The following is a 124,256-nucleotide window of genomic DNA, read 5'->3' on the forward strand; positions in this document are numbered from 1 at the left end:
TATATGTTTCAGTTTCCCCATGGTAAAAGACTGATGTATTTACTTCATAATGCTATGGTAATAAGAATCAAGGGTGTGCATTTTATGACAGACTAATTGTTTTTTTAGGTAGTAGCAGTAACTGATACTCTAGAGGATCAGAATTATTTCCCATGGAGCTCTTTCAAAAGCAAGAACTATTCCCACAAAGATCATACATGGCAAATACTGATAGTTCAAAGGGTGTCTTAGTACAGTCATTATTGCTCCTAAGATGAACAAATAGATTTCTTTAATCATATCTGTAGTCAGCAATCCTATTGCCTAATAAAACCTACTACCAGAACCTCAATTAGCAAATTTTTCTGATAAGAGATAATTGGAACAAGGCTGTGAGCTCGGTCGTTGAAAGGTATTTTACCGACTTTTTACTAAGGTCTACGGTGCCAGGTGGAAATGGTGAGCAGAGCCCGACACAATCCTGTTCCTACTGCTGCTGTTGTCCTCCACGAAGGGCAGTCTATGGGGTGCAGGCTTATTACTGATCAACAGTTAATATGTGCCCTACAATGACCTCATGTCCTATTGGTAAGATGCTAACTAAGCAAGGAAAACCCTGGTGTGTGCTATTGTCAAAACACTGAAAGAAAAATTAAAAATTTTAGTCCTATTCTCGGTTTAATTTACAATTACGGGCTCTCAATGATTGTTCCCACGGATGTTAGTAGATCTATAACACAAAGATACAAGAGTAGAGAAATGCATGATTTCATTACTCCCAGAATGAATAATCACAGTTTTAAACCTACCTAGGTCACCTGTTTCTTCTTAGGTTGGAAGGGTGCCTCTACACATTTAGTTCATCACATTAAGAGTTCTATAGAAAAGAAATATGAAATGAACCTCCAAGAAAAATTATAATGAAGAATGAGGAGAGATGTATAATAATTATAGCCAGATCACTACTTTGCCATTTCTGTCCTCTAGAGGAATATAAGTAAATAAGTGGAAAATGAAAATAAGTGGATCAGTCATAGCTCAACATTAGAAAGGAGCAAGAGATTACTACACACAGCACAGGACTTTCAACCAAGTGTCAAAGCTATACATGAAACCGTGACAGAGGTTAAATGTCCTTAAACATTTGTCAAGCCACTCCAATACCAAGAGTGCTGTGGGATTTCATAGAGACCTCCCATTGAAAGATGTGTGTTGGAAGGACTTTCTCTTCAGGTAATGTCTGGCTGTAGGTCTCTGCATCTATTCCCATTTCCTGCAAGAGGAAGCTTCTCTGATGATGACCGATTAAGGCATGATCTATTAGTATAACAGAACATCATTGGGAGTCATTTTATTGATAGTTTTTTTAGACCAGTAGTGTTTGGTTTTTGTAACAGGTCTCTGAGCTCTCTAGTTCTTGGTCACACAAGCAGTGGTGGGTATGAGTGGAGTGGACCTTAAGTCAAATCAGACATTGGTTAGTTAATCCCACAAGCTCTGTGCCACCATTGTTATAGAATATCTTACAACGAGGACAGATTTTAGGTCAAAGATTTTGTAGCTGGGTTGATGTCTGCATTTCTTCTTTGGTAGCGTGCAGAGTATCTTCTCACATCAAAGTCACCAGAACATAGAGGTGAAGGCTCCATGTAGGCACCAGCTCAACTTCTCCAAGTTCAATGAGTTGTGTAGGTATTGTTCTCATCAATGGGACCTCACTGTCAGTTTGTAGAGAGCAACCCTGTAGCAGAATATTTTAAGGTGTGTTACTTTTGTTCATGTTGCAATTTTTTAACTCTGTGAAGCTGTGTTACTGTGCCTGTCTAAAACACCTGATGATCCAATAAAGAACTGGTCAATAGCAAGGCAGGAGAAAGGATAGGTGGGGCTGGCAGGCAGAAAGAATACATAGAGAGATATGGAGGAGTGAAAGATCAGAGATCTAGGAGCCAGAGGAGAAGGACTCTGGGGGCCAGCACTCAGCTACACAGCAAACTGTGGAGTAATAGTAAGACATACAGAAGTTAAAGAATGGAAAAAGCCCAGAGGCAAAAGGTAGATGGGTTAATTTAAGGAAAGCTGGCTAGAAACTAAGCCAAGCTAACACCAGCATTCAAAATCAAAATGTTGTAACGTTGTTTTTGCTCTTTTTTTGCCCCTCCCCACCCACTCACTCCCAAATAAATCACACACGGAAGCTTGTTCTTAATTATGAATGCCCGGCCTTAACTTGGCTTAGTTTCTAGCCAGCTTTCCTTAACTTTAAATTATCCTGTCTACCTTTAGCCTCTGGGCTTTTCCTGTTCTCTTACTTCTGTAAATCTTACTCTTACTCCGTGGCTTGCTGGTTGTGGAGTTGGGTGGCTGGCCCTTGGTGTCCTCCTCCTTCTCTGGCTGCTAGATCTTAGATCCCCCCATCCCAGTTTTCTCCTTCTATATATATTCTCTGCCTGCCAGCCCCACCTATCCTTTCTCCAGCCTTGCTATTGGCCAGTTCTTTATTAAACTATCAGATGTTTTACACAGGCACAGTAACACAGCTTCACAGAGTTAAACATATGCAACATAAACAAAAGTAACACACCTTAAAATATTCTATAACACAACCCATCTTAGCAACAGCTTGGGTTGTTTGGGGATTTCCATAGTACACCTTTATCCAACAACTCAAATTGAATGCATCAACAAGAGATGACCTGTAGGTATTCCATCTCCCTCATTATTGGGAGACCTCATTAGATCACCTTCATATATGTTAGGAAGTTTCCACTGCACTAGATTTCCATATCATCCCTCAAATGCCCCTCAATTCCAGCTGTCTCTCCCCAAATTCCCTCTTTAACAAACTCCCATCTCCCTCCCCATCTAATCCTACAGTTACCATTCCCACCTGCCCCAGTCCACCTGTGAAATCAATTTCCCTCTCCCAAGGATATCCATACGTCCACCCTAGTCCTTACCCCTATATCTGACTTTTCTAGGTATACAGATTATAGGTTGCTTATCATTTATTTCATGGCTAATATCCATATAAAAGTGAATACATACCATATTTAGCTTTCTAGGTCTGGGGTTCCTCACTCAGGATGGTTTTTTTTTTTCTAGGTCCATCTATTTGCCTACAAATTTCATGATGTCATATTGTTGTTGTTGTTGTTGTTGTTGTTGTTGTTGTTATTGTTTGAGACAGTGTTTCTCTGTGTAGCTTTGGAGCCTGTCCTGGAACTTGCTCTGCAGACCAGGCTGGACTCAAACTCACAGAGATTGGCCTGCCTCTGCCTTCTGAGTGCTGGAATTAAAGGCATGTGCCACCACTGCCCGGCTTATGATGTAATTTTTTTAACAGCTGAGTAATACTCTATTGGGTAAATGTACCACATTTTCTTTATCCATTCTTTTGTTGAAGGACATCTAGGTTATTTTCAGTTTCTTACTAATATGGATAGAGCACCAATGAACACGGTTTAGCAAGTGTCCTGGTGGTAGGATAGAGTGTCCTTTGGTATATGCCCAACAGTGGAATAGCTGGATGTTGAGGTAGGTCGATTTCCATCTTTCTAAGAAACATTTATACTGATTTCCATAGTAGCATAAAAGTTTGCACTCTCCCAACAATGGAGGAATATTCCCCTTGCTCCATATCCTCACCAGCATGAGCTGCCACTTGTGTTATTGATCTTAGCCATTCTGACAAGTATAAGATAGAATCTCAAAGTGGTTTTAATTTGTATTTCCCCGATAGCTAAGGATGTTGAACATTTTTAAGTGTTTCTTAGCCATTTGAGTTTCCTCTATTGAGAAGTCTCTGTCTAGATCTATATCCCATTTTTTCCTGGTTTAATTTTTTATATCTAGTTTTTTGAGTTGGTGTATCAGGGTAACTGTGGCCTCAAAAGGTTAATTGAGCAATGTTCCTATGGAACAATTTGAAAAGTATTGGCAGGAACTCCTCTTTTAAATTCTGAACTAAAACCATCTGGCCTTGGGCTTTGGGGGGGAGGTCGTGAGGAGTTGGTAGAATTTTAAGTACTGCTATTGTTTTACTAGAGGTCATATGTCTGTTTAAGTTGCTTATTTGACCTTTATTTATCTTTGGGATGTGGTACCTATCAAGAAAATTGCCCATGTCTTCTTGATTTTCCAATTTGGTGGATTACAGGCTTTTAAAGTATGTCCTAGTGATTCTCTGGACTTCCCCAGTGTCTATTGTTATGTCCCCTTTTTCATTATTTATTTTGTTAATTTGGATATTCTTTCTCTGCCATTTGGTTAGTTTGTAAATATTTGTTAGGCCCGTTTGGTTTATAACATCTGTTAGCCCCAGTAGTTCTCTGTTCAATTTTGTCTGGATGACCTGTCCATTGGTGAGAGTGGGGTGTTGAAGTCTCCCACTATCTGTTTGAGGATCAATGTAATGTAAGCTGTAGTAGTGTTTTGTTCTTGCTGTTAATTTTTTAACAAACATGGGTACCCTTGTGCTTAGGTGATATATGTTAAGAATTGAAATGTCATCACTGGGGATTTTTTCTTTGATGCATATGTCGTGTCCTTTCCTATTTCTTTTTGATTTGTTTTTATCTGAAGTCTAGTTTGTTAGATACTAAAATGGCTACACCAGCTTGTTTCTCACATCCATTTGCTTGGAATATCTTTTTCCAACCCTTTTCCCTAAGGTAATGTCTATTCTTGATAGTGAGGTGTGTTTCTTGAATGCAGCAGCAGAATGGATCCTGTTTTCTCATCCATTCTGTTAGTCTGTGTGTTTTTATTGATGAATTGAAACCATTGATATTGAGAGACAGCAATGTCCAATGATTAGTGATTCATGTTTTGTTTTTTTTTTTTTTTTGGTGGTGGTGATGGTGGTGATGTGGGGTGTGTATGGATTGTGTGAGTGTGTGTGGTGTGTGGTGTGTGTGTGTGTGTGTGTGTGTGTGTGTGTGTGTACACGCGCGTATGCTTCCCTTAAGGAAGGGAATGATTATTCATTCCCTGCGTTTTCATGAGTGTAGTAACCTTCTCAGGTTAGAGTTTTCATTCTTACATCTTCTGTAGAGCTGGATTTGTGGATCGATATTGTTTCAATTTAGCTTTACTGTGGAATATCATATTTTCTCCATCTATGGTGATTGAAAGTTTTGGTATGTTTAATAGTCAGGGCTGGCATCTGTGGTCTCTTGGAGTCTGCAGCACATCTGTCCAGGACCTTCTGGCTTTTATAGTCTTCATTGAGAAGTCAGATGTAATTCTAATAAGTCTGCCTGCCTTTATATGTTACCTGGTCTTTTTCCCTTGCAGCTTTTAATATTCTTTCTTTGTACTGTATGTTTAGTGTTTTCTATTATTATATGCTGGGGGTGCTTTCTTTCTTTCTTTCTTTTTTTTTTTTTTTTTTTTTTTTGGTTTTTTTGAGACAGGGTTTCTCTGTGTAGCTTTGCGACTTTCCTGGAACTCTCTCTGTAGCCTTGGCTGGCCTTGAACTCACAGAGATCCACCTGCCTCTGCCTCTGCCTCTGCCTCTGCCTCTGCTTCCCAAGTGCTGGGATTAAAGGCATGCACCACCACCACACTGGTGGGGGGTACTTTCTTTTCTGGTCCAATCTATTTAGTGTTCTGTAAGCTTCTTGTACCTTTATAGGCATCTCCTTCTTTGGGTTAGAAAATTGTTTCTTCTAGGAACACTACCAAACTCTCTTTATGAGGCTACAATTACCCTGATACCCAAACCACACAAAGATGCAACAAAGAAAGAGAACTACAGACCAATCTCCCTCGTGAACATTGATGCAAAAATACTCAACAAAATATTGGCAAACCAAATCCAAGAATACATCAAAACAATCATCCATCACGACCAAGTAGGATTCATCCCAGGGATGCAAGGATGGTTCAACATACGAAAATCAGTCAATGTAATACACCATATAAACAAACTGAAAGAAAAAAAACCACATGATCATCTCACTAGATGCTGAAAAAGCCTTTGACAAAATCCAACACCCCTTCATGATCAAGGTCTTAGAAAGATCAGGAATACAAGGAACATTTCTAAACATAATAAAAGCAGTTTATAGCAAGCCAACAGCAAACATCAAATTAAATGGAGAGAAACTGAAAGCGATACCACTAAATTCAGGAACAAGACAAGGCTGGCCACTCTCCCCATATTTATTCAATATAGTACTAGAAGTTCTAGCTAGAGCAATAAGACAACAAAAGGAGATCAAAGGGATACAAATTGGCAAGGAAGAAGTCAAACTTTCACTATTTGCAGATTATATGATAGTATACATAAGTGACCCCAAAAACTCTACCAGGGAACTCCTACAACTGATAAACTCCTTCAGTAAAGTGCCAGGATACAAGTTCAACTCAAAAAAAATCAGTAGCCCTCCTATACACAAATGATAAAGGGCTGAGAAAGAAGTCAGAGAAACATCACCCTTTACAATAGCCACAAATAATATAAAATACCTTGGGATAACACTAACTAAACAAGTGAAGGACCTTTTTGATAAGAACTTTAAATCTCTAAAGAAAGAAATTGAAGAAGATCAGAAAATGGAAGGATCTCCCATGCTCATGGATAGGTAGGATTAACATAGTAAAAATGGCAATCTTACCAAAAGCAATCTACAGATTCAATGCAATCCCCATCAAAATCTCAACACAATTCTTCACAGACTTGGAAAGAAAAATACTCAATTTCATATGGAAAAACAAAAGACCCAGGATAGCTAAAAGAATCCTATATGATAAAGCAACCTTTGGAGGCATCACCATCCCTGACCTCAAACTCTACTATAAAGCTATAGTAATAAAAACAGCTTGGTACTGGTATAAAAACCGACATACAGACCAATAAAATCGAATTGAAGACCCTGACATTAATCCATGCACAAATGAACACCTGGTTTTTGACAAAGGAGCCAAAACTATACAATGGAAAAAAAGAAAGTATCTTCAACAAATGGTGCTGGCATAACTGAATCTCAATATGTAAAAGATTACAAATAGATCCATATCTGTCACCATGCACAAAACTCAAGTGGATCAAAGACCTGAACATAAATCCAGCTACACTAAACTTAATAGAAAAGAAAGTAGGAAGCACTCTTGAACGCATTGGCACCGGAGACAATTTCCTAAATAAAACACCAACAGCACAGACCCTGAGCACAATTAATAAATGGGACCTCTCAAAACTGAGAAGCTTTTGCAGGGCAAAAGACACAGTCAATAAGACAAAAAGACAGCCAACAGAATGGGAAAAGATCTTCACCAACCCCACATCTGACAGAGGATTGATCTCCACAGTACATAAAGAACTCAAGAAACTAGACATCAAAATAATGAACAGTCCAATTAAAAAATGGGCTAAAGAGATAAACAGAGAATTCACAAAACAAGAACTACAAGTGGCTGAAAGACATTTAAAGAAATGCTCGACATCCTTAATCATCAGAGAAATGCAAATCAAAACGACTCTGAGATACCACCTTACACCTGTCAGAATGGCTACGATCAAAAACACCAATGACAGCCAATGTTGGAGAGGATGTGGAGCAAAGGGAACACTCCTCCACTGTTGGTGGGAATGTAAACTTGTACAACCACTGTGGAAATCAGTATGGCGGTTTCTCAGAAAATTAGTAATCGAACTACCTCAAGACCCAGCCATCCCACTCTTGGGCATATACCCAAGGAATGCTGATTCATACCATAAAGATACATGCTCAGCTATGTTCATAGCAGCACTATTTGTAATAGCCAGAACCTGGAAACAACCTAGATGCCCATCAACGGAAGAATGGATGGAAAAAATGTGGTACATATACACAATAGAGTACTACTCAGCAGAGAAAAACAATGAAAGCATGAAATTTGCAGGCAAATGGATTGGAACCAGAAAAAATCATCCTGAGTGAGGTAACCCAAACCTAGAAAGACAGTCATGGTATGTACTCACTCATAAGTGGATTCTAGATATAAAATAAAGAACAATCAGACCACAACCCATAGAACCATAGAAGCTATATATATATATATATATATATATATATATATATATATATATATATATATATATATATATATATAGCATGGAGGTCCCTAGGACGACTGTGGCTTATAATAAATTTCGGTTTTACTCAATTATTGAAAAAAATAGCCAAATGAATGGAAACACATGAACTATGAACCAAAGGCTGAGGGGCCCCCAGCTGGATCAGACCCTCTGAATAGGTGAGACAGTTGATTGACTTGATCAGTTTGGGAGGCAACTAGGCAGTGGGACCAAGTCCTGTGCTCATTGCATGAGTTGGCTGTTTGAAACCTGGAGCTTATGCAGGGACACTTGGCTCAGTCTGGGAGGAAGGGACTGGACCTGCCTGGACTGAGTCTACCAGGTTGATCGCAGTCCTCGGGGAGGATTTGCCCTGGAGGAGGTGGGAATGGGGGGTAGGCTGAGGGTAAGGGAGAGGGTGGGAGGGGGAGAATAGGGGAACCCGTGGCTGATATGTAGAACTGAATGGTATTGTAAAATAAAATAAAATAAAATAAAATAAAATAAAATAATTAAAAACAAAACAAAAAAAGAAAATGTTTCTTCTATAATTTTGTTGAAAATCTTTTCTGGACCTCTGAGCTAGGATTCTTCTCCTTCCCCTATTCTTATTATTTTTAGCTTTGGTCTTTTCAAAGTGTCTCAGATTTCCTAGATGTTTTGTGTCAGGAGTTTCTTAGAGTTAACATTTTCTTTCTCTTATGTATCCATTTCTTCTATCTTATGTTCAATGCCTGAGAGTCTCTCTTCCATCTATTGTATTCTGTTGGTGAAGCTTGCCCGTGTAGTTCCTATTTGAGTTCCTAAATTTTTCATTTCTCGAATCCCTCAGTTTATGCTTTCTTTATTGTTTCTCTTTCCATTTTCAGGTCTTGAACAGTTTAATTCATTTTCTTAACTGTTTGTATTTTCCTGGATTTCTTTAAAAGATTTATTAATTTTCTCTTTAAGGGCCTCTATCATCTTCATGTAGTGGTTTTAAGGTCCTTTTTTTTTCCTGCCTCAGCGATGTTGGAATATTCAAGGCTTGCTGGGGAAGGTTGGCTGGGCTCTAGTGGAAACATATTGCCCTGGCTGTTATTGATTGTGTTTTGACACTGACAGCTAGGGATCTGGGTTTGGGGTGGTTATAGGTCCAAGCATTAATTTCTGGATTTATCTTTGCTGAGTGGGTGCTCTTTAGTTTCTGTGTCCTCTCTGAATTTTTGGAGAGTGTGATGGCAGTATAATCACTAGTAGGAAATTTTCTTTGGGCCTGATATTTGTAGCTACTGGAGGTTGCAGGTAAAAAAAAAAAAAATGTTTCTGGGTATCAGAAGCTGACACTTAGGATTGGGGATAGGCTAGAGTCTGAAGGGATTCACAGGAGGGAGAGAGAAGAGTGTCCAACCAGGATTTGTTTATTTCATCTCCTTGGAATGGGAGTAGGGAAAACTGTAGCAGGAATCTTAGAAGGTCTTATTAATAAAATCAAACCTGAGGCCAAGTATTAGGGTGACCACTGGAAGATCAGAGAGACAGAACAGACCACAGCCACCTCACCTCGCCAGTTCCTCAGCTGGTCCTGTTTCCTCAGACTGGAAGCCTCTGAGTCCTCATCCAGAATGAATCTCAGCTGAACTGCTGCTAGAAGCCTGAAAGCTTAACCAGCCAAATGCTTAACCAGTCAAATGCTTCTAGTTCCTGGTCCTCACGCCTTATATATCTTTCTGCCTTCTATCATCACTCCCTGGGATTAAAGGCGTGTGTCACCATGCCTGGCTGTTTCCAATGTGGCCTTGAACTCACAGAGATCCCAGATGGATCTCTGCCTCTGGGATGCTAGGATTAAAGGTGTAAGTGCCACCATTTTCTAGCCTAAGTATCTAGTGGCTTTTCTGTTCTCTGACCCCAGATAAGTTTATTAGGGTACACAATATTTTGGGGAACACAATACCACCACAGAAAACATTGAAGAATGTTTTCTTCATGTCTGCTGTAGTCCTGGGGATGAGACTGGGGGTTTGGATCTGGAGGAACTGAAGGAGAGGGGAAGATCTATACCGTGTACCTGGTTTCCTGGCAGGGATGGCCTGTGGGTTAGCAGGGGGTGCCTACTGGAGTTAGGAGCTGGGAAAGGGCAGAAGTGGGGTTGGGAAGGTTATAGTTCTCCAAGCATGCTCCATTCTCCCACTTGCCCGTGGCTTCCCCCCTGCAGTTTTAATTGCCCAGAACATGTTTCCTTCCTCAGCCGGCCACCTCATTCCTTCTTTGTAAAGATTTACCTTTTGGCCAGTGAGAGAGATGGCCCGGTGGGTAGAGGACTTGTATGCAAGCCTGATGACCTGAATTCCTCCTCAGATTACACAAGCTGGAAGGAAAGAGTGCACTCCCAAGAGCTGTCCTCTGATCTCCACATGCCATGCCTGCCTACACACACACACACACACACACACACACACACACACACACACACACACACACCCGCACGCACGCACGCACGCACGCACACACGCACAATTTATCAGTTAACTGATTAATAATAAATACATATTTTCTGAAATATTGAATTTTATCTCCCCCTAAGAAGCCTTCTTTGTCATCCATGGTTAAAGCAAGTGCCTCCCCTCCCTCTCCCCCATAACCATCTTCTACCTTACCTCCTTCTTAATTCAACTGTCAGCTTCTCAGAAGCAGGAACATCTGTCTCTGTATGCTAAACGTACAGTGTTTAATCTGGGTTAAGTGGGCACTAGTTAAACTAAAAGTAAGTGGGCTTTATTTTTCTTTTTCTCCTTAAGTAAGTTGATGTATCACCATTGCCCACTTGACAGTTCAATAATTGAAGCATTTAGTGTGTTTTTTCCTTTTTTTGTGCCAATTTTTTTATTAAGAAATTTTCTATTCTTTTTACATACCAACTGCAGATCCCTTCCCCTCCCACCACCACGCCCAGCCTTCCCTTGCCCCATCTCACTCCCTATTCCCACCTCCTCCAAGGCAAGGCCTTCCCCTGTACCAAGCCTGTGTAAGGTATCCTACCATAAGCAGTGGGCTCCAAAAAGCCCACTCATGCCCTAAGGATGGATCCTGATGCCACTGCCAGGGGGGCCCTTAAGCAGATCAAGCTGTATAACTGTCTCCCCTATGCATGGGCCTAGTCCAGTCCCATGGAGGCTCCACAGCTATTGGTCCACAGTTCATGAGTTCCCACTAGCTTGGTTCAGTTGTCTCTGTAGGTTTCCCCATCATGATCTTGGTGCCCCTGGCTCATAGAATCCCTCTTCTCTCTCTTCGACTGGACTCCTGGAGCTCGGCCTGGTGCTTGGCTGTGGATCTCTGCATCTGTTTCCATCAGTTACTGGATGAAGGCTCTATGATGACAGTTAAGGTATTCACCAATCTGATTACATGGATAGGCCAACCAGGCACTCTCTCTATTATCGCTAGTGGTCAAGGCTGGTGTCATCCTTGTGGATTCCTAGGAACTTCCCTAGCACCCAATTTCTCCCTCCATCATGGTATCTCTTTCATTGCTCTTCCACTCCATCCCTGTTCCTGCTTGACCATCCCATTCCCTTATGTTCTCATCCCCCATCCCCTAGCCTCCATTGCCCCCCATCACCCCTAGTCTATTCACGGAGATCTCATCCATTTTCCCTTTTCAGGGTGATCCATGCATCCCTCTTGGGGTTCTCCCTATTAGCTAGCCTCTCTGGAGCATCCATTCTTAAAGGTGATAAAGAAGAAAAAAAATCAGTACATTCCTATCATTTGTGTGTGTGTGTGTGTGTGTGTGTGTGTGTCTGTGTGTGTGTGTGTGTGTGTGTGTGTGTGTGTGTGTGTGTGTAAATTATAACAAGAGAATCACGGAATTGCTGTGACTACTTCATTCACAAAGGTAATCATATATAAAGGTTACATCACAGAAATTGATATTTTACAAAAGGATAATTATCAAGAGGAAATATGGAGAAGAGCTGTGTTAGTTTAATAATTAGCCAACACAGTAAAACTTCTAGACTTGGCTATCAAGTCCCATGCTTTACCAACTCTTCTTCAGTGCATCGGAAATCCCACTAGAATGAAAATGAAAACGGCATTTAAAAGAACGTGGAGACACCAAGACTCTCCCCAAAATGTCAATAAAGAAATCTTACAATTATTAATTATCCTCAAAAGTAGAGTCAATGTGATAGACAGTTATAAACGAGAAGGTTCTAGTGTGTGAGTTTTGCTCTGTGTCTGCCCAGTCCCATCTCTTGGGTCTCGGACCTGTTATAGTCTGAGAAGCCTTTTTTCGTAAGCACCAGTCTTATGGAGTACCAGCCACAAGAATCCTGCAAAATACCCCTCAGTCTAAGTTTGTCTTGTTTTTCTCATGATTAAGCTAGAGGAAAATAAGACTTCCCTAAACAGGGAAATAGCATTATGTAAATAAGCCCTATTTTAGATAGCTATTTTCTGTGTAAGAGAAAACAAGCATGAAAAAAATCTTCTTTATTCTTCCCATGTTCAAACCAAGTTTTACTCAAAACATGACGCAGCAGAGTTCAGTTGTACATTGTGATTTTCATGCATATAGGGACTTTACAGAGCCCTTGTGATTTGAGGAAGTATTCTTTCCCAAGTCATACCAGCTTTGTAATTATCAGATGTCCTGGTCGCCAACACAAATGATATTGGAATGGGATCCCACACCCCCAATGACCTTCATGGTAAGCTGAACTGGGGATGCCTTTCACCTACTTGGACTGGCATTTAAAGACATAGCAGTGACCTCTGGGAGGTCAATATGAGTGACCCCTGGAAACATCTTTGGTCAATAATAATCTATTGAATACCCTGACATAACCAGAATACTGAAGCTCATGCTGCCTGTCACCACAAACACAAATGAGTAGGAACAAGAATTGGATCTTTAATTTTGCTTTATTTAGAGAGGTGGCAATGTGGGGAGGGGGGAGCCAATTCAAAGCCTAAGCAGAGACAAAGACATGCCTTAGATCGCACCTCTAGCCAGTACGTTATATAGGAAGGGAAGGCCACTGCAACCCATCATTCTCATGCCTAGTCCTGGACCTCTGGTCAGGCAGTCAGCCACATTTCTGGACTCATGATATCTGTTACATTTTTGTTATCATCTTCTGCACTCTTCCCTTATTCTCAGGATGTGTGAGCTCAGGCATTTCTTGAAAGCCCTAATCCAGTTAGAGGCTGCCAAAAAAATCAAATCTTATACTCCTCCAGGGCCACCTGAGCTGGAGAATTAACTCAGAACCAGCAAGCCATTAACAGTGTGTCCATGCTAAGCTGTTAATAACATGCCCACGCAGACTCCATTGTACAATATGAAACATAAAGTGCTCCCATCACTGATCTATAAAGGTGCCTCTGTCTATCCTCATTTCCTCTATCACTAAAGATGTGAGCAAATGTAACACAAACTCACAGCCTCCAATACACAATCTGTTTTCCTCTTTTGCTATTTAAATCGTTAATAAAATGATCCACGTAAGCTATCAAAATCAAGTGTGGTTTCAAAGGAGATTCAGTCTAAGAAGAGCTGGATTTAAATATTAATAGCATTAAATTAAGAGTTGGTGAAGGGTGAAGATGCTTTATCCACTGCACTTAGCTTCTGCCATTTATAGATACTTCCACTGAGTAGCTTTTGTAATAGTGAATGAGTAGAAACCAACATAAACATTATCTTTAAATGTCACAGGGATGAGTCATCAAAAGATAAAATTGTTTGGTTATTTTGCAGCAATACAATGAGCAAATTTTTCAGGCTCTCCTGAGATAGAATAAGACCAGGATTTATGTGCTCATATCTAATTGTATATTTTGGGTGGAATTCAAGAGAATTTAAATTCAAAAGTTATTTTTATCCTCACAGTCATGAGATACTGGGACATAAAATGCTTTTGTATCAAAGTATAGTCCCATTATTATCGATTTTCCAAAGTCTCTAAATGATTGATATTTCTACCATCAAAATGGCTTAATCCTCACTTATTCTTACTCACTTTCGATTTGGTTTACTATCAAACTCTGTTAAAGTAAGTTTTAAAAGAGCACAAGAGTTAAAGAATAATCAAGACATCAAAGAAAAACACAACTGATTCTGTTACTTTGTTCTGCAGCAAAGTATAAAGTGGCTATAACTACTTCTGAGTCCCTTGACATGGAGATAATGACACCATGGTATATAACAATGAGCACAAATGGTCCCCAAGTTGATCCCTGAACATAGGATTTTTTTTGGTCTTGTGATGATGGTATAGTATTTCTGTAGAGCCATTCTAAGGGGGGGGGGGTTGTTGTTGTTGTGTTTTGTTTTCATTTGCAGTATAAGGAAATTGGCATTTTAAGGAAAATTTTTTCCATCTTGTAACATCTTCAACTCATTCTTCAGTCTTTTCAGATTTTCACTGTGGAGCTCTGTGATCTCCTTGGTTAGATTTTTTTCCCCTATGTTTTTGTTTTGTTTTGCTGTTTGGGGTTGGTTTGTTGGCTAGTTTTAGCATAATGTGAATAGGTTGTTTGAGGAGTTGTTTTTTTTTCCCCCGATTTTCTCAGCAATTTTGATTTTAGTGTATAGAAAACTACTGATTTTTATTGTGTTGATTTTGTATTCTGCCACTTTGATGAAAGTCTATCAAAACTGTGAGTTTGTGATGGAGTCTTATGGTGTTTTAAGTGCAAGAATGTGTCATCTAGAAACAGCATAAACATCAACGTTTCCATGATACAGCAATTCCTGAAACATGTAAGTTTCAATAAGATGGCAAATAAGACAGTTTTCTTCCTAATAAATATAGCACATAAAATACAGTAAAAACTGGCACAATAACTGATTTCCAAGAAACAGTAATGAATGGTTTCAATTATTTTCTTATTAGCAATCCATACAAATCTCTGTCATAGTTTTCTATGGTCACCATTCCAAGTTATCACAAAGCCAGCATCATAAGACACATTTTATTCTACACTTCTGTAGGGGAAGTCAGCAAAGGTCAGGCTGGTGCCAGTGAAGCTGCCTTCCTTCTTGGAATCTCCACAGGAAGCGCTGCTACTTTGCCCTTTCCAGCTTCCATAAGCTCTTAGAGTTTCCTGGCTCAGAGCCCCTCTCTCTGTCTCCAAAGCCTGAAACCAGAGAGCAGGTTCTTACATCATACTGCAAAGCCTCCATCCTCTGTCTCTCTTTTATTTCACTTTTAAGGGCCATTGTGATTAAATCCGTTCTGTCTAGATGATCTAAGACAATCCCCCTGTTTTAAAGTCAGCTGGTCAGCAAATCTCAATTTGGTTTGTAACCTTTGTTCGCCTTCACTATGGAACCTAGTACAATCATCAGTTCTGAGGACTATAGTGTGAACATCTTCAGTGTCATTTATGTGCACACGTTATCCAAGACTCGTTCTGAAGTATTTAATATTAATCTATGAGCGCAAACAATATACAGAAACTCATGCATATTAGTCATCTGCTTCCTAATATTTAAAACCAAGGTTCTTGGGTATTTTGAGACGTTTTACATTATATGCTATAAAACATATGTGTTTTCATGTTATTTAACAGGCACAATAAAGAGTTATGTGGTCTAAATCATTCATGTTTACCTTGGGCAGTAAATATTATCTCTGATGTCAAACTCTTATTTGACTGCAAGGAAAAATACAGTATTAGTGTGCATCTCAGTAAGTCATATAAGAGTATCCTCCCACACCCCTGTGACCTATCCTACCATTTAAACCTCTTGCATCTAGAACTTCTTGTATTTGAAAACTGACAAACATCTGGTCCATGAGCACGCAGCACTTTACAGTGATTGTTTTGAAAGTGGAGCTTTGCTTCATGTGATGGGGATCTGAAGTATAAGGATGAGCTTTCCTCTGATGCCTGTTACATAAAGAAATTGTGGTCTAGCCTTAGGATTTGGAGCAGGCTAGAAAGTCATTATTTTCCATGTTTTCTAAATATATCTATTCTAAAAATTCTTTATTGTTACAGTGACATTTAAAGCAATTTATAAGAAGGCAAAATAAAAATGTAACTTAAATGTAAAAAAAATGATAGAAATGACATAAATCAAGCATTTCTATAGAGTATTTATGTCATAAAGTATTTTTAATATTTTTTCTTATCTACCATAACATCTCTTTGAAGTAGACTGATCGTTCCTACATTTTTAAATGGGCCAACTGAATTATAAAAGTTTTTTTCATTTTTAAAATGAAGCTATGTTATAGAAGTCTGCATAAAATTAGTCATAGAACTGAACTAAGTCTGTGACTCAGCTCATGATGGCTCTCTCCTTGCAGGCAGGCCACTCAGGTAGGCAACAATGCAGAGTTGAATTGGGTGAGTTAGATAAGCACCGTGGCATCTTCATAAGCTGAATGCAAAGGAAATGACTCCAAGCTACCACTCAGAGAAGGAAATAAAGGAGAAATGTAAGTAGAGGGGCACCTACGTCATAATTAACACCACTGTGTGTTGTTGAAGTCATTCAATAGACTGAGAAACAGCAGCTCCAACTGTGTTGTTTTAGTTCACAGTACACTATTCTGATGCCTTTTACATAGATTTGTCTTTGACATGAGTGGAAACTTTATGAGTCAGACACTGAGATAAATTGCAATACAAGGTCTTGAAGCATGCTCTACCCAAAAGGAATTCATTAAATTATTTCATTGGTTAGTGGTGTGTGTGTGTGTGTGTGTGTGTGTGTGTGTGTGTGTGCACATGCATGCACATGCATGTGCATGTGATAGTGATTGTAAGTGCATGAGACTTGGAGTCAGTAGATTACATCTGAAAACATACTCAACAACGTCAGGTAAATAGATTCACCTTGTGAGTCATTATAAAACACAGTGACAGTGGTAAAAAACCTACTCCAGAATTTGCAGCGAGTCAATACTTGTAAACACCCCAGCAGAATACCTGCTCTGTAGTATGCATGCAGTAAATGTTTTCAGAACTGAAATGTCAAATTTGGCAAAACATGGGAGCTATGGGCCAGGAGCTGCCGACTTGGAGAAAGAACATTTGGTTGCTTCTCAAGAATTACATGCAATGATGAAAGGAAATTTTCTTAATGACCAAACATATCTTTAAAACAAACTTTTAATTTATCCCACACACCATCTGTAACTTAGCAAACAACAGAACAGAAAAAGGCAAAAATGTGGTGTGGGTTAGCCTCAGTATAAACAAGCCCACACCGAATCAGCTTTCAAACACAAGGTCACTGACTGAGAAAACTTTTGACTTGTCATGGTTCACAAAAAGAAGAAGAAGAAGAGCAAGAGAAGAAGTTGGCTCATCACACAGGGGACGTTCAAAGGAAGAACAGAGTGGTTTTCTTTGCTCCTAGAATGAATCATAACTGTCAGAAATGCATCACTTTATTGTGTCCAGTCCATTGATTTTCCAGTGTGTCCAAGAATTTGTCTTCCAGTGTACATTCTACAGTTGCTCCAGTACATAGACAAGATGAACACATAACGGAAGTTCATTAAAATGAGAAAGATAAAAATCAGTGATTGCTTTAAAGGAAAACAATGCAAACTAAATGGTCTTTATCATATTCAGGGTGATATTTATGAGAGAAAGGTAGAGCCAAGTGTTCGAAACCTTCTCTATGCAAAAGAAGCAAAATAATAATAACCACAGAGAAATTATTAATTTCGGAAGGAGTAATGCCAACATAAGATAATAAACTACCCAATAAATATCCTTTTATGCATGAATATTTATAGTAGCCAGCTGGTGGAGACTGAAAACGTTTAAGCAACACCTTCTTCCAGAATTCCAGTTTTCCGACTTAGGTTATCTCTACTACCAGATCTGCCAATCCGCTGGAGTCACAAATGGTGACTCAGATACGCTCGATGTGTCCTTTGCATCCTTCTGTATCTAAGGTGAATGCCACTGGCCTGGAAGACTCCCCCACTGGAATATCATCTCCCTGCCTCCCATGACCTTCTCTAGTCTCCTCGGGGGTGGAGTGTGGCTGGCAGTCCTGCTCAGAATTACTCCAGACGTAGCCAGGCAGAGTCACATGGCTGTCGATCTGTCTGCTGGCATTCTTGGTGGGTTTGCCAGAGATGAGCACCAGGCGCGTGCTTGGCCCCATCTGTGACTGGCTGCTGGTGCTGTGAGTGATGGTGGTGATCACCGAGCCGTACCTGTGGCCGCCACAAGGTGGCGTTCTTTTCCAGTCGACGGACAGATTCCACCGAGTCCACATCTTCTTCATCTCAGCCTGGACCTACAGGGCAAGAAACACGTGGTGTGTCAGAAACCATAAAGGAGCCCCATGGCCCCCTCGCCCATGTTATGACCAGCTTTGCTTAGATTTCAGTAATGAGGTTCCTCTGTGTGCCAGGGAGTCTACAGATCTGTGCCTTCTGTACACCTCAAAAAAACCTTCCCCATCAATGTTACTTTTTAGTATTTAAATGAGACTGAAGTGCCGCCGATACAAACAACAGCCTTATCAAAAGGAAGAAAGGGAATTCCAGGTTTGAGGGAAAATAAAAGATGAACAGTAGCAGTGGGAAGCCCAGGACTCTTCATGTGACAAGTCCATCTAAATCCTGCACGGAAGGAGGCACAAAGTCTCACACACCCTAGAGAGAACCTCAGCACTCTTGAAAGTGTTAGTCTGAGAAAACTTAAAGCTGCAGGGAAACTGCTGTTCACTCTAGCCAGGGTACCTGATAAAAGTCCCCCTAGCTCCTTCCTTCAGGCATTTGCCGCAAAGGACCCACAATTATACTGACAGGCAGAACTCTCTAGGGCCCAACAGTCCATTAAGAGGCTGAGGCTTCTGCTGCCCTGTTACTGTGGGAGGATGGAGCCTGAACTTAGCTGGCACAGCCTGCTTGCTAACCGCGACCCCTGCACCCCGCCTAGCTCTGTGCTCTTTCGCTTCTGACTCTAGGCTCCCAAACACCAACCTCCCAAATTCTCCATTTAAAAGGCTCTCTGCCTAAATGAGAACAGAGCTCAGCTCTTCCCTCCCACGTCTCGGGAGCTGCTGAATAAACTCTGTTCTCAGCACTGGAAGGGCTGATGTCTGACACCACCCGAGGCAGAGGAAAGCCAAGGAAGGCACTCGCGCTTGCAACACAACTGCCATATGGTCAACCTGCACGAGCCAACAGGAGGGAGGAAAATAAGGAAGGATAGAGACAGAGAAGCAGGCTCCGCAGTTGCAGTCTGACGAGGTGGAGGTTGGACTCCACACTTGCTACCCAAGTGTCCTTCCTACTGACTCTTTCCCGAAAGCACCGGGGGAAGCAAAGACCCAGGGGAAGCAAAAAGCTTGTAAGTTGGTGTCGCCTGAAGCCACACACTCATCTCTTCATCTGGGGTGAGGGGCGCGGGGGAGGGACCCTGACGTACTTAGCCCTGCTGCAAATTAAGGTAAAAATAACACAGCAGCAAATCGGGATGGTGCATTGGTAAGTTTGCCACTCAAGCTCCTTATGTAGAGACCGACATCCCACAGAACCCAACGTGCTCAGAAGTCTCTGGTGAGCTACTGCAGGAACGAGGGTCCTTGTCCTTCTGCGGCTTGGAGCAAGTTGGAAATTTGAGAGAAAAAGGAAGGCACCAACCCACGCAACAGCAGTGATCACATACCATGTGGTTACTTCTTTCTGGTGACTCCCCAATGGACTGAGACGGTACCGTCCTCAGCTTGTCATGAAAATCTTACCTGTTTTAATTGAATTTAATTTCTTTTCATTTAAATTCATTCTAAGGAAAGTAGTTGATGTGACCAAAAGTTTCAATATTAACCAGAATTGATTTAGAACTAAGTAAAACAAGAATCGCCCTCTTTAGGAAAGAAGTCAGGGTTGTGGGATCGGTCTCTTAGGGGTGAGCTCCCCTTGCTTCTGCCTTCCATCATGGGATGACGTAACAAGAAGGCCCTGGTCAGGTGTGGCCACCTTGACACAGACCACTCCACTTTTAAACCTGTAAGAAGCAGACCTCTACTCTTTATAAATTACTAAGTTTCTTGTGTTCTGTCAGAAAGACATAATGTGGATTGAAACAAAAATGAATTTGGTATTAATCTTCAGAGGTCCCTGGTGTCTTCAGACCTACCTCTCCGTTGCAGTAACAGTAGACAATAGACACGAAGAAACCCTGCAGAGAAAAAGAGGCTGTGAGCCCTCTGGCAAGTCGTGAAGACCACAGCAGGAAAAATATCTTGTATCAAAATTCACCCACTGAAAAGCTGACTTTTGACGATTTCCTCAGAAAATTACACCAATTATTTTCTCCTAATATTTCCAAGTGTTTGTGTTTATGTTGCATTTGTTTGTGACCTTCTTCCCTGGGTTTCAGCCACACCGAACAACTGAGTGAAATACTCGGAGGTCCACAGAGAACCTATTATGTGCTTTCATTTAAGTTACCGCCCAAGGATCACATAAAACTCATCCCCTGCTTGGTAAAAATATGTTTATACTTCTTAAATGCTAGCAGCTACCAACATAGAATATTATATGCTAAGAGCACAAAGGACCTTTTCTTCACTCTGAAATATCCATTGAGCTTGCACACTGCGCTAAGAGTGACTCAGCATGACAGAGTGAGACACAAACAGAACAGTTCTGGAAGAGCGAGACCTGGATAAAATAGAAGCCACCAGCCACAAGAGAAAAACAAGCCAATGAGGGTCTTATGGGTAAAATCAATGTTATAGGCAATAATAGAGCAGGTGTATTGGATGGGAGACTCAGCCACGACCCTCTCTGGGGCGACGTGGAAGCTGGTCAGAGTGAGAAGAGCAAGATGTCAACTGGATGAATGGGGGAGGCGCGCACTCAGGGAAAAGAGCTGAGTGTGACGCTCCCACACCCATTCCCACCTCGACCCCCGCCCCAGGTCCCGTGAGTTCTGTGGGAGATTCAGGGAGGGTCGGAAGGCTTCAGGCCACACAGGACTGTATGTGGCGGAAAACGACACTTGAGCTTGATGCTGAGTACAACAGGAAACCTTTGGATATTCTTGGCAAGGAAGTAAATTTTACCACCAAAGGTAAAATTTTCAGTTGTTCAGGCTGCTGGGAACGGAAGGTCCCTGGCCATGTGACAGAGTCTATAGCCTTATTGTGGCTGTGGGGAGTTGGCATGTTGCTGATGAAGAGCTCAGATCGTCTTGGTCCATCCTCAGTTCCCTTAAGTGCCATTCATTGCCCACCTTGTAGCAGACCTACGTCATTTTAACCATCAGGTGGGGGGAAAAAAGCCACTAGAATGTATTGATTGAGCAAACCACTAACTCCCACAAACCAAGGGCTGAGAACACTTCCAGGTCCCATCTGAAATCCAGAGTGGAGAGTCTTTGTCTTTGTCGTGGCTCACCTACACGATGTCCCCACCAACATCTTGGATAAACACACTCACAATTCCCTTTCATTCTGTGACTAGGAAACTTGTACATAATCACTTCCGTGAGGGCAGCTTCCATCTGTGCTCTCAGGCCATGCTCACTCCTGTCTGCCTCGAGCTCTCTGTTACTCCCTCTGGAATAAATACGTCACTCCAGTCAAGGTGAAGGGAAGGCGCCCGGTGAAGACTGGTCCACTGAGAGGTTACAGTCATCCTCTTTACATTGGGATGAAGCGGATGCTTCCTGTGTTTTCACTCTCCCCTCCCCATCACCCTTTTCCTCCTTCTGTCTTCTTTCAATCACATTTACTTTGCACACACACCAAAAAAGATGGACTCTGCCCTGCAGCAGTGCCGTGTTCTCCAGCAATGTGCCCCGTTATCTTGCTACCCTGGCTTGTCCCTGCGCCAAACAGCTCCAGACCGGTTCTCTCTGTGGTCCGAGCATTAACCTGACCCCTAGAAGGGAACACAACGAGAGCCGGAAAATAGTGTCCTCTTTCTGGCCCTCGGAAGACAGGTGCCTCGAACCAGAGCGAAGGGCAGAGAAAGGGGTCGAGGGAACCAATAAACACTGATGGCGAGCCCCGAGCCACAGCGCTGCCGGTCACCTGGAAAGAGTTGAAGAAGAGCTCACAGTACATGCGGACCTCCCACCAGAGCCCGGAGAAGGAGTGCGGCTGGCAGACGAACACGATGTAGTGCACACCGAACACCAGCACCAGGACCAGCGTGGACTTAGCCAGTTTCCTGGAAGAAAACACAGGGCTTTCTGTTAACCGACCTCAGGTGGCTTCGGGAGAAGCAGTTTGCTGCAAAATGAGTCAGGGACTCCCCGGCTGCCACTGTGCCTTCCTCTCCTTCCTCTACTTGCTTGTGTTATTTGTGGGTGTTGTCTTTGGATCGGTTGGGGTGTGTGTGTGTGTGTGTGTGTGTGTGTGTGTGTGTGTGTGCTCTGTGTGTTTGTGTTCTGTACTTGTGGTATGTGTGTATTTGTAGTATATGTGTTTGTGGTGTGTGTGTGTTTGTGGTATGTGTGTTTGTGGTGTGTGTGTGTGTAGTCTGTGTATGTGGTGTATGTGTATGTGTGTTTGTGGTATATTTGTTTGTGGTGTGTGTGTTTGTGGTGTGTATGTGTTTGTGTGTGTGTGGTCTGTGTTTGTGGTGTGTGTGTGTATTTGTGGTGTATGTGTGATTGTGGGATATTCATGTGTAGTTGTGGTGTGTGAGAGTGTATGTGTGTGTGTGTGTGTGTGAGAGAGAGAGAGAGAGAGAGAGAGAGAGGGAGGGAGGGAGGGAGGGGGGAGAGAGAGAGAGGGAGAGAGAGAGAGGGAGGGAGGGAGGGGGGAGAGAGAGAGAGGGAGAGAGAGAGAGGGAGGGAGGGAGGGGGAGAGAGAGAGAGGGAGAGAGAGAGAGAGAGAGAGAGAGGGAGAGAGAGAGAGAGAGAGAGAGAGAGAGATCTATGAAATGTATGCACGTGAGTACACGCGCTTAGGCCCTGGCACTAGCATGCAGAAACTCGAACAGGATGTTTGGTGTCTTTTTTTTTTTTTTTTTGAGACAGAGTCCCTCACGGAACCTGAAGGTCACCATTAAAGCATGGCCGACTAGCCAGTGAGCTCTCAGGACCTGCCCATGTCTGCCCCTGATGCTGTGGTTACAGGCATGTGCAACCATGCCCAGTTTTTACACGCATGTTGGGGATTCAAACTCGGGTCCTCATGCTTACAGAGCGAGAGTCCTCCCCACTGAGTCCTCTCCCCAGGGCTGCCTCCTGTCACCTGATAGTAAGTCAGGTGGTCGGTTCTCACTTCCTGTAATCAGTATGCCCTCATCTCATGTCTGTTCTTCTTGATGATAGAATGCTGTTTTTACAGAGTCGTTAAATGGTCTTTGCTACCATCCTAAGTCATCTTTAACTTCTGTGTCAGAGGCTTAATGAAGCATTTCCTCCATCGTACACCTGAGGTTCAGGGAACATCAGGGAAGCGAGGGCAGAAAATTGTCAGAACTGGAAGACCAGGAAGTCTGCTGCAAGACTGTGCCTTCCGTGTACGACAGGGAGGCTGCGTGCGTGAAATCTCAACCATATGGCTGCCTAAAGAAGACCAGAACAGTCGCAACACCAGTTGACACCCCAGCATGGATGGGGCAAATCCAATGAGGCCCCACCCCTGGATGAGGCACTATAGGCAATTAATGGCTGCTGAGAAAGAGAAAAATCAATCTTCCCCAGGGATGATCATCTGACTGGTTACCCAATACCAAGTGGTCAGCCCTAAAACCTTATGCACATGAGCAACAGTAAACTGATTCAGCAGGTTATATTTGTATATTTGTTTACTTGCAATAATAATTAAGAAATATTAATAATAATAACAATAATAATTAAGGAAAAGACTATGAATTTGAGATGGAGTGGAAGGCGATTAGAAAGGAGAGGAAGGGGAGAATGACATAAATATAGTACATTTATATAAAATTTTGAATTTTAATTATTTTTTTTAAATCAACTACTCTTGGGACACTTCACAATTCCTTATGAGCTACATGTGGTCAGTCCATCCTCTTATTCTGAATGTTCTGTCAAATACTCGGTTTCTAACTACCCATTGTTCTATTTAATTCTCTCTCTCTCTCTCTCTCTCTCTCTCTCTCTCTCTCTCTCTCCCCCTCCGCCCCCCCCCCCATCTTGTTTTTTGTTTGAGAGATAGGTTGGTTGGTTGATTGATTGGTTGCTTGCTTGCTTGCTTTCTTGGGATTTTTTTTTTTTTTTTTTTTTTTTGAGAAAGGGTCCCACTGAATGACCTTGGCTGGCCTAGAACTCACTAAGTAGAATAGCCTGACCTCAAACTCACAGGGATCTGTTCTCTCCCTCTGGCTCTGGCTCTGGCTCTGGCTCTGGCTCTGGCTCTGGCTCTGGCTCTGGCTCTGGCTCTGGCTCTGCTTCTGCCCTCTGCCTCTAGAATGCTGCAATTAAAGGCATGAGTCATCCCTGCCCTGCCCTGGCCTCATCCTAATGATCTCGTATATTTGAAGCAATCCTGAGTGTTCCAATGGGATGATGTGATATTTAGCTTTTGTGTCAGTTTGCCTAAGGATGGCATAGACAACTGGTAAAGCATTATTTTGATGTGTCTGAGAAGGTATTTCCAAAGGAGATATGTGCACAGTGGCCTACCCTCAGTGTGGGCAGGCACCACCAAGCACCTGGGGCTCACTAGTTAGTATTCAGAAAGAAAACAAGCACAGGCAGGCTCCGAGAGTTCAGAGTACCAGTCAGGTCCAACAGATCCGCTGCTTATCAGCAATGCTACCTTGAATGAAATGGACGAATGTGGAATTCTAAAACTGAAGGAACTGTAGGCCAGGCAAGGGAGGACTCAGACCAAAGGGATGGTTCTGACAGAACCAGAAGGCAAGGGAAAGGTCTACATGCTTCTTCTCTTCCGCAGCTGGAACACAGTTCTCCTGCCTTCAGCCTTCCAGGCCCTGTGGGCTCTGCATCTGGGATTTACGCCTGTAGGCTGCTGTTGGGTGTCCCTCTTGAGCTCAGGGTTACACCATTTGTTCCCTTGGTTGTAAGACTTTGGACTTTGTTCAACAGAGTCCTGCATCTGTGGCTTACTGAAGGCTTGTCACAGGCCTTCTCAGACTCCAGACTCACATGAACCAGTTGACCAAGAACTGTCTCCACATACCCACTTATCTGTAACTGCCTGTCCACCATAAATCTATCTGTATCTGTACACCTGTGAACATTCTGTCAGCCCTATTGATTCTGTCCTGAGAAAACCCTGTCCAGTACAGACAGACTTAGTCTAAAATGGTTCCCACTGATTCCACCTCTTGCTACTTATGTCCTTGTCCATCTTTTCCCTGAGCGTGGTCAAGTTGGAGGATTTCTTCTAGTAGATTAAGGCAATCATAGAATGCCATTTCCGTGACTGTGCTGCCTAGCATTCTAACTGCCACCTTCCTGTAGTGGGACATGCTGCCATGTGGGAGCTATTCTACTGAAAGGCTCGTGTGGCAAGAAACAGTAGTACTTGGACATCAGCTGACAAGCACCCAAATCTCCCAGTAGTCACATGCACTCAGATGAAGTCTCCCCCGTCCAACTTTCCCATGATGTCACCACCCTGACTGGCATTTCAGTTGCAGCCTGGTGACAGCCAAGCAGGGGAGGGGCACACAGATTCTTGACCTACAGAGAAGGAAATAGTCTGTAGCCATTCATCAGTCACCAGGACACCAAGTGCGCCATTGTCCAGTTTGGGGTTACTTTTGTTTGGTTTGCACTCTTGATCCAAGAAATTGCCAAATGTGACCTATTTCTTACTCATTTCTTGAATTTCCCCCTTTGTGAATCATTTACACCCAAGAACCTTGAACGACTTAGTTTTCCATCCTTACCAATCTCTCCTCTGGTTGCATTATTTATTTATTATTTTCCCTTCTTGGAAACAAGCTGTGTGTCGATGAGCCAAGATCTCACTAATCTAAGACTAAAGAGAGCTAGATTCGGAATCAAGGCTTGATGTTTTCTACCTATGGGATGCTGACTCATTTATCTAGTCTCAGAAACAGGGGAGCAGGGTCCACAAGCCTGTCACGGCTCTAATATTTCAAAGCTGTCTTGCAGTCTTCACTCTCGCTAACACACGATCCATCATAGCCCGCTTTCTGGAGGGCCCACAGGTTCGCATGGAGGTGCCTAACTCAGATGTCTGGAGCTGGCTGCCTCCTTCACTGTCCACAGTGTCTCAGCAGTGTCAGAAACATCTGCTCCCTTGGCACTGTTCAGCGGCCTACCCCTCACTCAGTTTCCCCTGTAGACTGCAGGCGTTTCATCCGCTGCTCTGAGTTCTCACTTGCCTTGCCTCCGGGTCCTTCAACCTTAGAAGTCCACATTAGTCCATTCCATTCAGGAGAGCATTGCTGATAAGCAGTGGGTCTCTTGGACCTGACTAACACTCTCAGCTCTCAGAGCCTGCCTGGACTTGTCCTCCTTCTGAATGCTGAGTAGTGAGCCGAGTCCCTGTGGCTTTAAGACTAGAAAGGATGCTGTGAACACCTAGGCATTTAGTACGGTCTAGTTAGACTCAGGAATGGCATTAACTACACTTGCACAGCCTTGAAACTCTTGGCTAACATCTCTCTGAAAAAAAAATTACATCCTGTTTTTAAGATGCAGTGTAAATCCCCCTGGAGAGTGCTCTCAAAATCAAGCTAACTTTGACTGCTCCTACTTTTGTAGCTAGGAACCAAAAACTAGGTTCAAACAAAAAAATTAAATCAGAGCAATGGATTATAAAATAGTCACAAATGCAAAAGTTTTGTCACCATTCAGTTTAATGCAGACTAGGGCGAAATTGCATTAGGTAATGAAATCTATTTGAAAGCCCGCTAGCTCTGTCCTTCGAGTTCCCTCTTCTTGTCTATGACTAAGCTGTTTTACAGTTCTGTAGGGATAAGGGATCCTCTACAGAAACAGTAACTGAGTTCATCTCTACTTTGTTGTATAACAAAGGACCACAAAGTCCCTGCCTTAAATGATATTCATTCCGTTACAATGCAGTGCTGCAAGTACAGATCAGCACAGTTAGGTCTTATACTCGAGTCTCTCAAAACTGAACTCAAGGTTTCAGCTAGGGCTGGGTTCACACCTGGACCGAGGGTTCTCTTGTCAACTCATTCAGATTTCAAAAGACCTCCACTGTATTTGTAGGGTTGCCTTCTGGCTCTCAGCCAAGAGTCCCTTGGATCTTGCAGGCTGCCTCTAGGTCCAAACCACAGGCTTCCAGGATGGAGTCTGTGTAATATATCCTAAGACTGACTAGCCCACTTTCCTTGTCATATAAGGGAACCTGATCAAGGAGAGAGCAACAAAGTCATCACAGATCTTGCCCACATTCAAGGTCCGGGTGACAGAGCAGGTATTACACATGGCACATACAGGATAGCGAAGGCTAGAGATCCTAGGGGGCATCATAGATATCTTTCTACCACAGTAATGCAAGTCATTCCCAGCCACTGAAATACAAATTGCATCTAGAAGATTATAGATGCCTCTGACTGTAGCTCTGTAGGTATTAACGAGTTTTGCAGTTTGCATCCATTTATCAATTCATTCCAGCATGCATTTCCTAACTATATGTTCTCTTTTGAACCAGGTGAAATGTTTCATCACCTCCTTCATTAACTGTGGAATTAAATAAAATGTTTGAACTGTGTTCATGTTTATATATTAGCCATGATTACATCCTCGTTTAGAATTTATCCTGCAGAGCATATGACTAGCAAATGTACACATAGGTCATTATCTGTCTATTCATAGCAGACTGAGCACAAGCAGCTCTGGGCATTTATGTTTATTAGTGTCCATATGGTCAGTCACACACACTCTATGGCTTTATAGCTTAGCCTTCTACAAAGATACAGATGTCTAATGAGATGATCTGGGCAAGCAGATATTGATATGGATCTTCTGGCTTGCTGGGAGTATGGTGATGATTCCAGGTACAAGAAAAATGCACAGGAGTCAAGTGTTTGTGGGACATGGTGTCCCATTTAGAAAACAGATGCCCAGTTCTCACAGTATCTAGCCCACATCATTCTCCAGGTAAATTCACACAGAAAAATCTCTAATATCCTTTGGCAAATCACTTTCTCTCTTTTCCTCACTTCCTCTCTCCCTCCTTCTAAGAGGGAAATGTAGCAAATGAAACTGCTATCTATTTTGCACCATGCCACTATAGCATCCTGCAGTTTCCTCGTTTCCTGTAAGAGAACTATGTTATCCATTCCCAGCTGAGGATAGAAGCCCAAAGAAGGAAAATAGCCATCCAAAATTACACCATAAGTGACTATTCACCTTTAAATCTGTATGTTTTGCTGTTGTACTGTGTTGGTTTTATCCTAAACATGAAAATACGATGTTTGTTAAGCAAAACCTCATATCTAATGATATGATATTTGATATCAGACTGAATGACAAGTTCAGTTAGAGGAAATATTCAAGTGTTCTCTTTCTTGAACTCTTTCACATGCTGTATTTTCCAAGTTCTGACAACTCCTCTTGCTTGTTAACGTAAATTAGAAGAAGGCACAAAAGACCAATTATTGGATATTGATTTGTTTAGTGATTTACTTAAAGCACCTGTGTGTACTGCCTATTTTCCAAGCACGACTTCACTTACTATCTGGAACAGAATGACCTGAAGGAATAGATGAAACAGTGGGTTGTTCTCTTAACAACCTGCTGACTGCCACATATGCTACTAGAAAATCTCACTTGCTTGCCCACCCCACCTTGTGGTTTTTAAGGTAGAAAATGAGGATACCAGTTGGACCTGGGATCAAAGCCTTTCTGGAACTGTCCTGGCTTTGGTCCTCAAATGACATCTCTCTTCCATTCTCATTGGCATCAGAGTGCATAAACCAGAAAGATTCTGGCAACATTTCTGGAGGCCCCAGTGAGATCTCCTTCACCAAGACCCCAGTTAGTCCAGAGAGGCTGCTTCTCCGGGGCCTCTCAGTACACTGAAGGTCTCTGGAACTAGGAAGCATGTGCCCACAATGGAATTCTGGGGTTCTTGAAAGATTTGCCTGACACTGCACAGAAAATTGCTTAAAGTTGAGGGTGTCAAGTTGTGGACAACCCCACACCTTCTCCAAGGCTGTTGTGAACCATGAGAGCTGACCAAGACAAGTCTCTGAAATTGGGTGTTTTGAAACAACCTCAGGATGAATACAACAGCTTGGCTCCTACTCTGCCTCTTGATGTCCTTCCTGGTCCTGTGGATGTGCATCCATGGAGTCCTGACTCAGCCTCTCTGATCGTATCGCATAAATTAGTGTGGAGGGCAGCCTTGTTCCATGGCAAATCCAATCAATATAACTCATCAATGTAACTAATACCATCTACACCCCTCAAAGGGTTCTGCCATTGTTTGAAGCTGTAAATGTGAGGCCTGGATTGCCTCAGACAACTCAAGATGTTAGAGATGCCAGAGTTGTGGGAAAACTGATAACAGGGAATGGAACCAGCCGAAAAGAAAGAAGTATGTTGCACTCAAAAAAGCTAAAGGAAGTTGGAGATCTGAAGGGCATTTTGACATCAAATGTGGAGATGCAGAGTTTGGAGTTTGCCCAGCTGGTTTTTGGTCTTGCTTTGGTCCAGTATTTCCTCACTATGCTCCCTTTCCTCCCTTTTGCAATGGTAATGTACATCCTATGCCATTGTATGTTGTAAGTATGTGCTCTGCTTTTTAACTTTGATTTTACAGGGGCTTACAGTTAAGAGATTGCCATGAATCTCCAAAGAGACTTTGGATTTTTTAAACAGGGTTGAGACTGTTAAAGACTATGGGGACTTTTGAAGTTAGACTAAATGCATTTTGCATTATGATATGGCTACAAGCCTGTGGGGGCCAGGGAGTGGAATGTGGTGATTTAAATAAGAATGGCCCCCATAGACTCTTAGAGAGTGGCATCATTGGAGTAGGTGTGGCCTTGTTGGAGTAGGTGTGGCCTTGTAAGAAGAAGTATTGGGGAGTGGGCTTTGAGGTTTCAGAAGCTCAAGCCAGGCCCAGTGGCTCACTATCTCTTCCTGCTGCCTGTGGATCCAGATGTTGAACTCTCAGCTACCTCTCTACCATATCTGCCTACATGCCACCATGCTTCCTACCATGACAAAAATTGACTAAATCTCTGAAGGGTAAGTCAGCCCCAATTAAATGTTTTCCTTTAGAAGAGTTGCCATGGTCACAGTGCCTCTTCACAGCAATAGAACACTGGCAAAGACATACATTTAAGTAGTATACTCCCAAGTTAGGACTAACACTGACACAAGAATGCAAATCTCATCTTCCCAAGTCTGCTTCAGAAGTAAGGCTTGATAATCTGGGGTTTCTGAAACAGAGTACTGAACCGAAAATACAAATAGGCAACCTGCATTCAGAACTAAAAATCTACACCATTTACAAATAACATCACACCTTTTTCACTTAATGAAGAAGAAAGAAAGGTCATTTAAATCCCACCCCCCACTACGCCACCATTCTGGGCCTGGGTCTTCACTGATGGACAGTTACATGAGACAAGCTATATTAGTACAGCATAGGCCTTTGTCTATAGATTCTTGGCACAATATTACCACCATAAGTCATGGAACATAGTTGGAGTTGGAAGCTGCAGGTTTGTTCACACTGTGCATCCTAAGAGAGTCCCAGCCATCTCTGCAGTCTCTGCTGCTGGACAGAAAAGGCTGACTAGACGTTAAAGGAGAAGGAATCAGCAAAGAACTTGGAGAATGTTTGTGAAATAAAATCAAAATGCTGTGCATGATTCGTTCCTTCCTGTGTCTGAGACAGTACTTCATAGCCAACTGGGGCAGAAGTTGTTACCCCTCTAAGGGATAGAAAACCTAGTCCACATCTACACGATGACTAGATATATTAGTTCAATTGGATAGAGGCCATTATTATTCAGAATTACCAAAATGACCACTGGAAGGAATGGGCACTCCCTTGAAATGAATCAATAGTGATTAGGAACAGTCAGTTTGTCCTTTTCTTCATGAAAGACAAAGAAAAGGAAGTCCTCCAACCAGTGCACTTGAAATATTCTTAAAATTTGTATTTGGTAGGCATCAATTCACCAAAGGATTGGATGTAATGCAACAAATGCACCTGCTTGGTTCTTTTCACAAGGACATATTTTTAAATGCAGACAGTTGTCTGAGATAATCGCCAAGAGATTTTTGTGTGAATTCATATAATTTATAGAAAATTAACAACCTGCTAAGAGGCAGAAATACACAGAGAATCTAGGCACAGTAAGAAAGTTTGGGAAATTCGTATCTTGACTATAGACACTTTCTTCCAACAAATCATATAAGTTGAATGAATCAAAACACACATCCATAGAGTAAAATCCCTTACATTTCAGACTAGCTGGTGTTTGTTCTTTAAACAGCAAACAGAATGTTTCCTCTGATGGGGGCACCTCTGGATTACCTGTACTGCTTCCTCATGTCATGCCCAACTGCATTGGTCTCCCAAATTTTGGTAGCGAGAACTCTAACTGTATTCAGGAACAGAATAAAATTCAGCTGAAAGACAAAAGAAGGTGACATCACAAAAAAAAATTAAGCCACTCTTCAAGACATTTATAGAAATTTAAAAATTTGGACTTCTTTGTATTGAGACTAAGAATTAGCCACTCCATACATTGGAATACAGAATCTGAGATAAGACAGTAAACGCTGCTGATTCTCAATTTTCCCTCATTCAAAAAAGAAAATAAAAATGAAATTTTTAATGGCATGAGATATCAAAGAATAATCTACCAGGATCCAATTTCCAAAGATCGGATGAAGCCCGTGGTAGGACGGAAGGATAAAATTAAGTTATTGTATACGTGGGACTCTAAAAAATGAATTAATAACTGGCTTCTGCCTCTGTATTGAGGAGAAGGAATAATAGAATTGTTCAGAGAATAATACTCTTTCCTATGATGTGCAAAATGTACTGGGAGATGGGCGGTAAGCATATTTTATAGGCAAGATGCTGTATAAGAAAAGACTCCTGGTATAGAAAGTTGTATTGAATTTGAACAGTAATAATTGTGGGGAACCACTGGAGAGGACTGGGTTCTGTCTTTGAACAAGGGATATAGCAGAGAGTTGGTGTGATGAACCCTTTGTGTAAGAGGGAGGTGCTTCTGGACTAATGGTTTGTGGCTGCCATTTCTTGAACACTCTCTAAGCCCTACATGAATTTGATATATTTTTATTGAGTACAATTATTAAGGACTTAAAATTTTCCAACTCAGAGAGATTTGACCTGGAGTACCCAGCTATTATCTGGAATCTGAAGCCATATGCATAGTTCCGTGACAAAATAAAAGATTGAATTGATTAAAAACAGTGGGGTCAGCAAGAACTTTCTAAACAGAACCTTATGAGCACAAGAATCAGCCTGGAGACTCAACTGGTGTGGCTCCAGGAAACTAAAAGGTGTGCATAGCAAAGGAAACATCGGCATAGCACACAGGCCACAGATGGGAGAAAATATTTACAAACTACACCTCAGACACAGAGAACTGCAAAAATGAAACGCTAAGGAAATAAAACTGCCCATGATCAACAAACAGGCTAACAATAAATGCTGGAGAGGATGTGGAGGAAGAGGAACGTTCATTCACTGCTGGTAGTGGGGGGTGAAAATTAATACAGCCAGTAGGGAAATAGGTTTGGAGTTTTCTCAAAAAAAAAAATTAAAAATAGAACTATCATATTTGCCCCAGCTATTCCACGCCTGTGCATGCACCAAGAGAATTCCATACCCCACCACAGATATGTCTCACTCCCCATGCTTATTGCTGCTGTATTCATTATAACAAAGAAGTGGAAGCAACCTAAATGCTGGAAGCAACATCAACAAATGAATGGATGTTGACAATCCGGTACATATAGAAAATGGAATATTATTCAGCTCTGAAGAAAAATGAAATCGCAAAACTTGCAGGGAAAATCGTAGTCTTAGAATGTATAGTGTTAAGTGAGGCGGCATAATCTCAGAATGAAAAAAAAAAAAAGCATGTTCTCCCAAATCATATACCAGCCTATAATATATTCATGTATATATGTAAGCAAATGCATATGTAGGAATACTATAACATTTTAAAAGAAGAACAAGAAAGGGCAATAAAACAAAGCCAAAATGCATACTAATGAGTTCTCATAATATAATATACTTTGTATAAGTCCTTTGAACACACTCTCATGTGTAACACATTCTCAGTGCAGACTAGATCCTTAATGGGCAGTGTCCAGATGTGAGTGGTTCCATGAGGGACTGTTATCTTCCTGGGAGACCTGAATTTTAAGTTAGATTTTTCACTGTTTAAATATTCCTGTAGGGAGTAGCTCTTTGTAACCACTACTTAACTCCTAAACCCCCTTTGTAGCGGGGGTGGACACCAAGAATCTCAGCTTCAAAATAGTAGAGTGCAAAGACTGTTGAGGAAAGGAGTCCCAAGAGCAGGCAAAAGAGTCAGAAGTGGGAACCATTACAAGTCTCACAAAGACAGCAAGCCGACAACCATAACATATATGCAGAGGACCTGGTGCAGGCCCATGCAGGTCTTGTGCTTGCTACTTCAGTCTCTGTGAGCCATTTTTACCCTGCTTAGTTAATACAGTGGGCCATGTTCTCCTAATGTCCTCCATCCCCTCTGACCCCTGCAATCTTTCCTGCCCCACTTTCTCAGAGTTATAGTAGATAGAGCTAAGCGATATTGTAGGACGGCAATAAAGAAATAGATCATCAAAACTCAAGTCTTTGAGCAACCCACAGCTGGCATTTAAAAAAGAACCAAAGAACTAAAATAAGAAATCAGAGCCGGCCACTCACTGACACATTTGAATTTGTATGCTTGTTTTTCTGCGGGCTGTAGTTCATTTTCCGAGAACTCTTCAAAAATAAGCCACAGGATCAAAGAATGTGCAAGGTGGGAACCATTTAGAAGATGTTTTCCTGATGGTAATTTGACAGTGCTAGTGTGGAGATCTTCACATTTAAATAACCCTGTATAAATCGATGCAGCGGAGAGAGCTTGAAGAGTTCACAGTTTACATTATACACAGTGTTAAGCATTAGAAAAATGTGGATCAGGAGCTAGTACTTCTTCAGAGTCATTTTTATTGGCCTGTCTTCACAATTTTCTAGACATTTACAGCATCATTGTGCTATGGACCAATCTCTGTGTTTTTGACATGGATGACTAATGGTGTACTTTAAGAGAAGTATGTTTAATAACAAAGTTCAGATTTTTAGGGTTTTTTTTTCCTTCTCATGAATGTTTTGTTCTACACAACTGTAAAAAGATACTTCAAAGAATTCTGACATAGGAACAAGATGATAACTCTCATAAAATTCTTAGGAAAATCTTAAAAGATGAATTTTTAAAATGTCGTATCCATTGCTCTTTAAAACATGAAGAGGAGTTAAACAGGTATAATCTACTCTCTGTTGTTAGGTTAATAATTCATCTCTCCCCAACTATTACCACAGGAAGGTCAACCTCCAAAATCAAAAAATGGGAATGAGAAGGAAATTGGCAAAGCTGGGATTTTTTAATGAATGTCTATTTATTAAAAAAAGAACAAGCAAATAAACAAAAAACAAAAGCAAAACAAAATAACAACAACAAGAAGAACCCCACAATATTTACAAACCTACAAGCAACCTATTACATTTTTGCTTCAGACTAGGAAAAGTAGCTGCATTCTTTTGCCTAATAGAGCCCTGTCACTTGAAATAACTCATCGTCTTTAGAAAGTAAAGAAAATCTCCAAATTAGAACATTCACAGTTCATCACCCATGTAACACACTCGCAAAACCCAACGAACACTTTCTAACAATGAAGTATGGAAGTTTATATACAAAATAATATATAATTGGATATTCACATTTTTTCTTCAAATTAGCAGTTTGTTTCTTAATTCCAACAGGCTTTTTTATTCATTTTACATACCAACCACAGATCCCCCTCTCATCTCTCCTTCTGCTCCCTGCCACCTTCCCCCCATCCCCAAAGGAGGGATTTATATAGATTAAATTTAGTATGTAACTTTGACAGAATTGCAAATACCAAATTGATTTTTTTCCTAGAGAAAAATTTGCCTTCCAGAAGTCTTCCTTAAATTTCTCAAAAACAACACTACAAATAAAATTCAGGCTCTAATATATACTATAGAAGCTGTCTGTGAGTTACGACAAGCAAGAAATGAACTATGCATTTTCTATTTATATTTATTATAGAATCAAATTGTAGTATTAGAATGAGGAGTTTATTACTTACTGTTTAAAAGCTCAGTAATTTATACCAATTACCTATACATTAAGTAAAAAATTCCTCATGTTCAACATATTAAGAAATAAGCCAATCTGTGGTGTGAATGGATGGGCTGCATTTAGAGGGTCCCTGAGGGGAATAAATGCATATAGCATTTGACTTTGATGCAGACAAGTGTTGCAGAAAAAAGTGAAGGTTAAGGTCAGGGGTAACCAAACAGAACCCTTCTTGACACTGACAGCTGGGCCGGAGATGTATCTTGGGTTTATTTGCTAAGTGGACTTGTTGAAGAACCCTGTAAATAGTGGAGATTGCCCCACTGAGGGACAGGAGGCTGAGGGTCAGTGCTGTCTCTGAAGATCTGAAGATACTGTTCAGGTTGCTCAGTGCAAGTTCCCGGAACAAAGGACGGGCTATCTGAAGCCAACTCCAAGTCTTATGTTCACCCAGGATGAATGTTATGGGCTTCATCAGGGATGAGAAGGATGAAGGAGGAGAAGAAAAAAGTTCACATCAGTTGAGCCCCTCCTGTGGAAGGAAAACTCAGAACTGAGGGGAGGGAGGAAGGCAGCCACTCCAGAGTGTGTCCAAAGGCACAAACTGGGGTAGACAAATGAGGCTTTATCTGGAAAGAGAGGGGAGAAGAAAGAGAAGGGAGAAAAGGATGGATTCTGGAAGAAGTTTCTATTCACCTGGTGACATCCATCAATAAATTAGTTACATGTTTACAATTATATGCATTGGTTACATTTACTTTTCTTGCTACCTTTAAAAAAAAGGTTCACTCATTAAAGGTGGGAATATACCTTTAATCCCAGGCAGAGGGAGACAGATATCTGTGAGTTTGAGGCCAGCTTGGTCTACATAGTGAGTTGCAGGACAGCCAGTATTACAAAGAGAGATACTATCTCTCTCCATAAAAGAGGCAGCACATTGTACAGAGACATACATGAAGGCTTCACGTGATTGCCAAAGAAATCATTTAATGAATGGGATGTGTGGGATTGAGTCCCAGAAAGCAACAAAAAGCACAGGCTGTGAGTCACAAGTTGCCACAACTTTGACCTTCCTTAGAATACAACAACAGCATGGGTTATGGTTTCTCCCTTAGGTCCTTAGGTCTAACCAGCAACAAGAGCAGGGTATCTCATTTAAAAAGTGAAGGACTTTCAGAATACCATAACTGATGATGCCAGAGTTGAACAGGACGGAGTTGGAGGTCCACCAGCCTCTCTAGGGCAGGCATCAGCTCTTCCATATAAATTTACCTAATCTGGCCACATGATATCTCCAGAATTTTTATTGCCTTTTCAATAAATAAAACTCATCCATCCCACTCTTGGGCATATACCCAAGGAATGCTGATTCATACCATAAAGATACATGCTCAGCTATGTTCATAGCAGCACTATTTGTAATAGCCAGAACCTGGAAACAACTAGATGCCCATCAACGGAAGAATGGATGAAAAAAAATGTGGTACATATACACAATGGAGTACTACTCAGCAGAGAACAACAATGAAAGCATGAAATTTGCAGGCAAATGGATGGAACTAGAAAAAATCATCCTGAGTGAGGTAACCCAAACCCAGAAAGACAGTTATGGTATGTACTCACTCATAAGTGGATTCTAGATATAAAATAAAGAACAATCAGACTACAACCCATAGAACCATAGAGGCTATATATATAGCATGGAGGCCCCTAGGACGACTGTGGCTTATAATAAATTTCAGTTTTACTCAAAAAAAAAAAAAAAACTCACATCTCAGGCTGAGGGTGTAGCTCAGTTGGTAGAGTGCTCAAATAACATCCACAAAGCCCTGGGTTTGGTTCCCAGCACCACAAAAGGTGTGTTGAGGGGGGGGGGAAATCAAGATGGCTCAGTGACAAAGATATTTGCTGCCAAGCCTGATTATCTGAGCTTAGTTTCCAGAATCCACCTGGTAGACAGAACCAGCCCCACTTGTCTTCTGACCTCCATACAAGCACAGCATGTGTGCACACCTGCCTGCCTTCCATACAAATAAATACATAAATAAAATGCAGGGCTTTTTTTTTAAAAAAAAAAAAAAAAAAGATGAAGATGGGTGTGGTGATGCATATTTGTAATCTCAACACTCAAGAGGTAGAAGTGGGGCTATGGTGAGGTCAGGGCTATGGTCAGCTACAGTGAGTTCAAGGCCAGCATGGGGCGGGGGTGGGGAACCCACACAACTCCAATCTCTTAACTTCCCTTAAGTCTCTCCACGTGTCACCTCACTTTCATGGAAAACTGCGACATGGGTTAGCTCAGTCATGACTCCACCCACCTGCCAACTGACCTCTTACGTGGTCTGCAGCTCTGCCTTCATTCCTGGCACAGAAAACACACCCCATTCATGTATACCTCCTGTGGAGAGACACTTAAAGCAAATATCATCTAGTTCTCATTTACTTACCCCTCCCCTGTGAATCCAGGGTCTCAGATTTCTAGAGATACCCAAGCCACTCTCTACCCAACCAGGAGCATCCTCAAAGCCATCTCCAAGGGCCCCATAGCAGTCTGCTCAACCTCTCAATCAATCAGTACATCTCTAGCTATGGTTTTAATTCTTTTCCACTGGGACAGTCCTTAAACTCAGGTCTTAGTGTCTCAGGGGAGCCCCAGCTTATTGAGCACATACTGAATCTGCCCATTGGGTCTTCATTGATTCTTCCAGGCCTGACTGGCCCTGCCTGCTGCTCTCCTTGCTCTTCCAACTGGGCATCCCTGTACTTTCTGATGAGGCTCTGGAAGCCGCAGCATCTAAACATATGTCCTCCTCTGGTTTGCTTGTTGGTTTTCACTTTTTGAGACAGAATCTCGGGTATCCCAAACTGGTCTAGAATTCTCTTTGTAGCTGGGTGAGAATGACCTTGAACTTTGCACCTCCTGCTTCAACCTGGGGAGTGCTAGAATTACCAGTAAGCACCATTTCTATGCTTGGTTTATCTATTGCTAATTCAAACATATTCCTCTTGTATTCCAGTGCCCTATAGGAGAATTTGAAAGTCATACTCATCAACATAAAGACAGTGGGGTTAATAACCAACTGTCAATTTTGGGGGTGCTTGTTTTCATAAAAAGCATTATTTTCTAATGACTGGCTGACTCTCTTGAAGATTTCAATGTGGGAAAACAAAGCATAATAGGACAATGCTCAGTTATCAGTCCCACACTTCCAAAATCAATTTAATGCTTCAGAATTTGTGCTGAAGTCAGTTTTCATCTGGAAACCTAGGTTCTCTTACATATGTCTGACTGCCCAGAACTCCTTTATTGCCTTAAACATAGTTTGCTCTGTGTGTCACTGAGAAATTCTGATCCCATTCTACCTGATTCTACTCTCAGAAATATAAGCATTCCAAAGAGAAGCCACACATTCTAAACAGAAGTTACAACAGCCAAAGCCAGAATTAGGCTAGGGACACAATTTGGATTGAAAATTCTGTGCTACATTTATTTGTGATTGTACACAGGGAGCATGTCTGTTTGCATAATGCTGTGGCACAATTGGATGAAAGGCCATAAAGAAAAGAAACCTGATATTGTAAAGGAAATATATATTTTTAAGGTATAAATATACCTATTGAAATGGAAAATTGTTTTTTACAAAAATTGTTCAAGATAGAATTTGGCATGTTTTTTGAGTGAAATAAACAGGGTCAAAACACAGGTTGTGCTCTTTTCTGTCCCACTGATGTACTACCTTTACCTTTATCTGCACAGCTGTAGTTTACCTCCCTAGTCAGAAAACGATCTGGTGAAAAAGACCTGGAATTTCTACAGTTGTGTGTGCTTTCCCTTGTTTTGCCTTTCTTCCATCCCAGTCCCCAAGGACATCTACTTTGTACGGGTGGTTGGTTCTTTCAACTACTATTGATCCACTGGCCACTGTGTTCCAGGAAACTCTCAAAATGCATTAGGAATATAGAGATTTAGGAGACAATATTGTACTTATTTACATATACCATGCAGCTTAGTGGGCAAGGAGACAGTCACCAGACAGTCAGAAGCCTTCTGTTTCTTTGAGGTTTGGGGCCATCCAAAAGGTCAAATTGAAGATATGACACTTCAAGGAAGCAAGAGAAACACATCCTAGCCTGCCAAGGACTCGGAAAGGCATGTGGAACAGACCTGGACAAGTTCCAGCTCAGGTAAACAGCTGTGTAACCTTCCAGAGGCTCAGAAAGGCATGTGGAACAGACCTGGACAAGTTCAAACTCAGGTAAACAGCTGTGTAAAGGGTGTGAGCATGAGCAGGAGAGTCCATTCTACACACTCAGGGATTTTTGGGTTCTATTAAAGATGCCTGGAGCTCACCAGGTAACAATGTATATCCTCATGTTAGAGTCTCAGCTCTCCTCACTTAGCAGCTGAGCAGCCTGGTCCATTTCCTTATTTAGAGTTACTGCACCTGCACCCAGGCCACAGTGAGCACTCTGTCATCTTTGTTGCCATTAGTTTCACCCTTTCTGCTTTCACAACACCGAATCGCCCAGAAAGAGAAGGACCACTCTCTGGACACCACGATGGAGCTCTCTGCTCACTTTTCCTTTTGTAGATTAGAAGATATGGGATGCCTGGCATGGAAATCCCCAAAGGTCTGGAATCCCAGGAGGTAAATACATAGGCAAGTCTTCCTAGAAGTTACTGCAAGCAGTTTTACATTCAGACTAACCTGAAAACCTCTGCTACAGAGTTAGGATACGCACAAATACATATTAAAACTCAGAGGCTTTATTGTCCCTGGGGAAAATGGGGGAGGAGATTTTCCTTCCCTCCTTTTCCTCATACCATTTACCTAAGAAAACTTTTAAGCACTTTCTCATCTCTTCAAAATACATATAAATATTTTTTTTCATCAGACAGGTCTTTTATCATATTGAAGACCCAAGAGTGTCTTTCTCAAAACCTTGGAGCCAGTTCTTTAAAATACAGCATCAAAGGAGATAGCTCTTGGTTTTCTTGGAGAGAGAAGAAGCCTAACTTCTTCAGGTGGACATCTTCAAGGTTCAAAGCCACCTCTGCCACAAAGCATTGAGAAGTTTATTTTCCCTCTGCATAAAGGTAGTTAACACACACAGGTAGTCGCATCAAGTTTAGGATGATTCATATGCACCAAATGGCATTGGTGAGCCCTCTTATGTGAGAATCAGCTGTTGTCCATCTTGAAAACACCTATGCAAAGCTGGTTTGTTTAGCCACAAAAAAGAGTGAGATTTCTTTGCCATTGCAGTCTCTAATGTTAGCATATGACCTACCATGCACATGGCACTCAGTTTAATAACTTAACATTAAAAGTGTTTTCTTCCTGAAATAATTTTGTAGGCAGCATTTCAGTAACAGGAGAAGGGTCTGGTTTTCATTGTGCCTCCTTAACCAGGTATGGTGATGCACACCTGTAATCCCAGCACTTGGAGGATTGGTTACCTAGCCAATTCAAGGCCAGCTATCAGACAGACAGACACACAGAGAGACAGATACAGAGAGAGAGAGAAAGACAGAGACAGAGAGAGAGAGAGAGAGAGAGAGAGAGAGAGAGAGAGAGAGAGAGAGAGAGATTTCCTCCATAGCAAAGCCTCATTCCTATCATCATAACAAAAGAAAAGTGCTGGGTAATCAAAAAAGAAAGAAAGAAAAGAAAAAGTTTAAAACAACAAAATGATCGGAGAGCAAAGCTACAGGACAACCAACTAACGTGAAATCCATGAAAAGACAGTGACTCTGTAGAGAGATGCACTTAATTTCCAGAGTAGGGCCCAAAGCTGTCAAAATATTGGTAAACTACACAAACATTAAACTACAAAAAAAAGAAAAAGAAAAGAAGACAACAATCTGGATCACAATAGTAACACAAAGAAAATAAGATAGTGGAGAATCAACCAAAGAAAATATTTGTAAACTGAAAGTTATGAATACTACTGAAAGGAATTAAAAAAGACACAGATAAATGAGAAAATATCCCATGTTAATAGGTTGGATGACTTAATTTGTGGAAATATCCATAAAACCAAGAGAGATCCCGGTATTCAATGCAATTCTTATCAAAATTCCAAATACATTCTTCACAGAATTAGTTAAAAAAAAAAATCCTAAAATTCACTCAAGAATACCTAAAATCCTAAATAGTTGAAACAATATTGAGCAGGACCAAAGCTGAAAGCATACTACTTGATTTCTAAATATTTTACAAAATCACAGTAATCAAAACAGCGTGGCAGTATCATAAAAAATGCAGGCGGCCCACTGGAACTAGAGGTCTCACAAGTAAACCCATGCATCTATGGTCAAATAATTTTCAAGAAAAAAGGTGAGGAATACACAGCATGGAAAAGAGAATTTCTTCAATAAATGGTGTTGAAGAAACTAGCTATCCATATGCAGAAGACCGAAACTGGACCCTTGTCTCACACCACAGACTAAACAGTCTCCAAGTATACTAAAGGCATAAATGTAAGACCTTGAATCATTAAACCAAGAGGGAAACTGGGTAGAGATGCTTCATTACATTGGCCTGGGGGATATATATATTTATATATTTATATATCCCTCAAACCGCAGACAACTGAGTAAAAACTGAATGAAGAAAACCCTAATAAAGGCAGTCTAGCCAAAGAGTCTAGTCTCTATGACCCAAGACAGGCCAGACCTCCCTAGGGATTCATACCATGTCCAGGTGCAGAAAAAAAAGGGGGGGCTGTATAGGCCAGGTCTGATGGTATGTGCCTGTAAACTCAGCACAGAGGCAGAAGGATCAGAAGTTCTAGACCAGCCTGGGCTACATAGCAATATCCTGTCTCAAAACAACCTATAGCTATACAAATGGAACAGATATTGCTATACAGTCAAGCCATGCACTATGGTGCCAATGTCCTCCCTCTCTTCACACCTTTACACAGACTCGGTGAGAAGAGACCCAGTCAGCTTCCAACATGGGTGTTGAGTGACTGCCTGGCTGGCTGGATTGCCATGGAAAGTAACTCGGAAGCCAGTTTCTCTTTAATCAAATATTTATTAACTTCAGAAACTGGACCTCACATGGGAAGCAAGAAAATGAAAGTAAAAATAAGAATATTACTTTATATTTTTTCCTCAGTGAGCAGAAGGTGAGTCATGAAATACTTTATTAGATGAGTTACAAGAGTAAAGGCTGACTCACTTTTTCAGAATCTAAATACCTCTGCTTTGAGGACATAATAAAGATTTCTACGATCAAAAACAGTTCATACCAAAAAAAATGTTTGTTTGTTTGTTTGTTTGTTTGCTCCCTTGTTTATGGTTTGAGATCATAATTTATATAACTGTAAGATAATTTATTCATTTGGGATATGCACTTTCACAGCCTTTTTCACAATATCAAAGTGATAGCATGCCAGCATACGTGGATAAAGAATATTCAATCATCAGAAAGCTCTGCTTAGCCAGAGGACCACTCCAAGTATCTTTGGGGATCATGGGGTCAGGAACCAAAAAGAGTCTCTGAGAGGCCTTCCATGTCTAAAGTCACTTACAGGTATACATGCACAAGCATCAACACGACTGAGGTCTAGAAACTGAAGTCTATCCTTTATCACTCTATAGAGACACCGGTCTTTGCTTGCCCAGTTGTTTATTCTGGGAAACAAGAACTTGGAACTTCTGGCAGGTTCTCACCACCCTCCAGTATCATCATGACCACTCAGACCTACTGGCCCTCGGTATCATTACTACGTAACAGTCCCACTGCTAATCTCCTCCAAGACCCAAGGACTTTCTGAATGAGAGCTTTGATTCCATGGGTTCAGTGTGAAAACCTTGGGTTCTCACCACATGCAGAATTCTGTCTCAATTTCTTATGAGACATAAAAACCTCTTCAAGGTCCATCCTCAACACTCCTTGTCCTCAGTTCCTGATGCTAGCACACAGAACATGGAGTCAAAACCAACACATTTCTCCCCAGACCATTACCAATCTTCACAAATAATGAATGAATGAATGAAGCCACCCCATTAATCACTAATTTTCTTGCTTGTGGTTTTCTGTTATTAATCTCTACCTTCTTTTGAAATAGATATAAAATCACCTTTCATTTTCTAATGGCCAATTTTTCTTATAAAGTACTGGTCTTCAGAATTGAAGTAAAATAATCATTTCTTATAGAATCTAGGTTCTAACACACATTGAACTGGGTCTGCTGTGTGTCTTCTAACTCTTGACTCTGTGGGATTGTGGGTACTTTAAGGATTCCTCTCAGCCATTTCCACTAGTAATCTTATATCTGAGGTGATATATCCAGTGTGGTCATCCAAACAGGCCCTTCCTATTTGGAGCTGTTATGACTTATCTCTTGACTCTTAGGATAATTCCTCATTTTATTTTTTTATTATTACTTTATTCTTTTAAATAATAATTTAATTTTACATGTTAGCCATGGATTCCCCTTGTCCTCCCCCCTCCCCCAAATTTTCCCCCCAATCCACCCACCATTCCCATCTCCTCCAGGGAAAGGACTCCCCTGGGGATTCAGCTCAGCCTGTTAGATTCAGTCAAGGCAGGTCCAGTCCCCTCCTCCCTTCACCCAGGCTGAGCAAAATGTCCCAACATAGGCCCCAGGCTCCAAAAAGCCAGCTCATGCACTAAGGACAGGTCCCGGTCCCACTGCCTGGGGGCCTCCCAAGAAGTTCAAGCTAATTGACTGTCTCACTTATCCAGAGGGCCTGATCCAGTTCCATGGGGGCTCCTCAGCTATTGGTTCATAGTTCATGTGTTTCCACTAGTTTGGCTATTTTTCCCTGGGCTTTATAAACTCTGCCTTAGGGTTTCTCTTTGTAGCTCTGGCTTTTCTTTTCCTTAGGCTTCTACTTGCCTTTTTAAATTGTCTCTCTTATAACTCAACTTTCTCCAGGTTATTGATAGAAATAAAGAAGACATTGATTTCCAGTGTAATTTCTGGCATCTAATGAAAACTTTCTGATACATTCACAGACTAAGTCAATCATGAAGACTGGAGGAATTTCTTTTATCTTTGAGTTGTAATAATGAACCCCAAAGGCAATTCTTGCTGAATAGAAAGTTACTCTCTAATCTCTTCTATAATTTATAAGACTGACTAAAAGAACTTCATCATATTGGAAATAGTAACCAAGGATTCTTGGGCTGGGAGATGTCTTGTTCAGTAAAGCCCTTGCCCTACAAGCATAAGAACCTGAGTTCAATCCCCTATAACTTATGGAGAAAAAGCCAGGTGTTTGCAGACCTAGTGAGCAGCAGCAGGTGAAACCCTGGAGCTTGCTGGCTGAATCAGAAAGCTGGCTCCAGGTTCAATGAGAGAGCCTGTCTCAAAACAAACATGGTGGAGAACTATTAAAGAGACACCAGACATCAACCTCTGGCTTATATATGTGAGGACCTCACACCTACACAGGTGCATACACACATACACACATACACACACACACACACACACACACACAGAGAGAGAGAGAGAGAGAGAGAGAGAGAGAGAGAGAGTTTGCTTTGTGATTTTTTTAGTTGAAGAAGAAAATGTCCTCCATTGTCCTTTATCAGTGTGACAATTTTATAATTCTTTAATTCTAAATTGGCTGTTTTTCATTTTAGTTTAGAAAGTTCTGCAAATAAATTCTTTATTCATGTTGATGATAGCAACTTCAGCCAATAAACAGACAACACTTTGGGTTAAAAAATTGTTTCCATGGAATATGCCCAATAGGTTACCACTTTTTACTTCAATTCTGACAATTCTATAAAGAGCTCTTGGGACTTATGGGTCCTTCCTTTTATCACATGAAAAAAGATCGAACAGCTGCTGTATAGAACAGATGTATTTTGGAACATTAACTGAAAACACAAAAGAAGTAAGATATACATTGTCGCCCCTTGAAAAAGATAATAGTAAGACACGAAGGAGCGAACACTCAGAAGAGAGAGCAGAAATTTGGAAAAGACAAAGGATGGCAGTGCAGATGTGTGGAGAGCTCGGTGAGAAATGGGAAATCAGCAGAGAATAGCAAACTCTTTGTGGGGTCTGCTGTTCCCTTCAGGGTCACAGATGCTGTCTCAGAGACACACTGCAGTTCTGGGTTGTCACTAGATTGACAGGGTAGCATTCTGTTTACTTTTAAAAGGCAAGGATTTATTAAAGTCACTTGTTTCTTTACCCCAGACACAGTTTTTGAACGGTCTAATTTGACAATCCTATAGCAAGGTTCAACCCGCCCTCCTGAACTGTCCCTGCACCGTTTCATTTCCCTTTCTAAGCATCAACATCCACAGGCCTCGGGTAAAGGTTCTTTTTGCCCTGCATGACTGTTCTTTAACCAGTTTTCCTATAAGCAACACAAACTCCTACTGATTGTCTAGAAGTGCCTAGACGTATGAACAGCTGCTCATCTGGATACAGTGTGGTCCCAGGTCCCAGGGAAAGTGAATGACGCTTGAAAGGGAAGCAGGGAGGGGGCAGGAAGAAGGGAAATGGGAGAAGGGAGGGACAGAGAGAATACCATGATCAAAGAAAGGCAAAAGTAGTCATTGGGATTTTAAATTACTTTCTAATGTGTTAACATCTATCTAGCATGTGTGTTTTTAGGGTGCGTATCATCTTGTATTACAAGCAAGACCCAAGTGAATATAAGCTAGCACAATTTTTTCATCAAACCAGAGAAGCTGATACCATGGAGTCATCCGGGAAAGTGAAAAGTAAGCATTTTGCTGAGTCTTGTTGGCCCAGATGTGTAATCTTGTTTTCCTTGGCAACCCAGACACAATACACAGTAGAAACATTCAGGCACCTGGGTCTTACGCAGTACACGCCAGCTCTAGCCTTTTTCTCTATTACCTTGTAGACAGGGTCTTGTAGGGCATCTCTTTTGGAGGACCCGGACCCATGTCCATGAAGCAAGCAAGACAAACAGAAGAGTCAGACAAGGCTCTAGAGAGGTTCTCACCATCACTCTTTTTTCCCCAAATTCCTCTGCTCTGCTGTTATTCTGCATTTCACTTCTCACCACCTCCGTTTACTAATAAGTATTGAGAACACTAACTCCGGATGCAATTGATGAAAAGAAGGCTGTAATTTAGAGCCTTATAAATCCCTGCACGTGTAAATATTCACATGTGTAATGAAGCCTCAGAATTGCTCCCATGTGCCACCTGGTTACCTTGATTCAAAGAACAGCAACCAGTGTCTGCACCAGACCCAATGACAGCCACAAATAGAGGCTGACCCCCAGCCCTGACTCTCCCAGCTATTGTGATAGGTGTAAAAGTTTCTAAAAACCCACTGTACAGTAAAGCAACAGGCAAACTTGCCCAGAGTTTTAGTGGTGATTTTATTTGTTTGTTTATTATTTATTGAAGCTACATAAACTTTTAAACTTACCCCAATAGCAGCTAAGATTGGAGCCTGGTAAATCCACCGGTCTCCAGCACTAAGTTCCCAACACCTGAGGTGCAAAAGAAAGGAAGGAAGGGAGGAAGAGAGGGAAGGAAAGAAGGAAGGAAGGAAGGAAGGAAGGAAGGAAGGAAGGAAGGAAGGAAGGAAGGAAGGAAGGAAGAGAAAGAAAGCTTAATGAATAAATTTGGCCAAACAAATAAATGAGAATCAACTCTAACCCCAGCTTCTTCTTTTGGAGAAACAAAAACATTTTTAAGATTCTGATCCTGAAGTATCCAAACCACTGAAAACACATTATAAGTCCTGATTTCCTTACCATGAAGGAGCCTGTACATGAGTGTTATAATACAAGGAAGTTACTTCTATAGTGATCAGGTCAAGACCTTGTTTCTACAGCCACAAAAAAAAAAAAAAAAAAAAAAAAAAAAAAAAAAAAAAAAAAAAAAAGTTGACTAAGTGTAGCACAATGGCACTTTGCTTTTATTAGCATCAAAATAAGACATAATTTAAAAATTTTGGCAAAGAAAAAAATCTATCTTTTTCAGAAGTTAAAGCAATTTTATTTCATAGCTTATTATCTATAGAAATACAACAGAAAACTGAACACAAATGATTCTTATCATAGAAATAAGAACTCAGCTTTGTTGATGGACTATAACTCATTAGTGTTCTCTTGACTAGTTTTTATATTTACTTGTAAACCTTCAGTATTAATTTTCATGAATATAAGTGGTTCATTCATGTCTCATTTGATCCAATTTAACATCTTCCTAGTTACTCCTCATTGAACAGGGAGTTAAACATTTTGGCAGGTGTTCATTTCATATCTGTGTGTGATCCATAATTTGCATCTTTAACATCTACAGATTATGTTAATAGCATTGGTAAAAAATACCCTACAATTTAGCTATTCGTTACAATTAGTCTCTAATCCCTAAGGAATATTTAAGTAACACACTGTCAGAGATCAGTGTGGGGACATGACAGGATGTTGTGTGGTATCCCAAATGCCCAGACTAAATAGAATACAGATGGCCATTAAATATTTGTTTTATTGAAATGACATAAATTGAATCCAAAATAAGTTTAACTGAACCTCACCTAATCTGGCTTGTACTGGTAAAAGCCATACACTAGATTAAATATTAAGGGTTTTTTTTAAATTACTTCTACTTGAAAGTTTAAGGTAACACTTTAAGCAACTGTTTTAAACTTATAGACATGTAAATAAAAGTCTCCCATTTCTTTCTACGCAGACAAAATTCAGTATTGATTATACCAATAGTAAATGATATAAAGAATTGGGGAAAATGTAATGTTAATTTTTCAAATTCTACATGATAAACTTATCAAAAAATTGTACTTTATGAATACCTTATAGATGATGAAATGCTATTTCAACAATTTTTAAAAGGTAAAACATTTTCAGTCCATATCTACAACTATGTACTTTTAGAGTATAGTTTTCATGTACAAGTAATACATTCTCACCTCGAAAATCATAAAATAGAAGACGTCGGCTATACTGAGACACTCTGATCTTCCCCGCATTCTCTCGTTATTTTATTAAATATGCTGTCAGCGCCTGTACATTTCTAAATGAATACAAGCATCATATTCTTACTTTTTCTTATTGCTGTATTTTGGATCTTAAATTACTCCCCATGTGTTAAAGGCCTTGTCCCTGTGTCCAGCATTACTGGGAGGTGGCAGGAGCTTTGCCAGGTGAGGTCTAGTGGAAGAAAAGTGGAACTGCTGGAGAACGCCTTTGAGGGAGAAATTAGGAGTCTCAACCCCCTTTCCTTTTGATTCCCAGATACCATAAAGCAAACAGCCCCTTCTCATTGTGATGAACTATATAGGCCCAACAAGGCCAAACAATCATGGGTCAAAACCTCTGAGAGTCCAATCTGAACTTTCTCCTACTTTTAAGTCGATTGTCTTGAGTATTTTGTCACAGTAACAGAAAGCTGTGATGACTGATAGTGATTATCAGGGTGATATGATCTAAAAATCACCTAAAAGACAAACCTATAGTCGTGTCTGTGCATTTCTCAATGAGTGATCAATTTTTGGAGCCCCATCCTAAATACGAATACATTATTACATTATATAATTATATAATATAATGAATATATAATATATATATATATAATGGTGGCACCATTCAATAGTTGAGAGAGTCCTGAACTGAGTAAAAAGAAAATAGCAAGCAGAGCATCTGCATTCATACTTCTCTGCACCCTGACCACAGAAACCATGACCTGCCACCTCATGCCTTGCCTCCATGACTTCTCAGCCATGATGGACCATACCTCAAACTGTGACCCAAAATAAATCCTGCTTAATTTGCTTTGGTCTGGTATTTTTGTCACAGGAGCAATAAACGGAACCAAAACATTAACACACTTATCTCTCCAAAAAAAATTATATGCTGCTGTGCAATTTTATGTTCCTTTAGAATGTACATATAAAATTGCATATATAGATTTCCTTGTTGATACCCAAATGTATCAGTTGCACATGTATGTTGCAAGACTGTAACACAGAGAACAACAAAACCCCTACGTCAAACTCATCCTGTCCCTCCCAGCTGAAGTCTGCACAGCCAGTGAACTTGGAATCTTAAGGGAATGGAAATCAAGACACAGAATTGTTACACTTGCACACTGAACACTGAATTGAACATTTTCAGAATTATGCACCCGGCATCCCTCTTTCACATTCTTTAGTAGACAAGAAAGATCAAAGAGTGTTACTAAGTTGCACGCATCATGGCTCACTCTACCCTCAAAAGCCTTCAGCTAGAACAAAAGTCTTGAGGTACTAGCTACACGGCTTTTGGGTTCCACACATTTTCATTTCAGTTTTTAGCATTCAATAACATCTTCACAATCTCTTCTCTCTGCCTCACTGACATTTTAGCATCATGTCTCCTAACACACGGGATTCAATCATGCAGTTCCAACTCTACAAAAATCATTATTTTTGGAAGTAGGTCAACATCGGCTCTCTCTAAATGAATCAAAAGCATTGACTCCGGTGGGTTAGAGTGTCAAAGTTTCAAATTTTCTTTTTGACATAATAAGAGAGGCAAGTGAGATTTCAGACACTTTCAATAAAATGCTATGACTTCTTATTTTAAATTAATTTTTCAACAGTCCACATCATACCCAGCTGAGGAACTCAACTCTGTTCGGAGGTTTTTAAATAGATTTTTAACACTCTAGGGAATGAATTTCTGAATGTTGTAGTTTCAGGCTCAAGTGTTTGACTGGAAAGTAGGACTTTATACACCAACATTGGAAACCTGTACCATCCTATTATAGTGAGTAAGCCAGCGCCGCCGCGCCCCCCCCCCCCACTTCTCTCTCCCTCTCCACCATATTCAGTAAAAATAGAGGGGACAAGAGGGGCTGGCCCTGGAGAGTATGCAAATCCTAGATGTTTGAGTGCACCTTTTTGCTGCCTTTTCTACTGCACAACTCACGTTTCCTTCCGAATGATGAAGCTAACGTAGAACAAAGGAGTTACAGGTCCTGTCCCCATCTCCTCCCCCGCCCCCCCACTCACTGACATCCCTTATCTCCTCTAAATGAAGCAGGAACAAAGCAGGTCTGCTTCTGTTGCTGCGATAAGATGCCCCTATAAGAAGCAACTAGGGAGGAAGGGGTTTGTTTGGCTTCCATTTCTAGGCTACAGTCCCTTAATGAGGGCAACCCAAGGCAGGAACTCAGTCAGCTAGTGTCACATCACAGCCCCAGCCAGAAAGAAACAGAAACACCCATGCTGCCTGCTTGTTTGCTAGCCACTCGGTTCGCTTTCTTCTGTCTTACATAGTTCAGGACCCCTGCCTAAGGAATTGTGCTGCCCACAGTCGTCAGGGCTTCCCATATCCATGAAGATCATCCTCCACAGACATGCTCCCAGACCAACCTAATCTAGACAGTTCTTCAATACAAGCTCTCTTCTCCAGGGATTTTAGGTGGCAGCAAGTTGGTTGGTATTTAAAACTCACCGTCACCAGTGTCTTATAAAGTGTTACCTGTTTTGTAAGTACATAAAACCAAGAAACAGAAAGTACTGATTCTGCAATTTTATCGGTTAGCTTAGCTTCTCCTAGTCTAATAACACATGGCAGAATTTTAAGATGGGGCCAGGCAGTGTTGGCACATGCCTTTAATCCCAGCACTCAGGAGGCAAAGGCAGGTGGATCTCTGAGTTCAAGGCCAGCCCAGTCTATAGAGTGAGCTCCACAACAGCCAAGGCTACCCAGAAAATCCTTGAAAAGTCCCCCCAACCCCCCAAAAAAAGAGAAGGAAAAAGAATTTTAAGACTGGAAGAGACTTCTTTTGTATTTCCAATAGCTTAGAACTGAGGGTGTATTTTAGTGCTAGACTTCGTGCCTAGAAAGTACAAGGCCCTCAGCTCAAGACTTGGCATCACACACACACAAACATGCAAAAGCAAACTCAGAAGTTGAATGTGGAATGTTAAGAATGATGGACATAGACATATTTTGATCGTTATAGTTCTTTAGATTACATAAAACACAAAGTTCAACATCTGAATCTATTCTATGAGCCTCTCTGTTCTCTGACCTAGGAGGTAAGACGCTTCGGGGCAATGCGTTAATCTACCACTGCATACAGTCAACTTCATGTGACTTCCCTGTGGGGCATTTACCCACCACCCCCACAGCTTCCCAGAGTTTTCTTGAGTGCGATCAGCAGGAAATATTAGATAGAAGGATTTATAGCGGAGAATCTTGCGGAGATAAACAGATAGAAAATAAAGGATAGCCTCGAGAGGGCCTGGAACCTATTCCAATGGACCCCGACTGTCTCTGGCCCATGGTTTTTATAGAGACGCCAAGGGGTGGAGCAAAAGACCTCCTCCCCCAGCACAGCCAAGTGCAGACCATCTCAGACACCTGCACTCAGGCCCGTGGTCCTGATCATCCTCTATTCAGACCTGCTGGGTAAAGCCACGAGGAACCCGAGAACGGGCTCCCACACTTCCCCAAAGGACAACAGTGTCAGGAACAACAACCACGTGACAGCCTCCATCCACAGAAACCCCCACCCGAGTTTTGATTTCCACTAACCTGGTGTCAGCCAGAGTGGCTCGTACCACTGCCCAAGCCATAGCAAACACCGCTGGAAATCCTGTAACAAGAAAGAGATTTGGAACCCGTATTTACTTTCAGATCGAGGATCTTTTTTTTTCTCACGTGCCTATAATATTAGCAGTTAAGAGAGAAAAACAGACACACAGAAAGTGTTGTTGTGATTAAGACAAGTGCACCTAACGCCATCTCATCAGTCTGAGAAGTGACAACATAAAAGGGCAAATGGCCCCTGGAGATCTGAAAATGATGACCTTTGGTCAGGTTTTCACGGCAGGGATGGAAGGGGAACCACATTTGGAGGGGACTGGGATTCCCAAAGCCATAATCATGCAGAGGGTGGGACACTCTGCCACTCGATGCACCGACACCTGCTTCCAAGGAGTGGAGCAGTGAGGACAGAGAAAAAAAGCTGGGAGAAGCCGTGGGCTTTAGAACATCACACTGTTTGCATTCTAAAGTGGACGGCAAGGAGATGCTACCAGCAGGTTTTAAGGTCAGGAAGACTGTGGTTTTGTCCTTTCTTTTGGCTCCTAACAGAAGCGTTTGTCCACACTCGTGGGACTGAAGTGACTGCTCAGAAAAGAGGCATTATAAAGAGAGCCTGGTGTCCTTCGGTTTCCTCTCTCAGCATCTCTCTCTCTTACGTAACACACACTCTGGCAGCAGAAGCCGATGCTCTCAGACCTCCAGAATCACTTGCTGGCTTCCATCTATTCCTTACTAGTTATCTAGATTCAGCTTCTTTGTTATAGCAACATAAAATGAACTAAGACAGGGATGTTAACAAATACGTCTATATTTACTTTACCATCCAGTGAACAATTGAAAACTATCTTCTAGACTGAGGTCACATTATATACATGTAACACATTACATACAGGTGATGAAACGTTTATATCTGCCGATGATTTTCAAAAAACACAGAATGTGAGGTATTTTCTACATTGAAGGGCTGGCAACCCAGGATAAGAGCTTTTGTAACAATAAGCAGGCATTGGCACCTCTTTGGATAGTTGAAGGATATAAAAGTTAAATACCACACTCATAATAGTAAAAACCTAAAGCGAAACCTCTTAAATACAAAATTAAAGTGCAGAAGGATATGTAGATGAGAGAATAAACAGAAGGAAGAATAAAACATCATTTGTGGGAGAAGTGAGACGAGGACAGGAAAAAGTAAGGATGTGTTAGGCTGAACAAGAAAGGCTCATTACTTTCTTTTATTCCCCTCTACATCATTCTTAAAAGTTCGTTTTTGCCTATTCAGAGGGCCTGATCCAGTTGGGGGTGCCTCAGCCATTGGTTCATCGTTCATGTGGTTCCATTCGTTTGGCTATTTGTCCCTGTGCTTTATCCAACCTTGGTCTCAGCAATTATCGCTCATACAAACCCTCCTCTTTCTCGCAACTGGACTCCCGACTCCCAGAGTTCCACCCAGGGCCTGGCCGTGGATCTCTGCATCCGGTTCCCTCAGTCATTGAATGGGGTTTCTAGCACGACCATTAGGGTGTTTGGCCATCCTATCACCAGAGTAGGTCAGTTCAGTTGATTGGCTTGATCTGTTTGGGAGGCATCCAGGCAGTGGGACCAGGTCCTGTGCTCAGTGCATGAGTTGGCTGTTTGAAACCTGGGCCTTATGCAGGGACGCTTGGCTCAGCCTGGGAGGAGGGGACTGGACCTGCCTGGACTGAGTCTACCAAGTTGATCTCAGTCCTCCTGGGAGTCTTTGCCCTGGAGGAGATGGGAGTGGGGGGTGGGTTGGGGGGAAGGGGAGGAGGGGGGGAGGGGGGAGAACAAGGGAATCCGTGGCTGATATGTAGAATTAAATTATATTGTAAAATAAAATAAAATAGATTTTTAAAAAAAAAAGAATAGAAAAAGTAGGTTCCCTTGTCTTATTCTTGACTTTAGTGGAAATTCTTTGAGTTTTTCCTTATTTAGTATAATGTTACCTTTAAGTCTGTCATTTATAGCCTTTATTATGCTGAAATTTGTTCCTTTTACTCCTACTTTCTTCAATAGCTTTATCAAATAGGAAGTTCATCATTATCAAAAGCCTTTTATGTATCTGTTGGAATAATCATGTGATTTTTGTTTTTTTATCATATTCATATCATGTATTATAATTACTTATCTGCATATGATGAACTATCCTTGAATTCCTGTAATGAAGCCCACTTAGTTATGGTGAATGATCTTTTATGTGTATTTTAATGTAGCCTATAATAATTTTATTGAAAATTGTTGTTTATGATCACTGGAAAGATTAGCCTAAAATTTCTTCTTTTATTTATTGTATTTTTATCCAGTTGGGGTATTAGAAAATAAATGCTATTTTATGGGGAAAAAATTTTCATTTTTAATTGTGTGGCTATGTGTGTGTGAAAGTGTGTGCCATGTGTATGTGGTGCCTACAGAGGCCGGAAGCATTGGATCCCTAGGAGCAGGAGTCACAGGCTGTTGTGAGCCACCTGATGTGGGTACTAGGAATTGAACTGAGGTACTCTGGAAGAATAACCTGTGCTCTTAATTGTTGATCAATCTTTCCACCCCCATCTCTACATCTTTATGGTTAAATCTTATAAAAAGTGGTCAGGTTAATACTTGTCTTTAATCCAGAAATGATCAGATAGGCATTGGTTCCTCTTCAGATTGTAACTTTTTTTTCAATGCACTGTTTAAAATGTTTGTTTTAAAAACCAGTGTAAATAGTGTATCACTAGATTTCTAAGTACTTGCCTAGCTGAAGAGAGTTTAAATGAGTGATAGAAGGAAACAACTAAGTTCACTTCTACAATAAAGCCAACAAATCATGTCATTGAGAGAAAATATGCAGTTGGATTCTCTGAATTACTTCCACTTTGCAAAGCAGATGTCGTGCTTGTAAGCATTTGAAGAATGGATTTGTGAAAATAAAATCAGTCTCTCAGTTTCTGAGATATGAGAACAGCATAATCTATCAATCAACCAGATGTAGATAGGAACTTTTTAAAAGAGTTTTGCTTTCAGAGCCAGGAATCTTCTCATTAAATAATGCCCTAGAACAGCATTTCTCAACCTGCGGGTTGTGACCCCTCTGGTGGGTCAAGAAGCCCTTTCACAAGGACATATCAGATAACCTGAATATCAAATATTTACATTATGACTCATAACAGTAGCAAAATTACAGTTATGAAGTAGCAACAAAATAATGTTATGGTTGGGGGTCAGCACAGCATGAGGAACTGCATCAAAGGGTCACAGCATCAGGAAGGCTGAGAACCACTGCCCCGGAATATCTTTTAAAGACTGGAGTCGCAAAGAGAGAGTCAGAAGATAGACTAGCTGCAGAATTTATTGTAGTGTGGGATTGTGCTAATGAAATCAAGCTAAGGTTGGGTAAAAGATGCTCCATATCCATAACTGTGAAGATCCTATGTGCTTTAATGTGCGTTCTTAAATCTCCCTCAGGGAATAGAGATTGCAAAGGACTGTGCTTATTTACTACCTTTTCATCCCAATGACAAGATCATTGTGAGCAAATTAACAAAAGTTGTAAAGGAAAGTTAGAATCCTCTGCTTGCATGAAAGTCTGCTAGGAACAAGCCACTTTTACCCTTTCTTTTTTCCCCCATTGGAAGATCTGAAATCAAGTCTCCCAGGTTTCATTGTGAACTCCCAACTCTAACTGAGCAAAACAGATTGCACTGAGTGGCAAGAGCCCAAAAAAGAGCTGATGAGAGGGTCTGAATCTGTTCATTATCATACCATAAGAAATTAGAGAAAAAATGAATTTGTAGTGCACACAATCGATGTAGAAATTCATAAAAGGAAAGAAGCGAGCTGGGTTCACAGGCAAAACTCTACCCATAAACACCATTTCAAAATTACGACAGCATTACAGTCAGCTGATGTCTTGTCAATCCTAAAAGCCTTCAGTGAGTGAACCAGTTCCCTTTTCCTTAGTTCACACTTCCAGATGCTGTAACAGTTTTAAGGTAAAATGAGCAAAGGGAAATGTTCCTGCTTCATTAGGAAGGGAAAAAAACAAGTCTTCCAATTTAATCCTGAGACATTAATACCTTTCTCCTATGCTGAGCACTCATAATTCAAATACTAAAGTAGCAACTTAGGTCTGTCTACAACTGTTCAATCTCCAGGTGCTTCTCTTTTAACCACCTCGGGGTTTCCTTTCCCTGAAATTTTAACAAGTCCACAGTATTCTCTTTTCTGTCTCTTGTTGAGATTCTGCCTGATCCAGTAATTGCCCAGTACTGGTAAGTAATTTGTGGAATGTGAGCTGAATATCATGTTTTTTAAATTTACTCTACTGAAAAAGTAATTTGAATAATCACCTTCCAAGAATGGTAAGGCTCCAGAATTAGTTTGTAACTTTCTGTGTTAAATGCAGTCAAAACAGTACTATAGATGCTTTTCTAACATTCTCATTATTTGACCTAGAAACACAAATCGGAGGTACACTGTTGTAGCTTATAAATTCAAACTTCAAAACTGTTAGGAAGAAAACATCGACAGAGCAGACAAGGCACAAGGCATGGGCCTGGAAGGTTGGAACAAGTACAGCTAATAATGTGCCCTTTCCAGCTTCCTCCACAGAGTTCTAGTGAGAACTTGGCCTAGGAACACTAACCACAAGTTAAGTTGGAGAAGTTCATTAAATGTGTTTCATTAACAGGACAATGAAACAAAAGAAACATAATAAGGTAAGATGGGCAGGATTATTTTAGGGAAACGGCTGAAGGAATGCTGGTGATGGACAAAGCACAATACACTCAATTCCACAGCCAGTCAGAGGAAAGGTGACGTCAGTGCTTACCCCAGCCTATCAAGATGAAGCCCCACAGGTATTTGGTGTCCGAAAAGAAAGACACAAAGATTAAGTTATGCAGGTAGAGCCCTTCCACCAGGATCCAATAATAGTTTGTAGCCAAGAAATAAATAAACATCACAACAGCGATCTTGCACCCGACCTGTGGCAAATGAACCAGAATTGCATTGAATTAGGACATTTTATTCAAGAATAAAAAACAATTCTTCTATTTACCTTCTGATAATCAGGAATGTCTTCATTCAGGAGAATGCTAAGAATGTTGAAAAGAGCAGAATCAAGTTGTCTTAACACAGGACTCTACAAACTACCAACTTAATCTGGTTTTAAAGTAAGGTTTTTTTTAGTAGTTACCAAATTTCATAATTCTTTATTTTTATAAAAATGATATATGATCATCAGAAAAAAATAGGATAAAAAAGAGGGAAAAATATTACTATTAGTCATGTTTCTATGATGAATTTGTTTCATTCCGGGCTTTTCATGTGACTACTACAGCAAAATAAATTGCACCAAACGTTAATGACTGAAAAGAGCAAACATTTCACATCTGAGGGATGATAGAAGGGCTCATCGTTCTGCAGATCTGAGCAGAGCTCAGTTCACCCTCGCCAGACTCCCTCACAGAATCTGCTTCACCCCGTTCACTGTCACTTCATTCCACAATGCTGGAGAAACCAAATCACAGGCCAGGCCAGAATCATACAGCAGGACCACAAAGTCAAAGGGAAATGGAGATCCAGGCGGCCATTCACTGGGCCTGTGGAGGAAATCAATCCACTACTATAACTAAGTGCCAGGTGCCAATCTAAGTTGATTATCTCCCATGATCAAATTGACTGAACTACTGTGTGACTCTAACCTCTAAGACTGAAGCATTTAGAGAAGAGTCTCATGCCCTGGAGTTTCCTGCTGGCACAAGACTTCTAGGATACAGCAAGGGAACTGAATGTGGTAGCCTTTTACATCCCACACATCTGTTTTTTGCTGATGAGATTTTACTTTTAAAGGTACCCACAACAGCCACTGTGATTCATATATCAAATTCCATTGCAATTGGGCATTTTGCAGGATGTTCTTGAATAATGAGTCCAAATGAGTGATTACACATGAGGAGACACACAGACGGATAGATAGATAGATAGATAGATAGATAGATAGATAGATAGATAGATAGATAGATAGATCCCAATGCAAGTTAATGTTTAGTGGAATATGAAATGAAACTCATTTTAAAAAATTCTGTAGTCAGAGAAAATGAGAACACGTACATACTGAGATTTGTCCACAGATGGTCCTCCAATGAAGTTTTGAAGATCACCCTGTATCACCAGAGACTGCAGTGCCTCTATTCCTAGGTGAGCCTGGGCCACTCTGTCCTTGACAAAGATGCTCACAGCTCTCAGCATGAAGGACACAAACAGATGCAGGTGGATATAGTTCCTAGTGCAGTGCAAACGTCTGTGCAGAGAAAAGGTTTATTATTTAAATTGGATAAAATTAGGACAGAGGAAGAAAATAATGCCCGACAAGCCCAAACAACTCCCCACTAAAGGAAAACATGGTAAACTCAAATGTGAAAAGTCATGATTAGGTTTCTTGCAGAAATGACTTGAGTCTCAAATTGAAATGTAACTTTATGAGTATTCATTTCAAATATATTCTGACCTACCATCATTGCAATCCAATTCTTGCTATGCTATACTACAGTATCAATACAGTGTGCTCTCTCTCTCTCTCTCTCTCTCTCTCTCTCTCTCTCTCTCTCTCTCTCTCTCTTCCTTCTTCTCTTTTCTTTTCTTTTCCTCTCTTAACTTGAACTCCAACCGTAAGAGTCTGTTACAAATTCACTAAATGAATTGGGATGTCAGAAAAGAAATCCTGAGTTCTCGGATAACAAGGTTCCTTGACTCACACATGGGTTTGATGACTCCTACCATGTCTGTTCTTTGCTTACATTCTATACTTAGGTATCACTTGAGGTCTCAGTAGGAGACATTCCTTCTCCCTTGTCTACCCTCCAAAATCATTACACACTGGTTGGCATTGTGCAAACCACTGTGTCCTCCCTTTGGGGCACCTATAGCCCCTACTCCTTCTTTAACCAATTCCTGGACTCACAACTGTGGGTATGGTAGTATAACCATGCTATACTTGCTGTTCTCTGGTATGGTTCAATTGTGTTGGTCATAATTTTGTGTCAACTTCAATTATATGGAATTTTGTGGGTCACAAATGTGATACTATTTTATGTACTGATATCAAACATACTTTTGTTCAACAATACCAAAATAATTTGGGAAAAAAATGAGTTTCTCCACCACAAATGAAAATGTTCGTTAAATTGTATGCAATACCAACCACTTTGCAATCAAATATACTGAACTAGAGATTGATTAGCTCAAAGGCTTCACACACTTGATGCTTTCACGTTTTAGAAAACATGAAAATTAATTTTCAAATACAATTAACAATATGTTTCATTAAGAATTTGTGGGAAGCAGAGCCAGGTGGATCTCTTCTAGGCCAGGCCAGCCTGGTCTACAGAGGGAGATCCAGGACAGACACCAAAAAAAAAAAAAAAAAAAAAAAAAAAAAGAATCTTGTAGCTGATGTATTCCTGTGTCCACCCGGCTCCTGCAACTACTCAGATCCAAGTAAACACACAGAGGCTTATATTACTTATAAACTGCATGGCCGTGGCAGGCTTCTTGCTATCTAATTTTTATATCTTAAAATAACCCATTTTTATTAATCTATAAGTTGCCACAAGGTACTTATCCCACCTATACTATACTTCCTGCCTGGCTACTGGCCAATCAGCATTTTATTTATCAATCAATCAGAGCAACACATTCACAGCATACAGAAAGACATCCCCAACAGAATCTTGTATTAGCTAAAAAGGGAAATTGGAATGGGGATGTAGCCCAGGTGGTAGAGTGCTTGCCTAACATTCATGAAGCCCTAGGACCATATAAATCAGGTGTGGTATTTAGACTGCATTTCCAGCACTATGTAACTGGAGGCAGGAGGATCAGGATCAAATAGAGCATCGTTAATGTGGTGGTTAGAAAGAAAATGGCCCCCAAAGGGAGCAGCACTATTTGGAGGTGTGGTCTTGTTGGAGGAAGTATGTCACTGTGGGGGCGGGCTTTGAGGTCTCTTTTGCTCAAGCTTCCCTCAGTGTGACTTTCAGTTGACTTCCTGTTGCCTGCAAGATGTAGCCCTCTCAGCTCCAGCGCCACATCTGCCTGCACATCACCAGGCTCCCTTCATGATGATCACAGACTGAACCTCTGAAACCATAAGTGATCCACCTCAATTAAATGTTTTCTTTGTAAGAGTTGCCATGGTCATGGTGTCTCTTCACACCCATAAAAACCCTAAGACAATTAGCCACACAGTGAATCTGAGGCCAGCCTGGGCTGCATGAGACCCTATCACAATAGGAAAAGGTTAGAGAACACAGATTGTATGCATTGGATGTCTTCTACAGATAGGCATTAGAACATTCCTTTTGGGAGAAAAGTAATTGGGAGCTACTCACCTGAAGTAGCCGATGATGAGAATGGCCACAGCCAAGGAGCCAAAAGAGATGGAGTAGCCAACAGTGTACAGGATGTAGAGGCTTTCAAAGAACTCTTGCTGTAGGGGAAGAGACAGTCATCATATGTAGAAGAAAATGGTTCAAAACAATTACATCATTTTTGGAATATTGTCTCTGGTTCTCGCTAGCTTTTATGGACTGTAATTTACATGCTATGAAGTGGACAAGTCTAAGGCATGCTGCTTGGCAGGTTTTGACATACCAAGTTCATTTGTGGCCCTTACCAGTCAAAAGGCCACCCACTATCCACCCACACACAACTGCTATTCCAATTTTTGTCACCACAAATTAGCTTTCTCTGTTCACACACTTCATATTCTTCCAGACTGTTCTTAAGACTTAAAATCTATAAAATGTGTGCTCTTTTGAGAACAGACAGCTTTTGATAATCTTTAATATTGTTACATGTATTTATACTTCATCTTCTGTTAAATTTTTTATTTAAAAATAAATAGATAGAATCACAGAATATGGAAAATATAATAAGTGGTGTTTCATGTATCCTCCATCCATTGTCCTTTAATGGTTATATCTAACATAATTATACTAGGATATACAAACCAAAAATTAAACATTGTTGCAATGTACTGACCGATATAGCTGTGTAATTGTATCACACATGAAAATTTTTATGACTACCACCAAAATCAAGACACAGAAGTCATTCACCAGTGTAAAGATCTACTACACTGCTCATAGGCAGCCATGTCTATGTCCTTCTTCCCCAGCATCCAGCACCTGGCAACTTTGAATCTGTTTTCCATGATATGATTTTCATTTCATGGTGGTATGTAAACCAACTGAGACATTAAAATATTTACTGAAGAGTCCTTGAGAGCCATCCAAGTTGTCACATCTATCACTAATTTTTTTTATTGCTGAGTAGTATCCATGGTATGTTCATATCATATATGTTATTATGCTTGAGTGAGTTCTTTCTCAATAGTATATAGTTTGATCATATTTTAACAGATTCAACCAGTTCATTTGTATATTTAGAATGTATTTTATACAGTATCATTTTTTTCTGTTGTGTTTTTTTTTGTTTTAAAAAAAACTTCTAACTTGTGTGTTGTTTGACATCTTTAGAATTCTATTTTATTATTTTGTATATTATTGTCAATGTTTTGTTTTAGGTATCACATTACCCGGCTGAATGTAGAAGCTGTACTCCTGAACAGAATAACTTCAAATTTTCAATGATCTTACTTTCTAATTAATCCATCAACATTATAAGTTTCTTTCTAGGTTCACATTTGGTATTTCACATAATTTATGGTACTTCAGACTTTTATTTATTCGGTTTGAACTTTCCCTGAGTCATGTAATTTTCAATTGTTTGTGAATTATTTATGTACTTATTTTAATTTTTAATTAATCATTTTATAGTCAGAGACCATATTTAGAATTTCAGTCAAGGCACTTATGGAAAGTTATTTTTAGACTGGTGTAAATTCTATCTTGATAAAACTTTGATGTGTGCTCTAAAAGATGTGACTTTTGAATTACTGAATATTCTATAACTGTCAATTCAATTCAATGTTTGAAAGATAGCCTATAGAATATGTATTATCTGTTGCTTGTTGTCTTTTGAGAAATGTCCATTTACATCCTTAGCCTGTGAAATAATTGCTTTATTTCTTATATTGAGTTGTCCTTATTCCTTACATATTCTGATATATCCTTTGGGTGGGGAGGGGAGTCTTCGCTACATAGGCCAGGCTGGCTTTGAACTCACAATCCTTACCTGCACATGATGGAATTAGAGGTTTGCTGCACCATGGATGGATGCTGGATGAATACATTCTTACAGTTCTTGTGTATGCTCTCCTGCTCAGTGTGTTGCCTCTTTGTTCTGCCCACCTCCACAGTGACACACTTCCTCCAACAAAGCCACACCTCCCAATAGTGCCACTCCCTTTAGGGGCCATTTTCTTTCTTTCAAACTACCATACTTCCTTCTACATTTCTCCCTCCAAACAGAGCTACTATACGATGGCCTGTTCTATGGTCCCCGTAACAGCTCTTGTACATCAGCTTAACTACACTCATTCCCGGCTTCATGGTCATGTGTCATCACATACTTTTGCTCAACAGGTCTATGTGATTAGAATCCGACTGTGAGTTTTAAACCACTGGATATAACTTTTTCATATTCACATATGGTGGGAATACCAAACCACTCCAATAGGAAACTGGGATGCCAGAGTTTAGCCTTCAATCCTGCCATCAGCAAACTGTTTCATGAGCTCACACTGTTTCTCTGGTTCACATTTGACTCATATCCATGAAATGAAGATATTGTACTGGAAGACCTATATGTTGAACCTTGGTGAGTATTATGCTACAACTCTGATTCATCACTTAAAATGAAATCATCAATTGCAATCTTCTGAGATGGAACACACTAAATGTGTCATTCACTAAAATGAAAAGATCCTTCAGAAACACAGTGAGATGAGATTTGGCATTCATAGGTAATTAAGAATGAATCATGTTTCTCACTACCTATTTGTATATATATTATAATATAGGATAATATAACATAACAACGTAATATAGTAGTGTGCATGTGTGTGTGTGTGTATCTGTGTCTGTGTGTGTATCTCAGCCAGATAACTCTAATGTAAAGAAAATAGGAGAAAGGTTCAGCTGCATTTGAAAGGATTCTACAAATATTTGTATCTTTCATGATCTTTGTATCACTGAATAAAAAGGATTTTGTATATAATGATTGACAAGCAAAAATTGTGTAAAAACATCGTTCTGCTTTTCCTTGGAGAGTTGCAAACATAGAAATGTCATTACCTTTCCTACGCTGATATCTGGCTGCAGAACGCAGTCTGAATAATTAGCCCATGTTTTATTTGAGCTATGAATAAAATCCCACGTTCCATTGGGGGTACAGTGCCGGAAAGCAACTCCTGGAAAGACATGAAAGATGCTGAGATTACACAGTTCTCCGCATGTCTGTTATTAAACACCAAAGAAAAGAGTAAATGTCTGGTCACAATCAATCATCTCAGGAAAGTTCAATACCTTTATGATTGAAGTCATAAATGTAAGGGGGGCATGGCACAGCTGCCATCTTCCCCACTGTTCCTCTTGGCCAACAAATGAGTCCATCCCATTCTGGGAAGCAATTGCCTTCTGATAAGAAACAGAAATAAAGGAAAACAGTGTTAAACAAATGCTTTCAACACAGGAAACTTCAGCTCAGTCCCTGGGGCAGAATGTAAAACACACAGGTAACTTTGGAAACTAAGCCAGAAGAGATGAGATGCAAATGTCTCAATCTGGGCACATTAGCAGGAGTCTTTGATTAAAGGATCTAAATCATTAAAGTATCTAAAGTATCTAATCAGTAAATTAAAGTATCTAAATCCTTCCAGTATAGTCTCCATAAAAGCAACAACAATTAATGTATAAAAAACACTGGGATCACCGTGAACAGCTGTGGCATATTTCTTCTAACTGTCCTGGTAGTAGCTACATTTTTAAAAACTGCTGTTGAAGAACATGATACACAAAAATGACTCAAGACTCGGGTTCTTTTTACCAATAAGTATGAATCTCAAGCTCACTTCAGACACAGCTGTCATAGCTCTACACTTCTCTTTTATTTTTTTAATGATTTATTTATTTTTATTTTATGTGTGTTGGTGTTTTGCCTGTGTGTATATCTCTGTGAAGGTGTCAGATCTCCTCGAACTAGAGTTACAGACAGTTGTGAGCTGCCATGTGGGTGCTGGGAATTGAACCCAGGTCCTCTGAAAGAGCAGTCAGTGCTCTTAACCACTGAGCCATCTCTCCAGCCCCCTCTATAGTTCTCAAGATGAATTCAGTCTCATCATTGTTGCAACCTCCAAGTCCATCACACCTCTAGCTAGTGGATGAGTTTCCAGCAGGTCATTCTTACTGCATATTCCCTGTATTTGTTTTCTTCTTCCTCTTCCTCCTCTTCCTCTTTGACCTCCTCCTCCTCTTCCTCTTTCTCCTCTTTTTCTTCCTCCTCCTTTTTCTCTCCCCACCCCTAAGCCTCTCCCCGGGACAATTTTCTACAGCTCTCGCCACCAGTGTGCTTGTGCTTCTCATGATCAACTGTGGATAGTAATGCAACATGTCAGGATAGAAAGGAAGTCTAGCTAGACAAGGGCAAGCTGTGTTCAAGTCCTTCTCGGACACATGAAGTTCCTGCAACACAGTGTGCGTTCCCTGCTTTATATGTCCCAGGGTAGGAAGGTTTCTAGGGTCTTTCAATGTCTAGGAAATGGTAGATCTGCAGTAGAGAGTCCATACACCCCAGAAAGTTCCCAAGTCTAAGCCACAAGCCACAGGCCCATGATGAATCCTTGGCTTCTCTTGTCCTTACTTCCTGTTTAGCAAATAAAGCTACTTCCTGTTACCTGCTGTGTGCCTGGGTGTTCTCTTACCCAATTCAAACACCAATGACACATTCACTCTTACCACATTAGCTCCCAAATCCTCCCAAAGTCCCCTGCCCCCACCTCCCTCTGAGCCACAGCCTACTTCCTGGTCAGGTCTGAAGATTGGGTAGAGAGCTCAGCCAGCTCTTCCTGGATTTCAATGTTGTTCCTCCTGAACACCTCAGTACTCGTTCCCTTCCCTCCTCCAGACTTTTTCTCAAATGTCAACTTCAGAGTAAACACTCCTGATCTGAAGTTGCATCCCAATTCACCCCTCCCTCTCCTCCTGCTGTGATTCTCTCCAGTTCTGTGATTCTCTCCAGTTCTCATCGCCTCCCAGTATTATGTGGAGGGCTGTTTGTTTTTTTTCTATTGTTTTCTTGAGTCTTAGGATTGAAGAAACCCAGGTAGAGCTCTGTCATCTGTCTTTGTTTCGTGCATTAGCCATGCTTCGAGCACAGCCCCTGATACTTAGTGGAGTTTAGCAACTATTCACCCTCAATGCCGCGCTCTCCAGGGCTCATTTCCTTTGGTCATATACTGAACTGCCAAGAAGAAAGCTCATCAGCCATGTTACACTCCCGCAACCCCAACAGAGGCACTTGCCCTGAGTGCCGCGTTCATTCTCTATGACAAATTTCACAGTTTTAAACAAGGCCAGAACTCTGCCTCAGTAGGGACTTTGCTTGTGAACTCACAAGGCCAAAGCCAAGGACTGACAGGGCTGTGTTCCCTTCTGAAGACTCTGAAGGTACCCATATACCTCCCTGTTCATTTCAGTAGTGGGCAGGGTTCAGTTACTCCACTGGGAAATGGGTTTCTCTCTGGCCGTTAGCAGTGCACCTGCCCAACTTCTGAAAACAGTTCACATGATTGGCTCCTGACATCCTTCATTCATCTTCAGAGTCAGCAGCACAGAGTGGATCCTTCTTGAATTTCCAGTCCCTCTCCACTCTCCTTTGCTTACAACTCAACTCATTCTGCCATCTTCCTCTTCCAGTTTTCAAGACCTAGATGATTGTACTGTGTGAACCCAGGTAACCCAGAACAGCTTCCACATTCAATGTATGTAAGCCTAAGTCCATCTACAAAGTCTCTTTTGACTATGGGCATAGCATACATGGGCATAACACTGTGTGGAGCCATAGCTGTCTTTAGGGACTCCTTATTCTGCTACCACGAGTACTAGCTAACACTCATCATGTCAAACCATTTGATTTGAAAGTCAGCCCAATAGAACCTCCTACGAACACTGATATCCCCAATAATAATTCAGCATCAACCTGGAATTAACTTCTCAGTGTCCCCTTGTCACCTAGAAACAAACATTTGATCTGTTTTGTGTCTTGCTGAAGGGAATAAGAAAAGAAAATGTCTTCATTCACCCACACTGTTCTCACAGAAGAGAACGTTTTCCTGGAAACGGCCTCACTTCCCCCACACAATCACAGCCCGACTTCACACACCCCAGGCAACCCTGGAGTTCATCCCACTGCCTCTTGCTTCTGATGGACCACTGCATCTGCCTCTCTTCCTACAGCATCTGCTTTTGCTTTTGCTGATGCTGTTGCTGGATGTGGTGGTGGGCCTTTGCTTTGCTTGTTGCTCACCATGACTGACGACTCAATCTCACCCATCAATTTCTTTTACAATGTGCTAGAATTCCATACCCATTTACTTCCCGCCCATTTACTTTGTTGTTCATAAGTCATGTGTCTTTTTATATCTGGACTATTGCTAAAGTCTGGGTCTTAAAGGCCCCACAAAGTCCCATGGGTTAAAAGCTTAGCCACAGCTTATGCTGTCGGAAGGTGGTAGGAACTTTAATGTGTGAGGCCTGGTGGTGCGTCTTCTGGTGATGGGGCGTCTTCCCTGGAAGGGACAGTAGGGTCCCTTCCCTCCTCTTTCCAGGAGTTGAATATCTCTGCTCTATAATATGTTTCTGCCATGTTAACCCGCCATGGGCCCAAAGCAACAGAGGCAACCAGTTATAAAATAAAACCAAAACTGTGAAGCAAAATAAACATTATATTTTGTAGAAGCTTATTTATCCCAGTTTTTGGTTATTGTTTCAGAAGGTTAACACTACTATCCAATCAATACATACTTCACAAACAACACAAACTGAACCTGAAAGCATGGTCTTGTTTTCCTGTCTGGAAAATGCATGAGGCAATGTCATGTTCTATGTTTGGGAGTGAGTCACACAATGAATTAAAGTCTTCATATAAACGTAAAAACCTATGGGTCAGCATAGCCTACAATTACTCGTTACTAAGATGGCCATGAAAAGAAACTTGTTTCTTAGGTTCTGAGACAGTTTTCTGGTTTCTACAAGATGCCACCCCACATGTGAACAAACACAGCCATAGACCTCACCCCCAAATTCAGAACACCAACAGCCTTCAAAACAACGTTTTTATAGGACATGTTAATGTGTCTGGTGGCTCTTTAACAATAAGAATGATAAATATTCACAAAAGGTTGTAAAGACTGGGAAGCCTAGACCTCAAACATACAACGTGGGGCTCTTAATTAACATCTTCTCCTTGGTCATCAAGCGAGAAATACTTCCATTATTTGGCACAAAACTGACTACTAATGGCTCATTACAGTCCTTTTTATAAATTAACACCACTAATTATAACTCTGATTCCTGTCCGTATTCCAAGCAAAGCTAATTATTACTGAAGCTTGTTCAGCCATATTTACACAGAATAGTCTAAAATTTAGAAAATCTAGCTTTTATCCTGTTAGCTTTTGAGTTACTCATAACAAAATCATACCATACTTGGAAGGAGAATCGGAAGGAATGAAACTGTAGAATATTATTTTAAGATGTGTTACATCTGTTTATGCTGTGGAACATCTGTTTAATGATGCAAAGATGTGTTGCATTCTTTCATGTTGCATTTGTTTAATTATGTGAAGCTGTGTTACTTTGCCTGTCTAAAACACCTGGTAATCTAATAGAAAGCTGAGCAGCCAATAGTGAAGCAGGAGAAAGGATAGGTGGGGCTGGTAGACAAAGAAAATAAATAAAAGGAGAAATCTGGGAGAAAAAGAAGAGAGAAGAAGGAACGAGAAAGGAAGGAAAAGGATGCTAGGGACAGCCACACAGCCACACAGCCAACCATGGAGTAAGAGTAAGGTAGAGCTCCAGGAGTCCAATTGGCGAGAAAGAGGAGAGATTGTATGAGCAAGAATTGTTGAGACCAAGGTTGGAAAAAGCACAGGGACAAATAGCCAAATGAATGGAAACACATGAACTATGAACCAATAGTTGAGAATCCCCCATGGAACTGGATCAGGCCCTCTGGATAAGTGAGACAGTTGATTGGCTTGATCTGTTTGGGAGGCCCCCAGGCAGTGGGGCTGGGTCCTGTGCTCAGTGCATGAGTTGGCTGTTTGAAACCTGGGGCTTATACAGGGACACTTGGCTCAGCCTGGGAGGAGGGGACTGGACCTGCCTGGACTGAGTCTACCAGGTTGAACTCAATCCTCAGGGGAGGCTTTGCCCTGGAGGAGATGGGAATGGGGGGTGGACTGGGGAGGAGCAGGAGGGGGGAGAACAAGGGAATCCATGCTGATGTGTAAAATTAAATTAAATTATAAAATTTTAAAAAAAGAAAGTTTAATAAAATAACAGGAAAATACAAGTGCTTGTTTAAAATGTATTAACTATTATAAATTTTCAAGATGAAAAATTTCTGGAGATTGGGTAAATAATAATGTGGATATACTTAATACTTGAAAGTAAATGTAGATGTAGACAAAATAGTAAGTTTAAAATTGTGTATATTATATCACATTTAAAACATTTTTAAAGGGTTGGAAAAGTTACACTTAACTAACAAAGCAAGAAATAGATTGGTGTTGGTTAATTAACTTTTTAATGTGATCATCTAAGTACATATAATTTTAATATTTCAATCAAAAGTATCTCTAGAATTATAGAAGCCTTCTTTATATTGATAAGATGCTTAATCACTAGAAAATAAGTTTCTGAACTTGCATATATTTAATAACATAGTTTCAAAGTCTAGGAAGTGAAAAACATCCAATAAACTATTCAATGAAAACTTCGCCAGCATGCTATTATAAAAACTTGTATCTTAAGAAATAATAGGTCGAAAAGGTGCACGCCTTTAATCCCAGCTCTCAGAAGGCAGAGGCAGACTTAACTCTGTGAGTTAAGGCCAGGCTAGGCTACAGAGTGAGTTCCAGGAAAAAAAAAAAAAAAAAGGAGAAGAAAGAAAAGAAAAGAAAAAGAAATAATAGATCAGGTGATCATTCTGAGTACAGACTATATGAACAGCATAACTGGTGAGCTTAACCTGTTAATTAACACTGGAGCATGTACATCCCTTTGAAAAGCACATAGATCGTTCATGAAGACTGGCTACAGAAAAAGCCATTAAGTCTCAGCACACTTCGACAAGTCACCATCATGCACACAACAGTCTCTGATCATAACAAATGGAAAAATCAGTCACAATTTTTGAACGTTTCAAACCAGTATACACAGATTCTCATCTGCAAACTGTCTGAAGTATAGCTTTCAGGACATTGTTCCATCCGGCTAGCTGGGACACGGGGGGCTCAAGTAAATCAAGCCCTACTTCTGACCTGAATTTGGAAATCATTGAGAGATGGCTCAAACACTCAGGAAATGATCATTTCCTAGAAATGATCATTTTATTTTAAAAGTGTTCTGTAGGACATGGCTTATGGACTGGTCTGAAGTGAGATCACAACCCGAGACTGTAGACAATATCCACAGGGGCAGAGTCCACCCCCTCCGAGTTTATTGTATAGTCAAGGGCAAGTCAACACGCAGGCTCCCCACAAGCAGGCAAATCCAAAGAGAGGCCAGGTACACACATGCCCAACTGGCACTCCCAAACTCATGAAGCAGACAAGTCACTTCCGTCATAGGAAAGGGAAGTACGTGTTGGTAAAAAGGTGGAAGAACGTCATTCCTTTTTCATACCTTCCACGTGGTAACACAGAGTGACTGACAAGGATCTCCCTAGCCCTAGGTGGGGCAGGGGACTATTTCAAATTTTGTGAAGAGTGAAGAACACAAAGAAAAGACATGTTTCTTGTCATTATTACCTCCTTCTTGGAGTTGAGTGGTGATGTTGAGCTCACATTGCACTTTAGCTTTCATAACAAGAACAATCTGCTCTTCTATGGTGATGATGCCGTCAGAATCCAGCTGTGGAAGCAAATGAAATGCCATCATTCCCCCAGCATCTTAAAACCAGGGTAAAGATCTCACTATTTCACTTTCGACCAAGCTAGCTGAAACAGTCCCTTATCAGAATACAATAGTGTGGTTTGAATATCCACTGTCCCCCTCGGGCTCGTGAACTGATTATTTGGTCCCAGATGATCATGCAACTTGGGGACACTTTAAAAACCTAGAAGATTGGGTAGGGCTGAAAGAATTGAGTCACCCGGAGATGGGTTCTTAGGAGTATGTTATCCATGGGCACTTCCCATCTCATTGCCAGTTTCTTATCCCATCTCAGCTTCCTTGTTGACCATGACATGAACAGCCCTACTCCACCACATGGTTGTGCTGTTATGCTGTTTTACCAGATTTCCCAGGGGTCAAGAAATCATAGAGACTGAATCATTTGAGACTGTGAGCCCAAAGAAGTCTATTGTTCTTTAAGTTTGTTCTGTCGGGGTTTTCACAGCAATAAAAGGAAACTAATATTAATATTATCAATATTATCTTTTGGGGTAATTAAATTGCAGTACCAGAAAATGTAAGGAAACTCTAAATTGTGATTAGGTAATTATGAATAATGTAACTAGAAGAAATAATAAACACTAAAAATTCCAGCATGTTATGAAGGCACAATACATTACTAATCCTCTCACATTATGGCAGTTATGCTACCTAGAAATAGAAAAACTAAATTTAGCTCTACCAGAAAACTAATCAGCAAAACCTGAACATAACACACATCTGACTTTGGGTTTATTTATCTATGAAAGAAATGGGTTATTCTAAATGATCTCTATTCATCTTCTTGCCTTAAAAGTGGGAACTTTATAATGATAAGGTATGTACCCATTGCCTGGACTAGTCTGGTGACCGGTCTAATGAATACCCTGTCATCACAGAGCCTTTGTCCAGTGACTGATGGAGGCAGATGCAGAGATCCACGGCCGGGCACCAGACTGAGCTCCAGGAATCCAATCAATGAGAGAGAGGAAGGATTCTGCAGGTGGAGGTGGGGGGGGGCACGGGGAACATGGAGATCATGATGGGAAAACATGCAGAGATGACTGGCCACACTAGTGGAAGCCCATGAACTGTAGACTAGTGGCTGTGGAGCCCCCATGATATGGAAGATGGTTGTTTGGCTCAACTGTTTGGGGACACCCATGCAGGGGTCTTAGGATCGGTCCCAGGCTCATGGGCAGACTTTTGGGAGCCTGGTGCCTGTGGTGTGATGCCTTGCACAGCCTTGGTGCAGTGGGGAGGGGCTTGGACCTGCCTAGGCTCAGTGTGCCAGGCTCTGCTGATTCCCCATGAGAGACCTCGATTTGGGGAATGTGGGGATGTGGGGTGGCTTGGGAGGGAGAGCTGGGGTGTGGAAGAAGGGAGGAGGTGGTATCTGTGGATGGTATGTAGAGTGAGTAGAAAATTTCTTAATAAAGAAAAATGAAAAAAAAAGATATGCACCCACATATCTAGTATCCATTTGGTCAATATTTGTTAGTTTCATATGAAAATAATGTGCTTTGTGAAGGAAGAAAAAACTTAATATCAAGGCCATTGTAAAAGTGTTATTCCTGAATTATTCCTGACCTTAGAGTGACATGAAAATGAAAATGATAGCATAGTTAAAACAGGAGCAGTCTTCCTCCCCAGTGTCTATTACTCCAAAAGCAACAATTGCATCCACAACGAAGTGTCACATTTAGAAAAACAGACATTAGTCATCTGTTCTGGGCAAGTGATCGTTCATAACTTGAAACAAAATATTGAATTCCAATGTCAGAGACTTAAGATCTAAGAGAAGCCTGATTTGATTGGATGTGTTATAATGGAAAGTTCATAAAGCTGTCACTGTAGATATGAATTCTTAATGTCATAATATTAAAGTCCTCATGATTACAATGTCCTGTGTATCCCATTTTCAAGTAGATATGATGATATAAACTAGACTAGTGCTTCAAGAGGAAGCACTCTGGAATTTTAGGACCAATAGGGTAGGCATACATTTCCATATTCATCCCAGAAACCACAACTTAAAAACCCTGGAATAGAGATAGATAGACAGACATAGAGATAGATAGATAGATAGATAGATAGATAGATAGATAGATAGATAGATAGATAGATAGATAGATAGATAGGCAGGCACTCAGACAGACAAACAGACAGACAGATAGAAAGAAAGAATTAAGATGCCTCTGAGAGGTGAATCAAAGAAAGCACACCAGGCTGGGATCTCAGATCCTGGAGAATGACACAGTAGAAAACTACTTACATTTACTTTCTGACTTACACACCATAAATGTGCAGTTAAAGTGGCTGGAAACTCTGAAACACTAACAAAGGTAAATTGGCCTCAAGAAAAGCCTCTGAACCCAAGGAAGGAAAAGGGCATCTGACAAGACAGAAAGCCTACAGACATTAGTAGTCTGACCCCAGGCAATTGACAGCCAACTGTGGACGTCTGAACATGTAGCCTAGCAAGGCTGTCACAGGCAACCCTCTGATCTCCCACAGTGGTTTGAGAGACAGGAAAAAACAGAGCACTATCCTTAACAGATTTCCTTTTTCACCCTCGCTATCTGCTTGTCAATAAAGACCACGTTGGCAACCTAGGAGCAGGAAGCATTAAACGAGTGAGAGATGGGAGGGTAGAGTACAGAAAGAAATGTAAGGTGGGATGTCAAACACTAAAGATATTTCAAAGTCACATGAAAATCTACTCCTGCAGAAGCTTCCCTATACACAGTTTAGACAGAGTTACACAGTAAAGGGGCAACAATGTCCCTACTAGACACCACAGGCAAAAGCCCAGTGCCAGGAATGGGTTACCTCTTTTAGAGCTGTTGGCCAATATGGTCCCGCAGATTCCCAAATAGTACAGGCTATTGCCAATGCTCTTGGTTACCCTCCAAACTTAACAGTAAGACCCTGTTGCTGAAGACAGCGTGTGGTTCAACATGGAGAAGTCAAACTGGTACTCACCTGGAAGTTTCATCCCTTCTGTCTTGTTTCATAGTGCTAGAATGTTCTATACACACTAACAGAGGAGAAAAGCAATCACCCATCTTACTCAGTTGTGAATCCTGTGAGCAACAATAATATCAAGCCTGTCAAGGCATGTCCACTAGTACAATCAATAGTGGCATCATGGGAGTGGCCAACCACTTTACAACTGGATTTGAAGCACACTCCACAAGATGAAACTGACATCTGACACAAATCAATACGACCAAAAACCATAGACCCTAGGGGAGCACCTATTACTCTCATTCTGCTAAATGTACTTAGTATTAAACTGACCTTTAACGACTTATCATTGTAACTGTAGATTAGTTCATCGTTCAACCCTCATTACGGACGTTTCTGTTTGTAGTAGAAGGTGATTAACACCGAGACCACAACTAGTCAAGGTGCAAAGAATGAAAGATTGTGAAATGCTCGGCCCTGAATGCAACATCTCTATCACACCCTCTCCTCTCAAGGCTCAGGGATCATGCAGAAGAGGAAGTGGAAAGAGTGTAAGACCCAGAGGCAGTAGGTGACCTCAAGGAAACAGTGTTTTCCAGACACAGTCTGTCAGTTGCACATATAAACTCAGGTGAGCAGTTTGTGACAGCATGCACAAGGCCTGTATGAGTTCCAGCCAGATGAAGTCCCAGCATGATGAACAGAGGTGGAATCAAAGTCCCTCTCCCATCTGAGGAGCTCCTAGCAACTGATAAATGCTGAGTAAGGGAGAGTCAGTTTTCTTTAGTTGGTATGGCCCCTGTTAGGTTGGTACGCTGGTTTGAAAGAAAATGGCCCCCAAAGGGAGTGGCACTACTAAGAGGTGTGGCCTTGTTGGAGTAGGTGTGGTCTCATCAGAGGAAGTGTGTCACAGTGGAGCTGGGCTTTGAGGTCTTATAATATGCTCAAGCCATGCCCAGTGAGATAGTCCTACTTCCTGTTGCCTGCAAGATGTAGGACTCTCAGCTCCTTCTCCAGCACCATGTCAGCCTGCACCACCCCCCATGTCTCACCATGATGATTATGGCTTGAACCTCTGAACTGCCAGCCACCCCAATTAAATGGTTTCCTTTGTAAGAGTTGCTATGGTCAGGCTATCGCTTCACAGCAATGGAAAGCCTAACTACGATGGTTGGCCACATACCTCCAAAACTATATGAGTGGCAGAGATAGGACTTGGTAGGAATTAAAAAACTAAATAGGATACAAAGTTAGATAGCTAGGGAAGAGGGTGGTTCTGGGAGAAGCTGGAGGAGGGAAGAATATAATCAAAATACATTTTATAAGAGTCTCAAAGAATTAATTTAAAAATTAGAAAAAGAAAGAAAGCAGCAGAGAGCTTTTCCTTTTGTGAGGGCCAGCTTATGTGTCTTGAATGCATCTTGGTTGTTATATCTCATTATAATTTTGTTGTTACCATTGATGTAAGCTGGATAATGGATATATTGTTTTTCTTTCATATTTTTTACAAATGCATATAAGTTTTTAATGATCACAAAAAGGTTATTTAAAAAATAACATTCCTTCCTAACAAAATAGCTAGAAGACTTTTAAATGTTCTCACCCAAATATCAGAGGTGATGCTGTGCTGATTACTATGATTTGATTAAATACATATTGCATACATGTATGAAAACATCACACTGGGCTTGGAAACATAGTTCAATTGATAGAGTGCTTTCCTAGCATGCACAGAGCCCTACGAGCAATCCCAGTACCCTAATCAGCCAGGAGTGGTGGTGCACACTTATAATCCCAGAACTTGAGAGGTTGAGGCAGAAGGATCAGAATCTCAAATTCATCATTGGCTGTCTGGGCTACAATGAGACCCTGTCTCAAAAAAAAAAAAAAAAAAAAAAAAAAAAATATATATATATATATATATATATATATATATATATATATATATATATTAGTAATATGTAATGACTGTACTATAACCTATAAACAGTACAGTCATTACATATTACTACTATATTTTTAAAATATTACCTCATCCTAGTAAATTTTCCACAAGATTAATATTTAAAAAATTTGCCAAAAGATTATTACTTAAGAAGCCAGTATTATTAAAATGTTTGAAATATGAGTATTCTATAATTTTGCAAAACCATCTGCCTCATAAAGTTCACTTTCTTGTATGGATATAACAACCTAAGAAAGTTATAATAATATTCAAACGCCAAATTTGACTGACGTTGGAAATGATTAAAAATGTGAATTCTCTTTCTGAATAGTTTGATAATTAATTGTATATGTCAAGTTAAATGGACCATGGAGAGTCCAAATTAAACACTGTTTCTGGTTTCCCTTTGAAGATATTTCCAGGTGTATTCAAACTGGTAGACTGTCCTCCTTAGGTAGATGGACCTCAAACAACCTGCTGAAGCCCTAAAGAATAAAATACAAGGAAAGAGGAAATCATATCCACCTTCTTCTGTTGATATGGGAACAAATGAAATGCAGTGGACAGCTTTGCTGTGTTTGCTCTGGGGTATTCCTAATATGCTCTACAATATGTCATTTGGAAATGACAATCAAAAATACTCAAATATGTTACTCAATAACATATTTGGAAGTGGAAGACGACAGAAGTGAGGTGCCATTTGTAAAGCACTGTATCAACAGCGCCTAGAATCAATATGCTCTCCTGTGGATGTTAACCTCGGTCTCTCTTTTGATCTTTATTCCAGCATCAAAAACATAAAACTCATTCCTATCCCTCACCTGTGCAGAAGTAGGTGATAGGTCATATTCGGATGTTAGACCACAGCTTGTCGATTTTTGATTAAGTGTATACAATTTTTTAAATAAAGCTTGAGAACCGAAGTTATAGCACCTCAAATTTACCTATTATAGTGAGAATGACTGTAAGAAAATATGCACTGGCTTTATCGGCTGACAGAAGATGCAAAACATATAAGAAAATAAATATAATACAATGGCTATTGCCTATGGAATAGTTAGGAGAAATACTACAGGACATACAACTAATAAGGTGTACTATAGAATTATAGTTAACTCTAGCTGGCACCACTGATATCAAGATTGTAATCTGTAGAGTGAATTCCCCTTTGGTTTTAGTTGTGAAATTACTCCAGGTGACTAATCAGATAAAATGGCTAAGTAAAAGGTTTTCAGTACTAGGACACTTCAGAAATGTGAAAGTGATACACGATTAAACTCATCAATATTTTGTATTCCCCATGTGAACCATTTTCAAAAAGCAATACACAATAACGCTGATATCTAAGTGTGGCTCTTACACTGCTCAGTTCTATGTTGACTCAATCTGCTTCACTGTTTCCAAGTGCTGGTTTCTTAGACACGCTCTCTCTAAAAACCCAGTTTTTCTTTCTACTCATCAGTGATATTTGACTGTTTCCAAATGCTGCTGGCCAGTGGTTTAGTCCTTAGCGTCTCTGTATCTGTCACTTCTCTGAAATGGCATCTGGAGCAGCTACAACAGCATCTCAGGTGAACATGCCCAACGCAACCCAAGATCCAAAACAATGGCCCTCCGCTCATTTGGAATATAACCTAACAGTCTGAAATGATCAGCCTCCGTGTTGTATAAATATCGCCCTCCCAGCCCCCCCGTGTGTGCGTCATGGTCAGTAATTAGTTTTAACAAACGAGACCAAAATGTTTTGTGTTTTGTAGTTTTATCAAATAGGCTCTGGAGAAAGGAAGACACACATGATTGGAACCAGTGGAAGAGCAGTGAAAAGAAAAGAGAATGAGTATATAAAGCAGGAAAGTGGTTGTGAGCAGTGAAAAATGCATTCTGTAATGTCAAATGAAATGTATAAAATCTCAGATAACATATAATTGGAAGTACGTATTAGCTTAATATAAAAATAGATTATATATAGTAGGTGGGGGTGGAAACCATTTTTGTCTTGGACTCAGATTTAGACAAAAAAAAATCTTTTTAGAACTAACACTGTGTTGATAACCCAAGAAATCTGAGTCCTTTATAGTCAGAACTCAAAACCCCCTTCTGTTGATATGGGAACAAAAGAAATGCAGTGGTCAGCCACACGCTTGTTGCAGCCGAGTTACTTCTGGAAGATGTGGACTCCCAGGACAACTTTGCAGTGTTCGCTCTGCTACTTGGGGTGATTCCTGAGATGCCCTATGACTATTGAGTTCATTCCATTTGGAAACAACAATCAGATAATAGTTACTAACTATCCAAACAGTGTTGGCCTAATTTGAGATGGGATAAATTGTCAGGAAGATCATTTCCTTCAGGCAGTTAGCAGCCAGAATTTGAGATTACAGAAAGTCAGAGTGTGGGCCAAATGATAGATGGGTACATAACAGCATGAAAGGCCAGTGGCCAGTGCCACCCCTGAAGCAACACATCTGCCATTAGAGCACAGCTGTGACATCCTGGGGGAAGGTAGAGACTAGGAAAATTAGCATGTCTGATATCAGTCAGCAACGAGAAGGCCATTTTGAACAGAAGCACTGATATAAAATCATAATTAATAATATGATCACTAAACTATAAACTTGTAAACAACAATGGAAACTCTGTATGCTACAGTAGTAACAACTAAGCATATCGATTAAGAACATAAAGAAAACATCAAAGTATATTCTACCACCAATACTGCAGCCAAAATGTACAAAAAAAAAAGAAAGAAAGAAAGAAATCTCATGTCAAAGTAATGCAGGAGAATGGTAATGGCTGGACTCTGTACTACACCAAGGGCTGTGGAGAACCAAGCCACTCTTTCTTCTGTATTTATTTATTTCTTTATTTATTTTAAATTTTATTTTACAATACTATTCAGTTCTACATAACAGCCACAGATTCCCTTGTTCTCTCCCTTCCTGCCCCCTATCCTTCCCCCCAGCCCACCTCCCATTCCCACCTCCTCCAGATCAAGGTCTCCCCCGAGGACTGGGATCGACCTGATAGACTCAGTCCAGGCAGATCCAGTCCCCTCCTCCCAGACTGAGCCAAGGGTCCCTGCATAAGTCCCAGGTTTCAAACAGCTAACTCATGCAACGAGCCCAGGACCTGGTACCACTGCCTAGATGCCTCCCAAACAGATCAAGCCAATCAACTGTCTCACCTATTCAGAAGGCCTGATCCAGTTGGGGGCCCCTCAGCCCTTGGTTCATAGTTCATGTGTTTCCATTCGTTTGGTTATTTGTCCCTGTGCTTTATCCAACCTTGGTTTCAACAATTCTCGCCCATATAAACCCTCCTCCTTCTCACTAATTAGACTCCCAGCGCTCCACCTGGGGCCCAGCCGTGGATGTCTGCATCCAGATTCCTCAGTCCTTGGATGCGGTTTCTGGCCCAACTATTAGGGTGTTTGGCCATCCCATCACCAGAGTAGGTCAGTCCCGACTGTCTCTCGACCATTGCCAGCAGTGTTTTGTGGGGGTATCTTTGTGGTTTTCTGTGGGCCTCTTTAGCTCTTTGTTTCTTCCTTTTCTCATGTGGTCTTCATTTACCATGGTCTCCTATTCCTTGTTCTCCCTCTTATTACTAGACCTAAACCCCAGTCTTCTCCCCCTCCACTCTCTGCCTGTAGGATGTACTGTATGTAGCCATGCACTTTGTATTAATATATTAGAAATCTACAGATCTGTTTCATACTGTTTATACTGTTGGGTACTTATAATCAAAACTTTTACTCGAGGGTATTGGATAAATTCAGCCCTGTTAGAACATAAACAAAAAAAGAACACAAAGAAAACTTAACATGAGAACTTGTAAATTAAACAGTTTTCTATAGCCTTTCATAGCGATGAACCCAATAAGGCTACGGGCATCACTCAAAGTGCTCGCTGGGCAATTGTGAGGATGGGAGTTTGGGTACCAGCACCCAGACAACAAGGAAGGTGTCCTAGTCACACCTGTAACCAAACTCTGCACAGAGGGGATCTCGGGGCCTTGCTGGCTTTGGACCCAGAAAAGACAATGGAAGGCCCAGGTCCAAGGAGAAACCCTGCTTCAAATGAAAATGTATAGAGTCATAGAGAAGAACACCTGACATCCTCTCTGGCATCTAGAGGTGTAGCCAGGGGCATGCATACACACACGTAGGCAAACACTCAACAGAGACACATGGACGACCGCACTCACACAGATACACACTCCCGCACACAGAAGCACACACACACACACACACACACACACACACACACACACACACACACGAAGTAAATAAGTGCATAAATCTTTTTTAACGGTGAACCTAGGAGCTAAGCCTTAGCCTCCCCAATTTCCAATATAAAGATGTAACGACTGCCCTTTGTGAGTGGAAGGAAAGAAGGCAAAGAGAAATTGTTCTTAGAATAGATTAGAAATCTGAGAAATTTAGTCAGCAGTTCTGGGAACCAGTGAAGGCTTCCGAAAGAGGAAATCTACGTGTTGTCGGCAAAGCCAGGTCCAAATGAGGGCATAATGTTACACCTGACAATATTGTGAGGTATAAGTGTCATTTGGGGCCCAGGCTTTTATACAGACATAGGGACAAGACACGGGAGGTAATGACTTGAGGACAGGACACAGATTAGGCTCACGTCCCTCCTGCTGAGCTGCCACCACTCCAAGTTTGTTTTAGGCACTGTCTCCAGTTGAGAAGCATTTCTAAAAATGTTGACCATGATCTTTGGAGGAACACAGTCCAGTATCATTCCCAGAGATTCTCACAGTCTGGAGCATGAGAAGCCCTCCCTCCTGGTACCTGCTGGGTTGAACTGTCACGAGTTGTCATTGTATTTTGGTTAGGGAAGGTCCTCTCAGTTTTCTAGGATCTATACAAAGAGCAAATATTATATTGTTTTTGAGGTAAAACTGTGCCAATTTTACAGTTAGCCAGGTAACGTGAGGAAAATCCTCAGCAAGTCTATGGAATTTGTAATGAACCTAATGATGCTGGGATTCGGTTTTGTAAATTTCGGTGCATCCTTGCTCTCCTTTCTGCTGAACGAGATGGCTATAACAGCTTCCTGGTTCTCTGATCTGTCTTCGGGTTCAAAGAGGGAAGTCGATCATTATGGTTGGTTTCAATAGGAACTTACTTGTCACAAATTAGAATCACTTAGGTAGGGAACCCTCAGTGAAGAATTATCCTGACTGCCTTAACTGATGTGAGAAGACTCCACTGAATTGGGTGGCACCTTCCGGTTGCAGATACAAAGGGCTGGCAGAAGGAAGGTTACTCATTGGCCCTTTGCACCTTGCTTCGCCTTCCCTCTGGCAGCTCACTTGGTTTACCCTGATGTTGATGATGGTAATTCCTTTGCTGAGATCAGAACCACCGTTTCCAAGCTTCCACTGTAAAGCAAGAACCAAGGGACTCCCCATGATCCATCCGGAGTTTCAACACCTTCTTGGGACTGCTGAGGCACCTAGCTTCAAGGATCAAGCAAGGACCAGGTTCGCAGCCTCTTGGGGTGTGATTCAACTGTTGCTGCTATTTTAGCATAAGCTGGAGTTAAAAAAAATCTTTAATAAATATATGTATCCATACCATTTGTTCTGTTCCTCTAGAAAAACCCCAACTAATGCACTTATTAATCAAATACTCTTTATAATATACATTTTATAAGAGCCGTGAGTAAAATGGCTAAAGGATCTGATTGTTATCAGAAAGAAATCGGGTCCTAGGGACTTCATAAAGAATAAAAGGAGAGCATCGCAGATGGAAGGAACGGCCTCACAGTTTCTCTCTCATGCCAATTCAAAAGCCTGCAGCAGCTCTCGATCTCAGCCAACCACTTTTTATTGAAAAGAGCTTGGCTAATCCAGTTGGGAGAAAAGAAAGAGCTGGTATTTTTATTTTTATCTTGTTTGTCCATTTTAAAAATCAAGATGTTCGTATTGTGTGCATAAATGATATTATCACCGCCATTTCACAGTGGAGGAAGTGAAACTCAAAGGAAAGAAATGAAGTGATTTAAAGAAAAAATAGATCGAGAAAGACTAACCCAGAGAGGTGACAGAAAAAAAGGAAAGAGGGAGGAAAAAAGATACCCGTGTTCCAGTAGCTGACCAACACAGCTGGAACCAGAGGCCGGGAAACAAACAAAATGTAGGGGTGCTGACTGGGAATGTTATAGATGTAGTCCCAAGGAACTGAGAAAAGTGCTCAGACACTAAAAATGACTGGATACATTGCAAAGAAAAAAAGCAAAGTCTAACTCCCTTCCATTCCTCTGCCTCTGGGCTACTAGGGCTGAAGAGATGACCTGCACAGAAACCCATCCCACCAGGGACAGGAGGCTTCCTTGTCCTTTGAAGGAGAAGACAGTTGACGAGAGTCCTGGCTGTCGGCGGGAGGGCAAAAAACAAACCAACTATTCTCTGCTTGGCTGCAACAAGGCTTGCAGCAACCTGCACAACAGGGACATAATCAGCAGTCACATTTCAACTTACTAAAAAAAATAAGTGTCCTAGCTGCCCGTGTCCCAGGACTGTCCTCATGGGTCTATCTACCAATGATGGCTCCATGGCAGGTCTGTCTCTCCCAACTCTCCTCAGAGGCTGGGGCACACGGTGTATGGTGACTACATGGGTTGATTTCTTCACTTCCTCCCTTACCTCTCACTCACAATGCTCTATCCCCCACATACGTCTCTGTGGGACACGAACTTTTATCTGAACACATTCACACAGCATGCATTAGTCTGTTGCACCATATATGTTTTAACATATGTCCATGGTATTTTCTCATTATCTCATCTCTGTCACAGCTCATCCTGCTTTGTGATCTCCTCCTGCTGGCGAGAGCATATTTAATGCGTTGCTTTTTGCTGCGCACAGTACCCCATTACAAACATCGCATTGTGACCAATTCTATAACAGCACAGACCTGCTTTGGTGCCCAAGGCAGACTAAGGTGAGAAATCCTATGGGCTACAGCTCTGGAGTGAGCATTACTGGGACCACCGGGCAGGGAGGGGGTGCACATAATTTAGCCAAGCAATGCCACCTGACCTCCACAAAGAGGGCACCAGGAGGGGATGGGAGCTCTGAAAGCCAGTCAAAGTGTAAATCATGGTGCTTTAATGGCAGCTCTCTGAATTCATGCATCCTCTGACATCTCTTCGCCCACTCTCTTCATCTATAAAAACGTAAGTAATGGCGGTGCCTATGTCATGGGAGTTACTGTGGGAATTAAATGGGACACCAAAGTGTTTAGCACAGTGTTGAGCATTTAGTGACTAAGGAAGTGGAGGCACGGGTTATCTGGATCAGCCCACTAGGATGTCTGACCTTCCAGGAGACTAAGTCTTCAGGATAGGTGAAGAGAGCTCACAGACCCCTGCCTCAGTGCACAGAAAGGGACAATAAAAGCATGGAGATCTGTACAACACAAAGGTCTGTACGCAAGTATTTGCCGAGGACTAACTAGCACAGTAGAGAAAACAAAGAGCGTACGGTGGCACTTGCCATCATGTGATCATCATGGCTTTAAGACATGCACTGCCAGGCTCTGAGATGACATCCAGGTTATGAATGCATGGGTCCTGAATTGGGCCTTGAGGCAAGGCTTCGTCTTTACAAAAAAACGACCGAAATCTTTATAAAAGTTGATAAGCACTGACCCATGCTATCTGTTCTGTGATGTGAACCAGTGTCAACTGACAATTAAACATTTATTCTATACCAGCCCGTTCCGCTTAGATAAGTCTGGTTTGGTGTTTTCTCAACATTTAATAATTTTTGAATTGTGTGTATAGCTATGAATATATTCATCACTTACTTGACACTCAAAGGCAAATCAAGACAGGTGCATTTTTTTTTCATAAATACCTTGTCTCTTATACTTTAGCTAATAGAATCAGCAGTTAACACTTGGATAAATAATACCCACAATGTGTTTCAGCTCTATTCTTCTTTCAATTAACTAATGAAATGTCAGAATATATAATAGCCATAAACTAATGTAATAAGCCAAGAATTATAGAATTAAAAAAATTAATCCAATGTAATTCTTTTTGAGATGAAAAACTCCAAGTCAAAGAATGTATAAATATGTAAAGGTAACTTGTTAGAGCCTACAGTTTTTCTTTAAAGACTAAAAATGTAACACATCCTATGTCATCATCCTGTGGGTGCCTCGTCTTACTACAACTTGTTATCTCATGGCTGGCTGATACACACACACACACACACACACACACACACACACACACACACATGGAAGGCCTGCACTTTTCTGAAGGAAAGGGAGAGAGAATGGGTGGGGGAGGTTGGGGGAAGGGACTGGGAAGAGAGGAGGGAGGGAGGAGAACTGTGATTGGACTGGGAAAAATTAATAATTAATTAATGAAAATGACAAAAGAGAAAATAGTCCTATATGATTCTTTTTGAGATGAAAAACTGAAGGTCAGAGGATGCATGAATATGTAAAGGTAACTTGTTCAAACCTACAGTTTTTCTTTAAAGATTAAAAATGTAGTATATAGTATGTCATCATACTGTAGATTTATGAATTCCTATGCAGAGAGAGAGAATAAGAATGAGAATGAGAGGGAAAGAGAGAGAAAAAAATCAGTGTTAAAAGATAATTCCCAACCAGGAGGAATTTCAGCACGCAAAGACATCTGGCAATACCTGCAAATATTTGCTACTGTCACAGTGAAGGTTAAGGAGCTGCCACTGACTTCTAGTGGACAGAGTAAAGAGCCCTGGCAGAGAATCCCACACTATAGGAGACAGCCCCAAAAGAAACGGGTATGTGGCCCAAAAAGGCAGCAGTGCTCAGGCTGAGGGTTCTGCTTGTTTTATTGAGAGCAAAAGGCGAATGAAATATTCTACCTGTGATTTCACAGGGACTCATTGAACTAAATAATGTCTCTCATTTCTTGAGAGAAGAAACCTAGAACTCTGAATAAAAGAAAGGGTCAGAGCAGATCTGCCCCTTATACAAGAAGACAGTGGTTTTACATTTTATCCAAATACCTTATTTGACAAAAATGTAAGAGGCACCTTGGAGATCACCAGAGTCCTATAACTCTAATGGGAATTTACCATCCAATCTAGAAGGGTTTTCCCACAGACACGTTATTATGGAAGCTTCTTTCAAACTTAAAAGAACATATTTTTAAGTGACCATTGAGTGACATACTACCCATTTGGTTTTCTTTAACAGAATAAGTCTCCATGAAATGTCCTGATCATGCAAGGTAAAGACTAGTATTTCTCAGGGCACGTATTTCCTAGGAAGTCTTCTGATTTTATATGGCTATGACTATGGCAGATTAGTTATTTTTAACTGTATCTTCTGAATAATTAAAATTTAAGTTGGTCATTTAAAAGTCAAAGACATCGTTTTAAGTATCTCAGGAACGTATTCATGGGTGCATTTAACTGTCGAAGGACAGACTTTTAAAAAAATGAATTTTTATTTGACGGTCAACGTGCGCCCTCTACCGAATCAGAGCGATATAACCTCGGGTCTGTTTTAATTCACTGGACCCAACCGTCAGAACCCCACTGCAAGTGTCTTTCTTTCTAGTTCATCCGAAGAAAAAATAAAACTGTGAACTTTACATGTTCTTTGACTTGAAAAATAAATGAGGCTGAAATTTTCCTGCACATTAAAGAGGCCCATTATGAAAGATCTCCCAGAAAACCCCTAAGAGACGCTGGCAATAGGAAAATTACAGCGACCACCGCTACTCAACCTAAGAACCTAGCGGTATTTGTATTCGGTTTAGCTCCTTTGCTTCTGTATCAGGGAGGGACAGTCACACTTTTACACTGTACCATCGATCCTGGAAGTTTTAAGCTCTCAAACACGATGGTGAGACATCACATTCATACATTACAACAGATAAAAACCGCTGGGGTGGTCAAGGCAAGTACCCCGGAGATTACGTGGAAGAACAAAGTTCTTCCCATTCCAGCTGTGCATTCCCGATCCCGAACGCCAGGATGCTGGTCGGACGCCCGGAGCCCAGGACCTCCCGCCTAAAGAGAATGCGGGCGTGTGCGAGGAGCGAGCTCGGTGCGATGCCCGAGAGAGGCTTGCATCCCAGGCTGGGGAAACGGGCGCCAGTGCCCCAGCTCTTACCTGAGCTCGGACCAGGAGACAGCTGCGGAGAATCAGCCATCCGCAGATGTAGGGCAACGCCTCCAGCCAGGCCATGTCCAGAACCGCCCAAGGCACAAGCAACCTCTGTGTCCTACTTGGCCAGTACCGGGCAAACTTGTGATGGGGAGCGAGGCACAGCTGGGCAGTTGGAGCGCGGGAGCCACCGGCCCGGATGCTCGGGTCTAGCCGCCTGCACCCCTGAGTCTGGGAACCCGGGTCCTGAGAGCCTCAGCTCCGGGTGGTCCCGCCTTCCACCGTGCACAACCACGGGAGGCGGCGGAGGATGCAGGCGCGCGTCCTTCGCCTGTCACTCAGTCCGCAACCCAGGAGCCCTGAGGCCACGCGATTCCCGAGGCGGGGCTGCAGCCACGCTCGACTCTCACTGTGTCTGCTTGCCTGCACTGGGTTCTGAGTCCCCACGCCATCTCTGGGCACGCCCTGAGTCCTAGGAGGAGTGGCCCAAAACTTTCCTCCTTCCCAAAGGAGTGCTGCCCATCCTGTAGGGTTGGTCTCTCTGCAGCTGTCCACTGCACAATCTACAACCCTCTGAAGTTCTCTGATGTATTTTTTCCTCACTACAGTGATATTCCCTAGAGAGGAAGGAACAGAAGCATATAAGCATGTGAGGGGTGTGTGTGTGTGTGTGTGTGTGTGTGTGTGTGTGTGTGTGTGTTCCACGCAAATTACTAATCAAAAATTAGAATTTTGATGATAAACAGTTTCAGTCCTGAGAAAGCTCGCAGTCCCCAAAGAAACGTTCCGGTCACTTCTGGCAGCGTTTTGCTGTGTGGCTTTTTGAGTTGTTGGGTTTTGTCTTTTAGTAATTCAAGAAGACACATTCTGGCCAGCATCAGGACAGACTGGTGCAGTAATATGCATATTTCTTCCCTCCAGACTGTCTGAAGCACTGTCGTGATTGCCCTCAAGCATGCAGGGTTGTGCAGATCGTCGAGGATTGTCTTCGGTCGTTTAAACGCAGCTCTTAGCAAGGTGTGCTCAAAATGGAGGCTTATTGAAAATACTCGAAAATCAATAGCTTCTTGCTGAACCCTGTCCCTTTTTCTCCCACTTGGTTTGATAGTAATTTTTATACAAGAAAAATTTAATTCTCACAGTTCCTGGCAGTCGGTGGTCAAAGCTCTGGCAGAGTGGATTATGACTACCAGTTCTTCTCATTATAACCTCACATGGCAAGGGCTGTGAGGGCATCTCTCTGGGATCCCTCATCAGGACACTCCTATTTATGAGAACTTCTCAGTGCCAGTACCAAAGCACCTCAGAAAGCCCCACTTCCTGGTGTTAGGCTGCAAGCTATGAATTCTGAAAGAACATAAATATTTTGTCCATTTGTGTTTTTATTGGGAAAGCTGAGTTTAAAATACAACCTCCTCTGAGGGAGATGTTCAGTAAATGTTGCAGTTGGACTTCCTTTGGACTGCCAGCTCTCAAATAACGACAAATGACACTTCTTACTAATTATGAAAGCTTGGCCTTAGCTTAGGCTTGGTCTCAACAAGCTCTTAAAACTTTAACCGATTTATATTAACCTACGTTCCGCCATGTGGCTCTTTACCTCTCCTCAGTATAGTATGTCCCACTTTCTCTGTGTCTGGCTGGCAAATGCCCTGCCTCTCAGATTCTTCCTCTGAGTTCCTCCCTCTCCCTGGAAGTCCCGCCTATCCTCTCCTGCCTAGGTATTGCCATTCAGCTCTTTATTAAACAAAGCAGGAGGTGCCTTAGCAGAGACGTATCTCCACGGTGTACAAAAAGATTATCCCACAACAGAGTGTTTTTATTATGGTTAGTATTGATGATGATGATGATGATGATGATGATGATGATGATAACAATGCTGGTGATGATTTGTGACACCTCATCAAGCAAAGGGCTATGGTGAACAGAATATTGTCTATATTTAGAATACTCTGTCTTCATATGACTTGTACAACTTTATTCTCACCCTAACTTTTAATATTTTGACCAGTGCCAAAAGTCTCTCCCTTTTGATGTTTCTAAATCTGTCAAAGTTCTGTGTTACAATGCTATGGATCAGATCAGGGCCTCCACATGCAAGGTAAGACTCTACCACTGAGCCAACTCACCATTTCATAGTTTCTCCTCTTGATTTTAGGCCAAGATATTTCATACTTGGTTTTTGCATAAAATGAAAAACTTACACCCTTTTCATCAAACATCATTTCTCATTCTTTTGTAGTATTCATTAAATTTTTTAATTAGCATGTTTAAAGTATCGATTTTATGGCAATTTGATAGTTTCTCTAAGTACCTAGTGTCCATGTAAGATCTCTACAGCCCCACATTGGACACCAAAAAATTGTCAACATAAAAGGTAACACTTCTGAAATAACAAAATAATTTCTCATTAACCAAAATACAAGTGACACACAACACTGCCATTAAACTCAAGGAACTAAAAATATGGTTCCCCAAAGGATATGATCCTCTGTGAGAAACTTCATAGGTCATAAAGTAAGTATGTCTCTAAATAATCAGACTACAAAAGGGCAGGAAGTCCTCCAGAAGATTCAGATAGTATCTTCAGTAAAGTAGGGAGATTCCCTGTAAGATTAAGGTGCCAACTTCTTTCAAGCTCTAGGAGCAATGGGAGCCAGAGGTCCATCAAGCCTACAATGTATTTAAGATTTTTATCTTGTAGACATAACAACTGCTAGTGCAGATACATAGGCCAATACGCACAACTTTGGCTTCTTGATCTACAACATTTCCTCTCTTCATAAGTCAGGATGTCCCAAACAGCAAATTTCAAATAATCTGGAGGATCTTAGGTATAAAAAGAGCCAAATTAGCCCATCAATATAGTGTTATTTATTAAAGAATCTATCTTTTGTATATGTGTGTGCATGCACATTCATGTATGTGGGGATGACTCTGTGGTATGTGTATGTTTGTGTGTGTGTGTGTGTGTGTGTGTGTGTGTGTGTGTGTGTGATTTTTCTTGTTCTATTTGTTTGAAACAAAGTCTTTTATTGACCTGGAATTCATAAAATAGGCCAAGATGACTGGCCAACCAGCCCTAAGGTCTCCCAAGCACTGGGATTGTAAGTATGTACTATCTCTCCCAGACCTTCTTTTTTTCAGCCCCATCACAGTTTCCTCTCCCTCCTCTCCTCCCAGCCCCTTCTCCCAACCCAGTTCTATCCCCGATCTACTCTTCCCCCTTTCTCCTCAGAAAGGGCAGGACTCTCACAGATATCAGACAGCCATGGTGTATCAAACTGCAGTGAGACTGAGTACTTCCTCTCCTATCAAGGCTGGATGATGCAACCCAGTAGGAGGGAAGGGTCCAAAGAGCAGGCAACAGAGTCAGAGACAGCCCCTGCTCCCACTGTTAAGAGTCCTACAAGAAAACCAAGCTACAAAATTGTAACATGTAATATATGCAGAGTGCCTAGGTCAGTCCCATGCAAGCTCCCTAGTTGGCGGTTCAGTCTCTGGCGGTTCAGGGTAGTTTATTTTGTGGGTTTTCTTGCGGTGTCCTTAACCTCTCTGGCTCCCACAATCCTTGCTCCCTCTTCATCAGGATCCCTCAATCTCTGCCTAATGTTTGGCTGTGAATCTCTCCTTCTTTTGCTGAGTGAAGCTTCTCTGATGACAACTGGGCCAGGCCACAGTCTATGAGTATAGCAGAATTATCACCTCATTGACTTTTTTTTCTCTTTTTGCCAGTCATGTTTGATTCTATCCTAGTTCTCTGGATTCTCCAGTCTCAGAAGGGCTAAGATCAAGACACAAGTGACAGTTCACGATGGCACGGATGAGGAGCAAGGAGAACGCTCTTCCGTTGCTGATGGGAGTGCAAACTTGTACAGCCACTTTGGAAATCAATATGGTGGTTTCTCAGAAAACTGGAATTGACCTACCTCAAGACCCAGATATACCAGTCTTGGGCATATACCACACTTGCTCAACTATGTTCACAGCAGCTTTATTCATAATAAGCAGAAACTATAAACAACCAAGATAGCCATCAACCAAAGAATGGATAAAGAAAATGTGGTACATTTACACAATGGAGTATTACTCAGCTGTTAAAAAACAATGACATCAGCCAGGTGGTGATGGTGGTGGTGGTCCTTTAATCCCAGCATTTGGGAGGGAGAGGCAGGTGGATCTCTGTGAGTTCAAGGGCAGCCTAGTCTATAAAACTAGTTACAGGATAGCCAGAGCTGTTTCAGAGAAAAACCCTGTCTCAAAAAAAAAGAAGAAGACAGCATGAAATTTGCCAGCAAAGGGATGGAACTAGAAAAGATCATCCTGAGTGAGGTAGCCCAGACCCAGGAAGACAAACATGGTATGTACTCACTTATAAGTGGATATTAGCTGTAAAGTAAAGGATAACCATGCTACAATCCACAGACCCAAAGAAGGTAAGTAGCAAGGAGAGCTCAAAGAGGGGACACATGGATCTCATTGTGAAAGGGAAATAAAATAAACATCACAGGTGGATGGGGGATGGGAGGAGGTGAGGTTCAGGATGCGGGATGGGCATGGAGACAGGAGGGATCAGGTGCCAGATGTATGAGGGAGAGAGTACTGAGAGAGACAGCTGGAATCAGGGGCCGTCACTGGGATGAGCTAGAAACCTAGTGCAATGGAAACTCTCAGGAATTTATGAAGGTGATCCTAGCTAAGACTCCTGGTGTCTTAGTTTGGGTTTTTATTGCTGTGAAGAGACACCATGACCATGGCTACTCTTATAAGGAAAACATTTAATTGGGGTGGCTCTCTTATAATTCAGAGGTTCAGTCCATTATCATCATGGTGGGGAGCATGGTGGCATGCAGACTGATGTGGTGCTGGGGCTGAGTGTGCTACATCTTGACTCAGAGGCAACTGTCACACTGAGGGAAGCTTGAGCAAAAGAGACCCCTAAGCCCGCCCCCACAGTGACACACTTCCTCCAATAAGGCCACACCTCCTAATAGTGACACTCCCTTTGGAGGCCATTTTCTTTCAAACTACCACACCTAGCAATGGGGGGTATGGAGCCTGAACCAGCCATCTTCTCTAACCAGGCCAGTCTTCCACTGGATGGATGAGGACACCAACCTAGACACATAACCTTTGACCTACAAATTGTCCTGCCTACAAGATGTGCTGGGGTAAAGGTGGTGCAGGAATCATGGGAGTGGCCAACCAATGACTGGTCCAGCTTGAGACCCAAGCCGTAAGAGGTAGTCCATCCCTGACTCTCCCAGACCTTTTGACTTGGGCTCTGGAAACCAAACTCCAGCCATCATGTTTAACAAGACAAACACTTTGCCAGCTGAACTGTCTTCTCAACCCAAGAATCTGACTTTTTTTAATGGGGAAGATAGTTGAAAGGGAGATGAAAAGCAAACTGTGAGAATGCCTCTGAAACCACAACTGCAGCTCCCTCTGAGGGTTAAGAAACAAAGTGGGATTTACAGCTAAGTGAACAGAGCCTCTTGCCATTTATCCTGAGAGGGATCTCATTCATCAACCCCAGATGTCAAGGACCTCCAGCAAATAACTGGCCTGTTCCCTCTGCTGTAATATCTGAGACTCAGTCCTGGAAGTTTTTCTGCCTGAAGCTCTGGAAGAAGACATCAACAAAGAACAAGGAGAATCATGGGCATTTAAAGTGGGGAATTGGCCAGGGTATATCCGTAAGAAAAGGGAGGCTCTGCAAGGGAAGGACCTCAGTCCAGAATCCACGCTGATGTGCATAGCTCACAGATAAGTGGCTTACTCTCTATTCAATCTGGAAAGGTTGCTGTCAAAAATGATTGCTTACCTCACAGTGCTTATATGAGAACTGGGGTATGCCAAGAAAACTTCTCTCAACTCTGAAGAATTACATAAATGACAGCATGTTGGTGTCTGTGAGTACCTTCACATTGGCTATCAAATTCAATTTATAATTAGCGGTTTGCAAAGCCTATTATAAAATATTCAGTAATTAATTTGTAGCTGTAGAAAACATAATGAAAAGGAAGCCACAGCGAATCTTAATTTTTTTTCCTCTACTGGGGATTAAAGGGAATAACTAATAAATGCAGGGCCCACCTCAGTCAAGATAAAACCTGAAGAAAATTAAAACATTAGACAATTGCACAATTTGGCACCCTCCCCTTCAATCCATAGTTGCCCTAACTTGTTATATAACAAAAGGTTTGCCTTTTTTTCTTGAATAATTAAGTGAGAAGTTTCTTGTTGGTAGCTAACAAACCACCCAGACACTCAAGCTTGCTGTCCTCAGACATTCTTCTTCCACCTGCTGTTTCCCCTCCATTCTCCACATGCAGTTTTCAAATATGTCCTCCAAACCTTTTGACAGGCACTTTCCATTGAGAGCTGGGGTCTTAGTCTCCTCTCTATCTGAAGTCTTTCTTTTTTTTTTTTTTTTTTTTTTTTTTTTTTTTCGAGACAGGGTTTCTCTGTGTAGCTTTGGAACCTTTCCTGGAACTCACTGTAGACCAGGCTGGCCTCGAACTCACAGAGATCTGCTTGGTTCTGCCTCCCGAGTGCTGGGATTAAAGGTGCGTGCCACCACCGCCTGGCTCTCTATAAGTCTTTGATTGTTCAGACTATAAAATGCAGTAGAACTTATCCCAGCCTTACAAAACCATCAACTTCTAACTTTAACCTCCAGGATCCACTTTCATGATGGAAATTTCACAACCATGCCGCAAGGAAATGGAAAATATCTACAGAAAAACTGAATAGTGTGACACTCTCACACCTCCATCCTGATATTCCACACATCACTAGCATCAATTCATTAAGAAATTCAGAAAAGCCTGGTTAGGATTGGCTCTTCTATGGACTAGAGAGATGGATCAGTAGCTAAGAGCACTGACTGCTCTTCTCTAAGACTAACTCCATTCTAAGAGATGTAGAACCCTTTTCTAGCCTCTGAGGGCATCAGGCACAAATGTGGTGCACAGACATACACGAAGGCAAAATACACATTCATATGAAATGTCTCAAAATGACAAGAAATTGATCTAGTTCAAACTGAGCAGCCTTGGCCAGTGCCAGGCGAAGCATCAGCCCTGCCCTAGTCACAGACGTCTGAACCAATGGCTGTGCTTTCTACCATGCAGTTTGGAAGCTGTGTGCTACACTGCGGTGATGACTAGATGCCACCCAAGTGTCAAACTCTTGTCTTCGTGGTGTGAAGAGCTCGTGTATCTACCAACACAGACGATGAGAACAATGTGTTGTTACTAATCCTTTCCGCACCTGCAGCCATGAGTGAATCCTGTCTGGTATTGACTTGGCAGAAAACTCTTTTCCCTGTTTCGACTCCTCTTTTTCTTTCCAAACCAGATGACTTTCTCAAAGGTGGCCCATTCTTGGTCAAGAATTCCTGAGTGTCATAGATCCATCCCTACACATACACCATGAATCTTAAAATATCAGTGCTTGAAAAAGAATCCCTCAACTTCCAAGATTCCAATCATTCCTGCCTATTTCTGACCATATCTTTGCCATAAAAATGGTTTTAATGATAAGAATCACCCCTCCCCCAAAAAATGAAGTTGGCATGCAAAATATGTTTGGATGAGCCATCATCAGAGATTAAATGGCCAATCAAAATAATATCTCACACTTTCTAGTTTTCTTATTTTACAAATTCCTTGTATAAGCATAAATTTTGTAAAACATATCAACTAAATAACTTGATTCCCAAACAACGCTAAAATATAGGTTAAACTAAGGTTCCCAATTTAGTGGTGGTACCCATTTAAAGAGAAAAACTTCAGCACAGAAAGCTGAGTGACTTGTAGACAGAACACAACAGTAAGCAGAGACCTCAGTCCTGACTACTATTTTGACTTCCTATCCTCGGTTTTGTCAGGAATTTCACAGAGATAATAAGAGCTTCCTCTTTCAGTTTTTCATTTCCCTCACAGAGAAAACTTTCCAGTCAAATCACCCCTTAGAAAGAGATTCTTGTTCTACTAAAGGTAGTCACATTTCAGGTAGTATGCTACATCTTTATTTTGAGATTTTTGGACTAAATAACACTGAGCCAAGACATTAAACCTAGTTTACAAAAGTAACAGTCCTTTAATGTAAAGACAGATTAAGAAAGAACACTGAACAATCTACTTGTTTATTACACTCTAAGAGAATGTTCCGGAAGCCTTGAAAAAATAATTTGATTACTGTTTTTAAGAAGTCAAACAATTTATAGGTACTTTGTAGACACAAAAAAATCACTGTAAGAAGTAAATAGGGATAAACAAAGAAACACATTGGTTTTAATATCAAGAAAGAATTATCAATATGAACAAAATAATGTACCTTAAAAACACAGCTATGAGGTAGAAAGTGAGGCAGACTAGTTTGGAGGTCCTGTAGTGGGTTGAATAAGAATGTTCCCATAGCGGGTGGGTTAGGACTTCTGTTGGTCTTTTCTGTGTCAAACACACAGATTGCAAGCCCAGGGCCACTTTGAGATCTTTGGCAGCAGTTAACTCTGCAACTCACACGTGATTGAGCCTGTATGATAATGAGTATTCAGAGATGGGTAATTCCTGAGGTGTGCTCACCAACCTAAGACAGAGTGCCTGTGTGACCTGGGCAGGCGTCTCCATGATGGGTAAGATGACCTGCTGATGTCCCACGCAACCTAAGTCAGAAGCTCATTTTTTTAGTAAAAGGGGGGACCTGTAGGCTCCTGGCCACCGTTTTGGGTAACTGTTGTCTTGCTTGCTGACCTTGACCTTGATATCCTCCCTAAACTAATTCCCTGCTGGGTTCCACCCTCCTGAATGCTTAAGGGAAGTTACTTGTCTGTGTATCCTGTAAGACCTCCCTCCTTCAACAAACAGCATTTGGTATTAAAAAAAAAAAAAAAAAAAAAAAAAAAAAAAAAAAAAAAAGCCAAGTTACAACACAGTAACTAGACTTCATGGGAGAATCCATGCCAGCCAGACCTCCTTCAAGAATATAGAAAGCATTCAACATTGTGTAAAACCCTGTAACAATGCAGGATTTTTTTCTTTTGTTCTTTCTCTGTTGTAGAATATTATTTTAAGGTATGTTACTTTTGTTTATGTTGCATTTGTTTAACTCTGTGAAGCTGTGATACTGTGTCTGTCTAAAACACCTAATGGTCTAATAAAGAACTGAATGGCCAATAAAATTTTTTTTAAAAAAATTACATAGAGGTTTATATTAAATACAAAAAAAAAGAATGTCCCCATAGGCTCATAGATTTGACAGCTTGGTCACCAGTGTGTGACACTGTTTGAAAGGATTAGGGGGTATGGCCTTGTCTGAGGAAGTCTGTCACTGAGGGTGGGCTTTGAGGTTTTAAGAGCCCATGCCAAGCCAGATGTGTTTCTCTCTGTATCTGTGGATCAGGATAGCTCTCAGTTACCAATCCAATGGCATGAGTGTTCTAATGGACTAAGCCTCTGAAACTGTAAGCGAGCCCCCAATTAAATGTTTTCTTTTATAAGAGTTGCCTTGGCCGGCAGTGGTGGCGCACGCCTTTAATCCCAGCACTCAGGAGGCAGAGACAGGCAAATCTTTCTGAGTTTAAGGCCAGCCTGGGCTACAGAGTGAGTTCCAGGACAGGCAGGGCTACACAGAGAAACCCTGTCTCGAAAAACCAAAAAAAAAAAAAAAAGAGTTGCTGTGGTCATGGTGTCTCTTCACAGCAGTAGAACAATGACTGAGACAGCTTCCAAGAGACAATGGGAAAGATTTGAAAAGCTTCTCAGGTGTTGTGCTAAGGGAGAGTATTTCCTAAAGAGCATAAGTTCAGCATTGAGCCTAGTGTGCTGTACATAGTGTAAAAACAGGAAGACAGGATCCATGTTGGTAAGAACAGGAAGGTGAGAAGCAGAAGGAACTGGAAGCCCCTCATTGCCTAGCTAAAGAAATTCCCCCTTTGCTCTTGGAGAACAGATCCCTGTGGAGAGGAAGCAAGGATCTGAAAGAAGGAATTGTAATCATAAGCACAACACACCAGGCTCTATGCTGGACACCAACAAAGAGAATGTGTCTACCCTGCCCCCAATGTGATTGCAAGAGGGGCCCTTGGAAACAGTGGATAGCCTCTTATTCCTGTGTAGGTGAGAGAGGATTTCCAAAGGAAATGATAGAACTGAATGTAGAAAGTGGTTGTGGGTAGAGAAATGGATGCTGAAGAGGCCTTCAAGGTGAAGAGAAGAACATTTGCAAATGGAGGGGAACTTAGGGGCTTGTGATGGGTCATAAGATACCAGTTTGTACAGAAGAGAAAATGTAAAAATGGCGGGAGAGAGACCTTGGTGGGTTGGAGCTGAGGAGCCCCACAGCAGGTGAGAAAGAGACACACCAGGCAGACAAGGTGAGCGGCGATCATGGCAAGTGGAAGCCACAGAAAAGACATCATGCAGGCAGAACTCACGTGAAAAGTTTTATTATTAAAGTGGGAAAGGAGAAGGGAAGGGAGGGAAGGAGAAGGGGAGAGGGAGAAAGTGGAGGTGTGCACCTCATGGGAATAGAGAGGGGAGGAGGGGTTTTTCTCTTAAAGGGGACTTTACGTAGGATGACATTGTCAAGATGCTGGGTCGGCCAGGGGAGGGTCTGAATGCTAACATTCCTCCATTTTCAATTATTGTAAAAAGTGAGTTATGGATAGCAAGTGGGCGGGGGATGAGGGCACCAATATCTCGAGACTGCTTCCTGCTGATTCAGGACAAAGTGAGAAGTGGGAGATGGGAGTAAGGGTCATGCACAATGGGAGGTGTGAGTGAAGAAGCATCCAGTTAGCTGTCATCATGGGGACCTCAGGCATCTGTTCCTTGAGGGAACTGAGAAGGCAGGTTGCTAGGAGAAAAAATGGATTATTAACACTGGCCCTATGAACAGGGCTAGCCGTAGGAAGAGTGACATGGCTGCAAGAAAGAATGGAATGGAGAAGTGCCCTGGCTGTACAGAAGAGGCAAGAGTGAATGAGCCAGACGAAAGAGCAGATATGCCCTTGAATCTAGAGTGGTGGTACCAGCACTGATGAATGATGTGTTCTCCAGGAGTATCTGAGCCATCACATCTGCTGTTTCTCTGGAGATGGGAAATGCCTCTACCCATCCTGTAAGAGTGTCAAAAAGTTAGGAGATAACAGAGTTTTTATGAGTGGGCATGTGAGTGAAGTTATCCTGCTAGTATTCACCCAGTTGGTGTCCTCAGTTGGTGCAGTGGCTGACGGTGCATCTGGAGGGCCCCTGAGGGTTTGGCCTTGGCACAAGTCTGGCAGGAGGGATGGATTTGTACAATAACCTACAAATGTTTATAAAAACGACTGGAATAGATTTACATCGTGGTGTCATGGCAAAAGCTATGGCTTTGGGTTAAGAGGTATGAACATTTTCTAGGGCCTGTTTCAGTCTAATGAAACACATCTTTAAACCTATAACCAGAGGAAATTTACTGAATGGAAGTGGTTGAGTGAGTGAAGGAGGAGGGAGGCATCCATACCCTCTCTAATGCTAACCTGTCTCTAAAAACTGGGACCAGTAAAGTCCACAGAAATTTAAAGACTCCCAAGACTGTCTGTAGTCAGTGCTCTATCAGTTTTTCAAAACTGCATTTATCAATGTTAAAATTTTGAACCTCCAAAGTTACATCTGAAACCAGTTTTATCCTGTACCATGGAGTCTGTAAATGACGCATACCTGTCTGTACTTTTAACAGGAAACTTACTAATGAGCTGCCAAGGTGCTTTGTAGCCTTGAGCTGAGAGAAAGCTGTAAAATTGGCAAATCCTGGTCATCAAACACCATCAGATCTGAGAAGGATGAGTAAGTGAACAGAACTGAGACAGCTTTCCAGCTATGTAGGCAATCCCAGGGTTCTCTTAAATGGGAAGGAGGGGGTCCCATCCACCTCTGTGACAGGAATTGTTGAGGGAACTGTGGGACCTGAGGAAGAGGTTAAAACTGTGTGGGTAGCTCCCAAGTCCAGTACAAGGTCAATGGACTTACCGGCTACCTGCAGCACCACCCCAGGCTCAGAGAGGGAATGGGTGTCACCAAGTCTAGGCACCATCAGTCCTCCGACAGGCTTAAAAGTTGAGAGGCTGGGAGAGTCAGATGCCAGTGTTGGTGAGGCTGGACCTCCATGGCACGGCACAGAGGACGAGCCTGCATGGGGGCACTCTGATCTCCAGTGTTCAGGCTGTCAGCAGACAGGGCATGGCCTTGTGGGCAGCTGAGGGTCAGGGCAATACCGTGACCAGTGGCCTCCCAAGTAGCAGGCCAGCAGCAGGTCTAAATGCTAACAGAAAAGGCAGATGTAAGCTCTGAGTGTAAAAATGATAGGTAGGAAAAGACAAGAAAGGACAGAATTGAGAGACTGTGGAAGAAAATACAGAGTTGGTCTGGCTGGCTTTGGAAGGTAAAGGGGATGACAGAATTTAAAAAACAAGACAACAGTACTTTAAAAACTCTTTGTTAGTCTTGGATACTATCTTAACTAGCTTTCTGTTGCTCTTGATGAAACACCATGACCAAAAGAAGCTCTTGGGGAGGAAAGGGTTGATTTCCCTTACACTTCCACACCCTACTCTGTCACTAAAAGAACTCAGAGCAGGAACTGAAGCACCCATATTGATTAAAATACTAAGGCAACTCCATGTAGTTAAAAGGGAGGTTTATTTTGTGGGGTAAATTACAAGTGAAGGGATAGGTAACAGGGTCTGGGAAAGGTGTAGCACAGTCTGGCAGTGTTCTCTGGAGAACTCTGCTCCGTCTACCTCTAGCATCCAGGGTCCAGGAACCAAGAGAGCTGGTGCATCCAGATCCCAGGTTTTCAGGGGTCCTCTCTCGGCTCCTCCTTGTAGGTGTGACAGTTACTGAAGCCTCAATGGGGGGTAGTATTTACAGATCAAAGCTGGAATGGCTACTCACTACATTCCCCCCACTTTTGTCTAAATAAGAAGGTTCTAACCTAATACAAGACTATATACAATAGGAATGATTATCAAATATTATCCAGGAGTAATAAAGGATAATGACCTAGGTAAGATGGAACTACAACCAATGTGAGCAATATCAAGCAAGAGAAACATACTAAAATCCAGAGAAGTCTGGAACATAAGTAAATGGCATGTTACAAAGATCATTCCAAAAGGTGTCCTATCCTAAAGAACCTGAATCTAATACTTAATATGTTCTAACTAAGACTATATATATAGTCTATATATAGTATAGACTATACTTATACTTAATATGTTCTAACTAAGACTATATATATAGTCTATATATAGTATAGACTATACTTATACTTAATATGTTCTAACTAAGACTATATATATAGTATATATATAGACTATATATATAGTATATGTAGTGTATATAATATATATATATTATTAGTAGTAGTATATATATATACTAAGTTGTAACTGTAACTGCTAGTCTTTAATCCCATCAAAGACCTGAGAAGGAATATAATGGTACCTGAGAAATGGAAGATGGATGCAAGCAACTTTTGGGAATTTTGCAAGAGTAGACAGAGACAGCTGGCAGTCTGGACAGTCACCTAAAGTTTCTCAGCATTGTTGGCACATTCAAATTGGCTACAGGCCTAGAGTATCTGACAGACCATTTTCAGAAACAAGAATTCTGGAAGACCATCTTACCCTGTGTTGGCAGAGTTCAGAAGTCACTTTTTTGTGTGTCCTGCTTGTCCAGAAGGACAGGACTCATATTATCAGCAGTTGAGGCAAGGGCAGTTCTTTGCCCAATAGGCCATTTTGTGCCAAGAAGACAAACTTCCAAATGGAAATGTCTTAGAAGCCCAATGTTCTCTCAGAATCAAATTGGTGCTGCCAGGAGCAATTTTGTCTCACATCAACAGAATTCAAAGTTATTCAAATGTCATATTTTCTAGGTCCATGAAGTGTTTGAAGATTACCTGTCCATCCAACCTATGTATCTGTAAATCTGAATAACCTAACTAACATAACTATAGAGATGACAAGCATAGGTGACTATAAATCTTTAAGTCTTATCTACCTAAATAACTTAAGGACTAAGTCTTCATGTAAACAAGGTAAACAGTCTATAAGCAAATGTATTGTAAAGAATGATGACTTCAAAATTGTGACAATACACAAGATATTTATAACAGAGGTGGGAATGTATAATGCAATATGATAATCTTAAATATATATCAACATACAGAATGTCCTAAACAGAAGTAGAACATACATACAGTATGACAGATATAAATTTACATTTGTATCAATATACAAATATTTCAAATAAGAGTAGAAATATATGTGCTCGCTTCGGCAGCACATATACTAAAATTGGAACGATACAGAGATTAGCATGGCCCCTGTGCAAGGATGACACGCAAATTTGTGAAGCGTTCCATATTTTTCAGAAAAAAAAATAAAATAAAGAGTAGAAATATATGTACATAATAATACATATAGTTCTGTATTTGTATCAATATACAAATTATCTTAAACAGGAATATAAAAATAGTTTACATTTGTATCAACATATAAGAATCCATAATTGCAAATTACAGTGCAAATTATCTTAAACAGGAATATAAAAATAGTTTACATTTGTATCAACATATAAGAATCCATAACTGCAAATTACAGTGCAAATTATCTAAGGCTGCTATTTTACTAAATTTGTTTACTAGTATATACAATAATCTACCATAATATCTTATACCTATCCATTCCATTTCTTCTTTTCCCTTTTTTTGTTTTGTTTGTTTGTTTGTTTGTTTGTTTTTTGAGACACTTTTTCTTTTCTTTTTTTTTTTTTTTTTTTTTGGTTTTTCGAGACAGGGTTTCTCTGTGTAGCTTTGCGCCTTTCCTGGAACTCACTTGGTAGCCCAGGCTGGCCTCAAACTCACAGAGATCCGCCTGGCTCTGCCTCCTGAATGCTGGGATTAAAGGCGTGCGCCACCACTGCCCGGCCCACTTTTTCTTTTCATAAGGAGAATACTGAGTCTAATATTTTCTTCCATCCCCAACCCTATAACCATCATCCATAACCATGAGAAATATGAAACCTTAGGGAGAAAGGGCGTCACAACGAGTTGGGCCCTCTCACACCAATTGTCAATCAAGAAGATACCCTGCAGTCTTGCCCAATGGCCAATCTGGTGAGATTGGCATTTTATCAATTAAGGTACCCTCTTCCCAAATGACACTAGCTTGTTTCAAATTGACATAAAACTAGCCAGCACAGATACCAAAAGAATAGTAGTAATCTCAGCAATATTGAAATAGACCACAGGAAAAGGTGTGTTTTTTATGGGGCACAAGCTCTTCTCAACTCCTTTCAAACAAACATACTTGTAGCAAGTTGGAGAGGATTTGGAGGCAAAAGAGATTGCAAAATTTGAACACAAGAGCTAAAATAGATGCTAAATACAGATTCTGGAATTGATCATGAGACCTTGAAGAAACTCAGTGAATGTAAGAATATGGGTTACTTCCCCCACAGAATATATACACATACATATAATATATCATACTGCAGCATGTGCCAGGGTATACTCCCTAAGTGTTTGTTTGGAGTTCAGTGAAGTAATGAGTATAATGTTTGTGAACAACCAGGTCTCTTGACAGTATTGAATCTAGTTGGTTTCTACCCCCAAACTATGAGGTTAACAATTAATTGTCAAATATGTTCTCTGTTGAGAACTGCTATAAAAATTGCTTTCATTTTCTTCACAAATAAAAACTTTTGTTTGTAAAGTTTAAAAAAAGTACAAATTCAGCTGAATAAATAGTTGCCTATATACCAAATCTTTTAATAAAATTATCTTGATCAATTGACAATAATGTACATAAATCATATCTCCAATAAAATATAAATATGCTTTAGAAATAAAAGAAACAATGCCTAGAAATGATACATTGAATTCTTACTGAACTAACTGCAAAATATTTAGTTTAAAATAGTGACTTTTCAGCCATGGATTGGAGCAGTCCCGGGAGGCTGAAGAAGGGATGAAGTGAGTTCCAGATTAACCTGAATTATACAGGGACTTCCAGGCCAGTGTAAGCTATATAGCAAGACCCTGTTTCAAAAAAAATCAAAATAAATAAATAAATTTTTGATTTTTTTCTCCATTTCTAAAGTAAGTTCCTTTAAAATTAAGCAATAGAAGCTGCTTTAAGATTCATAGGCAATATAAAAAATACCAAAATAACCACAAATATAATTTATTTTAACCCATCCCTAGTGATCTGAGTAATAGATTTTTTTGCTAGACATCTACATAAGTGTCCTAAAGAGCAATGCAAATAGTTCTTGCTATGCCCCCAAAACATAAGCTCACAGCATTGAAGAGTAGACAGACACATTGCATTGTGCATAGTCCCAAAGAATACAGATGACTAATTTAATAACTGTGCAATATTTCTGTATTTCTCAGGACATTATGGCAACATATTGCAAAAGAGGAATGTCTATTACAATCAACCTACAGGTGACATTTGAGAAATGGAGACATCACTGTTTAGAATTCCTATTTCATTCTATTTTCAAATACACAAGTGTGTTGCTAGTCTCTGGATGCATTAACCATGATATAATGTTTCTTTTATTAATCTATATATTCAGCATAATCTGCAAAAACACAGGTCTATCAACAGGTTGGGTTTTGGGAAGAGTTTAATTTTTTTCAGGTGATAAAATTAAAAACCTATTGAAAATTTTTATTTTCTTGAGGACAATTAAGGTAGGTTTAAAGCCCTAAAGAGAGCCTAAAACAAATATGAAGATCTGGAGTCTACATGGGGGAAGGCTTTGGTAGCAGGGAATGGGGAGAGAGGTGACCTCAAGTAAATCTCTTCATAAACATTAAGCATTGGGAAGGCCCAGGATCATCACTTTCAGGCTGGATGATCAGCCAAGACTCAGGAGTCTGGAGCTATTATGTTTACCATTATGGTTCATGACAGTGAAAGATGTAGATTATATGTAACATGGGGCAAAGCATGTGTGAATAAGTGCAGGAGAACTATGCTTAAGCTCATTTTCTCCCAGTGGCATTGCCCAGAGTCCCAGGACAGAATCCTATATGCCAAACCCAACATGCTACTCCATAACACATTCCTTTACAACGTGCTTGGTGTTTTATTCTCCCAAAACTGATGCTGACACCTTATACAAACTCCTGTCAACCAAAAAAGCTCCTGTGAGATTTGGTGTCCAGAGATTTTTTTTTCTCCTTCCAAATTCCAATCCCATTCCCATCTCACTCCAAACAAAAATATTCACCATCGACCATATTGTCAGCTAACCTATCTCGTAAAAACATGGCCCAGGATTCAGTGTTCCAAGGACACAACACTTGGTTCCAGGAGCATCCAAGGGCTTTGCTCACACTACTGACCACATTTTCAACAAATATATCAACACCCAACAGTGTTTACTAGGAATAAAAACATAGTGGATTAGCCAGTCAAAGTGGTGCATGCCAGCACTTAGGAGGTGGAGGCAGCACTTAGGAGGTGGAGGCAGTTCTCTGTGAGTTCAAGGCCAACCTAGTCTACACAGAAAGTTTCAGGACAGCCAGCACTACATAGAAACCCTGTCTCAAAAAAGAAAGAAGGAAGGAGGGAGGGAGAGGAGAAAGGAAGGTAGGCAGGTAAGTAGTGGATAGTAAATATTAATTGGTTTTGGGAAGATAATCAACTATTTGTTTTATCTTAAATAAACTTAGCATTATAGACTTATGGATGATATGGCTTGCCAGAAAATGATGGGAGTGGGGGATTATGCAAACAGATCATCAATGAGGTGAGAATAAGAGATCCTCCAAAATTAAAAGTATTCTTTGAGAAATTTCTCTATATAGTGCTTGTAAACTTGTGTAGTTGATTTATCTATAACCAAAATTCATCCTGTTGCTTGAGAATAGAATCACTTCGGGAATCTGTGCTGAATGATCTCAGACTTCTCCAGGAAAATGTTTTATTTGTACCTGGTATTTACCTGATCCCTTATTCCTTGGTCACGCATGTTGGTGGTAAGGAGTTAGAAATCAAGAGGGTCTGGTTTGATAATTCAACCTGAGAGGGCCAGGCAAATATCATGACAAGCCCCTAATAACTCAGTTAAAATTAGGCCTCAGTTCACAAACACAGAGTAATCAATCATCAACACCCCTGACAGTAAGGACAAGGAGAATTGCATATATGCCTGGGCCAACTCCCCTCCTCCTTCCCCAGGTACCTCAAGGCAATAACCATATAAGGACAAGAGAAGACTTGTCCAAGAACAGAAAAGCTATAGCCTTAGCCCACCCCTGCTATCCCTAACCAATTAGAAATGTACTAGTATGACTGCCCCTTGTGTAAGCCAATCCTGGGTAGAACGATCACACTGCTTTTAGAATTCCTTTAGTTGTGTATAAAAGAGCCTTGACTTGGGGGGGTCACCATTTCACCCTCATGGTGCAGCCCCAGCATGCTGGCATTTTTGCTCTAGAGATAATAAGTGCTCTTGTTAAGTGCATACATGGATGGTGGTCTTTTGTGGGACTTCTCTCAGACCCTAACAAACTCATTATGTTATTACAAAAAAACAGGGGTAGATGAGACTATTCTTGGCCTTAAGACTTGGTTTATTTTAGATATAGTATCAAACTACACAAAATCAAGATAATAAGAAAACCAGGAAGATGGCTTAGTCAGTAAGTTCTTACCCTGCAAGCATGAGGACTTGAGTTCAGAACACTAGCACCCATAAAAAAGCCAGGCAAGGCAGCATGCATATGTAACCACTGCACTGGCTAGAACCATGAAGTTTATTGACCTACCAGGTTAACTTAATCACTGAGCTAAAGGTCAATAAAAATTTGTCCCCAAACACGAAGGTGGAGAGCAACTAACCTGATGTCAACCTCTGGCCAATACACACACACACACACACACACACACACACACACACACACACACATACATTAAACTAATTATTAATATAACAAATTTGAAGAAGAAAGAACTTTATTTGGATAGTTTTAATAAAACAATCTAATTACATTTCCAAAGACTATTAACATCCTCTATTTAGGTTGTAATTTGTCTCCATAAATAGAATAAACGTGTCTAAAAAGCAAAGGAAAGGCCTTAATGATAAGCATGTGATTGCTCTTTTCTCTCCTCCTGTCTTAATTCCTTATAACTCAACTAATTCATTCACTAACTCACCCAAACCATTGGAGATGATTGGATCATTGACAGTGGCTACTATAAAAGTCAAAACTTTTGTAACCACTGAACCTGAGCCCAGAATACTGTATACCTGCTTTCTTGATATGAGGTATATTTAAATTCTACACCAAGGGCTACATCATATCTTTGGAGTGTTGTACCCATTTTGTGAAACCCCCAGAGACCACCAAGGAGCCAGTTTCTGATGCAAGCATACAAGGGTCCTTTTATTATCAGGTTCAACCTGGGCCACTCCACAGCAGATGGAAGGAAATGTGACGGTGGCCTTGAGCCCAGGTGTAGAGAGTTTTTATAGGGAAAAACCACAAGCTGAGAATTGGCAACTTGGAATTAGGTAGAAGGGATATAGGACAAGGTGATTTTTTGGAACCATTGGTCTAGACTTTGGACACGAAACCACATTTGAAACCATTGGGTTAGACTTTGGGCAGGGAACCACAACCCACTAAACAGGATTATCTGGACTACTCAGCAGGATTAACTAGATATCTTCAAGGCCTATATTGCCTTCACAAGAGAGAGTTATAAGGGATGTTCACTGTGACATGGGTTCAATTGATACTCTTAAAATTTAAATAAATATTCCCATTTTACTAAGGATAGTGGGGACAGAACTGCTCTGTGACTTTTTATTCAAGGAGAAAAAAAACTTTTTGTTTGGTTACTTGTTTGCGTTTTGTTATTGTTGTTGTTTTGTTTGTGTTTGCTTGTGGGTTCTTTGGCTTGTTTGTTTGTTTGTTTGTTTGTTTGTTTTGAGACAGTGTCTCACTATGGAGCGCTGGTTTCCTGGAACTCAGTATGTAGACTGGACTGGCCTTGAACTCTCAAAGACCCACCTGCCTCTGCCTCCTGAGTGCTGGGATTAAAGGTGTGTGCTGCCCATACCCAGCCCAAACTCACATTTTTAATGGGATACCTAAGATGGTGAACTTAGTCTTTGCATGATTTGTGTGGCTTAAAGAATATTAAGAATTAAAGACCCAATTAATTCCTATGAGTTCATATTTTTTAGGCCGGGTGAATAAACTGCCTTTTAATAATACATGAAAAGCATCATTCCTCTTCATTTTACTTAAGTATTGTGGTGTGTTTGAATGCAAGGCCCATAGGAGCACTATTAGGAGGTGAGGCCTTGTTGGAGTACGTCTGTCCATGTGGAGGTGAGCTTTGAGGTCTAATATGCTCAAGCTAGGCCTAGTGTAGCAGTTTCCTTCTGCTGCCTACAGATCAAAATGTAGAACTCTCAGCTCCTTCTCCAGCACCATGTCTCCCTGCATGCCACCATGAAGATAATGGACTAAACCTCTGAAACTGAAAGCCAGCCCCAATTAAATGCTTTCCTATATAAGAGTTGTCATGGTCATGGTGTCTCTTCACAGCAATAGAAACCCTAACTAAAACAAGCATTCTTTGATATGTGATATTTGGAGACCCAGAAAAATATGGATTCTCTGACATAGGTAATAATAATAGCAAATTGTTCATTTTTCCAACACATACCTATTGTGACAGATACTTGGCTAGGATGGAACAAAACAATAGTTAACAAAATACTTAGAGGCTGCTCAGTCGGTACATTTCAGCCTGCCACACAGCATAAAGACCTGAGTTCAGATCCCTATCAGCCATTTTAAAAGTTGGTAACAGTATGCTTCTTTAATCTTAGCACTGGAGAGTGAGGGAGGCCAGTGACAGATGGATCCCTGGAACTACTAGCTGGAAAACTAATGAAGACAAGACCATGAGCTCCACGTCCAGTGAAAGACTGAGTTTCAAAAAAATAAGATAGAGAATGATCAAGGGAGACACCCAATGTCCCTTCTGGCCTACGCTCACACTCTTGCACACATACACACACACAATTTTTAGGCAGTTGAAGAACCTTCCTTCAAGGACATTAAAATTTGGTTCATTAATGGCTTATGATAAAAATCTCATACTTGGCACACTGTGTAGAAGCTTAGCCATGATTCACTACTGTCCCTAGGGTATCACACATGGACTTAGCATGGGAGAGACACTATTTCAGAATGTGCACATTGATGAAAACCTTCCAACCAACACAAGCTAAATTCAATTTATAGGCTAGAAATTAAAATATGCATTTAATTATCAGTCCTCCAGCACTTCTATTATCTTTTGGCATTTTTGAAGATTAATAAAGTGCTATGTTTCTGCAAATATAACTGGCAGTAATCCACAATTGATCGAGTTAATTAAGCGTTAACAATTGTCAAGTGCTAAAAATAATGAGAAGGGAGAATTTTAATGAAATGGTACGTAGCACCAGAGAGCTGTATCAAGAAGTATGGGTAATCTGGAGACAGTCTCCAAATAGACTGTGTGTGTGTGTGTGTGTGTGTGTGTGTGTGTGTGTGTGTGTACATGCACATGTGAGTTTGCTTTTAATGTATCATTCTATGAGGTATGGCATACTTATAATGCTCTGAGGAATAGAAAACAAGCTGTGAAAAATTTAATTTTTTCCACTAACTCAAAGAATACTGTAATGCTTAAACTTAGATATAATAAGTGTGTCCTCACAACAGTAACACACAATTACTATCCATCAGAATCTCTCAGTTCTGGGAAGGGAACAGAGATGTGAGTATCTCAGTCACTTTATTCAAGTCATGAGAGTTTTAAATAATCTTCTATTGCTTCCTTATACCTGTGTTGTGGTCTAAGCAGCCTATGAGGCATTTGTGGCTTACATTGGTAAGTTCTTAATGAGTATCACACACTGGATGAGTATTCTCTAACTAACTAGTTGCTAGTTAAAATTGCCTATGAAGAGACTGAGCATGCACAGGACCTGCATGGGTCTACACCAGATGGGGTCCTGGAGTTGAAAGGGAACCAGTTGCAAATGAAAACTTACTTTCCTCCAAGGGAGTCTCACTGAGTAAACAAACTACCCTTAAGGGTAGGCTGCATACCCAGTAGTAGACAGCCAACAGCAAACAAACTTAACAGCATCTTTGGAGGTTCTTCGTCTCATAATGCTGTGTCAGGGCTTTTTTTTTTTATTTATTGGTCTTTTGCATATATATCTTCCAGTTTTATGTTTTTATAGAACTTCTGTGTGTGCAAGCTTGTATGTCTCTACATCTATATGTGTTTCTTGTGCTTTTTCTTGGGCTCTTTTCCATATGTTTGTTTGTTTTGTCCTCTTCTGATTGGTTGGGTTTTTTTTTTTGGTTTATCCTATTACATTTTATTGTGTTTTATCTCTTAGATGCCTATTAGTTTTCTAAAGAGAGACAGAAAGGGGGTGGATCCAGAATGAAGGGGAGATAGGGAGGAACTTTCAGGAATAGGGGGAGAGGAAACAGTAATTAGAATATATTGCATGAAAAAAATCTATTTTCAATTTAAAAAATAAAATAATAAAAATAAAACTGCCTGTGAAGATTCTGGGTGCAGCATTATAATAAAATATGAGGAGAAATACAAATACTGGGAATTAGGCAATGAGCTGGTATATCTCGTGTTTTGATGGCTTGGCCAAGCACTCTGATAGATTTCTTATATTGGTTCCTAACTCAACATATCTTCTCCACATCTTTTCAAAGAATATGAATCTATGAAGATGTATGTTATGCAAACAGACGGTTTCAGGAGTTATAGTATACCTACACCAAAATAGAGTAGGTCAACAGAAAGGTAAATATGGCCTAGCAGGCTATCTCTAAGTCTTGATGGGTGGGATTCAGCAGTAGACACAATAGAAGAAATATCATTATAATGTCTAAAGGATGACACAGTACACCACTTGAGATGAGACCTCTCTGTGGTGTATGAGACTAACATAAGTGGATAGTAGAGAATTGAACCACTGCTCATTCACTCCTAGCTCCAACCACATCATCATGGAAGCATGGTGTTGCCTCTCTTCATGGAAGCATGGTGTAGCCTCTCTCCATGGAAGCATGGTGTAGCCTCTCTCCATGGAAGCATGGTGTCGCCTCTCTCCATGGAAGCATGGTGTTGCCTCTCTCCATGGAAGCATGGTGTAACCTCTCTCCATGGAAGCATGGTGTAGCTTCTCTCCATGGAAGCATGGTGCAATATTAATAGACTGGACTGTTGTTGAATGGCAGAGTGCTGTACACAAATGTAGCATGAATCTTAAAATGTTCTTATTAATAATATCAAACCCAAGCCAAGTATTGGGGTGAACACTGGAAGATCAGAGAGACAGAACAAGCCACAGCTAACCTCACCTGGCCAACTTCTCTGCTGATCTTGTTTCCTCAAACTGAAAGCCTCTGTGTCCTCATACCGAATGGTTCTCAGCTGAACTGTGCTGCTTGAAAGCCTGAAAGTTTAACCAGCCAAATGCTTTTTTTTTTTCCCCCAGAGCTGAAGACCGAACCCAGGGCCTTGCACTTGCTAGGCAAGCGCTCTACCACTGAGCTAAATCCCCAACCCCCTAGCCAAATGCTTTTAGTTTCTGGTCCTCATGCCTTATATACCTTTCTGCTTTCAGCCATCACTCCCTGGGATTAAAGGCTCGCTTTCTGGGATTAAAGGCGTGAGTCACCATGCTTGGCTGTATCCTTGAACACATGGATTTCTACCTCTAGAGTGCTAGGATTAAAGGTGTGAGTGCCACCATTTTCTAGCCTTTGTATCTAGTGGCTGTTCTGTCTCTGACCCCAGATAAGTTTATTAGGGTACACAATATCTTGGGGAACACAATACCACCACACACAAACTAAAGTTCTGTCTTGCTGCCAGGATCATCTGTGGTTCTGAAATAAGATACTCAACTCAAGATTACCAGTTTCCTGTTCTTTTTAAAGAAGAAAGGAAGAAAGAAACAGAAGGAAAAATTGAGAATGTGCCTGTATTAGAAGTTAGTCATAATAATGTAATCAGTGTTCCAGGTGAGTGTGATCATTACCCTTTAGGATGCATCACCTCAAAGAAGATTGCAACCTTGTGCAATCTGTAATATTGTGATTGGGTAATAAAAGTCAACCCAAGGAGATTCTGCTTCAATCACTTTCACAATGGACGGTGATCATCGGGTTGTGAGAACAGGGCCACATATTAAGGGAAGGGTTCAATTTCCATGCAATTAAGAGGTTTTTCATTTCTCAGGTTGCAGGAATTTACAACTCGAAAATCACAGTAACAGATCAGTCGAGTGCACAGTACAAAGTCCATGGAATGGCAGAAACTGGGAAAAGCAAATCATTTGTGAGTGTGGTATTGTGAACACGCTGCCTGCTGGGTGGATTGTTGTAATTGCCTTTGATGACAATGCCTGAATGTGCATCTGACAACGGAGGCTGTTCACCTAGCACTTAGCACTACTGTGCTCAAGACATAAATTATAGGTGCCCCAGAGTCTCCCTGGAGCTTATTTTCGAAATAAATTATTCATAGAAGGTGTTTTGAAAATTCAAACTCAATATTGCATATAAAACTATTTTTTAAATGTGAAATGTTATCTCTGGAAAGAAGCTACTTGGATGACTACAGTGTGACAGAGCAATGAAGGGGAAAAATACAAAAGTGTTTTTCAACATAGAGTACAATTTAAGTTTAAGTTTTTGCTATTAATAACCTCTCATATATTATATAAAACAAATTCTTAAGACTTCAGACTTTAACTTCTATAAGTGAATGCATGTGTGTCCCCACAAAACTCACATTGAAGTCCTCATCCTCAGTGCTATGGGCTTTGGAGGTTGAACTTTCTAGAGATAAGTTGGTCATAAAGCCCTCTCATATTTGGGGATTGGTGCTTATGATAAAAAAAAATGCTTGCTCACACTTAGCACGCCCCGACCCTCCCTTTTGCACTTCCTATGAGGATACAGCAAGAAAGCTGCAACTGTTGAGGCAGAAGGATGCAAAACGAAGACCAAGAACATAGTCTGCTACACTGACCATGGACTGCCATTGTGTCTCTCTTAAGTCATCCAGTCTACGGTGTTTGCAATCACAGCTCAAAGTCACTCCTTCCCACCCCATGGCCTTGTACACACAATTACTAATGCACTGCAGTGGGCCAGAAGTGCTAGAAGTTTCACATGCATTTACTTCTTTGTGCCTGCAATGCAAATACTGATATAGGTACAGTCTAGATGTATATGGAACATAGATGTGATTATAGCAGCACACTATAACCACATCAGTATTCCACCTGCAGCCACCCTCATCCCGTGTGATGTATGCATCTGTGTGTGTGCGCATGAGTGTGTTTCAATGTATCTGTCACAACCTGTGGTGGTATTCTAGTTGTACTGAAATGTGATTTTGATTGTATGTTAATAAATAAAGTTACCCCGGGGTCAGAGCTATTAGAGCCATAGCAAGAGTGTTGCAGTGGTGGCACACGCCTTTAATCCCAGCACTTGGTAGAAGAGCTAGGTAGATCTCTGTGTGTTCAGGGATACAGCCAGCATTGGAGACATACGCCTTTAAGACCTGGGGGGCTGTACATATAGACAGTGACGAGGCAGTCACGTGTTTGGGTTTATAACCAATGAGAATGCAGAACAAAAGACTATGAAAAGACTTACACACAGGAAATAGCTCTCTTTCGGGAAGCTAGGAGCACGCAGGAGGAAGGGATTTTAGCTCTGAGCTCTGACCTCTTGGCTTTCTCTTTTACATTGGTTCTGTGTTTCTTATTTAATAAGACCGTTGGTTACATCTACAACAACTCAAACGTGATGTGAGACCTATGTGCACATAGCAATTTGAGTTGTATGAGGGCATCTCAGGGCATAACATGGCATCCACCACACAGGCACCGTGACAAGCAAAAGTCAGACTCTGACTTTCTCTAGAATAAGAATGCTGGGTTGCCTTCTTAAGCAGATCCAAGGAGCTAATTAAAAGTTTGATGATTCGAATATCTTCTGGAGTTTTTAGTGTCTATACAAAACTAGAAAAATAAAGAGCAGAAAGCAGTAGTAGACCTGCTTGCAATTATTCCCCAAGAGCCAACGAGATGGCTCAGTGAGTAACAGCACTTGCTACCCATCCTGAGGACCGAAGCCCCATCCCCAGCACCATACAATGAAAGGAGAGAACTGACTCCCATAACTTGTCCTCTGACTGACACACTTACAGATGTAACATGTGGTGGGGGCATGAACAAACACACATCAAATAAATAAAGAGATAAACAAACGTATAAGAGTTGTTTTTTTTTTTTTTTCAAGACAAGGTTTCTCTGTGTAGCTTTGCGCCTTTCCTGGAACTCACTTGGTAGCCCAGGCTGGCCTCGAACTCACAGGGATCCGCCTGGCTTTGCCTCCCGAGTGCTGGGATTAAAGGCGTGCGCCACCACCGCCCGGCAAGAGTTGTTTTTTTTAACTCCCCCAAATAACATGCTGAAGATTAATTCTCAATTGTCTGTGTCTGAGTCAGGATAGAAGAGAGTAGCTTTTTCCTGTATGTCTCAGGTAGGCAGGACCCGTTCATTTAATGAAATATTTAGAAGTTTTTCCTCAGCTGATGCACTAGTAATTTGGGCAGTAAGTTCTCTTAGGGTGTTCGAATCTTCCATTTCTCACTATTCGGAGGTCTGGTATCAACAAGTTGGAGAAAGTCACACAAAATCTGAAAGTTTGATTGCATTGCAAACCATAGGTTCTGCTAATACATCCGACCCAGGGAACTGACTGATAATATTTGGCTGGAAATTAGAGAATAGAGAACTGGGTGGTGGCACTCACCTAAGAATCCTAACCCTCAGTGGAGGCAGGAGGATCAAAAGTCTAAGGCTAGTCTCTGGGCTACATGGACTAAGTCTGAGAAAACAAAAAACAACAGCAACTGAAAAAAACAACAACAAAGACTACAGCTAAGAGCAGGCTGGTAACACCTCCCTCACTATGCCTTGCTCTGATCACCCAGCGTGTTGATCAACTTTCTCCAGAGTAACAATAGGTCCTCATGCAGCCAGGGCCCTGAAAGGCCCCTTGTGCAGTGTGGACACATCAGAACACCTCAGAGCTTCTGCCATGGGCATCAAAAGCCAAGAAAGGTATGTTGCTCTTCATTGGTGAGTGTTAACTTGAGAGGCAAAGGGTTTTTTTCAACTTGCATTTCTTGGAAGTGAAGGAAGCTTTTTAAATGTGCTTATTAACCACTTTTACCAACTGCTTTCTAAGCAACCTGCTCATATCTGTTAATCAATTTTTTGGGGGTGGGGGGTGGGGTTGAGACAAGGTTTCTCTGTTGTTTTGGTGCCTGTCCTGGATCTCGCTCTGTAGACCAGGTTGGCCTTGAACTCACAGAGATCCGCCTGCCTCTCCCTCCTAAGTGCTGGGATTAAAGGCGTGTGCCACCACCACCTGCCAAATGGCCAATTTTTAAAATAATCACAGCATGGGTACTTACCTGAATTTAGGGACATAATTACATGATTACAGATCTTTCCAAGCATATCTGAAGAAGAGTACCAGGTGAAGGTATTAACAATACTCAGGAGTGAATGTAACTTGGAAGCCAACAAGAGGAAAAACAATTCTGCCATTGTTTAAAGCACAGACCTTTGTCTGTTCTAAGCAGGGCATGGTGGAAGACACTTCCCAAGTGTTTGTACTATTTTTGCCTGTGTGTTTTTATTCCATTTCTAAGTGTTGAAGACAGATTCAGTGAGGCATACATGCATGACAATCATCTCTCTTTGAGGAGTTATACTGTGTTTTATTTTTATGGGACTGCATTATTTCTAAAATATTAAATAACAGTTCACCTAGGAAAATTTCCCAGGGCTGGGGAACTAGTTCAATAGGCAAGAGTACTTGCTATGTAAGCAAGAAGGCCTGAGCAGGAATCCCCACTACCCACGTACAAGCTGGGCATGGCCAGATGTGCCTGCAATCCCAGCATTGTGGAGCAGAGACCAGCAGATCCTGCAGCTCTCTGGCCAGCCAGACTATCTGAAACAGTGAGCTTTGGGTTTAATGTGCTCAAGAGGAAAATAACTCTCATGGCCTCCATATGCCCATTCATACATCAAACACACACACACACACACACACACACACACACACACACACACACACACACACACCACACAGAGAGAATACTATTTCAAAAAGAAAAATCCCCCCCAATAAAAATGTGTGTTTAAAGAAGCCAGTGGATAATAGCAGCAATGAATTAATATCTTTTTGTACTGAATTGATATTGAGGCAGGAGCATAGGGTAGAGACTACAGTCCAGAAGGCTTTGTACAAAGGCTGCAAAAATCACATTTGAAAGAAAACAGTTGGCAAGGAGAGAGAATGAGCCCCTCCCCCAGCCCGCTGGCAGGGCACAGGTACAGAGACACTGCGGAGTCTGAAGGTGACCCGGGACTCATCATAATGCTAAAATGCACACCCTGGGGAGGCGTCTAAGATTCTTTTTTTTTTTTTTTTATGTGAATGTCAGAGTTTATTGAAGCACTATTCACAATAGTCAGATCATCTCACCAACTCAGGTGTCTACCAATATAGGAATGAGTAAAGAAAATACTTCATTTCACGGTTAAAATAAGTGTTAAAAGAGTATTGGTGAGACAGTAGTAGTTTGCACTTAGTACAAACTAAGTACGCTGGAATGTTCACTTCTGTTTATTTGTGTAGTCCAACCGTAGCGGCTGGTTATGTATCTTTTCTTAATTTTTTTTAAATTAACATTCATTTCATTCATTGTACATACCGACCACAGTTTCCCCTCCTTCCTCCCATCCTCTTCCCCATCCACTCCTTCCCTGTTTCCATTCAGGAAGGGGTAGGCCTCCTTCCCATGGGCTTGAACAAAGCCCAGCACATCAAGTTGAGGTAGGACCAAGCTCCTCCCTCTGCATTAAGGCTGGCCAGAGAGTAATCTAGCATGAAGAACAGGCTCCCGAAAGCCAGTTAAGTGCGAGGGGTAAGGTCCTGATCTCACTGCTAGGAGCCTTACACAAGCTACACAACGGTCACACACATGCAGAGGGCCTGGGGTGGTCCCATGCAGGCTTCCTAACTGTTGGTCCAGAGTCCATGAGCTCCCACTAGCTCAGGTCTGCTGTCTCTGGGTATTCCTCCATCATGACCTTGACCGCCCTGGCTCCTACAATCCCTCCTCTCTTTCCTCAGAAGGACTCCTGGAGCTCAGCCCAGTGCTTGGCTATGGATCTCTGCATCTGCTTCCATTAGTTACTGGGTAAAGGCTGTCTGATGACAATTAGGTAGTCACCAATTGATTACAGTAGATGGCCAGTTCAGTAACCCTCTCCACTATTGCTAGGAGTCTTAGCTGGGGTCATAGTTGTAGATTCCTAGGAGTTTCCCTGGCACCAGATTTCTCCCTAATCCTGAAATGCCTCCCCCTTCCCATATCAAGGAGTCGCTTTTATTACTCTCCCCCTCCATCCTGCCCGCAACCTGCCTCCTATGCCCAGCCACCCAACCCCTTCCTTCCCTCAAGTTCCCAACCCCCTATCTCTCCACACCACCCCCAGTTTACCCAGGAGATCTCTTCTATTTCCCCTTCCCAGGAAAATCCATGCATCCCTTTGGGCCCTCTTTGTTATCTACTCTCTCTGGGGCTGTGGGTTTTAGGTTGCCTATCCTGTACTTTACTCCTAATAGCCAGAGTGAGTACATATCATATTTGTCTTTCTAAGTCTGGGTTACCGCACTCAGGATGATTTTTTTTTCTAGTTCCGTCCATTTGCCTACAAATTTCATAAGGTCATTGTTTTTTATGGCTGAGTAATACTCTATTATGAAAATGTACCACATTTTTCTTATCCATTCTTTGGTTGAGGGGCATCTAGGTTGTTTTCCAGGTTCTGGCTATTATGAATAATGCTACTATGAACACAGTTGAGCAAGTGTCCTTGTGGTATGATTGAGCATCATTCGGGTATATGTCCAAGATAGCTGGGTCTCGAGGTAGATTGATTCCCATTTTCCTGAGAAACCACCATGTTGATTTCCAAAGTGGCTGTACAAGTTTGCATTCCCACCAGCAATGGAGGAGTGTTGCCCTTGTTCCACATCCTCTCCAACATAAGCTGTCCTCAGTGTTTTTGATCTTAGCCATTCTGACAGGTGTTAAGAGGGTATCTCAGAGTCGTTTTGATTTGCATTTCCCTGATGACTAAGGATGTTGAACAATTCTTTAAGTGTATTTTGGCCATTTGAGATTCTTCTGTTGAGAATTCTCTGTTTAGATTTGTACCTCATTGCTGTGGGATGTTCTGTATGTCCTGTGGGAGCCCGTTCTTGGGTTCCTCGTGGCTTTACCCAGCAGGTCCGCATAGAGGATGATTAGGACCACGGGCCTGAGTGCAGGTGTCTGAGATGGTCTGCGCTTGGCTGTGCTGGGGGATGGTCTGTATGTCAAATTGCTCTGATTGGTCAATAAATAAAACCTGATTGCTGTGGCTAGGCAGGAAGTATAGGCGGGACTAACAGAGAGGAGAAATAAAAGAACAGGACGGCAGAAGGAGCCTGGAGTCGCCGCCAGGACAAGGAAGATGTAAAGTACCGGTAAGCCATGAGCCAGTGGCAAGGTATACATTTGTAGAAATGGATTAATTTAAGATGTAAGAACAGTTAGCAAGAAGCCTGCCACGGCCATACAGTTTGTAAGCAATATAAGTCTCTGTGTTTACTTGGTTGGGTCTGAGCGGCCGTGGGACTGGCGGGTGACAAAGATTTGTCCTGACTGTGGGCCAGGCAGAAAAACTCTAGCTACACCTCATTTTTTAATTGGATTATTTGATATTTTGATGTCTGGCTTCTTGATATATTTTGGAGATGAGCCCTCTGTCAGATGCGGGGTTGGTGAAGATCTTTTCCCATTCTGTAGGCTGCTGTTTGTCTTGTTGACCGTGTCCTTTGCCTTACAGTAGCTTTTCAGTTTCAGGAGGTCCCTTTTATTAATTGTTGATCTCAGGATATGTGCTACTTGTGTTATATTCAGGAAGTGATCTCCTCTGCTAATGTGTTCCCACTTTTTCTTCTATCAGGTTCAGTGTAACTGGATTTATGTTGAGGTCTTTGGCATCTAATATTCTAATGAAACATTCAATGTCTGAAGATGTATCTATTATGAGTGTGTGTGTGTGTGTGTGTGTGTGTGTGTGTGTGTGTGTGTGTGTGTATCTTGGGGTAAAAGTTGAGACATTGGCATTTCTGGATATACACCCAAAGGAATATTAACCAAGATATGGAATAGGCCTAGATACTCACAAACAGATAAACAGATGGTGAAAATGTAGTACGATACATACAATAGAGTTTTATCTGGCCATAAAAAGGAAAGAAAGTTACATGTTTTTCAGAAAGATGACTGGAACTGGAGATCATTGTGCTACGCAAATTAAGTCAGACTGAAAATAAAATAAATATTGCATAGTCCCTCATATACATAACTCTCTTTAAAAACCCATCTCGAGATTGGTAAGAAGGCTCAGTGGATGAAGGAACTTCCTTCATAAGCTGATGACCTGAGTTTCATGGCCAGAAGATGGTAAAAGATGGAAGGATAGAATGACTCCACAAAGTTGTCTTCTGACCTCCACACTCAGGCCATGGTGTAGACACACACACACACACACACACACACACACACGCACACACACACACACACACACACACGTAGAAAGAAGACTACTGGGGAAGAAAAAGGAAATGAAATAGAGGGGGAGGAAGGAAGATGAGAAAGAGGGTGAATAGGAACAGAATTCATGGTATTCACATAAGGAAACCCGATATTTTATATGTTAACTTTTTATTAAAAAAATAAAAGGAAATTGAGAGGATGGATGGGTAGAAAACTGACCACCAGGGTAACAAAGGAAGAGTACAGTTATTAGAAGAGATTAATTAAGAAAACACTAAGTCCTAAGGGATCAGCAGGGGAGGCCAAGCGTGGGATCCAGAGTCAAATCAGTGCAGGAGACCTGGCTTTATGAAGTAGGGCACAGTAACAGCATGAAGTCAACCTTGGAAAACAGTGCAGTGTGCTGGTCAGTGCTGGGCTGAGAACCCCCAAACTGAGCTGGCAGCCGAGGTGACACACACTGCTGTCCAGGGGCCTGGGGGTACAGAGTAATACCAAAGAGTCCTGCAATAGTTGAAATTCTTCCTGTCTCTACAGATCCATCACTGAGTAAGAAAAGGGACCCACAGAAGCAGAGGCAATCAGTCTAGCTCTAAATAAAACAAGAGACCAGACTCTGAAACAGGATGGGATGGAGAAACTAAAGCAGAAGTTCCCAGTGTGCCTGCCTCATCCAGACCTCCCATGTTTCACCTACCAGTCCCCCACCGACATTCTGAGGAGCTATTATTAGATTCTCTTAGACAGTAAATACATAGCATCAAAATAGTTAACACACTTGTTTGGGGTGTTTGTTTGTTTGTTTGTTTGTTTGTTTTTAAAAAGGAAGCCTGAAAGATCCATTTTGGAAAACACATTGACAGTTTCTATTATGCTGCAGCTAGGCCTACCTATATGCCCTAGTCATTCCATTTTTATGCATTTCCCCAGGAGAAATGAAAATCTGTGTCTTCACGGAGATGTACATGTGTGTTTTACAGGAAGTGTATGCAGGACAGCTAAAAGATAGGAAAGTGCGTATCTGTGAGTCCATATGAATAAGCACACTGGGTAGATTCAATATAATGCAACAAAAAGCAAAACAAACCTGCATATGCACACAGCAACTCAGATGAAATGCTAATTAAAATAAATCAAATCTGCTGGGATTGGTGGTTCACTCTATAATCGCAGCATTTGGGAGACTGAAGCAGAAGGATTGCAAGTTCAAGGACAGCTTGGGCTACAGAGTGAGACTCTATCTCCTTGGCTGTGTGCCTCTCCCCCGAATCTCAATCTCTGTCATAGTCATGAGACAGAGATATTGGACATACCTTTGTTTCACATTTCTACTCTTTAACAAATTCCTACCCAAGATCTAAGAGTCAACTGATATGTGCTCTATGGATAAGACTCCATTGCTACCACATTTTGGTTATACAACTTCAGTCCTGGTTTTCTTAAGATTCTATTAGTTACACAACTGTAACATAAATGCAGAGTGCCTAGGTTAGTCTCATGCAGGCTCCCTGGTTGTTGGTTCAGTCTCTGTGAGGCCCTATGAGCCCAAGTTAGTTGATTCTGTAGGCCTTCTGTGAGTCCTTGACCCCCACACCCCTTTCTCCTCCTCCTTCGCAGCATTCCCAAACTCCGCCTAATGTTTGGCTGTGGGTCTCTGCATCTGCCTCCATCAGTTGCTAGATGACCTGAAGAGGGGCTATCTCTGACTCTTTTACTGGCTTTTGGAACCCTACTTCTCATACTGCCCAGCCTTAATACATGGGGAGGTGCTTAGTCTTACTGAAACTTAATATGCCATGTTTTATTGATACTCATAGGAGACCTGCCCTTTCCTGGATGGAAATGGAAGAGGAGGGGATTTGGGGGGAAGGGGAAATGGAGACGAGGGACTGGGAGGGGAGGATGGGGGGAGAGGCTATGGCTGGGATATAAAATAAATAGATGAATAAAACAAATAAATAAAAGATTCAATTAGTTGGGTTTGGGCAAGAGGTTGTTTGTTGGATTTTGTTTTCCTGAGACAGGGTTTCTCTGTGTAGCTCCTGGCTGTACTGGAACTCACTCTGTAGAGTAGGCTGGCTGGCCTCAGACTCAAAGATTTGCCTGCCCCTGCCTCCCAAATGCTGGGATTAAAGGCATGTGCAAAATTCAATTATTGTAACCAGGACGATTTCCCTTTGATTATATCACAGTCAACTGATTAGGAAAATCACTCAAAGGGAGCGTACTGACTGAAAAGGGATATGAGCCTTTGGGAGTCATGTTAGAACTCTACCTTCACAAAACATTCTTTTTTAAATTTTTTATTTTATTTTATGTGCATTGGTATTTTGCCTGCATGTATGTCTGTGTGAGAGTGTCAGATCCACTGGAACTGGAGTTACAGACAGTTGTGAACTGCCATGTGAGGGCTGAAAATTGAACCTGGGTCCTCCGGAAGAGCAGCCAGTGCTCTTAACTTCTGAGCCATCTCTCTAGCCCCCACAAACCATTCTTAAAAAGGCTTCCATCCCTATACTGTGCTTGTGGATGTGGTAGGATATTGATTCATGAATGTTATTTATTCAAAATTTAAGCGCATAATATTTTTATTATAAAAAAATTTTAGATCAATAAAAGTATATATTTTGCTGCTAACAATTATAAAAAGATATCTCAGTTTCTAGCAAATGTTTAAAATGGGAGATAATGACCATGTAGCAATACTTGCAAGGTTCAAATAGACTTTAATGTTCTCAGTAATCTTGGGTGGTAGACACTATTAACTGTACAGTACAGATGATGAGACCTGACACCACAGAGCTGGTATATAGTAACAAAAGTTTTAAAATAGCATATGTGATTGGAAAGCATGGTAAATAGATTATTTGATATACTACAGAGAACACAGGCTGTGTCTGAAGATTTGGGTTTCCTAAGTACATGAACATGAGTGATTTCCTACCTTGGTTTACCTGAGTTGTGCTACAACTCAACAACAAAAAGAACAACCTTGTTTTTCTCCCCAAAATGCAAAACCAATAAAGACATGTTCAGCAGACAAAGGTCGAAACCTGTATTGGTGATAATCAATACTGGAGAGAGGAGCTTAGGTATACCAGTCAACGGTCCCCACTGGGTGAGTTTAGGCACTGGGTCAGACCTCACATGGGAAATCTGGCTCTATAGATGATCCCAGCACCAGGTAAAAAGAACAGAAGACAAGTACACCTGTGTGCTTCCATCAGAGAGCCCCACCACTTAAGAACCATGATTTATGGCTGTACCTACCAATCCAGTAACTCACTACAGTTCTAAAGACAACAAAAGGGCTGAGAGCATGAGATCAAGAGGCTAGGGTGTATACAGTGTTTATTTGTTCAAGTAGAAAAGACAAAGATAATTCAGATAAGACTGTGTATGTATGATGCCTGGAGAATCTATTGAGCTTATTTCCCAATAACATATGAAGTATTGCCCTCTAATATCATGAGAATAATTACCTGACTTACTGTTAGGGATTTTATAAAGTCCAAGATAAGAACACGCCATGCCTAAACATTGAATAGCACTGCCACTACTGACATGCAAGCATCTTAGGAATGGAAAGCTTACATCATCATGGATCACATCTGCTGCTGTGTATCTCCCTGAGACCTCCTTCAAACCATACATTCTCATGCTTAATGAAAACTTGTTAAGGAAAATGACATTTACCAGGAAGTTATTCTATACCAGAGAACTCTACACACAAACTCATTGAGCCATCATGGCTGTCCTGTTAAGAATGAGATAGTCTCTGGTCACACAGCAGTATGAACAGAACTAGAAAATTTCAATGGTGCCAGGAAATTGGATTGGGATGATTCCTTCAAACGCTGGAAACCGTGGCTCTAGTAGACTTTGTATAAAATACTCCTTTCCATGTGTGGTAGTTTGAATGTAATTGTTCCCCATAATCTCACAGGGAGTGGCACTATTAGAAGGTGTGGCTTTGCTGGAGTGGGTATGGTCTTGTTGGAGGAAGTGTGTCACTGTGGGAGAGGGCTTTGAGGATTCCTATGCTCAGGACACCGCCCAGTGTGTCAGTCAACTTCCTGTTGCCTGCAAGATGTAGCATTCTCAGCCCCAGTACCGCATCTGCCTGCATGCTGCCATTTTCCCCATCCTGATGATAATAAACTGAACCTCTGAAATGGTAAGCAAGCCACCTCAATTAAATGTTTTCTGTGTAAGAGTTGCCGTGATCATGGTGACTTTTCACAGCAATAAAAACCTTAACTAAGACATAATGGCTCTCTTTGAGTGAAATTTAAGGTTCAGGTTTTATTACTAAAATATAAATGTGTTTAACTTCATTGATTTACCACTTGGACAATAGTCAATGTAGCAAATACCTTTCTAAAAAGCAAAAAGAAATTGTATTTTTATAGTTGCATTTATTGTCTACAAAAGAACAAAGGATGAATTAACTGTTAAATACTCTACTTAATGCTGTGGAAAAATCGTTTTGTACACTGTGAAGATATGTCACTGTGATTGGTTTAATAAAGAACCTGAGCCCGGGCAGTGGTAGCGCACGCCTTTAATCCCAGCACTTGGGAGGCAGAGGCAGGCAGATCTCTATGAGTTCGAGGCCAGCCTGGGCTACAGAGTGAGTTCCAGGAAGGGCACAAAGCTACACAGAGAAACCTTGTCTTGGAAAAAAAAAAAAAAAAAAGAACCTGACTGGCCAATAGCTCAACAGGATAATGTCAGGCAGGAGAGCCAGACTAGGAGACTGCTGAGAGGAAGAAAGGCAGAGTCTGGAGTTGCCAGCCAGATGCAGAGGGAGGAGATGAACATGCCATGCTAATAAAGGTACCACTGTGTGGCAGTGCATAAATAAGGAATAGGGGTTAACTTAAAATGTAAGAGACAGCAACAAGCCAGACCTATGGGTTGAGCATTTACAATTAATATAAGCTTCTGTGTTGTCATTTGGAAGCAGCTGCTGAGACAGAGAAACTTCTGCCTACAACTTAGTCCAATAGTCTTTAAAAAAAAAAAACTGTAAAGCTCTGGCCCTGGATCGAGGAGATAGCTCATTTGAGAAATATCTCGCCATATAAGCAATAGGACCTAAGTTCAGTCTCCAGAACCCATGTAGAAGAAAGTCGTGCATGGTTATAAGACATGGCCTTAGGACAGTGGGTGAATCTGGGTAAGAATGGGGATCAAAGTTTGGATCCTCAGAACACACATAAAGTCTGGCATGGCAGCATGCATCTCAACTCCCAGTGTTCCTACAGCAAGATAGTAAACAGAGACAGGAGAATGCCCAGAAGTTCACAGGCCAACTGGTGTATGTAGCACATGAAGAAATAGTAAAAAAGACCTTGCCTTCAAACAAGGTGGAAGCAGAAGACAAACATTAAATGCTGGTCTCTGACATTCTTTGGCACACATGCATCTGTACTCATATATACTAATGTATACATAATTGCATATATGTCAAGCACACACACATACATACCAGCATGTTAGCATGCACTTACAATCCCAGTGCTGAGGAAGAAAAACATGTAGATCCCTGTGACTCACTGACCAGCTAGTCCAGCCTATTTGGAAAGTTCCAGGTCAGTGACAATCAAGGTTGTCCTGGTGCTTCCATACATACCTGAATACACGTGTACTCACATAAACACACATATACACAAAATGTAAAGTAAAAATCTAAACCTCTTGCTGCCAATAGTGTAAATATACATAGCTCTGATTCACTTTTTTTTGCCCCAATATACATTTCAGCATGGAACATTAGTAACATAGGTTTACTTTCCTTGAAATAAAACGTTTAAGTGTCCATCCTGACGTCAAACACGGCAATCTGCTAGGGGTTTAGCAATGGTGGCACAAACTGCGGAGTTGTGCTTGGGAAACTGGTGTGCAAAGAACACACACATCACTGGTCATCTGTGGCACCTCACTACCTCTTCAGTTACCATGCATTCTGATACACCAGGCACTAGGCTGGTCAATAAATGTATAATGTCCCCAGTTCTCACAACTACCTTGGAAGGCAGCTTTTCTTATTCCCACATCTAACACAAGTACACTGTGTTGCTCTGTGAAGAAAGCAACTTGCCTAAGATGCAAGCCAGGTACAAGGTCTCCTTCTCCCTACCATCTTAGTCTACCAAAACTGCTACCAAAAAAAAAATACTAGATGGCTAGAATACTTTTATTTTTCCCAATTCTAGAGGGCTGGAAAGTACAAGATCAAATTGTAGGTAGACCTAGTATCTGGTGAGGTCTGCTTCCTGGCTCACAGTATCCTTACATGGAAGAAAGGGTAGAGAGCACTCTCTGGGATCCCTTTCATAAAGACACTAATGGCATTCATGAGTACTCTCTTATGACTTAGTTACCTTCTGAAGGACTTTCTTCCTAATGCCACCATCATGCCAACGGTGAAGACTTGGACATAAGGATTTGGCACTGGGTGGAGGCTTCTGCTGAAGGCAGTAACTGTCGGTCCTTCTGTGGTCTTGAAAGAGCATCTCACTAATGGGTTAGGAGAGAGAGCACATGACAAAAGAAACTGGAAAAGAGACGAAACTGATGTGGCAAATAGAGCCCATAGAACAGTGATTCTCAACTGTCCTAATGCTGTGACCCTTTAATTCATGCTGTGGTGACCCGCAGCCATAATAAATATTTTCGTTGCTATTTCATAACTGTAATTTTGCTGCTGTTATAAATAAAAATATGTGTTTTCAACGATTTTAGGCAACTCCTTTGAAAGGGTCATTTAATACAAAAGGGTCAACACCCACAGGTTGAGAATTAATGCCAAAGAGGAAGATGCCAGAAACATGTGTTCATTATTATGAGGTCAAGAAATAAAATGATGCACTGTTGAGGGGATGCTAATTTAAACAGACAATTCATATGGGATTGTTTTTCTTCTTTTATTACTTAATTGCCTGTGTGGGTTTTGGAGGAAGTCTAAAAATAAGAGCTAAAACTCTGTGCATTCTCTTGGAAATCAACTTAGGTCTTTCAAATGCATTTCTGTTGATCAATCCGTGGTGTAGTGGGGTATTTCCAAGGACAGGGTTTCTAAAATGGAGAGCTGCTTCCGTTGGTCAAGTACTTTCTATGCAAGCACGAGGTCCTGAGCTCACATCCCTAGCACCCATGTGAAAAGCCAGGCACAGAAAGAACATGCTCACAATCCCAGCGCTGAGGAGGCAGACAGGAGAACCCCTAGGGCTTGTGGGCTAGAGAATTTAGCTGAACTGGGGAGCTCCAGGTTCAGTGAGGGATGAAGACTGATTGAGGAAGCACCTGCTATGAGCCTCTGGACTCCTCTATTCTCACACATGCACATACACAAAAAACACACAGAGAAACTAAAT

General features: G+C 41.2%; 1 protein-coding gene and 1 non-coding gene across 2 annotated transcripts; one reads left to right on the forward strand and one right to left on the reverse strand.

Moving 5' to 3' along the window:
* Window positions 1-16,970: 16,970 nt before the first annotated feature.
* Pth2r (parathyroid hormone 2 receptor) lies at window positions 16,971-85,437 on the reverse strand. Its single transcript, XM_028886723.2, has 13 exons — window positions 85,041-85,437; window positions 69,852-69,954; window positions 63,346-63,456; window positions 63,115-63,230; window positions 60,247-60,344; window positions 57,968-58,157; window positions 56,685-56,838; window positions 51,845-51,905; window positions 46,723-46,786; window positions 31,473-31,567; window positions 22,062-22,200; window positions 20,159-20,200; window positions 16,971-18,308 (listed from the first exon to the last, which is right to left on the reverse strand). The coding sequence occupies exons 1-13, from the start codon at window positions 85,113-85,115 to the stop codon at window positions 17,916-17,918; spliced, it is 1,641 nt and encodes a 546-aa protein (XP_028742556.1). The 5' UTR covers window positions 85,116-85,437; the 3' UTR covers window positions 16,971-17,915.
* A 13,917-nt stretch (window positions 85,438-99,354) lies between these two features.
* Window positions 99,355-99,458, forward strand: LOC114705073. The gene has a single exon (XR_003736348.1). It is a non-coding gene; the product is annotated as a U6 spliceosomal RNA (small nuclear RNA).
* The last annotated feature ends 24,798 nt before the right edge of the window (window positions 99,459-124,256 follow it).

Source organism: Peromyscus leucopus, chromosome 13, assembly GCF_004664715.2.
Source record: "Peromyscus leucopus breed LL Stock chromosome 13, UCI_PerLeu_2.1, whole genome shotgun sequence".
NCBI lineage: Eukaryota > Metazoa > Chordata > Mammalia > Rodentia > Cricetidae > Peromyscus > Peromyscus leucopus.

Bases quoted from the DNA above. Each gene is read 5' to 3' on its own strand.
- Pth2r (XM_028886723.2), bottom strand. From the start codon at position 85,115: ATGGCCTGGCTGGAGGCGTTGCCCTACATCTGCGGATGGCTGATTCTC. The intron at 60,345-63,114 runs GTAATGACATTT...CTTCCCCTACAG, and splicing joins CAGATATCAGCGTAGGAAAG to CAAGAGTTCTTTGAAAGCCT. The intron at 18,309-20,158 runs GTAGGTCTGAAG...CTTGCCCTGTAG, and splicing joins ACTGTTACTGCAACGGAGAG to GTCCAGGCTGAGATGAAGAA.